Consider the following 143,035-nt stretch of genomic DNA (forward strand, 5'->3'; position numbering starts at 1 on the left):
TACACTGTCATTTATCTGTGTGTGTGTGTGTGTGTGTGTGTGTGTGTGTGTGTTTTCTCCCTGGTAGGTGGCTGATGACGGTTACGGTGTGTCCTACATTATTGTTGGTGAGAACATGATCAACTTCCATGTGTCGTGTAAAAACTCCTGCACACATACAGTGAGTGTTTAATTTCATCAATACACACACACACACACACACACACACACACACACACACCAAGCTGTTCTTCATCTGTCCCTCACCTGCCCTCCGTGCTGCATGCGTCTCCTCTGTTGGTGAATGGGGACCATAGTGACCCAGATGTTTTTGTGTGGTGGCTTCATTGTTTTAATGGTGTGTGTGTGTGTGTTTCAGAACTCGCACAGGTTTGGCTCTCAGATCAGCCAAGCTTTAAAGGACCTGATGTCTCTGTTCAGCTCCAACTCTGAGAAACCAGTGGAGAGAAAACAGCCATAAACTCCTGTGTGTGTGTGTGTGTGTGTGTGTGTGTGTGTGTGTGTGTGTGTGTGTGTACTTGCAACTTATTAAGGACCAAAACACATTTTCACTGATAGAGTTTGGGCATTTTTGTGAAGTGAGGACATTTTCTCTGGTCCTCCCATCTTCGAAGGGCTGTTTGAGGGATAAGGGGCGGGGTTAAGCAGTTAGTTGTGATGGTTGGGGTGAGGGGCTCAGGATTGAATTCTCTTAGAGTCCCCACAAAGATAGAAGTACGTGTGAGTGAGACTGAGGTGTCAGATGACGAGTGTGAACATGGAGTCAGAAAACCATTGGAGGAGAAAAGGCAGTAAAAGTAGACAGAATAAACACACACATGTGTTAACAGTGTTCAGTACTGGTGTAAGTGTTCGTGGAGGAGTTCTAAAGTTTCTGATGGACTTGATTCTCCACTTCACTCCTCTACACCTGATGGAGTTTCTGATGAAGCTGGTGTTGGGAATCTGTTTGTCTTTTATTCTGCACTTGTTCACATGATGCAGTGACAATGCAATAACTTCACTTGCTGTGTTAAAATGCAACCACAATGCAAAGGATTTGGGTTTTACATGCACAAACTTTGACTGCCAAAGCAATGCAAACTCTCTCAACACAGGAGAAACAGAATGCACACATCTTTCCTGTTAAGTTACGGTGAAGGAAAATGACCAAACACACTGTTTGTATCCTGTGTGAGAGAGAGTGAATTTAATTCCTGAACTTTTCCAGCTTTAATCATATTGTAAACAGAGAGAGTTTTGTTTCTGTATAAATAAAACTTTAGTGTTGGAGAGTGTGTTTTGCTTATTTTGTTTTAAACATTAATCTGTTTTGGAAAAAATCACAGTGGCGTTAAACTGCACTTCAGTTGAAATAAACAGCGGTTACTATAAACTGATATTACAAGTGTGAATTGTGTCTTCCAGCAGTGATGTAGTGATTATCCTCAGCAAGAGTTCCTCCTTTAGATTCACTTAGGGGTGGAGATGGGGATGATGATGATGATGATAAGGTGGAGATGATAAAGTGGAGATGGAGATGATGATAAGGTGGAGATGGGGATGATGGTGATCAGGTGGAGATGGAGTTGATCAGGTGGAGATGGAGATGATGATGAGATGGAGATGATAAGGTGGGGATGATGGTGATGAGGCAGAGATGGAGTGGTGATAAGGTGGAGATGATGATGATAAGGAGGAGATGGAGATTATGATCACTTATCATATAATGACGGAAGCAAGCTTCCGTCACTTCCATCTTCCTCTGGCGGGAAAATTCAGAAAGGCAGTGAGGCGAACAGCTGGCTGTGCTAACAGCTGACGGCGAAAGCTGGTTGTCCCAGCAACTTGCTACCGGGCTATATGGGCCCAAAGAAGATCCACACTGCTGAGGAAGTCGAGGACATAAAAAAAGTCACTCAACTTCATAACCGAAGAAGTTTCTGCTGTCAGGCTGCAGCAGAAGAGCATATTGACCTTGGTGGAGGAAGTGAAAACGTTGCGGATCCAGAATGCGGAGAAAGACAAGCGGATCGCCGACCTGGAAAGCCGAGTGGCCAGCCTGGAGCAATACTCCAGAGTGAGCAACGTTGTCGTCACCGGGCTCCAGGTAAAACCTCGGTCATATGCTCGGGCAGTGACCGCTATCAGCGGCGGGGGGAGCCCAGGGAGCTGGATGTGAGCTCCGCAGAGCAACAGGTAGCTGCTTTCCTGAAGTCCAAGGGAATTCACCTGGACTGTGATAACATCGAGGCTTGCCACCCGCTACCAAGGAGGAACACCAGCGACAAACAGACCATCATCATGAGGTTTGTCAACAGGAAACATAAGACCGCACTGTTAAAGCAGGGGTACAAGCTGAAGGGATCCAGCATCTACATAAACGAGCATCTGACCAAACACAGTGCGGGTATAGCCAGGAGTGCATGTGCCTTAAAGAAACAGGAAAACTCAGAACACTTGGACTACAAACTGTAACGTGTTTATTAAGCTAAACGGTCCACCTGAGGAGGCCAAAATATTGGTTGTGAAAAACATCGAGGACTTGGATAAGTATGACCATCATGAGCAGGACCATAAGCCACACATCTCAGAGGATTACAGAACAGGATTTACTGGAACTAAAATCATTTGAGTACACTGATTACAAATCACAGGATTTGGAATATGACATAGACCCGGACAATAATTTCTTCTCTGCCATTAACAACAACTGCTGTTATTACACTGCTGAACAGTTCAATCGGCACATTAAAGCAGATGGCAAACTCTCAATTATCCACTTCAATAGCAGAAGCATGTATGCAAATTTCAATCTCATCAATGAATATCTACATCAGTTTTTGCATCCGTTCAGCATCGTAGCAATATCTGAAACTTGGATACATAACGTCAAAGGCACGGACTTTGAGCTGGAGGGCTTTGAGTTCAACTACATGAATAGACAAAACAAGAGTGGAGGGGGAGTGGCCATATTTGTGGATAGGGACTTGAAATTCAATGTGATGGAAAGTATATCAACAGTAATTGACAACACACTGGAATGCATAACAGTTGAAACTTGCAGAGAGAAACATAAAAATTTAATTGTTAGTTGTATATAGAGCTCCAGACTAGTATTGAGGTCTTCAATAACTGGATAGAGGAAATGTTTTCAAAAGTGAGTCACAAAACAGTCTTCATATGCGGAGACTTCAATATCGACCTGCTCAATCCAAATAAACACAAAATGACAGACAATTTTATCAACACAATGTACAGTATGGCCTTATTCCCGAAAATTACTAGATCCGGCAGAATCACCTCACACGGAGCCACCCTCATAGACAATATATTCACTCACAGTTTTAATGACAATTTAGTAAGTGGACTATTGATAAATGACATCAGTGATCATTTACCAGTTTTCTCAGTTTATGAAACAAAATTTGGGAATAATAAACCAGAAAACACAAAACTTTTCAGACGACTTAGATCAGAGGAATCAATTAACACTTTTAGAAATGACTTGCTGGCACAAAACTGGGATGAAATATACCAACTAAAAGACATAAATAAAGCATATGAGGAATTCTTGAGGATATTTATATCATTATATAATCAAAATTGCCCAATTGTTCAATACAGTAAAAAAGTCAAACATACAGCATGTCCATGGATTTCAAGGGGTTTACAAAATGCCTGTAAAAAGAAAAATACATTGTATAAAGAGTTCATAAAGCAGAAAACCAAAGAGGCAGAGGATAGATATAAAAAATAAATTAACTAATATTATAACGGCTGCCAAGAAAGAGTATTATAAGAAATTATTAAACGATAACAGAAATAATATCAAAGTAATTTGGAGCACTTTGAACAGTATTATAAAAAATGGGTCAGGATATATAAATTATCCAAGGTACTTTCTTAATAATGACAAAGATGAATATCATATGGATGTGGTAGTTAATAGCTTCAACCATTACTTTGTAAACGTAAGACCAACCTTAGCAGAACAAATTCCGGATCCAGGAACATCTGCTGAAAATCTGGGCAATTTGATAGATAATAATTCTTTTTCAATGTTCCTTAGTATAGCAGTGGATGAAAAATAAATTGTTGATATTGTTGGGAAATGTATGAACAAAAAATCTACCGACTGTGATGACACTGACATGATGATATTGAAAAATGTTATTGATGGAATAGCCAAACCATTCACATATATATGCAATTTGTCATTTCTAACTGGTACATTTCCAAACAGAATGAAAACAGCAAAAGTCATTCCTCTGTACGAATCAGGGATCAAACACCACTTCACAAACTACAGACCTGTCTCACTACTTCTGCAATTCTCCAAAATTCTCGAAAAACTTTTCAGTAACCGATTGGATAAATTTATTGACAAACATAAACTACTTAGTGACAGTCAGTATGGATTTAGAGCACGTAGATCAACATCACTGGCTTTAATAGAATTAGTTGAAGAAATCACCAATTCCATAGAGCAGAAAAAACATGCAGTTGGAATATTCATTGATTTAAAGAAAGCATTTGATACAACAAATCATGACATATTAATAAAAAAAACTGGAACGATATGGCATTAGGGGTATAGTTTTAAACTGGGTTAAAAGCTATTTCAGTAACAGGAGACAGTTTGTGAAGCTGGGAGATTGCTCTTCCTCATGTTTGGACATAACTTGTGGTGTTCCCCACACTTGTGGTGGAGATGGAGATGATAAGGTGGAGATGATAAGGTGGAGATGGGGATAATTGCATGAGTTTTGCGGCATGTGCCGGAAGTTCCGGTTTTTTCGGTTCTGAAAAAGTCATTTTTCCAAATCGTGTAAATCTGTTGAGACTTTCCGGGGGGGTATAGGGGTGGCCCTCTCACTGTCTCACTCTCAGCGTATTACCGGGTTACCGCGGTACAGTCTCTCTGCACAAGACAAATCTTTTCATCTCGTCTTCGCCACAAACCTCATTCAATCTATCTGCCGCTCACCGACGAGCGGTCCTGACTAGCCCGTTGTTCAGACATCCCAAGTGTCCCGAAAGTTCCGGGAGTCTCCCGCATATTGATAGCCAGGGGCGTGTTTAGCCTATTTTTGGGGGTGCTCAAGCACCCCCAAAAACGAGCTCAGCACCTCCTAGCTCAGCATCCTCAAAAACACTGCTTTTGGATGTAATTTTCAGAAATAAGTGCCCTTGCGCACTGCGCAATGAATGTGTGCGCGGGCGTGTGTGTGTTGTTGAATTCACCTGTTAGGTGAGAGCTCTATGAGCAGTAAAATCCCTCTCCTCCTCCTTGCGTCCCCTCTGATTGGGTTGCCTGTCCGCGCGAGTGCTTGCTACGATATGGTGGGTTTTTTAACTGGATTCCACGCCGATGAGGAACTCGAAGTAGCACCTGAGTATTACTGGCATAGCGAGATGTGAAGGTACGGAATAGCTCCAACATTACAAATGCAGTAGTAGGTCTTGTTTAATTTAAAATATAACGTAAATATTTGTGTCAGTAGTTGTAAATGTGTAGATATCATAGTTTATTGGGTCAGCTTCTGTTAAAACATTGCATAAGTCTAGTCTTGTCTAGTCTTGTCTAGTCTTCTTGTCTAGTTAAGTCTGGTCTAAATGCGGAATAAACGTGGAAACACTGTCGTTCAAGCCAGGTGCCTCTGTCAGCTCTGGGGGCTAAGCACCCCCAAAGATCAGATGCTAGAATCGCCCCTGGGCCAGCCTATCAGCGGCTTTTGAAGAGAGAAAACCCCAGATTAGGACTGTCAAGATCTGGAATGAGGATGTGATTAAATCTCTTCAGGGGTGTTTTGACTGCACCTCATGGGAGGTTTTTAAATGCTCAGATCTGAATGAACATGTTGAAGTAATTTCAGACTATATAACCTTTTGTGAGGACTTAGTGGTGCCCACTAGAACTTTTAAGATGTATCCCAGTAACAAACCCTGGGTATCAAAGAAATTAAAATACCTGTTAAACAAAAAGAAATGGGCCTACATCCAAAAAAACAAGATAGTTAAGAGAGACATACAAAGAGAAACTAAAAGGCAGATAAAGATAGATAAGAATGCCTATAAACAAAAAGTAGAACAAAATCTGGCCCTAGGAAACCCTTGGCAGGCATGGCAGGGTATCAAAACCATGACTAGCATTCCCTACAAAGGCAGAGGGAAATGCCATATAGGTTCTAGGGTTGGTGAGGAGCAGGAGCAGGCAAATCAACTTAACTTGTTCTTTACCTGTCTTGAAGGAGGTGGCAAAAATATTATTGAACAAAACCAGTTAGAGCTGCCAGCACCTCACAATATTACTGTTAAGCAGACAGAGGTCCATTCACTGTTCAGAACAACTAACATACGCAAGAGCCCTGGCCCAGATAACATCAGTGGTAAGGTGCTGAAATACTGTGCAGAACAACTGTCCCCCGTTTTCACTTATATTTTTCAGGCCTCTCTGGATCAGCATAGTGTGCCGCTCCTGTGGAAAACATCAACTATCATTCCCATTCCTAAGATTCCCTCCGCGACTGAACATAACCATTACTGTCCCATAGCATTAACATCATTGGTAATGAAATGTTTTGAAAGGATGGTTAAAGGTCCCATGGCATGAAATTTTCACTTTCTGAGGTTTTTTAACGTTAAAATGAGTTCCTCTGACCTTCTTAAGTCACCCCAGTGGCTAGAAATTTCATAATGTGTAAACCAAACTATGCCCAATATTTGAGAATGGCGCGTCAAAACGGCGCATTGATAAGCTCTTCCCTTTACTACGTCAGCAAGGGAGATGATCCCCCCCCCCCCCCGGATTCCCACCCACTGTATGGATTGCCCCGCCCAGCTCAAAAGTTGCGCTGTGCATGGATGTGACAACACAGAAAAGAGTCTGTTTTTACTGCCGACAGGAGAGCCCCTGAAGACGCAGTGGCTTAATTTTATTTACTCCAATAATACGCCGTCGAGTCTACCTAAGACGGTGTATGTTTGTCGGAAGCATTTTCCTGATGAATGTTTCCACAACTTGGGACAGTACAGGGCAGGTTTTGCACATCAGCTGTCACTGAAGCCTGGGTCCGTACCAAGCATCCCTGCCGCATCAGCCACAAACAGCGAACAAGTAAGTGCATAACTGGTCGTTTTGCCATGTTTTAAAATCGGCGCCACATTAGCCTTGCAATGGCTACATTAGCTGTGCAGCTAACCGCTTCCTGCAGTTAGCCAGGTACTCTGCACTAAAACCAAAAAGCATGCTCTGTTAAACTGAGTTTAGTCTGGAAATTGACTGTAACTTATGAGCTTATGTTTGACTATTGCTCCGCAATGCATGTCTTCTGTTGGATAAGCGATATGTTGCTGTAGTTGTACCATTTTTTTAGACAGGGCGGACGGACCAGGGCATTCACCCGCCTGGCCGTGCCCGACGAGGAGTGCTCTCGGCCGGCTTGGGAGGCAGACAGCAGCCCCTCCTGGAAGTGCAGTTTTACCATGGGCCTTAGGCGGAAAAAAATGACAAAGTCCCACTGTTCAGTTTTACCATGGGCCTCAGGCGGGAAAAAATTACAAAGTCCCAGTTTTACCATGGGCTCGAGTTGTACCATTTTTTTTTAGACAGGGCGGACGGACCAGGGCATTCGCCCGCCTGGCCGTGCCCGACAAGGAGTGCTCTTGGCCGGCTTGGGAGGCAGACGGCAGTCCCGCCCCCTCCCCCCATGGCCCACCCCCTCCCTCTACCCTTCCCCGCCTCCATGCTTCTCATTAGCAAAACGACGCACTGGGAAAAGGGCTGAAATGGGGCTTTCTCCCAGGAGGCTATATCTACGTTCCGAGGGTTCATTTCGAGAAAGGCTGCGGATATAACATCCAGAAACCTCCACGAGCCCGTTTAAAGCATCAACAAACCACCATGCCATGGGTCCTTTAAAAAACACATCACAATAAAAACACATACATTACTAGACCCCCTGCAATTCGCATATCAGCCCAGCAGGGGGGGTCGATGATACCATTGTAACCCTGCTACATCTTGTTTATTCACATCTTGAGGCATCTAAAACTCATGTTAAAATTTTATTTTTTGATTTTTCGTCAGCATTTAACACAATTCAACCCACTATCCTGGCCCATAGATTGGTAGAGGACTTTTCACTGGATGGAGGTCTGATTCTATGGTTGCTTGACTTTCTAAGACAGAGTCCAACGTGTAAAGGTGGGCCCCTTTTTTCTGATAAAATCATCTCCAATGTTGGCTCCCCCCAAGGCTGGGTCTTATCCCCTTTGTTGTTTATTCTTTATACTAACAACTGTACCAGTTCCCACCCTGGTAGGCATTTAATTAAGTTTGCCAATGTTACAGCATTGGTCAGCCTCCTCCAGGATGATGAGCTGGGTCATGGCCCTGTTTTAGACACGTTTATAAATTGGTGTGATAAGTCTCATCTCTTGTTAAATACATCAAAGACAAAAGAGATGGCAATTGACTTTAGGAGAGTCAGTACACCCTATCAGGCAACCATCAGAGGACAACCTATACAGTCTGTTACTGAATATAAATACCTGGGGGTAGTTTTGGACAACAAACTGAAGTGGGATCAGTGGACAGAACACATTCAGAAAAAAGGGCAACAAAGGCCTTATTTTCTTAAGAAGTTGATTGTATTCGATGTTGAATGTACAATGCTCAAGATGTTCTATACGGCCTTTATTGAGAGTGTTTTAACATTCTGCTTAATTTGCTGGTTTGGAAATGCAACAGTAGCCCAAAAACATACTGTGAGGAGAATAGTGACCACTGCATGTAAACTGCTAGCCATGAACCTAAACAGTTTAGAACACGCATACAGATCTAGGTCCCTCAACAAGGCTGAAAAAATTTCAGCAGACCCCAGGCATCCACTATCTATTGCCTTCGAATCGTTGCCTTCACAGAGCCGGTACCGCTACCCTGCCCTTTCAAAAAATAGAACTAGGCAATCATATATACCTCAAGCAATTACTTTTTTAAATAAACACCTGAAAAGGTAAAAAATTTTTTTAAACTTTATGGGGATTCCTGGAAAATTTGATCAGCTGTTTTTGTCACAGATCAAGTGCACTAAATCCCTGTGATCATATTGGTTTTATGTGTTAAGTGTCGTGCGCAAAGTGTCTATGTTTTATGTGTTTTTATGGTAAAGACAAGACAAGACAAGAAAAAAACATGCTCACTCATTGAGAACAATTTTCCCCTAGGGGACAATAAAGCTTCTATTCTATAATAATAATGATGATGATGATGGACACTCCCCAGTCATATTGTGCGTCCAATAAAATTCTGTCAATTCTGCCCTTAATTCATAAGCAATTTGATCCTAAAACTGATAAACGGCTAAAACCCCCAGCTCTTCAGGATAAAGGGAAGTCAGGAGGGAAGTGTGTTCTGTGCAGGTGACGGTATTTTGTTTGGCCTTTAAAAGTCCTTGGAATTCATAATAAAAACAAACACTGAAGCCATAAAGTTTTCCGTTCCCGGTTAAGAGTACGCCTTGCGCACTCTGGCTGCCACTTCTCACTGGAGCTTTTTACTTTTATTTTATTTTCTCTTTTGTTTTTGTTTGAGTGTTTTGTCCGCCAGTTGTGTTGTAGCTCCGGACCCAGTTTTGGGTGTCGGTTCCCTCCAGGCCTTGGTCCTCCGTGGGTGATGCCTGTGCTCCTGGCTATGGACTGCAGTGAGATCATTGCTATTTTAACATCATGGTTGTCCAGCGCTCTGTGCGGCGGTGCTTTAGTGCTTGGCATGATGTTCTGAGCGATGTTGCTTGGTGGCGTTGCGGTGCCTGTGCAGGCAGTTTGGGACTTACCGGCGTTCTGTGTGACAGTGCTTCTTTGCTCACTTTATGGATCCATGGCGCAGTGTTCCGGGTGGCATCGCCCGGCAGCGGCTGTGCAGGTAGTGTGGGACTTATTTTCGTGCGCCTTTTTGTGGGACTGTGGCAGCTACACCATTGGAATGACATCCTGACCTTTTTTTTTTGGTAGACTTCTTTGTTATTTTAAATTTTTTCTTCTCCCTAATTGTAAAGTGACCTTGGGTATGAGAAAGGCACTATACAAGTTTAACTGATTATTGATTATTATAAAGCCGAGTTTCTCCACAAGAGGAAGAGACCTGAAACAGCAGCAGGTCATGGTCCTGAAGGCCAGAGATGATTATACACTCAAACTAAACCATCTACAGAGGGATCTGAGCTCACATTCTCAGTCTGAATCTCATCACCATGAAGTGTTTTTAATTTATCTACCTTTGCCATAGTGAGATATACAGACAGACATTGTGGCTGTGAAACCACTGCAGCTTGCGCTGATCACAGCAACTCCACGTTAACCAAATCGCATGTTTGGACTGTGGAGGGGAACCCACACAGACACAGGGAGAACATGCAAACTCCACACAGAAAAGCCCTCATCAGCCATGAGATTCAAACCCAGAACCTTCTCACTGTGAGACAACAGTGATAACCACTGTGCCACGCCCTGACTCACGTCCTCAGGTCTCTGAGTGATTTCACAGGCCAAGAGTTCAGCTCTGTTCCTGTTCCTCATTATGATGTTTGTTTTTTTCATATTAAGTGTGAAATGTGTTATTTAATATTTGTCTTGGTGTGTTTTAGTTCAGCAGTAAACTGCACTTCCTCAGGTTTATGACATGCATTTATATAGTGGCTCATTTTCATATGAATGTCATGTGAATAATTAATTTTGCACTTGATTAATCATGTAACTTACATTTAATAAACAGATATTTTCCACTGTAAATACTTATGCCTTATAATCTTATCAACTCAATATGTAAATTTATTTATTTCCTGTTATCTGAGATAATAAATGATTAATAATCAACTTTATTAGGCCTGTGCAATGGTGCAATGGATAATCCATCCATCCATTATCTGTAGCCACTTGTCCTACAGGGTTGCAGGCAAGCTGGAGCCTATCCCAGCTGACTATGGGCAAGAGGCGGGGTACACCCTGGACAAGTCACCAAGTCATTGCAGGGCTGACACTCATACCCTTTTTCCATCAAATCAGTTCCAGGGCTGGTTCGGGGCCAGTGCTGGTGCTGGTTCACAACTCGTTCAACTTGCGAGCCAGCTGAGAACCAGTTTGCTTTTCCATAGCTTGTGGTGCTAAGGGGAGCCACGTCATTACGTCGCTGTATACGTCAGTTACGTCGCTGTATACGTCAGTTACATCGCTATGTTTGCATAAACCTTGGCGCGAATATCGAAGCAACAACAACACGGAGAAGAAGAAGCAGCAGCAGCAACAACAACAATAATGAATGACTTTGCATTTGTACAGCTGCTGCTTCTCGGCGCTTACAAATGGCGACCTTTCGCGGTCTTGCGATTGTTGTTGGTCTTAACAACTCCGCCCCCCCCGCTGACATAAGTGGTTCTTTCCTCTGGCCCAGCAAAGAGCTGGTGCTAGCCTGGAACCAGTTTTTCTGGCCCCAGAGCCAGTTCTTTGTCAGTGGAAACAGAAAACCCAGTTCCAAACTAAGCACTGGCCCCGAACCAGCCCTGGAACTGCTTTGGTGGAAAAGGGGCAACAGAGATGAACAACCATTCACACTCACACCTACGGTCAATTTAGAGCCACCAGTTATCCTAACCTGCATGTCTTTGGACTGTGGGGGAAACTGGAGCACCTGGTGAAAACACACGCAGACACGGGGAGAACATGCAAACTCCACACAGAAAGGCCCTCACCGGCCGCTGGGCTCAAACCCATGATCTTCTTGCTGGGAGATGATGGTGCTAACCACTACACCACCGTGCCGCCCGCGCAATGGATAATTAATGTTAGTATTAACATTATCATGCAAAATTAATCTGAATTTCTTCATTTACATCCCTTTGATAAATAACTTTAGTGTGGTATTGGGTCATGACTTTATGTCCACCATAAAATATGGGTCCTGAAGCAAAACCAGTTGAGAGCCATCATGTCTATTACATCATGTCGGTGTTCGGTGTTTTACTCTGATTTAACAAAAAATCACTGTGGCTCCAACAAAATTCTTTAAATCAAAAGGTTCTTCAGTGAATCAGAATGCAGCATTACCATTAGCTTCTTTATTTATATATATATATATATATATAATCAGCTGGATAGTACAGTGGTAATGCTCACTGACTACGACGCAGGCAAAACATCATCCAGTAAGGGTCCTTAGGCAAAAACCCCTCATGATATATCAGCCTACCTCAGGAATGAGTGAAAACATAACTGAAAGAGTCATACCGGCTCAGACGTCGCCCGGGTCAACAAGGTCTGCGTCAGTTGCTAGGGAACCAGGGCAAACTGATGAGAAATGGGCTACTGGAACAAGACATCGATGGACGAGGACAGAAAATACGGATTTGCTGGAATGCTACTATACAAGCAAGCCCAGAGAGAGGGGATACATGCAGAGAATGTGGGACCATTGGATACTTCGAAACCCACAATCAAGGCTAACAAAGAAACAGCTATTAGCCCAGTGTTCCAACATCCATAATCGAAATCTGCTATCACAACTAGAGATTAATGAAATACAACAACGATGCTACGGCAAGGGGGAGCCAGGAAGACAGGTCAGTGGGGAGATGTCATCATCCCCACAACCAGAGATTGGGTACCAAGCCCCAACAGCTAACAGCCTCAACACAAGAGCTGCTGACCTGAGAAGGAAGATCGTGACCCAACTGGAAACCTGGAGCCCCCGACGAATACCGAAGCTGAGTTGCCAAGTACCTTCAGAAGATCTACTAGTAGATGTGAATGCTGCTCTGAAGACAATCTCCACAAGAACCATCACTGAGACCAACAAGCTGATACACAGTACAGCAACAGTAATCATGGAGATGCTTGGACACAAGGTGGGCTCGGGACATAAACAGTATCCACCATGGAAGAGACGATTAGAGGCCAAGATAAAGGCAGCAAGGAGAGAAGTTAGCCAGCTAGCTGAACTACAGAAAGGGAACATGGTGAATAAAGGTGAAGTACAACTCACTCTCCATACCAGAGGCACTCGAAACTGCCAAACAGCGACTAACAGCTCTGGCCACCCGGTTGAGGAGATACACCAAGGAAGGAGAGGCCAGGAGAATAAACAAGCTGTTCTCCACTGAACCAGCCAAGGTGTACTCTCAATGGCAGGGGAACAACAACCGGTCAGACCCACCAAGAGCTGAGGTGGAAAAATACTGGAAAGACATATGGGAAAGAAAGGCATCACACAACACCGATGCCCAATGGTTAGTGGACCTAAGAGCTGACCACAGCAACCTCCCAGAACAAGAACCAGTAACCATCTCAATGGCAGACGTCCAAGAAAGAGTGTCAAAGATGAAGAGCTGGACAGCACCAGGCCCCGATATGATCCATACGTACTGGCTGAAGAAGCTAACTGCACTCCATGAACGCCTAGCAGCACAGATGAACCAGCTGCTGAGGGATGGAACCCACCCAGAATGGCTAACCCAAGGCAGGACAGTCCTAATCATGAAGGACCCCCAGAAGGGACCCATCCCATCCAACTACCGGCCAATTACCTGTCTCTGCACAACATGGAAGGCCCTGTCAGGCATCATTGCGGCAAAAATGAGTAAGCATGTGGCTCAATACATGAGCGAGGCACAGAAAGGAATTGGCAGTAACACCAGAGGAGCCAAGCACCAGCTACTGGCCGATAGAACAGTCGCCCGAGACTGTAAGAAGAGACAGACCAACCTGTGCACTGCCTGGATTGACTACAAGAAAGCCTACGACTCAATGCCACACACATGGATACTGGAATGTCTGGAACTGTATAAGATCAACAGGAACCTAAGGACCTTCATACAGAACTCAATGGAAATGTGGAAGACAACCCTAGAGGCCAACTCAAAACCCATTGCCCAAGTCAACATCAAGTGCGGCATATACCAAGGAGATGCGCTATCACCACTGCTGTTCTGCATAGGCCTGAACCCCCTCAGTCAGATCATCACGAAGAGCGGCTACGGGTACCGATTCCGTAGTGGGGCAACAATCAGCCACCTGCTCTACATGGATGACATCAAGCTGTATGCCAGGAACGAGCGAGAAATAGACTCGCTGATCCACACCACCCGGATCTACAGCGATGACATAGGGATGTCATTCGGATTGGACAAGTGTGGCCGGATGGTCTCAAAGAGAGGCAAGATGATCCGGACTGAAGGGATTGACCTACCAGAGGGCAACATAGGTGATATCCAAGACAGCTACAAGTACCTTGGCATCCCACAGGCTAATGGAAACCATGAAGAGGCCACAAGGAAGTCAACCACAGCCAAATACCTCCAGAGAGTAAGGCAGGTCCTGAAAAGTCAGCTGAATGGTAAAAACAAGGTCCGAGCCATCAACGTGTACGCACTACCAGTCATCAGATACCCCGCTGGTATCATAAACTGGCCAAAGGAGGAGATAGAAGCCACAGATATCAAGACTAGAAAGCTCCTCACCATGCATGGAGGCTTCCACCCCAAGTCCAGCACCCTGAGACTATACACTAAGCGGAAAGAGGGAGGCCGAGGGCTAGTGAGCGTCAAGACCACGGTCCAGGATGAAACATCGAAAATCCGAGAATACATCAGAAAGATGGCCCCAAAGGATGAACTGCTAAGTGAATGTCTCAGGCAGCAGAACCCTGATGAGAGTGCAGAGGAGGAGGAGGAACAGACAACCTGGAGAGACAAACCCCTACATGGCATGTACCACCGTCAGATAGAGGAAGTGGCTGATATCAAGAAATCCTACCAGTGGCTGGATAATGCAGGACTGACAGACAGCACAGAGGCACTAATCATGGCAGCACAAGAACAGGCCATAAGCACAAGAGCCATAGAGGCCAGGATCTACCAGAGTAGATCAGACCCAAGATGCAGACTGTTGCAAAGAAGCCCCTGAAACAGTCCAGCACATAGTAGCAGGGTGTAAGATGCTAGCTGGATCAGCGTACATGGAGAGGCACAACCAAGTGGCTGGGATAGTATACAGGAACATCTGCAACCAGTATGGAATAGAAATACCCAAGTCCCAATGGGCCATACCACAGAAGGTGGCTGAGAACAACAGGGCCAAGATTCTGTGGGACTTCAGCTTCCAGACTGACAAACAGATCCTGGCTAACCAACCGGACATAGTGGTGGTGGACAAAGAGCAGAAGAGGGTGGTGGTGATAGATGTGGCGATCCCAGCTGACGCCAACATCAGGAAGAAGGAACATGAGAAACTTGAGAAGTATCAAGGGTTGAAAGAGCAGCTGGAACGGATGTGGAAGGTCAAGGGTTGCGTGGTCCCCGTGGTAGTGGGGGCACTTGGGGCAGTAACCCCCAAACTGGGAGAGTGGCTCCAGCAAATCCCAGGAACAACATCTGAAGCCTCAGTCCAGAAGAGCGCAGTCCTAGGAACATCGAAGATACTGCGCAGAACCCTCAAACTCCCAGGCCTCTGGTAGAGGACCCGAGCTTGAGGATGACATGGATACCACCCCCCCGCCGGGGGTGAGAAGGAGATTTTTTTTTTTTTAATATAATGTGTGTGTGTGTGTGTTCTCCTTAATCACCACCTTAACGCGGTGGAGAGGTTTGAGTGCCTCAGTGATTCTAGGAGCTATGTTGTCGGGGGCATTTGCCCTTGGTAGGGTCTCCCAAGACAAACAGGTCTTAGATGAGAGGTCAGACAAAGAGCGGTTCTGAAGACCCTCATGAGAGAAAAAAGCAAGGATCTGAGTGCCCTCGCCTGGACCAGGGATACCGGGGCCCCACCCTGGAGCTAGGCCTGGGGGAGGGGCTCGCTGGAGAGCACCTAGTGGCTGGGCCTGTGTCTGTGGGGCCCGGCCAGGCCTAGCCTGAAGGAGCAACATGGAATCACTATCTTGTGGACCCACCACCCACAGGAGGTGCAGTAAGGGTCTGGTGTATTGTGGATCAGGTGGCAGCCAAAGGCAGAAGCCCTGGCATACTGATCCCCAACTGACAAAACTGGCTTTTGGGACATGGAATGTCACCTCTCTGGTGGGGAAGGAGCCTGAGCATGTGCGTGAGGTTGAGAGGTACCAACTAGATATAGTTGGGCTCACCTCAACGCATAGCTTGGGCTCTGGAACTAATTTCCTGGAGAGGGATTGGACTCTTTTCCATGCTGGAGTTGCCAAGGGTGAGCGGTGCCGGGCAGGGGTGGGGCTATTGGTAGCCCCCCAGTTTGGTGTGCTAACATTGGAGTTCTCCCCAGTAAATGAGAGGGTCGTTTCCCTGTGTCTTCGGGTCAGGGAACAGTTTCTGACTGTCATTTGCGCTTATGCGCCAAATGGTAGTTCAGAGTACCCAGCCTTCTTGGTGTCCTTGAGTGGGGTACTAGACAGTGCACCATGAGGGGACTCCATTGTTTTACTGGGGGACTTCAACGCTCACCTGGGCAATGACCGTGAGACCTGGAGGGGTGTGATTGGGAGGAAAGACCTGCTTGATCTGAATCCGAGTGGTGTTCTGTTGTTGGACTTCTGTGCCATGCATGGTTTGGCCATAACAAACACCATGTTCAAGCATAAGGGTGTCCATAAGTGCACGTGGCATGAGGACACCCTAGGCCATAGATTGTTTCATCTAATCTGCGACCGTATGTCTTGGACACATAGGTCTTATTTAACTGATCACTATCGGTACGTTGATTATAAATGGTGATATTTCTAGATGTACTGAGGTAAAGCATGGTGTTCCACAAGGTTCTGTCTTAGGTCCACTGCTTTTTTCTTTATATATGTTACCTCTGGGTGATATTATTCGTAAACATTGTATTAGTTTCCACTGTTATGCTGATGACACACAGTTGTATGTTTCTGCAAAACCTGATGAGAGACACCAGCTTAATAGAATTGAGGAATGTGTAAAGGACATTAGACACTGGATGCTTATTAACTTCCTTCTGCTTCACTCTGACAAGACTGAAGTACTTGTACTCGGACCACATGCAGCTAGAAGTAAGTTTTCTGATTCCACAGTAACTCTGGATGGCCTTTCTGTTTCTTCATGTGCAGCAGTAAAAGACCTCGGAGTGATTATTGACTCCAGTCTCTCATTCGAAACTCACATTGATAACATTACCCGGATAGCTTTCTTTCATCTCAGAAATATTGCTAAGATAAGAAATTTAATGTTACTACATGATGTGGAAAAACTAGTTCGTGCTTTCGTTACCTCCAGGTTGGATTATTGTAATGCCTTACTGTCTGGATGTTCCAATAAGTGCATAAACAAGCTCCAGTTAGTTCAAAATGCAGCAGCAAGAGTCCTTACTAGAACTAGAAAATATGACCCCATCACCCCTGTCTTATCCACACTGCATTGGCTCCCAATCAAATTTCGTATTGATTATAAAATACTACTATTGACCTTTAAAGCACTGAATGGTCTCGCGCCACAGTACCTGAGTGAACTTCTGCTCCTCTATGACTCGCCATGCCTACTTAGATCAAAAGGTGCAGGCTACCTGCTGGTACCTTGTATAGTGAAGGCTACATCAGGGGGCAGAGCCTTTTCTTACAAAGCCCCACAGATATGGAACAGCCTTCCAAGTAGTGTTCGGGAATCAGACACAGTCTCAGCATTTAAGTCTCGGCTGAAAACATATCTGTTTAGTCAAGCCTTTTGTTAATGTTGTTTATGCGGTAAAGGTGTAGATCTGGAGGGTCCTCAGACATAGTGTTTTGGTAAACTGGGATGTATGGATGCTGTCAGTCCCCCACTCACTTGCTCACTTGAGTTTGTTGATGGTGTAGTGGCTGCTGCTTTATGTCCCGGGGCCCCTCATGCCTGTGTTACCTTCTGGCTCTCCCCTTTTAGTTATGCTGTCATAGTGTAGGTTGAATTGGGATTAATTAAATTATAAACTATGTAATAATTGATAATTAAATTAATCAATTTATAAATAAAGATCAGTCTCATAAAATCTTAAATTATTAATCTTAATACTCACCGTGAATGGTTACATTCAAGATTAATGGTAGCTCTGTATTAGAGGGGAAACCCAGTTGTATACAAAAGCTAAATTCTGAAGGAAAAAGGAGTTCTAAATAGTTGACCTTGTGAATAAACAACAGGAACAAGTAAAATGCAATTCAATTTTATTAGCTTTTATTTGTCTACTACTCACTAATAATAATAATCTCAAAATACATTCAATGTCGGCAAAGGTAATAACAAGACAAAACAATGGAACAATTACACCTGGACTATAAATTTGAGGGAAAGAGAGAGAGAAAGAGATAGAAGGAAAAAGAAAAGAATCCCTTGTGTGTGCGTGTGTGTGAGGCTAGGGCAAGCCGATGCGTGTGTGTGTGTGTGTGACCTAGCTTGTCGTTAGCTAAAACAAAGGAATGTTAGCTAAAACAAAGGAATGTTAGCTAAATAGAACAAAGGATTAGCTCTGTGGCTAATGTGTGCTTTGTGTAGGTATCTGTGGGCAGATGCTAATGACTAGCCACTCTGGCAATGCTTAAACAAAATGGCGGTCAGTGCCTAGGTGTCGTATCACAGGTAACTCAATGAGGAAGGTATCAAAATGGCGTCGGAAAAATGGCGCCTGCAGGCCTAGTCGAGAACACAAGCCTACGAGCTAGCGTATCACCCTGAGGTAGCTAGCAATAAGTTGCTAAGGAGAATCTGACCACGCTACAGCTGGATCCAAACACTGCACTTAACAACAATTTCCAACAGACTATCTAGGCAAAGAACTCAACGCGAGAGAGAGAGAGAGAGAGAGAGTGTGTATATGTGTGTGTAATAGGTGTTGGATGGAGAGAACTAGGCCTTGTAGCGGTCTAGCCTCGGAGCTTAAAATAACAAACTTGTCGCTGCGCTGCTAATCAGATAGGGAAGCTAGCAATGGAGTTAAGGAAAGATATCATGCAAGATACCCTGTCTAACAAGTTCAAAGAAAAAAACAGAACCAAAACAAACAATAAAAACAAACAAACACCTTCCGTGTCTGAGCGGGTATGCTAAATAGCTCAAAGCTTAAACATGACCCTAACAACCATCTGAATAAGCTACAAATTAAAAATTTGCCCAAGTGCCTACTCAATGCGATGGAAGTTCTTTCTCCGATGTCCGCGCTGAGGGTCGCAGTCCGAGGAGAGGAGGTTAGCGGCGCGTTGCGTCCAACCGCGGCTAACGAAGCAGGGAGATGGAGGCCTAGCTGGCCCACGGTGCTTCAGGAGAAACCTCCGGTGATGCGTCGACGAGAAAAAGCTGAGAGGAGCGAAGCTGTCCGCGAATGCCTCTTAGCGTGGAAAACTACTTAACTGTAGTTAAACTTTGCAAAGGTTTATAATCAAAACCACTATATCGCTGAAACTTAGCGGGTCGTTCAAAAGTTCGGCCGAAACTAATTTGAACAGGCTGTTCTCAGACAATAGCGGTTAGTCTCAACACTGTAGGCGAGCGTGCCTACAGTCCGTCCGACCACTCCAGTAGTCAGAACACGAGAGGACGAATCGAGGCGCTCTCGATACAGTTAAAGCAGTTCCACCTTACGTCACATCCGGGTGGAGCACGCAAGGAATTGTGGGATCGTTATAGGGGGCGCTGGCGAGTTACCAACATTCCCCCCTTGGCCATAGGCGCTGAAAGGAGTGATACCCTATGGGCACATGGTGTTTAGTCTGCGACCCACGGTCCCTAGTAATCCACAATGAGGTAGTTCCACAATGAGGTAGTTCCAAGGGTCCTTTCTGTGAAAAGTCTTTCAGACACAGTTCAACAGTTCAATTCATTTCATACAGTCCATAAGATGCATAGGCACTTGGGCATGAAAGCATAGGCACTTGGACATGAAAACAATTACACTATGGCTACTTAACTACCTTCTACATACAATATTTCACACAGCAAACAAAAAAATAATCAAAACTCCATAAAGGAAAATGGAAAAGAGGGGTTAGTTAGCGTGTTAGCAAGCCTACTCTTCAAGAAAGTTAGTGGAGGCCTTAGGCCTGATGGAGAATCGGACAATGCCACGATCTAATTTCTCAGGTGCGTAGATCGTTTTGTCCAGTTTGCGGTGTAGTGTCAGTATGTACCTATGTAGAGTGATGGCTATGAAGACTGTGATAACCCAACCGCTAGCTAGAAATCCCAGCGCAATTCGGCTTATTAAAGATCCTTGATCGGACGAAGGGTTTGCGCGGTTATTCAAGAAAGTGGTAGCGATGCCAGTGGGCTTAAGATTGAATTGCACGGTTTTGGTCCCTTCCAGCAGTAGTTGTGCTTGGAGGGTGGAGTTTATCTCAAGTTCGTGACCTGGGAAGGCATCGGGCATTTCTATCTCGGTCTCATACTGGTCAGCGCTAAGGTGATGGAGAGTGATGTCACCCACGTGAACAGTGGCTCCTAGTGGGACACTTAGGAGAGAGGTTTCGTTAGGGATCTTCATTCTAGTGGCAGTGTTATGTTGATCATATGATACCAGAATCTCAGTTTGGGGAGTGTTGATTAGCCACCGATTACCAGCTCTTTCTACTCTAGTTCCTATTCCTTCATCTTTAATAGACAATTTGCCTGCACACTTCTGCTCGGGGACTTTTGTCAATCCACAGAGACGGTCTGTGGTGTCTCGGATAAAGGGATTGCTGGGGCAGACCCAGTGGATATCTTTGGTAGAGGTGCACATGTCTAAGTTAGGGACGAGATAGATAGATAGAGGGGTTGTCATCGTGATAGGCTATGGTGGAAGGTGTCTGCAAACGTACGTGTACGTCGTTGTTCCAGAAACCTACATTAAGGACAGATTTGATTCTGTATATGTTTTGCCGTTCAATAACGGGGATATTGAGGATGAAGCCTATTTCTAGGTTTTGAGGGTTCACAAAAATGGGGATAGCACTGCCAAGACTATAAGCCAGATGAATCTGTGATGAGTAAACGTTAGTCGTGGTAGTAGATCGGAGTATGCTGTCAACCATGCTGAGGGGTATCAAATATGGTGGGATTTTACCTCCACTCAGGGTGCTGAGAGAGCTACTTACTTCTCTCATCAGGTCCTGCATTAGGTCTCGGATTACTCGGACATACTTGACTTCGCTTCTCATGATTGCTGCTAGCCTGTCTACGGCATGTACTGTGTTCTTGATTAATGTAGAATGCATATTAACGGTTAGTATGGTTCCCTGCAGGGTTTTGCCTAGGCCCTGCAGCTCCTCCTGTTGAGTAGTAACAAGGGTGGTTACTTATAGATACACGCTTATGGATTGAGAGGCATGCAACTAAGTTGGGCAGGCTATAACTTATTGTTTGTCCACCCCCCTATGGAGTGTGGACTGCTCAAAAAGCTTTATTTGGTTGCTATGGACCCATCTATACGAAGGCGCCTGGCTGGGCTTCGAAGTTTTGATGCGGTAGGCGACGGGGGACAGTTTACCGACGATTTCGAAAGGACCGGACCAACGGGGTAAGAATTTTCTGGCTACTCCTACCGGTTTGGTGAAATTGAAGTATAGGACTCTGTCGCCTACTTCGTACTCACGGTGTGTCGCCTTTCTGTCGTAGTAAGCTTTCTGTCCTTTCGCACTCTTTTCGAGGTGTTCCTGGGCCCACGCAAATGTGGCCTGCAAGTGGCGTTGCAAGTCGGTGACGTACTGGTGTGCGGTGTACGCAGTGGCAACGCTTAGGTCCTCTGGTCGGTAGAGGAGGTGTAAGGGAAGAACCATTTCACGCCCAGTCATCATTTCGAACGGAGTGACTCCGGTGGTGCGGTGAGGAGTGGACCGAATGGCCATCAACACCAGAGGGAGTTTGATGTCCCAATCTTTGCCATGGTGGCTAACATACTTGCGAAGCATGCTCACGATGGTTTGGTTGGCACGTTCGACCTGACCGGAAGACTGAGGATGATACGCGATGTGGAATTTTGCCTCGACTCCGAGCATCTCCCACAACACTCTCATGGCCTCTGCGGTGAAATGAGTACCTCGGTCAGAATCAATGGATAGGGGCAAGCCCCAACGGCTGAACACATGGTTCATAAGAAGGAGAGCGGTGGTCTCTGCGGTTTCGTTTGGGGCGGGCAAGCATTCCACCCACTTCGTGAACGCGCAAGTGACGGTCAGGAGGTACTTATTACCTCGAGCCGATTTCGGCACCGGTCCGACCCAGTCTATCTGGAGATTAGACCAGGGGAATGAAATGCCTTTGCTTTGCAGTGGGGCGCGGTTCAACGGTTGGGCTGGTCGGAATTGGCAGCAAATCAAGCACCCTTTGACATACTCGGTAACGTCCTGAATCATGAAGGGCCAATAGACGATCTGTTGGAGTGTCTGGTAGGTCGCCTGAGCGTTCCTATGGCCCCCGCACGGGCTGTCGTGAGCGTACTGCAACATGACCCCCCTATGATCTGTGGGCACGACCCACCGGGGAGGTCCCTGGTTGCGTGGTGTGTACACCAGGAGTCCTTTCTCGAGTTTTAAGCCGTTTTTGAGATTGTGAAGGTGATTTAAGTCTCGGGACTGTTGCAACTCTTGTGGGGAAATTGGGGACGCCACGGGGTCCGCAAGGAACTTACGGATTTGGTGGATCACGGGATCCCTTTCCTGCATGGACACCAGGTCGGCATCCTGGGGCAGTCGGCCGAGTTGCACTGTTCCTGCTTGGGGTACTGCGTCAGTTTGACCTGCTCTAGCCTGTCGGCGAGTAATCGCGGTTACGTTATGGTGTGGCGTCTCGGGAAGCCAGGACGGCTGGAATTCCCAAAGGGGGCCGTCTACGGCTCCCGCTTTGGCGAGGCCATCTGCCTCATCGTTACCGACTTTGTCAGGTCCTGGGACTTGAGAATGTCCCTTCACCTTCTTCCAGTAGACGCACATTCCCTGTTCGGTTACGAGTTGATCGCATGCTAGGAAGAGTTCGGAGTGTTTCACTTCCTTGCCCCTTGCGTTTTTCATGTCCTTCACCTTCCACAAGGGAAAGTGTGAGACGAAGCTATGCCTGGCATAATTTGAATCAGAGCAGAGGACTAACCGCTTGATGTTCTCACGGGCAGTTTGTTGCAGGACGATGAGCACGGCTGCTACCTCCGCATATTGGCTAGTCTTAGCCCCGAGTCGATGTTGGTATTTCCCTTGTATAGGGCCGTTCGCCCATACGATACCGACACCGGCTTGCACTTTGCGTTCATGATGGAATGAGCATCCATCTATGTAAGCGGTGGGGAGGTCTTTGCAGACGTTCTCGTCATAGTAGTGGTGGTCGGAGGGGAGAGCAGGTACGGTTGTTAGTTCGGTTTGATCTGGACTATTCTCGCAGTCGCAATGCTGGCATTCCGCCAGCCCTCGGCCAAGCACCATCTTGTGGTTCTGGGCGTACTTCACCTCGACGTCGTAGCCCTGTAGTGCCATCATCCAAGCTGCGATGCGACTATTCGAAACTCTTCCCTCTCTCAGCCTCTGGCTGTTCAAGAACGAGACCGGTTGATGATTGGTCTCTATCACCACCTTCTGGCCACCAATGTAACTGCGAAAGTGTTCAACGGCCCAGACCGTGGCCAGCAAGGCTTTTTCGCAGTCTGAAAATTTAAACTCCACAGCACTGAGGGGCCGACTGGCGTATGCTACGACACGGCGATCTTTGTCATGCTGCTGTGACAGTGCAGCGCTCAGGCAGTGGGTGGAGAAACTAGCCTCCAAGAAGAACGGTTTGTCTTTGTCGGGATACGCGAGGCAGGGAGCGGAGCAGAGCTTCTGCTTCATGCTCTTGAACGCGAGTTCTTGAGGCTCACTCCACTGGAAGGGTTTATCCTTTTGGAGGAGCTCGGTGAGCGGTCGTGCTATCTCCGCGTAGTCCTCGATGAACTGTCGGGAGTAGTTGCAGACCCCTAAGAAGCTCCTGAGTTCGGATACGTTGGATGGGGCTTTGATATCTTGGATAGCCCGCACCCTCCCTGACTGGGGTTCAATGCCATCTGGCCCGACGCACAGTCCAACGTATTCAACTTTGGTGCGACACCACTGCCCTTTGGTGACAGAGAGCTTCGCTCCTGCTCTGGACAGCTGAGACAGAACATGGCGTATCTCTTCGAGGTGTGCATCAAAAGTCTGTGACCTAATGAGGATGTCATCGACATAGATCAAGTTGCCACGAGCTGCGGCATCGCTCATTGCCTTATGCAAGAAGATGTTGAATTCAGCGGGGGAGTTCGCGTAGCCGAACGGACATCGGTTGAAAGTTAGCTGGCGGTTCCCAAAGGAAAAGGCCAGCTTGTGCTGGTCAGCTGGATCCACGCGCATGGTCCAGAATCCACTCGCCACGTCGGCGGTGGAGAAGAACTTTGCACCCTTCACCTTGGCAAGTTCTTGATCCAGATGGATCATGGGCCATCTTGACAAGGGCACTTGCTTGTTCAGCTGCCTATAGTCAATGGTGAGACGCCACTTGCCGTTCGGTTTCAGCACCGGCCACAAGGGGGAGTTGTAAGTCGAGTTACACTCACGAATGATCTGCTTTTCCAGCAGAGTGTCCAGTGTTTCTTGTATTGAGTCGTATGCGGCTAACGGGATTTTGTATTGCCGCACGAACGTCGGTGGAGCGTTCGGATCTGTTGGGATTCGGACGGTGTGGATGTCCGTGACTCCGCAGTCATTGGAATCCCGCGCCCAGATCGCCTCGAAGTCGTAGAACAGTTCACGGAGCTGTCGTCTCTGGGCGTCCGTGGTCAGGCTGTCAGCTTTCACCAGCTGTTGTTGAACTTCTCGTTCGAAGCCTGGGTACGGTTCACCTAGAGCTGAATCGACGACCTCAGTTGCAGGGGTGTCGTTGCTCGATTGCGTGGCAAGAGCGTACACCAGCATGTGTTTCGGGGTGTCAGTTTTGGTCATGACTATGCGCTCGTCGCAAAGCATGATGTGAGGTTCGATGCGGATCATGTGGAAAGGAAGAGTGATCCAGGGAGGTTCCACTGGATCGGAATGAGTGTCCGGCGTTGGCAGCTCACCAATGACTGGAATGGTGAGTTCAAAGTCATGGAATGCCTGGTCTATCAGAAGGCCTAAAGGCCGACGGGCGGGGATCGTGATGGCGTCCCGCGTGGAGTTTTGAACCAGGAGGTAAGCGGAACGATGACTCACTTCAAGCAGTGGAGTCCCACACACGGCTAAGTCAAGCTCCATGAAGAATCTGAGAGGCTGGAAGAACGCCTGGGAGCTACGAAACTGTTGGTCTTTCATGATGACCAGCTTAAGAGGGGAACCAGCAGTCCTAGCGGGAATGACAATGTCAAATTCGCTAGCGACATGGCAGGCTTGGGGAATCGTTTGTCCTGACCGCATTTGTTCCGGGTCAGCTTGGAATGGGTGCTTAGCAGCATCGGCTTGGGTCCAGATGACCCGGTTGACTAGGTCCAGTTGGGCTCCCAGTCTGACCAAGATGTCTGCCCCAATGACCAGTGGGTCAGGAAGTCCAGGGATGACACTCAAGAAATGAAGGAATTCTCTCTGACCGATGGCGAGCGACATGGCACAGACGCCCGTGGCTTTGATGGGGCTCTGGGGTTGTTCGGCTGACAGTAGCCGGTGGCTCTTCTGCACAAAGACAGGGGAAGGAGTGCTCTGACGCACTATGTCGAACCACGTTTGGCTGATGGCTGACTTCTCTGACCAAAGCGCTAACCTGACGCCCGGTGCCGTGACGCCGTTGACAGTAATGTTGCCAGATATCCAGGGGTAGTACCTGGTTGGGGCAGATTCGCCAAGAAAGCAAAGGAAAGACGGGTGGCCATCAAGCGCGTTGTGGTTGAGAAGAGTGTCGGTTGAGTTTGGTACGTCTTGACTCGGCTCAGGGTGGAGCGGAGTGGTCTCGAGGTTCTCGGGGACCCGCCCTGACTCAGCTATCGGTGGAGTAGCATCCACGCTAACTTCATCGCAACGGGCTTGATCATGACGACGAGGATCTGGGGTCTGTGGGGATGCGACCTGGGCCCACAGTTGCCCACGACAACAGTCAATGAGGGGCGCTAGCCTATCCAGTAGGTCTTGGCCAATGAGGAACGGTTCTACCCCAACAGAGCAGATGTAAGTGGGGTGAGTGATGGACATGCCCTGGAATGTGAGTTCTAACCATGCAATGGTTGTTACTGGGGCTTGATTCTGGGTGAAGCTAACCAAGTTGACGTCACAACGTTCGGTTCTGATGGGTCTACCTTGCGCGCGCCGCGCATCAGAAACCTCTGCAAAGACTTTGGAACACATCAGGGTGATTTCTGACCCGGTATCCAAGAGAGCTTGGAGGGAAACGTTGCCTTCTACCACCACTGGGGTATAGATACGCTTGGCGTTGCCTTTCCTAACCAAATCTCCAAGAAACTGCGTCAGGGGTGCATCCTGCGGGTCAGGCTTCACTAACGGAGGGGGTGGTTTCAACTCATCGCTGCCTATTGGGCAGGGGTCCTTTCCCCACCCCACGAGGTAGACACGCGGTGGTGGTGGGGATGGGTCCCGGCCTAGTCATGCTGACGGTTCGTCCCTGTCCTTGCTCGGCTTACCCTTCCTGTTCTTATTGCTCAGCAGTTGTTTAACTCGTGCTAATTCGGTCCTCAGTTCTGCCATCCCAAGCGGCTCTTGGTTGGCTTGTTTAATCCGTGCTAATTCAGCCCTCAGTTCTGCCATCCCAAGCGGCTCTTGGTTGGCTTGTTTAGCGGTAGCTAGCTTAGGGCTCCGCTCCCTTCGAGAGGAGTTGCGATGGGGCCTTGACTGTCCGCTATTCTGAGATTTAGGGCCGTGACTGCCAGGTTTGCGGTTACCTTGCCCTTTGGCGTTGGGGCCCTGTTCCCCCTTGGCTCCAGCTTGTCGAACTTTCCAGTTACCTTTGGGTTGACTCGACGTCTGGTGGCCGGGGTTTGGGTTCGCCCAAGGGGGCCCGCGGTTTGGGGCTTGACCCCCTTCTAGGCCTAAGGACTGACCTTCCTGCTCATATAGACTGAGGACTCTGGGATCGTCCTCGTGGCGGTCTGTGGGTCGGACGAACGTCTCCCACGTTAGTTGTGCGGTGCGACGCATTTCTCTCATAGTATGGGGGCGCTGGCGACACGCGAGTGTTACTTGGTTACGGATGCACGGGTGAAGGTTATGGAGGAAGAGGGACTTGAAGTTGCGATCTTCCTCTAGCCCGGGCTCGCTTCTGCCCTGAAAGTACGCTGCACGGAGCCGACGGTAGTACTCGCGAGGGTGTTCGCTTCGTTTCTGTCTGATCAGAATGGCACCCATCATCGCAGCAGTCTCATCCTCATACAACGAGTATTCCTCTTTCAAGTACTTACGTATTTTCTTGTAGTCGTCGAGGACTGACTGCGGTAAGGTCTCAACGAATGCTCGTACGCCACTACCTAAAGTTTTCCAGACTAGTCTGGCCTTTTCATGCGACGTAGCCTCTGGCAGGTCCAGGAGGCTACGCTCGATTTCCCGGAAATAATCATTAATGCTTCGGTGTCTATGATTTTCCGGCTCAAAACGCTCTATGTCTTTCGCAAGGACGTCGATTTGGCGGATCCTAGTTTTGCGTTCTGCGACGAGGCGTTTTGATTTTGACCCGTAGGGGTCCTCGCTGTCTTCGCTATTTGAGCTGCTCTCATATCGCCTATGTCTGCGTTTCGGCTTGTAGGCGGCCTCTCCGTCAGAGGAGTCTGAGGGTACGTAGCGCGGCGTTTTCTGCGGGCTAGAGGCTGCAGCGATATTGAAGCGCGAGGGGGTGTAGTGGGGAGTAAAGTAAAAACTCCCAGCGCCACGAGGTGGCGATCGCGCGACTTTCACGCGAGTTGAGCTTGAGTGCGGTATCTGATCTACCGTTCTAAGCTCAGGTTCTTCCTCCTCCAGAGCGGAACTCTGTTCTTGGGAGGGTTTGGCCGATCCCTCATCTGAGCGACGTGCTTGCGTCACTTCTTCTCTGAGGTATTCTATTTCGCGCTTTAGTTCATCTTGTGTGGCTCTCAGGCCCACGAGGCTACTCTCCGCGCTTTCTGCTCTCCTTTGAGCTTCGGCCAGTTGTCGTTTTAGTGTTCTTTTCTCTTGTTCGAGGGTCATACACACATGTTCCATTTCCTTATAGTAGATCATGAACAATTTGGGTAGCCCTTCTGGGAGAGTCATAGTACGCTCCTTAAGTTCCCTAACGGCTATGTGTATTTCATCAAAGCGAGCCTTTTGGTCCAGATCACAGAAGTAATTTCTCCTATCCTCCGGGACTTGGTATATATTGTAGTGTATATATTGTAAAAAAGGTATCACAGCAAAAGCATATTAAAAATGGTTGTTTCCACATTTAAATTAGTAGTTGCTAGATGTTTTGAAATATCAAGCCTTGCACTTGAAATATTGTTATTTCAGATGAATTGATGAAATGTATTCAACATTTGATGTGAATATGCAAATCATATAACTATTAATATTATAAATGTTTGCATGAGATTGCATGAGAGATAACCATTTTAACTTGTAATTTAAATTTTTTTTCGAGCCCTAAGGGGGGCTCACCCCCCTTTGTAACACCCCCCCCCCACCCCCCTCCCGCGTGGCTGCGCCATGCACGTCTGACACTGTCAGTCTTTTCAGGTTTTTGAAAATTTTATACTTGCACCTATGTGATTGTGATAAGGCAGAGATGGAGTTGATAAGATGGAGATGATAAGGTGGAGATGATAATCAGGTGGAAATGGAGATGATGACGATAAGGTGGAGATGGAGATTATGATGATAAGGTGGAGATGGAGGTGATAAGGTGATGGAGATGCTAAGGTGGAGATGATGATTATAAGGTGGAGATGGAGGTGATAATATGGTGGAGATGGAGATATGATGATGAGGTAGATATGGAGATGATCAGGTGGAGATGATAAGGAGATGGGGATGATGATAATGAGGTCAAGATGGAGATGATAATAAGGTGGAGATGTGGCTCTGCTTTATTCTCATTCACTAACTCCAAACAGGTCTGTGTGGGATCATTATTGGAGCACAAGTCAGTCGTTCAGTTTTTCAGTAACTCCTGTTGTATCTGGACATGATCATGTGATCTGTACAGACTTTTATACATCATTAACAACAAGATAAAGCGGCTGTGTGATATACAGCAGCTCCACTGACTAAAGAAATAACTGAGTAAACCTCCAGCTTGCTGTAGTTCAGATTTCTGCGTGTGTGCGCGCGCTAGAAACACACTAACTTCTGTTTCTGACAAAATTCCCCTCTCGAGTGCTGACGTCATTTTGGCGCCACTGAAGCAGAATTACTTTCCAGAGATGTTTAGACACTGCGTCACATCCACAAGAAAGAAGATGGTCGAAGTGTGTGTGTGTGTGTGTGTGTGTGTGAGAGAGAGAGAGAGAGAGAGAGAGAGATTCCTGCTCTTTAGAGCGAAAGTGAAAGTAAAAATTAAAGAAACGGTTACTTCCGCTGCAGCTCAGGTTGCCAGATTGGAGAAATTTATACATCTTGTGTGCGTGAAGGTCAGGAAAAATACATACTTTTGATTAGATATACTTGTGTGTGTGTGTGTCCCCTGCCTTATTATGTTTGATTTTGAACAGTACAGTATTGATGTGTTTGTTTTCAGAATCAGGATGGATGGATGAAAGTAAACTTTTTCTTGCCACTGCATCTTGATGAAGCAGATGTCCAGCAGCTTTTCCCCAGTGGTTTCTGTAAAACCCCAGAAACACTCACATGCTGCTTTAGGCAGGTGATTTGTGAAAGCATTGTTCTCCATGAGTTTCTCCCTAATTTAGTTTTGGTCCATTTCCTCCCTCCCACCAGTTGGGTCTTGTGTGACAGCTGCCAGTCTGGAGGGTGAAAGTTCTCTCATGTCTTGGAGAAAGTGTGTGATGATCATCACCCTCTCAGAGTGCCAGCTAAATGCAGCTTTCTGATCTGATGCAGTGTCACAGGGCAGCGTAATAACACACATAGAGGAAAGTGCTATCTACCCTCTTCCACACACCTTGGCTAGCATCCCTGTGATTGACAGGAGAGTGAGTATGTTCCTCTCATCCTGAGAGCATGGCCATTTTTGCTCTTTTTGGCTCAAGATGGTGCCGGTGAGGCAGGCAGCCGTCATACCTGCTCTGGTCATTTTTGCATATTTAGCATTAATTATTGTTATTTTCAGCTTTTTTGCACAGCCTGCACTCTGTCTAACTACGTACACCAGACAGACTCTGATAGACATTGAAGAGAGGTGCAATGTTTCTTTATTTTTAAGGGAATTCAGCTCCACACTGCCGGACGAGATACTGTGGGGGTCCAACAACAATGGAGGGCATGCCAAGTTCAGGCCGAGGAAAAGATCCAGAGGCAAATGAGCGGGAACCAGGAACCAGCTGAGGAGAAGGGCACATAGTCCATCTCTGCCTAGCATTCTGCTAGCCAACGTCCAGTCCCTGGAAAACAAGCTTGACGACCTCTGGGCTAGACTCAAATACCAGCAGGATATATGAGACTGTAACATTATTTGTCTCACTGAGTCATGGCTGTCCCCCTTGGTCCCGGACCATGCTGTGCAACCAACAGAGTTTCTATCAGTCTACCTCATGGACCGCACCGAGGAGTCGGGCAAGTTGAGAGGAGGGGGAGTGTGCTTAATGGTCAACAACAGATGGTGTGATCCCAGGAACATAACACTTTTAACCTGTTCCTGCTCACCCAACTTGGAGCTCCTAACTCTCAAATGCCGGCCATTCTATCTCCCTCGAGAGTTCTCATCAGTCATCTTTAGCGCCGTTTTTATTCCACCTAAAGCGGACACGGACACTGCTCTATCTGAACTCCACGAAGCCCTCTCCAGCTATGAGATTAATCACAGGGACACAGCTCTCATAATAGCTGGCGATTTCAATCTAGCCAACTTAAGGACGATAAGACCGGACTTCCGGCAACATATCACTTGTCCTACCAGAGGAAGCAAGACTCTAGATCACTGCTACTCGCCATTCAAAGAGGGCTATAAAGCTACATCTCTTCCCCCCTTCGGTAAGTCAGATCACTCCGCTATTTTCCTCATGCCTAAGTACATTAAAAAACTGAAAGTGGAAGCCCCGGCATGCAGGGAGGTCACACGATGGTCTGACCAATCAGTGGTGATCTTACAAGACGCAATCAACATCACCGACTGGGATTTGTTCCGGCACAGCTCAGGTGATGACATCAACGTGTTTATGGAAGCAGTGGTGGGATTCATTGGGAAGCTAGCAGAGGACTGCACTCCCAAAAGCATAGTCAGGACATTTCCCAACCAGAAGCCGTGGGTGGATAACACCGTTCGCGACAATCTGAGAGCACGCACCGCTGCCTATAACACTGGGCTGTTAACCGGGAACATGGAGGAATACAAGGCTGCTTCTTACAATGTTTGTAAAGCAGTGAAGGAGGCTAAACGGTGGTATGGGAGGAAGCTGGAGGATCATTTGTACCAGCAGGATCCCAGGGGGCTATGGCAAGGACTACAGTACAGATCATTCAGTTTCAGTTTATTTTATAAGGGACCATGTACAATTAAAACGTAAATGTTGCCATTTCATGCATCATACCAGAGTTAGCCTCAGGCTAATTTACATCTGCAGTCCCAGGCAGGACATAAAAACAACAATACATAAAAACATACAAAATAAATATCCAGACCCCCTACCTCACCCAAATAGCAAACTCCACTCATACAGTAAACAAATCACTCACATGAGTGTCCAAACCCCCTACACCCCAAACTCACACACAGGCACACACACACTCATGCAAACACACTCACGCAAACACCCGCATCCAACATAAACACATTCTGTCAGCACCATGAATCAGTGATTACAGTTTTGACTGTTTTTTAGGAAACATTTCAGCTGAGATTTAAAGCTCCTGATGGAGAGACAGCTCTTTAAATCCCCTGATAGTGCATTCCACTGTGTAGTGGCTTTAAAAGAAAAAGAAGATTGTCCAAAAGTTGTGCGATAGAAAGGTATGTTACAGTCATGGACAGAGGCTATTCTGGAGGATCGTATGGAACTAGCAGGATGATAACAGACAAACTCCAATAGACAAGCTGGGGCCAGACCATGTAGGATCTTATACACTAGACACAAGCTTGAAAAAAGTCTAAAATTTTCAAATCTTAATAAATGATGTTTCTCTAAAATATTGCAATGGTGGTGCTGAAGTGGTTTTTTTTATCAAGAATTTTTATAGCTTGTTTATATAGTGATTGTAGCGGTCTAATGGTAGATTCATTGGCCTGCCCCCAACAGGTGATACAATATGAAATGTGTGAAAAAATTAAAGCATGCATAAATGTTTTGGCTACATCCATAGGAAGCGACGATCTTATATGTCTAAAATTTGCCAAGTTATATTTAATTGTTTTTGTCATTTTTTTTAAATATGCTTTTTGAAGTTGAGATTAGAGTCCAGTGTAACACCAAGATATTTGAATTCAGTAACTATGTCAATGGATTCATGTCTAATTTTAATGTTGGCAGTTGGAGTCTGCCCCTTAGTTTTACAGAAGAACACGCCCTTTGTCTTACTGATGTTCAGATTAAGACAGGACTGCTCAAGCCACTCAGCCACACCTTGCATAGCATTGGTTAATTTCTCCGCTGCTACCAAAGCATTTTTACCATTTACATACAGGACTGTGTCATCTGCATACAGTTGTACATCAACTCCTTTACAGTGTTGTGGAAGGTTATTGATGTATAAACTAAAAAGAAGAGGACCCAACACAGATCCTTGGGGCACGCCCATTGTATTTCTTATGTAACTAGAGTATGCATCTTTGACTCTGACACACTGCACCCTATTTGAAACATATGAGGAAAGCCATGTCAATGTTTGTGTTGAAAAATTAAAATATGAAAGCTTGGAAATGAGAACATTATGATTAACAGTATCAAAGGCTTTACGTAAGTCTAAGAATACAGCACCAACAACTCCACCTTTTTCAAGCTGTGCACTGATTTTTTCAATAAAATGTAAAACAGCTGTTTCAGTAGAGTAGTTCTCTCTGAAGCCAAATTGCATATTGTTTAGACCAGGGTTGCAGGTATTTAGGTGTGTTGTTAGCTGCTCTATAACTACCTTCTCTGCAACCTTTGAGAGTACTGGTAGTAAACTTATCGGCCTATAATTATTTGGTTCATAGCAATCTCCAGACTTGAAAATGGGTGTAATTACTGCATGCTTCCAGCTATCAGGAAAGCGACTTTGTGTTATTGAGAGATTGATTAAATGTGTGATTGGGAGTGTTAGAGTGTTCAGATGTTTCTTAATGAGCATGCTATCCATATGAAAAGCATCTTTACTTTTAGAACTTTTTAAGGAACCAATAATCTTTTTAATACGTGCTTCATCAATGATGTTCAAATTGAAGCCCTGGTCATTTTCAGTGTGTAGGCCTAATATAGGCTTCATGTCATTTTTCTTAAAACGATTGCCTAACTCATAGACAGACTCAACAAAAAATGAATTTAAAATGTTTGCAATGGAAACATTATCTTTTATTATCTTGCCCTGAGATTTGAGCTGTATGTCTTCTGTGTGATGTCCTTTTCGCCCTATGAGGTTATTGATATTTTTCCAAATTTCTTTACTATTTCCTTTAGCCTCATTTATTGCCTGAATATAAAAACGTGACTTTGCTAATCCCATTTCATTAACCACTTTATTCCTCAAACCTTTATAAATTAAAATATCTGTATCTCTTTTAGATTTAATGGCTTTTTTTAAGGCTAGATCTCTGTTTCATCATTTGCCACAAGGTATCACTAAACCAGGGGAGGGTTACTCTCTCCGTTTTCTCTTGGACTCCACAGTAAACTTCTCTCTAACAGATTTCAATTTTGCTGTAAACAAGTCACAGCCAAGATCCAAGTCCTCTGTGGACAGAACATTCTCCCAGTCCAGGCTGTTTATCTCACTCTCATATGCAAGTTGTTTAATTTTAGGTATGTGCGCCATGATTTCTGAGTGATGTGGTGTGTTCTGAAATCTATTTTTAGTTAATTTTCTTGCTACTAATGTTAGATTGTGATCAGACAGCCCAGTGAGGAGATTGTAACTTTTTGTTATCCTCTCTGGTTTATTGGAGAAGACAAGATCCAACATTGTGCTTGAGCTTTTTGTTATCCTTGTTGGTCCTTTAATCAATTGCTGCAGGTTGTATTTATCAGTAATAGCTTTGTTTTTTCCTTTTCCCTTTGTCTTCCCAGTTTAGATTAAAATCACCCATGAGAATAATCTCTTTGTTTTGATTACATTATTTTAACATATTAGCAAGGTCATTATAGAAAGAATCACTTGCTGATGGTGGTCTATAAAATGCAATTAAAATGAATGACATTTGTTGACATAATACAACTTTTATGGCAACGTGCTCTAATGTATCTGCTGCATCGAACGTAATACATTCACATTTAATGCCGTCTTTGACATAGATCATAACCTCCCCTCCTCTCCCCCCAACTCGGTCTCGTCGGAAACACTGATATCCGGGTACAGAGAAAACATTGACAGGGGTTGATTGCTGTAACCATGTCTCAGACAAACATAAATAGTCCAAGTTTGAGTTTGATAATAAGTGAGTCAGTTGATCAGTCTTAGAAACAACACTTCTGGTGTTTAAGTGTCCACCAAAAAGCCCTTTAGGTTTCAACTTTGGGTCCCATATGACCTTTGCGTGATTGACAGTCTGGAATAAGTAAGTAGCTCGCTGCTTTATCACTGCAGGATTCCTACAGGTCCTGACGATTGTAGTTTTAAAGTCTTTGGCATCATTTTCACGGGACACTCCAAAAGAGTTTCTGAACAAGTCACAGTTGTCAATGGTAGTTGAAACCGCGCTGTGTGCATCGGGTATAATTGTTCCATAATCACTCACCTCCTAGGAAGATGTTACCTTTGGATCTGAAGATAGCTCAGTACGAGCGATGTTTAGAGAAACCTCCAGAATAACTGGTCCTGGATTAAGATGAATGTCGCCAGACAGCAGTAGTATCATTAGAATAAAGCCATGAGTTCCTCGAGACGGAGAGGTAAGTCTCTGCTGTTTGGTGGTATGTTTATCTCGACCTGCCACGGCCTGCCCATGACTCAGCACGGAAGAGTATACTGTGTAGAGGCCCATCGGGTTGTAATGTGGGCTTATGGCGTCAATATCCAGTGTGTAAGGGCCGCGGTTTAAAGCAGCCCAGTTCAGCCGACACTTCCCCACATTCCCGAGGTTTAGATATCCGATATGTGTCGGTCCATACAGGTAAGTTTGCAGGGGTAATGTGATAATGATCAGCAGCAGTAGAGTGAAAAGTGCGCTGTGCATTATTTGCGAGGGTGTGCGTCTACACCGTTTAAAATAACTGGTTAAAATTGTTGTAATAGCTGATGAGCGTGTTTTACCAAACAATAAGCAGTCTTCTTGATGTAATAAGAAGTGCGTGTCAGCAGCGCCTGCCTCGCAGCGTCTCCACGTCGCCGCCATGTTCCCCAAAATGTGTGAGTGATTTATAGTCATCACAGACTATAAATCAGCTCGCGCTCCTCTGACGAACTCTGACAAATCTCTCGCCGATGAACTGAACAACTTTTATGCCTGCTTCGAGACGACCTGCAAACAAGCTGACATAATCACCGGCAGAGAGGAGACGGCGCTCACCGTGATGGAGCACAACGTGAGGATGACACTCAGGAGAATGAATCCCAGGAGGGCAGCAGGTCCGGATGGGATCACAGGTCGTGTCCTTAAGGCCTGTGCTAGCCAGCTAGCAAATGTCTTCATGGTAATATTCAACCTCTCCCTTTCTCAGTGCATTGTCCCCACCTGCTTCAAACAGTCTGTTATAGTTCCTGTGCCTAAGAAACCCCAGCCCAGCTGCCTGAACGACTATCGCCCCATATCTAGATAGATATCTAATTTATCTAGAAGTTTATCTCTATTTCTTTTCTCTGTTTATCTGTAATGATGCTGCTGGAATCTTAATTTCCCTGAGGGAACCCTCCCAAAGAGATCAATAAAGTTTTATCTAATCACCACCTTAGCTCATCTGGACACCAAGAGGGGATCCTACGCTAGACTGCTGTTCATTGACTACAGCTCAGCGTTTAACACCATAATCCCCTCCAGGCTGGTCCAAAAACTGTGATCTCAGCCTGCACCCCTCATTGTGCCGGTGGATCCACAGCTGCCTTACAGGCAGACCACAGGTGGTATGTGTAGGCCACCACACTTCATCTCTCCTCACCCTCAATACTGGTTCCCCCCAAGGATGCGTTCTGAGCCCTTTGCTGTACTCCCTGTACACTCATGACTGTATGGTCACTTCAGACTCCAACACCATCATTAAGTTTGCTGATGATACAGCTGTGGTGGGCCTCATCTCCAATAATGATGAGTCTGCCTACTGGACTGAGATTAAATATCTTGTGGACTGGAGTGAGGAGAACAACCTCACACTCAACATCAGCAAAATGAAGGAGCTGATAGTGGACTTCAGCAGGAAGCAGCAGAGGGACCTCCAACCCATCTGCATCAACGGGGCCCAGGTAGAGAGAGTGGATAATTTCAAATATCTGGGTGTCCACATCTCACAGGACCTCTCTTGGTCCTGTCATACCAACACCCTGGTTAAGAAAGGCCACCAGCACCTCTACTTCTTAAGGAGACTGAAGGACTTCAAACTCCCACTCAAGGTACTAAGGAACTTTTACTCCTGCACTATTGAGAGTGTTCTGAGTGGGAGCATCACTAACTGGATGGGAAGCACCACCAGGAGAGACCAGCTGGCTCTCAGGAGGGTGGTTCGCTCTGCTGAGAGAACCATCAGAACCACCCTCCCTAACCTGCAGGACACTTATTCCAACCACTGCAGGGATAGAGCCAGGAAGATCGCCAGCGACCCCAGCCACCCAAATAATAGACTGTTCTCCCTGCTGCCTTCAGGGAGATGCTACCGACAGCTGAAGGCCAACACTGAGAGGATGAGGAGGAGCTTCTTCCCTCAGGCCATCAGACTGTTGAACTCTTCATAATGATAACAAGGTACACTACTATGCACTACTGCACTTTGGACTTTAAGGACTCGTAACCACACAATCATCATGTCTCTGCCATGTTTCCACTCATTAATATAGTTTGAGGGTTTTTTTTCTCCTCTTCCCCTTTATTTCTTTTGTTTTTAATTTATCTTATCTATACATTTTTATACTCGCAACGACCTAAGGTACATAAGAATTTCACTGTAAGTACTTGTACAAATAAAACTTGAAACATCAAGTCTAAGAAAGAAAAGAAAAATTTAAAGCTCCAGAGAAAAACTTGCCAAAACACACATCCTTTTCCTGGAATTGCCAAAAAGACCTGCCCTGGCTGTACCTTCCTGACTGGGAATTCCAATATCTCAGATCAGGAAAGTTCACGGAATGGAGGGTCAACATTTCAGTGTTTTATAGATAACCTTTAAACACAGAGATCTGTGCAAACAGAATGAGACAAACTTCACAAGAAGGAAAGCAGTAATACAACATGGGAATCAAACATGAAAACATGAGCTGTATTACACACTCATGCAGTTTAATAATGTGTGTGTGTGTGTGTGTGTGTGTGTGTGTGTGTGTGGTTATGTTGAGGCTGTTTGGGTTAGGACTCCATTTTAGTGTCTAACATTTTCAATTACCTGCAGATTTGTTTCAGGATACAGTAAAGTATCAGCTAAAGCCAAACAAATCCAAAAATAAACTCCTCTAATAAACTCCTTTACACTGATAGATAAATCTCCATACAGGACATGTTCGAGTGTTCACTTCTTCATTTTTGTACCAGGGCTTTACATTAACTTTTTTGCTCACCGGCCACTGTGGCTAGTGGTTTTCCCGAGTCACTAGCCACAATTTTGTTGCCAGGAAATCGCAATTTTTTTCTTCACCATGATATGTTAAAGTTCGGAAGATCTAGATTTAATTATGAATGGCAGCGTATAATGTATCTCTACAGTAGCACTCAAGTATTCAGTGCTGTTAAGGTCGCTCCCTATATGAAAACATGCAACCAGTTCAGACAAAAATATAAACAGAGTATTTTGTTTATTGAACTCAAATTCAAGCCCCTTACAATACGAAATATCATATAATATGAAAAATAACATTCAGTACAACTGAACTGACTCAAATATTAAAAGTCCAATTCAAAACATTTATCGTTGAAAAACATTTGATGTTTTGATATGTAAGTATTATGTGTATTATCAAGTATTATTATGTATATTATGTATTATCTATTAATAGTGTGTGTGTGTGTGTGTGTGTGTGTGTGTGTGTGTGTGTGTAAACATGTGTAGAGAAAGACATTAAATGTCCTCATTACATCCATCATCAGATGAGTCTGAATGGTCCATGAAAAATGGTCTTCGTGACCTGAGGCTTCCAGCAGGCCGTAAGTTGATAGCTGGGGCGGATCAACTTCTTTCCAATCGCGTGAACGTTTCTAACCAGCAGCTCCATCTGTGATTTTAAAATGCTGCTCCGGCCCTGATCATCTCTGCCCCTTTTTCCCTGAGCAGCAGGGTTTGAAACTCAGCTATATGCGCCACATAGTGCGCTTGTCAGTCGTCAGCAACTTTGTTGCTTCGTTCATTAACCGCAGGTTACCGCATCACTGATTTTATCTGAGTCGTTAACGAACGTTCTAAACAATTCTAACATGTTGTCAGAATGTTTATGCAGGTGCTCATGGGAGTTGTAGGTGTGTAATATTACTTTGCAATGCGTTTATTATATCAGATGCCTTCAGAGAAAACTACAATTAAAATATATTGTCATACCACAGAATAAACCACCCGCCAAAGTGGCTAGTGGGACTAAAGTCATTACCCGCCAAAGCCTAATTTTACCCACATTTGGGGAGTGGGCGGGTGCTAATGTAAAGCCCTGGTTTGTACCTGTTTACTGTGTACAGATTTTACGTTAAAAAATAAACAATTTCTCTGGGCGCTGACATCTCATTCTCTCTGAGGTTCAAATATTGCACTCTGAGTATAAATTACATGACAGAATCTGAGCTTGTGATGTCACTCACCACGTGACTTACCGAGGCTGAGATTGAGTGGATACATCACTTCGAAATTGATGGAAACGACCCTGAAGATGCAGAGTGTCAAACGTTTGGGTGTAAAAATAAGACCAATCAGGGAACACACACACATTGGGGAGCCTTTTGCTGCAGATAAATGCTCCACCGTCGCCTACTCAGTGGGTATTTTTGTCTTTGTATTTTTATGTGACACTTTTTTTTTAACCCCTCCTTGAACTGCCACCTTATTGTGGTGGAGGGGTTTGTGTGCTTGAATGATCCTAGGAGCTATGTTGTCGGGGGCATTATGCCCCTGTCAGGGTTTCCCAAGGCAGACAGGTCCTAGGTGACAGGCCAGACCAAGAGCAGTTCACCAAAAACCCCTATGGAGAAAAAAGCAAGGACTGTGATGTCGCCTGGTATGACGCAGCCGGGGCCCCACCCTGGAGCCAGGCCCGGGGTTGGGGCTCGTATGCGAGCGCTTGGTGGCCGGGCCTTTGCCCATGGGGCCTGGCTGGGCTCAGCCCGAAGAGGTGACGTGGGCCCGACCTCCTGTGGGTTCACCACCCACAGAGGTAGCAGTAGGGGATTGGTGCAGTGTGGATTGGGTGGCAGTCGAAGGCAGGGGCCTCGACGACCTGATCCCCGGACACAGCGGCTGGCTGTTGGGACATGGAATGCCACTTCGCTGGGGGGGAAAGAGCCTGAGCTTGTGCGGGAGGTTGAGAGGTACCGGCTAGAGATAGTCGGGCTCACCTCCACGCACAGCTTGGGCTCTGGAACCCAGCTCCTTGAGAGGGGCTGGACTTTCCACTTCTCTGGAGTCACCTGTGGTGAGCGGCGGCGGGCTGGTGTGGGCTTGCTTATAGCTCCCCAGCTCAGCCGCCAGGTGTTGGAGTTTACCCCAGTGAACGAGAGGGTCGCCTCTCTGCGCCTTTGGATTGGGGAGAGGGCTCTTGCTGTTGTTTGTGCCTACGGGCCAAATAGCAGTATAGAGTATCCGGCCTTCTTGGAGTCCCTGGGAGAGGTACTGAGGGGTGCTCAGACTGGGGACTCCATTGTGCTACTGGGGGACTTCAATGCTCACGTGGGCGACGACAGTGACACCTGGAGGGGCGTGGTTGGGAGGAACGGCCTCCCCGATCTGAACCGAGTGGTATTTTGTTATTGGACTTCTGTGCTAGTCACGGTTTGTCCATAACGAACACCATGTTCGAGCATAGGGGTGTCCATAAGTGCACGTGGCACCAGGACACCTTAGGTCGGAGGTTGATGATCGACTTTGTAGTCGTTTCATCTGATCTCCGGCCCTATGTCTTGGACACTCGGGTGAAGAGAGGGGCTGAGCTGTCAACTGATCACCACCTGGTGGTGAGTTGGATCCGCTGGCAGAGGAGGAAGCCGGACAGACCTGGCAGGCCCAAACGTATGGTGAGGGTCTGCTGGGAATGTCTGACCGAGCACTCTGTTGGGGAGGTCTTTAACTCCCACCTCCGGGAGAGCTTTTCCCAGCTTCCGAGGGAGGCGGGGGACATTGAGTCTGAGTGGACCATGTTCTCTACCTCCATTGTGGACGCAGCTGTTCAGAGCTGTGGCCGCAGGGTCTCCGGTGCCTGTCGTGGCGGCAATCCCCGAACCCGGTGGTGGACACCGGAAGTAAGGGATGCTGTCAAGCTGAAGAAGGAGTCCTATCGGGCCATGTTGACCTCCGGGACTCCTGAGGCAGCTGACCGGTATCGGCAGGCCAGGCGTGCTGCAGCTCGGGCAGTTGCGGAGGCAAAAACTCTGAACTGGGAGGAGTTCGGGGAGGCCATGGAGAAGGACTATCGGTCGGCCTCGAAGAAATTCTGGCAAACCGTCCGGCGCCTCAGGAGGGGGAAGCAGTACTCTGCCAACACTGTCTACAGTGCGGGTGGGGAGCTGTTGACCTCGACTGGGGACATTGTCGGGCGGTGGAAGGAATACTTTGAGGATCTCCTCAATCCCACCATCATGTCTTCCACTGAGGAGACTGAGGCTGATGACTTAGAGGTGGACTCGTCCATTACCCAAGCCGAAGTCACTGAGGTGGTTTGCAAGCTCCTCGGTGGCAAGGCACCGGGGGTGGATGAGATCCGCCCTGAGTATCTCAAGTCTCTGGATGTTGTGGGGCTGTCTTGGTTGACACGCCTCTGCAACATCACGTGGCGGTCAGGGACAGTGCCTCTGGAGTGGCAGACTGGGGTGGTGGTCCCTCTTTTTAAGAAAGGGGACCGGAGAGTGTGCTCCAATTATAGGGGAATCACACTTCTCAGCCTCCCAGGGAAAGTTTACTCCAGGGTACTGGAGAGGAGAATTCGACCAATAGTCGAACCTCGGATCCAGGAGGAACAATGCGGTTTTCATCCTGGTCGCAGAACACTGGACCAGCTCTATACCCTTCATAGGGTGCTCGAGGGTTCATGGGAGTTTGCCCAACCAGTCCACATGTTCTTTGTGGATCTGGAGAAGGCATTCGATCGTGTCCCCCATGGTATTCTGTGGGGGGTGCTTCGGGAGTATGGAGGTTCGGGGCTCTTTGCTAAGGGCTGTCCGGTCCCTGTACGAACGGAGCAGGAGTCTGGTTCGCATTGCCGGCAGTAAGTCAGACCTGTTCCCAGTGCATGTTGGACTCCGGCAGGGCTGCCCTTTGTCACCGGTTCTGTTCATAATTTTTATGGACAGAATTTCTAGGCGCAGCCAGGGGCCGGAAGGAATCCTGTTTGGGAACCACAGGATTTCATCTCTGCTTTTTGTGGATGATGTTGTCCTGTTGGCTTCTTCAAACAAGGACCTTCAGCATGCACTGGGGCGGTTTGCAGTCGAGTGTGAAGCGGCTGGGATGAGAATCAGCACCTCCAAGTCCGAGGCCATGGTTCTCGACCGGAAAAGGGTGGCTTGCCCTCTCTAGGTTGGTGGAGAAGTCCTGCCTCAAGTGGAGGAGTTTAAGTATCTCGGGATCTTGTTCACGAGTGAGGGAAGGATGGAGCGTGAGATCGACAGGCCGATCGGTGCAGCCTCCGCAGTGATGCGGTCGCTTTACCGGTCCGTCGTGGGGAAGAAGGAGCTGAGCCAAAAGGCGAAGCTCTCAATTTTTCCGGTCGATCTACGTTCCAACTCTCACCTATGGTCATGAGCTTTGGGTAGTGACCGAAAGAACAAGATCGCGGATACAAGCGGCCGAAATGAGTTTCCTTCGCAGGGTGGCTGGGCGCTCCCTTAGAGATAGGGTGAGAAGCACAGTCACTCGGGAGGAGCTCGGAGTAGAGCCGCTGCTCCTCCACATTGAGAGGAATCAGCTGAGGTGGCTCGAGCATCTTTTTCGGATGCCTCCTGGACGCCTCCCTGGGGAGGTGTTCCAGGCATGTCCCCCCGGGAGGAGGCCCCGGGGAAGACCCAGGACACGCTGGAGGGACTATGTCTCTCGGCTGGCCTGGGAACGCCTCGGTGTTCTTCCCGAGGAGCTGGCCGAGGTGTCTGGGGAGAGGGAAGTTTGGGCTTCCATGCTTAGACTGCTGCCTCCGCGACCCGGTCCCGGATAAGCGGAAGAAGACGAGACTTTGTTTTTATTCACATTTGTGTCGCTATGGCAACGGGATTGTAGACTAGTATCTGTGTCAGTACTGCGTGTGCATTATCGAGTCAAGTGAGATTTAAACTTCATAAATGTAAAATCTGTTGATTTTGTTGCCAGTAAAAATCACATGGTTGCAGAAAATTTCTGATTTGATTTTTAGAATTAGAAGCCTTTATTCGTCACATAAACATTACAGCGCAGTGAAGTTTTTCTCTGCATTTAACCCATCTGAAACAGTGAACTGAGAGAGAGAGAGAGAGAGCGCAGTGGCGCCCAGCAATTTTTTTTAAAGACTGAGAAGCGTTTATTTGACAGAGGAGCCTTTATGTTACGAAGTTAAATGGTGTTCTAGTGATCCAGTTACATCACAAGTGGTATCCGGTTTCAGTGCAAATGGCCACGCCCAGGTAAGCCTATTTTTAGCAATATCATAACTTTTAAAATGGATAAATTGAAGTTAAAAGTTTTTTTTTAATTTAATTTAAACAGGCAGGGGCACATCAGAGCACTTGCCATGATTGACAGTTTATTTTGGGTTTTCTTTGACTTTAATTTATTTTATGAACTTGAGCTATTTCTTCTGAGCTTTTCTACATTTACAATGATGGCATTTGGCAGAGGTTCTGATCCAGAGCTACTTCTCCAGTGCTTTAAAGTCTCGATCAATAAATCCATCCTGATTCACTGAGTCTCGAAGTCAGAACAACATCAGTCTAAAACTCTGTTGGGAGGGAATACACTTAGAACCACAGACACACACTGATCTTTTCATGAACTTGATGATTTAAACATGTGATGTGATAGTTCAGGAAGAGATCCTGTGGGTCTTTAGTCATTGTTTGGAGACGGTCAGTGACTCAGAGCTTCTGATATCTGGGGAAAGTTTATTCCATCACCTAGAGAGCAGAGCAGAGTGTTGATGCAGGTCTTCTGTGTCCCCTGAGAGACGGAAAGTTGGGTTCGGCGGTGCTGGAGGATTTGGGGGGGGGGGGGGAACTGCAGCAGCTACAGGAAGCCAGTGCAGGGAGAGGAACAGTGAGGTGTTTCTACAACACCGGAGGTTTTTTTTTTTAATTGATTAAATCCTTTCAGCTGCCAACATGAACATATTTAACTTTTTTATTATTATTATTTTTATTATCGGGTCGGAGTTCAGATCGTGGGGTTTTTGGGACTCGTCCCTGAAGCCCCTCACTGGCCGCTGTGTGGGGGATTTAAAGAGAAAACCTCTGGCAACCCACGCAGAGGCGAAGGACCTACCACACGAGAGAGAGAGAGTTTTCAATCCCTCCCCGGCACTCACGTTCAATAGTGAAAGTGAATTGCAGCAGAGGCGTGAGACAGAACGCGGGGGGAATTTTCGAACCTGCAGAGAGAGAGAGAGAGAGAGAGAGCGGTGGTCATCACGGAGCTCCGCATCACCGCCGCGCAGGACAGCGACTTTCACCCTGAGGTACCTTTACTTCCGAGCTCACCTGAGTGTCTGTCTGTCTGTCTGTCTGTCTGTGTCTCATATTTCGTGCGTGCTCTCTGTGTGTGTGTGCGCGTGTGTGTGTGTGTTCTAGCTAATGTAATTTAATTGATAAATCTGTCGGTTCGAGAATCTTTCAGCTCAGTGAGTCGCGCGGAAAAATTTGACAAAGTAAATGACTGTTTCCAAAAAAGTAAATCAGTAAAGACTACCACTGATAATAATAATAATAATAATAATATCACATCTCCGGCCAGCCCAGGGGCGTGTTTAGCCTATTTTTGGGGGTGCTCAAGCACCCCCAAAAACGAGCTCAGCACCTCCTAGCTCAGCACCCTCAAAAACACTGCTTTTGGACGTAATTTTCAGAAATAAGCGCCCTTGAGCACTGCGCAATGAATGTGTGTGCGGGCGTGTGTGTGTTGTTGAATTCACCTGTTACGTGATAGTTCTATGAGCAGTAAAATCCCTCTCCTCCTCCTTGCGTCCCCTCTGATTGGGTTGCCTGTCCGCGCGAGTGCTTGCTACGACATGGTGGGTTTTTTAACTGGATTCCACGCCGATGAGGAACTCGAAGTAGCACCTGAGTATTACTGGCATAGCGAGATGTGAAGGTACGGAATAGCTCCAACATTACAAATGCAGTAGTAGGTCTTGTTTAATTTAAAATATAACGTAAATATTTGTGTCAGTAGTTGTAAATGTGTAGATATCATAGTTTATTGGGTCAGCTTCTGTTAAAACATTGCATAAGTCTAGTCTTGTCTAGTCTTGTCTAGTCTTCTTGTCTAGTTAAGTCTGGTCTAAATGCGGAATAAACGTGGAAACACTGTCGTTCAAGCCAGGTGCCTCTGTCAGCTCTGGGGGCTAAGCACCCCCAAAGATCAGATGCTAGAATCGCCCCTGGGCCAGCCTATCAGCGGCTTTTGAAGAGAGAAAACCCCAGATTAGGACTGTCAAGATCTGGAATGAGGATGTGATTAAATCTCTTCAGGGGTGTTTTGACTGCACCTCATGGGAGGTTTTTAAATGCTCAGATCTGAATGAACATGTTGAAGTAATTTCAGACTATATAACCTTTTGTGAGGACTTAGTGGTGCCCACTAGAACTTTTAAGATGTATCCCAGTAACAAACCCTGGGTATCAAAGAAATTAAAATACCTGTTAAACAAAAAGAAATGGGCCTACATCCAAAAAAACAAGATAGTTAAGAGAGACATACAAAGAGAAACTAAAAGGCAGATAAAGATAGATAAGAATGCCTATAAACAAAAAGTAGAACAAAATCTGGCCCTAGGAAACCCTTGGCAGGCATGGCAGGGTATCAAAACCATGACTAGCATTCCCTACAAAGGCAGAGGGAAATGCCATATAGGTTTTAGGGTTGGTGAGGAGCAGGAGCAGGCAAATCAACTTAACTTGTTCTTTACCTGTCTTGAAGGAGGTGGCAAAAATATTATTGAACAAAACCAGTTAGAGCTGCCAGCACCTCACAATATTACTGTTAAGCAGACAGAGGTCCATTCACTGTTCAGAACAACTAACATACGCAAGAGCCCTGGCCCAGATAACATCAGTGGTAAGGTGCTGAAATACTGTGCAGAACAACTGTCCCCCGTTTTCACTTATATTTTTCAGGCCTCTCTGGATCAGCATAGTGTGCCGCTCCTGTGGAAAACATCAACTATCATTCCCATTCCTAAGATTCCCTCCGCGACTGAACATAACCATTACTGTCCCATAGCATTAACATCATTGGTAATGAAATGTTTTGAAAGGATGGTTAAAGGTCCCATGGCATGAAATTTTCACTTTCTGAGGTTTTTTAACGTTAAAATGAGTTCCTCTGACCTTCTTAAGTCACCCCAGTGGCTAGAAATTTCATAATGTGTAAACCAAACTATGCCCAATATTTGAGAATGGCGCGTCAAAACGGCGCATTGATAAGCTCTTCCCTTTACTACGTCAGCAAGGGAGATGATCCCCCCCCCCCCGGATTCCCACCCACTGTATGGATTGCCCCGCCCAGCTCAAAAGTTGCGCTGTGCATGGATGTGACAACACAGAAAAGAGTCTGTTTTTACTGCCGACAGGAGAGCCCCTGAAGACGCAGTGGCTTAATTTTATTTACTCCAATAATACGCCGTCGAGTCTACCTAAGACGGTGTATGTTTGTCGGAAGCATTTTCCTGATGAATGTTTCCACAACTTGGGACAGTACAGGGCAGGTTTTGCACATCAGCTGTCACTGAAGCCTGGGTCCGTACCAAGCATCCCTGCCGCATCAGCCACAAACAGCGAACAAGTAAGTGTATAACTGGTCGTTTTGCCTGTTTTAAAATCGGCGCCACATTAGCCTTGCAATGGCTACATTAGCTGTGCAGCTAACCGCTTCCTGCAGTTAGCCAGGTACTCTGCACTAAAACCAAAAAGCATGCTCTGTTAAACTGAGTTTAGTCTGGAAATTGACTGTAACTTATGAGCTTATGTTTGACTATTGCTCCGCAATGCATGTCTTCTGTTGGATAAGCGATATGTTGCTGTAGTTGTACCATTTTTTTAGACAGGGCGGACGGACCAGGGCATTCACCCGCCTGGCCGTGCCCGACGAGGAGTGCTCTCGGCCGGCTTGGGAGGCAGACAGCAGCCCCTCCTGGAAGTGCAGTTTTACCATGGGCCTTAGGCGGAAAAAAATGACAAAGTCCCACTGTTCAGTTTTACCATGGGCCTCAGGCGGGAAAAAATTACAAAGTCCCAGTTTTACCATGGGCTCGAGTTGTACCATTTTTTTTTTTAGACAGGGCGGACGGACCAGGGCATTCGCCCGCCTGGCCGTGCCCGACGAGGAGTGCTCTTGGCCGGCTTGGGAGGCAGACGGCAGTCCCGCCCCCTCCCCCCATGGCCCACCCCCTCCCTCTACCCTTCCCCGCCTCCATGCTTCTCATTAGCAAAACGACGCACTGGGAAAAGGGCTGAAATGGGGCTTTCTCCCAGGAGGCTATATCTACGTTCCGAGGGTTCATTTCGAGAAAGGCTGCGGATATAACATCCAGAAACCTCCACGAGCCCGTTTAAAGCATCAACAAACCACCATGCCATGGGTCCTTTAAAAAACACATCACAATAAAAACACATACATTACTAGACCCCCTGCAATTCGCATATCAGCCCAGCAGGGGGGGTCGATGATACCATTGTAACCCTGCTACATCTTGTTTATTCACATCTTGAGGCATCTAAAACTCATGTTAAAATTTTATTTTTTGATTTTTCGTCAGCATTTAACACAATTCAACCCACTATCCTGGCCCATAGATTGGTAGAGGACTTTTCACTGGATGGAGGTCTGATTCTATGGTTGCTTGACTTTCTAAGACAGAGAGTCCAACGTGTAAAGGTGGGCCCCTTTTTTCTGATAAAATCATCTCCAATGTTGGCTCCCCCCAAGGCTGGGTCTTATCCCCTTTGTTGTTTATTCTTTATACTAACAACTGTACCAGTTCCCACCCTGGTAGGCATTTAATTAAGTTTGCCAATGTTACAGCATTGGTCAGCCTCCTCCAGGATGATGAGCTGGGTCATGGCCCTGTTTTAGACACGTTTATAAATTGGTGTGATAAGTCTCATCTCTTGTTAAATACATCAAAGACAAAAGAGATGGCAATTGACTTTAGGAGAGTCAGTACACCCTATCAGGCAACCATCAGAGGACAACCTATACAGTCTGTTACTGAATATAAATACCTGGGGGTAGTTTTGGACAACAAACTGAAGTGGGATCAGTGGACAGAACACATTCAGAAAAAAGGGCAACAAAGGCTTTATTTTCTTAAGAAGTTGATTGTATTCGATGTTGAATGTACAATGCTCAAGATGTTCTATACGGCCTTTATTGAGAGTGTTTTAACATTCTGCTTAATTTGCTGGTTTGGAAATGCAACAGTAGCCCAAAAACATACTGTGAGGAGAATAGTGACCACTGCATGTAAACTGCTAGCCATGAACCTAAACAGTTTAGAACACGCATACAGATCTAGGTCCCTCAACAAGGCTGAAAAAATTTCAGCAGACCCCAGGCATCCACTATCTATTGCCTTCGAATCGTTGCCTTCACAGAGCCGGTACCGCTACCCTGCCCTTTCAAAAAATAGAACTAGGCAATCATATATACCTCAAGCAATTACTTTTTTAAATAAACACCTGAAAAGGTAAAAATTTTTTTTAAACTTTATGGGGATTCCTGGAAAATTTGATCAGCTGTTTTTGTCACAGATCAAGTGCACTAAATCCCTGTGATCATATTGGTTTTATGTGTTAAGTGTCGTGCGCAAAGTGTCTATGTTTTATGTGTTTTTATGGTAAAGACAAGACAAGACAAGAAAAAACATGCTCACTCATTGAGAACAATTTTCCCCTAGGGGACAATAAAGCTTCTATTCTATAATAATAATGATGATGATGATGGACACTCCCCAGTCATATTGTGCGTCCAATAAAATTCTGTCAATTCTGCCCTTAATTCATAAGCAATTTGATCCTAAAACTGATAAACGGCTAAAACCCCCAGCTCTTCAGGATAAAGGGAAGTCAGGAGGGAAGTGTGTTCTGTGCAGGTGACGGTATTTTGTTTGGCCTTTAAAAGTCCTTGGAATTCATAATAAAAACAAACACTGAAGCCATAAAGTTTTCCGTTCCCGGTTAAGAGTACGCCTTGCGCACTCTGGCTGCCACTTCTCACTGGAGCTTTTTACTTTTATTTTATTTTCTCTTTTGTTTTTGTTTGAGTGTTTTGTCCGCCAGTTGTGTTGTAGCTCCGGACCCAGTTTTGGGTGTCGGTTCCCTCCAGGCCTTGGTCCTCCGTGGGTGATGCCTGTGCTCCTGGCTATGGACTGCAGTGAGATCATTGCTATTTTAACATCATGGTTGTCCAGCGCTCTGTGCGGCGGTGCTTTAGTGCTTGGCATGATGTTCTGAGCGATGTTGCTTGGTGGCGTTGCGGTGCCTGTGCAGGCAGTTTGGGACTTACCGGCGTTCTGTGTGACAGTGCTTCTTTGCTCACTTTATGGATCCATGGCGCAGTGTTCCGGGTGGCATCGCCCGGCAGCGGCTGTGCAGGCGGTGTGGGACTTATTTTCGTGCGCCTTTTTGTGGGACTGTGGCAGCTACACCATTGGAATGACATCCTGACCTTTTTTTTTGGTAGACTTCTTTGTTATTTTAAATTTTTTCTTCTCCCTAATTGTAAAGTGACCTTGGGTATGAGAAAGGCACTATACAAGTTTAACTGATTATTGATTATTATAAAGCCGAGTTTCTCCACAAGAGGAAGAGACCTGAAACAGCAGCAGGTCATGGTCCTGAAGGCCAGAGATGATTATACACTCAAACTAAACCATCTACAGAGGGATCTGAGCTCACATTCTCAGTCTGAATCTCATCACCATGAAGTGTTTTTAATTTATCTACCTTTGCCATAGTGAGATATACAGACAGACATTGTGGCTGTGAAACCACTGCAGCTTGCGCTGATCACAGCAACTCCACGTTAACCAAATCGCATGTTTGGACTGTGGGGGGGAACCCACACAGACACAGGGAGAACATGCAAACTCCACACAGAAAAGCCCTCATCAGCCATGAGATTCAAACCCAGAACCTTCTCACTGTGAGACAACAGTGATAACCACTGTGCCACGCCCTGACTCACGTCCTCAGGTCTCTGAGTGATTTCACAGGCCAAGAGTTCAGCTCTGTTCCTGTTCCTCATTATGATGTTTGTTTTTTTCATATTAAGTGTGAAATGTGTTATTTAATATTTGTCTTGGTGTGTTTTAGTTCAGCAGTAAACTGCACTTCCTCAGGTTTATGACATGCATTTATATAGTGGCTCATTTTCATATGAATGTCATGTGAATAATTAATTTTGCACTTGATTAATCATGTAACTTACATTTAATAAACAGATATTTTCCACTGTAAATACTTATGCCTTATAATCTTATCAACTCAATATGTAAATTTATTTATTTCCTGTTATCTGAGATAATAAATGATTAATAATCAACTTTATTAGGCCTGTGCAATGGTGCAATGGATAATCCATCCATCCATTATCTGTAGCCACTTGTCCTACAGGGTTGCAGGCAAGCTGGAGTCTATCCCAGCTGACTATGGGCAAGAGGCGGGGTACACCCTGGACAAGTCACCAAGTCATTGCAGGGCTGACACTCATACCCTTTTTCCATCAAATCAGTTCCAGGGCTGGTTCGGGGCCAGTGCTGGTGCTGGTTCACAACTCGTTCAACTTGCGAGCCAGCTGAGAACCAGTTTGCTTTTCCATAGCTTGTGGTGCTAAGGGGAGCCACGTCATTACGTCGCTGTATACGTCAGTTACGTTGCTGTATACGTCAGTTACATCGCTATGTTTGCATAAACCTTGGCGCGAATATCGAAGCAACAACAACACGGAGAAGAAGAAGCAGCAGCAGCAACAACAACAATAATGGATGACTTTGCATTTGTACAGCTGCTGCTTCTCGGCGCTTACAAATGGCGACCTTTCGCGGTCTTGCGATTGTTGTTGGTCTTAACAACTCCGCCCCCCCCGCTGACATAAGTGGTTCTTTCCTCTGGCCCAGCAAAGAGCTGGTGCTAGCCTGGAACCAGTTTTTCTGGCCCCAGAGCCAGTTCTTTGTCAGTGGAAACAGAAAACCCAGTTCCAAACTAAGCACTGGCCCCGAACCAGCCCTGGAACTGCTTTGGTGGAAAAGGGGCAACAGAGATGAACAACCATTCACACTCACACCTACGGTCAATTTAGAGCCACCAGTTATCCTAACCTGCATGTCTTTGGACTGTGGGGGAAACTGGAGCACCTGGTGAAAACACACGCAGACACGGGGAGAACGTGCAAACTCCACACAGAAAGGCCCTCACCGGCCGCTGGGCTCAAACCCAGGATCTTCTTGCTGGGAGATGATGGTGCTAACCACTACACCACCGTGCCGCCCGCGCAATGGATAATTAATGTTAGTATTAACATTATCATGCAAAATTAATCTGAATTTCTTCATTTACATCCCTTTGATAAATAACTTTAGTGTGGTATTGGGTCATGACTTTATGTCCACCATAAAATATGGGTCCTGAAGCAAAACCAGTTGAGAGCCATCATGTCTATTACATCATGTTGGTGTTCGGTGTTTTACTCTGATTTAACAAAAAATCACTGTGGCTCCAACAAAATTCTTTAAATCAAAAGGTTCTTCAGTGAATCAGAATGCAGCATTACCATTAGCTTCTTTATTTATTTATATATATATATATATATAATCAGCTGGATAGTACAGTGGTAACGCTCACTGACTACGACGCAGGAGATCGGGGTTCATCATCCAGTAAGGGTCCTTAGGCAAAAACCCCTCATGATATATCAGCCTACCTCAGGAATGAGTGAAAACATAACTGAAAGAGTCATACCGGCTCAGACGTCGCCCGGGTCAACAAGGTCTGCGTCAGTTGCTAGGGAACCAGGGCAAACTGATGAGAAATGGGCTACTGGAACAAGACATCGATGGACGAGGACAGAAAATACGGATTTGCTGGAATGCTACTATACAAGCAAGCCCAGAGAGAGGGGATACATGCAGAGAATGTGGGACCATTGGATACTTCGAAACCCACAATCAAGGCTAACAAAGAAACAGCTATTAGCCCAGTGTTCCAACATCCATAATCGAAATCTGCTATCACAACTAGAGATTAATGAAATACAACAACGATGCTACAGCAAGGGGGAGCCAGGAAGACAGGTCAGCGGGGAGATGTCATCATCCCCACAACCAGAGATTGGGTACCAAGCCCCAACAGCTAACAGCCTCAACACAAGAGCTGCTGACCTGAGAAGGAAGATCGTGACCCAACTGGAAACCTGGAGCCCCCGACGAATACCGAAGCTGAGTTGCCAAGTACCTTCAGAAGATCTACTAGTAGATGTGAATGCTGCTCTGAAGACAATCTCCACAAGAACCATCACTGAGACCAACAAGCTGATACACAGTACAGCAACAGTAATCATGGAGATGCTTGGACACAAGGTGGGCTCGGGACATAAACAGTATCCACCATGGAAGAGACGATTAGAGGCCAAGATAAAGGCAGCAAGGAGAGAAGTTAGCCAGCTAGCTGAACTACAGAAAGGGAACATGGTGAATAAAGGGGCGCCCAGGAAGTACAACTCATTCTCCATACCAGAGGCACTCGAAACTGCCAAACAGCGACTAACAGCTCTGGCCACCCGGTTGAGGAGATACACCAAGGAAGGAGAGGCCAGGAGAATAAACAAGCTGTTCTCCACTGAACCAGCCAAGGTCTCAATGGCAGGGGAACAACAACCGGTCAGACCCACCAAGAGCTGAGGTGGAAAAATACTGGAAAGACATATGGGAAAGAAAGGCATCACACAACACCGATGCCCAATGGTTAGTGGACCTAAGAGCTGACCACAGCAACCTCCCAGAACAAGAACCAGTAACCATCTCAATGGCAGACGTCCAAGAAAGAGTGTCAAAGATGAAGAGCTGGACAGCACCAGGCCCCGATATGATCCATACGTACTGGCTGAAGAAGCTAACTGCACTCCATGAACGCCTAGCAGCACAGATGAACCAGCTGCTGAGGGATGGAACCCACCCAGAATGGCTAACCCAAGGCAGGACAGTCCTAATCATGAAGGACCCCCAGAAGGGACCCATCCCATCCAACTACCGGCCAATTACCTGTCTCTGCACAACATGGAAGGCCCTGTCAGGCATCATTGCGGCAAAAATGAGTAAGCATGTGGCTCAATACATGAGCGAGGCACAGAAAGGAATTGGCAGTAACACCAGAGGAGCCAAGCACCAGCTACTGGCCGATAGAACAGTCGCCCGAGACTGTAAGAAGAGACAGACCAACCTGTGCACTGCCTGGATTGACTACAAGAAAGCCTACGACTCAATGCCACACACATGGATACTGGAATGTCTGGAACTGTATAAGATCAACAGGAACCTAAGGACCTTCATACAGAACTCAATGGAAATGTGGAAGACAACCCTAGAGGCCAACTCAAAACCCATTGCCCAAGTCAACATCAAGTGCGGCATATACCAAGGAGATGCGCTATCACCACTGCTGTTCTGCATAGGCCTGAACCCCCTCAGTCAGATCATCACGAAGAGCGGCTACGGGTACCGATTCCGTAGTGGGGCAACAATCAGCCACCTGCTCTACATGGATGACATCAAGCTGTATGCCAGGAACGAGCGAGAAATAGACTCGCTGATCCACACCACCCGGATCTACAGCGATGACATAGGGATGTCATTCGGATTGGACAAGTGTGGCCGGATGGTCTCAAAGAGAGGCAAGATGATCCGGACTGAAGGGATTGACCTACCAGAGGGCAACATAGGTGATATCCAAGACAGCTACAAGTACCTTGGCATCCCACAGGCTAATGGAAACCATGAAGAGGCCACAAGGAAGTCAACCACAGCCAAATACCTCCAGAGAGTAAGGCAGGTCCTGAAAAGTCAGCTGAATGGTAAAAACAAGGTCCGAGCCATCAACGTGTACGCACTACCAGTCATCAGATACCCCGCTGGTATCATAAACTGGCCAAAGGAGGAGATAGAAGCCACAGATATCAAGACTAGAAAGCTCCTCACCATGCATGGAGGCTTCCACCCCAAGTCCAGCACCCTGAGACTATACACTAAGCGGAAAGAGGGAGGCCGAGGGCTAGTGAGCGTCAAGACCACGGTCCAGGATGAAACATCGAAAATCCGAGAATACATCAGAAAGATGGCCCCAAAGGATGAACTGCTAAGTGAATGTCTCAGGCAGCAGAACCCTGATGAGAGTGCAGAGGAGGAGGAGGAACAGACAACCTGGAGAGACAAACCCCTACATGGCATGTACCACCGTCAGATAGAGGAAGTGGCTGATATCAAGAAATCCTACCAGTGGCTGGATAATGCAGGACTGACAGACAGCACAGAGGCACTAATCATGGCAGCACAAGAACAGGCCATAAGCACAAGAGCCATAGAGGCCAGGATCTACCAGAGTAGATCAGACCCAAGATGCAGACTGTTGCAAAGAAGCCCCTGAAACAGTCCAGCACATAGTAGCAGGGTGTAAGATGCTAGCTGGATCAGCGTACATGGAGAGGCACAACCAAGTGGCTGGGATAGTATACAGGAACATCTGCAACCAGTATGGAATAGAAATACCCAAGTCCCAATGGGCCATACCACAGAAGGTGGCTGAGAACAACAGGGCCAAGATTCTGTGGGACTTCAGCTTCCAGACTGACAAACAGATCCTGGCTAACCAACCGGACATAGTGGTGGTGGACAAAGAGCAGAAGAGGGTGGTGGTGATAGATGTGGCGATCCCAGCTGACGCCAACATCAGGAAGAAGGAACATGAGAAACTTGAGAAGTATCAAGGGTTGAAAGAGCAGCTGGAACGGATGTGGAAGGTCAAGGGTTGCGTGGTCCCCGTGGTAGTGGGGGCACTTGGGGCAGTAACCCCCAAACTGGGAGAGTGGCTCCAGCAAATCCCAGGAACAACATCTGAAGCCTCAGTCCAGAAGAGCGCAGTCCTAGGAACATCGAAGATACTGCGCAGAACCCTCAAACTCCCAGGCCTCTGGTAGAGGACCCGAGCTTGAGGATGACATGGATACCACCCCCCCGCCGGGGGTGAGAAGGAGATTTTTTTTTTTTTAATATAATGTGTGTGTGTGTGTGTTCTCCTTAATCACCACCTTAACGCGGTGGAGAGGTTTGAGTGCCTCAGTGATTCTAGGAGCTATGTTGTCGGGGGCATTTGCCCTTGGTAGGGTCTCCCAAGACAAACAGGTCTTAGATGAGAGGTCAGACAAAGAGCGGTTCTGAAGACCCTCATGAGAGAAAAAAGCAAGGATCTGAGTGCCCTCGCCTGGACCAGGGATACCGGGGCCCCACCCTGGAGCTAGGCCTGGGGGAGGGGCTCGCTGGAGAGCACCTAGTGGCTGGGCCTGTGTCTGTGGGGCCTGGCCAGGCCTAGCCTGAAGGAGCAACATGGAATCACTATCTTGTGGACCCACCACCCACAGGAGGTGCAGTAAGGGTCTGGTGTATTGTGGATCAGGTGGCAGCCAAAGGCAGAAGCCCTGGCATACTGATCCCCAACTGACAAAACTGGCTTTTGGGACATGGAATGTCACCTCTCTGGTGGGGAAGGAGCCTGAGCATGTGCGTGAGGTTGAGAGGTACCAACTAGATATAGTTGGGCTCACCTCAACGCATAGCTTGGGCTCTGGAACTAATTTCCTGGAGAGGGATTGGACTCTTTTCCATGCTGGAGTTGCCAAGGGTGAGCGGTGCCGGGCAGGGGTGGGGCTATTGGTAGCCCCCCAGTTTGGTGTGCTAACATTGGAGTTCTCCCCAGTAAATGAGAGGGTCGTTTCCCTGTGTCTTCGGGTCAGGGAACAGTTTCTGACTGTCATTTGCGCTTATGCGCCAAATGGTAGTTCAGAGTACCCAGCCTTCTTGGTGTCCTTGAGTGGGGTACTAGACAGTGCACCATGAGGGGACTCCATTGTTTTACTGGGGGACTTCAACGCTCACCTGGGCAATGACCGTGAGACCTGGAGGGGTGTGATTGGGAGGAAAGACCTGCTTGATCTGAATCCGAGTGGTGTTCTGTTGTTGGACTTCTGTGCCATGCATGGTTTGGCCATAACAAACACCATGTTCAAGCATAAGGGTGTCCATAAGTGCACGTGGCATGAGGACACCCTAGGCCATAGATTGTTTCATCTAATCTGCGACCGTATGTCTTGGACACATAGGTCTTATTTAACTGATCACTATCGGTACGTTGATTATAAATGGTGATATTTCTAGATGTACTGAGGTAAAGCATGGTGTTCCACAAGGTTCTGTCTTAGGTCCACTGCTTTTTTCTTTATATATGTTACCTCTGGGTGATATTATTCGTAAACATTGTATTAGTTTCCACTGTTATGCTGATGACACACAGTTGTATGTTTCTGCAAAACCTGATGAGAGACACCAGCTTAATAGAATTGAGGAATGTGTAAAGGACATTAGACACTGGATGCTTATTAACTTCCTTCTGCTTCACTCTGACAAGACTGAAGTACTTGTACTCGGACCACATGCAGCTAGAAGTAAGTTTTCTGATTCCACAGTAACTCTGGATGGCCTTTCTGTTTCTTCATGTGCAGCAGTAAAAGACCTCGGAGTGATTATTGACTCCAGTCTCTCATTCGAAACTCACATTGATAACATTACCCGGATAGCTTTCTTTCATCTCAGAAATATTGCTAAGATAAGAAATTTAATGTTACTACATGATGTGGAAAAACTAGTTCGTGCTTTCGTTACCTCCAGGTTGGATTATTGTAATGCCTTACTGTCTGGATGTTCCAATAAGTGCATAAACAAGCTCCAGTTAGTTCAAAATGCAGCAGCAAGAGTCCTTACTAGAACTAGAAAATATGACCCCATCACCCCTGTCTTATCCACACTGCATTGGCTCCCAATCAAATTTCTTATTGATTATAAAATACTACTATTGACTTTTAAAGCACTGAATGGTCTCGTGCCACAGTACCTGAGTGAACTTCTGCTCCTCTATGACTCGCCATGCCTACTTAGATCAAAAGGTGCAGGCTACCTGCTGGTACCTCGTATAGTGAAGGCTACATCAGGGGGCAGAGCCTTTTCTTACAAAGCCCCACAGATATGGAACAGCCTTCCAAGTAGTGTTCGGGAATCAGACACAGTCTCAGCGTTTAAGTCTCGGCTGAAAACATATCTGTTTAGTCAAGCCTTTTGTTAATGTTGTTTATGCGGTAAAGGTGTAGATCTGGAGGGTCCTCAGACATAGTGTTTTGGTAAACTGGGATGTATGGATGCTGTCAGTCCCCCACTCACTTGCTCACTTGAGTTTGTTGACGGTGTAGTGGCTGCTGCTTTATGTCCCGGGGCCCCTCATGCCTGTGTTACCTTCTGGCTCTCCCCTTTTAGTTATGCTGTCATAGTTAGTTGCCAGAGTCCCTGCTTGTACTCAGTGCCATATGTATACTGTTCCTACTTATTCAGGTGACATTGGGCATACCTAACAACCTGTGAGCAGAGCTGTCAACTGATCTCTACCTGGTGGCGAGCTGGATCAGATGGCAGGGGAGGAGGCCGGACAGACCTGGTAGGCCCAAACGTGTAGTGAGGGTATGTTGGGAATGTCTGGCAAAAACTCCTGTCCATCGGATCTTCAACTACCACCTCCGGCAGAGCTTCAACTGCATATGGAGGATGGGGACATCGAGTCCGAGTGGACCATGTTCCGTACCTCCATTGCTGAGGCGGCCGTGTGGAGCTCCGGCTGCAAGGTTGTTGGGGCCTGTCGTGGCGGTAATCCCTGAAACCGGTGGTGGACACCTGTGGTGAGGGGAGCTGTCAAGCTGAAGACAGTTGTATCGGGTTTGGTTAGCCTGTGGGTCTCCAGAGGCAGCTGACAGATACTCATGGGCCAAGCAGAATGCGGCTCTGGCGGTCACTGAAGCAAAAACTCGGGTGTGGGAGGAGTTTGGTGAGGCTATGGAAAGTGACTTTTGGTCAGCCTTGAAGAGATTCTGGCAAACCATCTGGCTGCTCAGGAAGGGTAAGCAGTGTTCTGTCCTGACTGTTTACAGTGCGGATGGATTGCTGTTGACCTCACCTGGGGACATCGTCTGGCGGTGGAAGGAATACTTTGAAGATCTCCTCAATCCCATCTTCATGTCGTCCGAGGAGGACACAGAGTCTGAGGGTGCTTGGGAGGACTCACCCATCACAGGGGCTAATGTTGCCGAGGTGGTTAAAAAGCTCCTCGGTGGCCAGGCTCCAGGGGTGGATGAGATTCATCCTGAGTTCCTGAAGGTGCTGGATGTTGTTGGGCTGTCTTGGCTGACATGCCTCTTCAACATTGCATGGAGGTTGGGGACAGTGCCTCTGGATTGGCAGACTGGGGTGGTGGTCCCCCTTTTTAAAAAGGGGGACCGGAGAGTGTGTTCCAGCTATTGAGGGATCACATTTCTCGGTCTCCCTGGGAAAGCCTATGCTGGGGTGCTGGAGAGAAGAGTCCAGTCAATAGTTGAACCTCAGATTCAGGAGGAACAATGCAGTTTTTGTCCTGGTTGTGGAACACTGGACCAACTCTTTACCCTTGCAAGAGTACTGGAGGGTGCATGGGAGTTTGCCCAACTGGTCTACATGTGTTTTGTGGACCTGGAGAAGGCTTACGACCATTTCCCTTGGGGTGCCCTGTGGGGGATGCTTCAAGAGTATGGGGTTTGGGGCCCACTGCCGCGGGCCATTCAGACCCTGTATGACCGGAGCAGGAGTTTGTTTCTCATTGTCAGCAGTAAGTCAGACTTGTTCCTGGTGCATGTGGGACTCTGCCAGGGCTGCCCTTTGTCACAGATTCTGTTCATAACTTTTATGGACAGAATTTCTAGGTGCAGCCAAGGGGCGGAGGGTGTCCAGTTTGGTGGCATCAGGATCACGTCTCTGCTTTTTACAGATGATGTGGTCCTGTTGGCTTCATCAATCTATGACCTACAGCATGTGCTGGGATGGTTTACAGCCGAGTGTGAAGCAGCTGGAATGAGGATCAGCACCTCCAAGTCCGTGGCCATGGCACTCAGCCGGAAACTGGTGGAGTGCCTACTTCGGGTCAGGGGGGAGTTGCTACCTCAAGTGGAGGAGTTTAAGTATCTTGGGGCCTTGTTCACAAGTGAGGGTTGGGGGGAGCGGGAGTTGGACAGACGGATCGGGGCAGCATCATGCGGACACTAAACCAGTCTGTTGTGGTAAAGAGAGAGCTGAGCCAAAAGGCAAAGCTCTCAATTTACTGGTCCATCTATGTTCCTACCCTCACTTATGGTCACGAGCTGTGGGTAGTGACCGAAAGAATGAGATCACAGATACAAGCGGTCGAAATGAGTTTTCTCCACAGGGTGGCTGGGCTCTCCCTTAGAGACAGGGTGAGAAGCTTGGTCATTCGGGAGAGACTCAGAGTAGAACCGCTGCTCCGCCACATCAAAAGGAGTCAGTTGAGGTGGTTCAGGCACCTTGTTAGGATGCCCCCTGGACGCCTCCCAGGGGAGGTTCTCTGGGTCTGCCCCACCGAGAGGAGACCCCGGGGCAGACCCAGGACATGCTGGAGAAATTATATCTCTCAGCTGACCTGGGAACACCTCGGTATTCCCCCAGAAGAGCTGGTGGAGGTGGCCAGGGAGAGGGAAGTCTAGGCTGCTCTGCTTAGGCTGCTACCCCCATGACCCGGATAAGCGGCAGAAAATTAATGGATGGATAGATGGATGTTCTCCTTAATTTTTAGATGTAGTGAATTGGTACCCAGCACACAGCTCTCCCCATGACCCCACAGACACCAGGCAGGGAGGGTGAAGATGATCATGTTCTTCCGCATGATGCCAGTCAAATATAACTTTACGAACTGAATATAACTTTACACATCTTTGATGAAGTGACTGTGCGAATAAACTGGCATGTGAACAACTCAGGTGTTCCCTTGTCTGTTTCTCTCGTTCTATCATTCGTCCCGGATCCGAGGGTGGCTCACGAAGGAATCGGGGTCTCTTTCTGGGTGAACCCCAACAATTTGGTGTCAGAAGTGGGATTCGAACCCACGCCTCCACAGTCACTTCGTCAAAGATGAAAGATTACAAACACCTTTTATAACAAATCATAATCTCTCCAAACGGCTATTGTGTCTGTCAAATGTGTGTGTGTTTGTATGTGACCTCAGAGAGGGGTGTGTGTGTCTCTATGGGAGGGTGTGAGTGAGTGACATCATTTTGATATCTGTGTCTATGTGCTAGGTCGGCAAATCACATCTTAATTCCATATGTATGTGTGTGTGAATGAAACCTTCAATCATAAGCAAAATAATATTTCAGCCATTCAGCAATTTCATTTACGCACGTCAAAGCGCGCGAGATGTTTTTACGACAATGTTTTAAACAAAGACTATGTTTGGTCTAACAAAGAAGTGTTCTTCTCCACTGGACGAAGGTCAGGCTACACAGGAACAGTTTAAAATCACTGCCATAGTATATGCAATAGTCCAAAATAATAAAGGATCTTAAAAAGCTCTAAAATATACTATAAGTAATATATACTATAATATATACTATAAAAATATAATATAAGAGTCTTAACTCTTTGTTCAGCAATAAGGCTACCATTACATCCAACATTAAAGTGTGTGTGTGGGTCGATCTGACACTAAAACAGACCTTGGTGGGTCCTTCAGACACTTCTCTGTTCAAAATACACATTTCATAAACAAAATGTTCCCAAACAATGTCCAGCCGAGACAGAAGGTCATTTTTAACTGAACCTTAAGTTAACTCTTAATTTTGTCACCATTTTAATAATAATACTTATAAGAATAATACTTATATAAACCTAACAGGGCCTCTGCATGATCTTGCGACAAGGCTTTCGCAGATAGCTTTTCGCAGACAGTTGTAATTTATCGTTGAGCGGGGAGTAATAGGCGTGCGCGATGTTATTCACCGCCACAACGCAAGGGGGTGCGAAGTCACGAAATCGCTAGGAGTAGTTGGTGGGTGTGGTTAGTGGAGTGTTTATCCTCCGGTTACTTATAATGACTAGAACTGGAGTCGTATAGATGTACGTACTTCCTCACTTCCTCGATCAACCGCTCTTCGTGCTGCTCCATCTTCGCTCGTGTTTTTAAAAATGGTGGTCGTGAAAACAAACCAAACCGGGAAAGTAGGGAAGCGGAAGTGCGTGTACAGCGGATGTAGAGTGGACCAATCAGAGCCCTCTTGTCTGCGACGCTGTCTGCGAGGCTGTCTGCGGTGGTCACAATTTTTGGGAGGTGCGCGCAGAGCGTCTGCGAAGGGGGGGGCTTCGCAGACGCCATCTGCGACGCCATCTGCGAGGACTGGGTTGTCAGCATAAATTGGCCTTGATTCTGACCGTGAACTTTTCTTGCATTATTCTTGTGTGATTTTGGTTCAAGCACAGACTGAGATTAAGTCCCTTGCCACCGTCTTGCAGTTTGGTGAAACCAGGTGCTGGTCGAGACTCTGCTGAAAAACGCTTCCACTCAAGAAAACTCTGGCAACCTCAGAGCTGTGAGCTTCATGCACGTGGTTTTAATAATCTGAATGTGGAGCTCATGAAATCCACTTCATCAGCTGCATAACCAACTCTGAAAAGTGGGAAGTTTCTCGCGTGAACACCGACGTAATATTTGACTGTCAGTCACTGACTGAACGCGGCTGTGTGTAATCTTGCAGTGTTGAGCTTAATTCTATCACTTTCTCCAATTTTCCAGATGAGTAGAAGAGTCATATTAATGAGAGAAGTGTGTAGTTCTTCATGTCAGAGTGACTTTGGGATCTCAGCCTCTTAATCAGACTCGAATTCCAGTTTGAATGAGAGTGAGATCAGACGAGAGCAGTGTCGAGGCGTAAAGGAGTCTAATGTTCTCTCTCCATGTTTCAGACACTCAACACGGACGATGAGGAAATGAGCTCTGATGGTCACTACGTCAGCGTAATGAAGGGATTGTTGAAGATTGTTGTGGCTGTGAGTTTAAAATATCCTTCGAATCTCCGTCTTACGCTGATAAACGTGTGTAAGATCTGGCATCCTCGCGATAAACTGAGGTTCAGAAAACTCATCATGTACTAGTTAACATTTTTATGAATGCTGATGAATTTTTATCATGATATGACAATAATTGCATAAACTTAATGAATTTGTGAAGCGTTATCGCTCCTTCATGATTATTTATTTACTGTTTATTAAAATCCTCATTTGAAACTGCACGTTTATAATGCCATTATAATTCATAAATAACACACAAACCTACATGATGGGTCAGTATGAAATTTGATACAACATACAGCATGTCTTAATTATCAACAGAAACATGATTAAGATCTTTTCTGTGAAGGACACACACTTTACTTTGGTAGTTTGTCAGAATGAATGAGACAGAATTCGAGCACTGAGCAGGAGTGGAATTCATCGTGATCCATTCCGCTCTTTAATTCTTTCAGATGTGTGTGTAATGTTGAATTTGTGTGAATTTCCCACAAGCTGCTCTGTCTCTCACAGGGAGTTTTCCTGACTGTCAGTGTGTGTGATGCTGAATGCATGAAGCATAGTTTTAAAAAACACATCGTAAGTCAAACATTAATAATAATAATTTATTATAAGACCATTTTCTGTAAAAGTCCACAGAGCATCGTTTGGTCAGTTACAGTTTCTGTGTTTATTTCTGCCTGGACTGATTCATTTCTTTTCACTGTGTGTTTTATAGATAGACGTTTTATTAATCGATCACTGGTTCCAGATGAACATATTCACCCCTCCTGGTGAGGAGGTTACGGTAAGACTACAAATGTATTAGTTTGTAACACAACCAGACTGTTTTACTCAGCTGGAGGAATCACAGAGAACGAGCAAGTCATGAGTGATTGTTTACACCTGTCTGTGTGTATGAAAATATGAAGTGTGTTTAATTGTATTTCTGTTTCTGAGAGAGAAAGAAAGCTTGTTGAATTGGCAGAGAGCAACAGATATATAGAGAGTGAGATATATATATATATATATATATTAGAGAGAGAGAGAGAGAGAAATGAGCAGCTCTACTCCAGGTTTCTCAACAGGGTGATACCGTGTTGCTGACTGAGATACTGCAGAGAGGAATTCCTCATGCTAATAGAACAGACAACCTGCTGGATGCAGAGCTCTAGCTGCAGGAAGTGTCCAGTCTGAGAGACAGCAGCTCACAGTTGGACATGCAGTGGGCATTGAACACTTTGGGGGAATTCTTTTGCTTGAGGTTTTTAGATGTTCTTTTCCTGAAAGTAAAGCAACACTGCGAGTGAACACACACACACACACACACACACACACACACACTGAACTCCACACGGACAGAGCAGCAGAACAAAACGTCTTTAATCACGTGATCAGGAAAAAGAATTTGAGAGAGTGGATCATTGTGTTTTATTCTGGTTGAAGGTGCTCTACTCAGAGGCGTTTTCATGCTGAAAGTTGGAGGTGGACAGCTGGACGCAGTAACTGCTGAAGCCGTGTTGTGAAACTCAGAGCAGGGATGCAGGAGAGTGGTGTGTTTTATAGAAATGACAGTAAAAGAAAGAAACATAAAAGAGAGGAAAAAGGAACTGTTTATCATAACCACAACAGATTAAAATACTCATTCGTTACTTTAATATGTTTTTAGTGTTCATTTAAAAAAACTGGAACAGGAGAAGCGCGGTCTGCAGCTGACTGAAGGAGTTCTTATTTTATCAAACTTTTTGTCGATTTCTTTGAAAAAAAAATTTCCCATGTCTTATCTGAGTTCTGTTTTTTTCTTTAGTTCTTTTGGTTCTGTGTGTTTTTGATTAAATAACAGTCTGTTAAAAATGTTTTTATATAATTTTGTTGCGTTCAGTCACACTGCTGCGAGTCCATTTGTAAACTGGATTGATTTGGATTCTGATTTTCTCTGGCTGGTGAATCTGCTTCAGAAACACATTAACACACTGGTGTTCTGATCAATGCACTTGTGCAGGAGGAGTTCATGTCAGTTATGTCACAGTGGGCTGCAGTAGAGCTGAGCAATAAGGGAACTGACCTCATGAGTCTCCACCCCTCCTATCATGAATCCTGTCCAGGCCCAGGTTTGGACCGAGCTGTGTGTTATCCCGGGTAAAACGTGAAATGATCAGCGGTTAACTCTGTGACTGCGCAAGTAATCAGAGGGAATATAATGAAGTATAATACATATATAATCCAAATATATAATGATAGACTGCAGTGAAACAGAGAATTGAATCAGGTGAAATAAATGTTGAGAGAGAGAGCTGAGTAAAGAGAGGAATGTTTAGGGAGTGGAGTCCACTGTCCCTGTGGACACTGGAGTGACGGGGAGGTTTTCTATAAACACACCTTAAATATGTGTTTGTTCCCACAACTCGGTGGTGTGTAATGTCATGTTCTGAACACTCCTCCCCCATACACACACACACACACACACACACACACACACACACACACACACACACACACACATACAGAGAGCACACTGAGCTGAGCCTGGATGGGTCTGCTGTCCGTGTGGAGACTCTGAACTCGTGGTTTTAGGAAGCTGCAGGGGCAGAGGTCATGGTCAGGGTTCATAGAGCCTTACTGAAGTCTCATCAAACATGAGTGAGTTATTTCTCAACTACTGATAAATGTAATGTCACAGAATTTATATCAATCAGTGACCTGCCTGAGTCTCAGCTGCATTTTATATTTAACAGTGTGAAGGAAGGCAGCAGGATTTTCCCTGAGGGACATTGAGGACCTGCACCTCATCAACACAATGTTTATAATCGTGTGTGGAGCAGGTTAAGGAATTCTGGTCTGGGAGGGGCTGTGGGCTCTGAGTGGGAGGGGCTGTGGGCTCTGAGTGGGAGGGGCTGTGGAGTCTGAGTGGGAGGGGCTGTGGAGTCTGAGTGGGAGGGGCTGTGGGATCTCAAATTTTAATAAGAGCTCATATTTACTCCAGAGTTTTCTTTCTTTCTTTTACAGACAAAAACTTCTCTTTGTTAATTTTTTCTTTTTTATCAGACATCTAATTTTTTAGGTTTGTTTACCTGACATGTTTCGACGTACGACTGTCGTCTTCCTCAGAGTGTCACCGGATGTTATTGGTGACGCATCTTTTATCAGCTGATGTTTCCGAAGGCGTGGCCTTCCTTTCTGGATTGACAGGTCGGTCACGCCTTCTCCTGTCAGTTCGTCCCCTGCAAGATGGCACTCCAGGTATGGGAGAGCATGTATGCTCCCTCATCTCGGTTGATGGTCCTCAGACTTCGCTTACGGATCTCCATGGCCTCCCTGATCCAGCGCTGATGTTTGTTATCTTCTGTGCAGATGACTCTGGCATTCCCCCAGTCCATAATATGATTTTCTCTTTTGCAGTGATCTGTTATGGCTGACTTATAATTTTCCTGTTGTGCCTTTTCTTTTATTGTTTGGGTTTGTCTTGTAGCTGTCTCCTTTTCGCACTCTTTCTTATATTCATTTTTTCTTGTGTTGAAACTCCTTCCTGTCTCCCCGATGTAAGTTTTATTGCATAATTGGCATGGAATCTCATATATGGTGTTGCATCTGTTGTCCGGATGTATTCTGTCTTTGGGATGAACCAGGATCTGACGGAGTGTTGTGTGTGGTTTGACAGGTGTGTTAACATTGTGTTTCCTCATTACTCTTTGAATGCGTTCCGTTATTCCTCTGATGTATGGTAATGTCACTACTCCCCTGTGTTCTTGTTTGTTGGTTTGTTTTTTCTCTTTCTTCTGTGTTTTATTGTTTTTGACCTGTTCCGCCCCTTTGGATATTGCCCATTGTGGATATTGACATGCCTTCAGTGCGTGTTGTATATGTTGTTCTTCCTGTTCTTTGTCCTGTGCATCTGTGATTATTGCTGCGTGTTCATGTAATGTTCTAACTACTGATATTTTGTGCATTATGGGGTGTTCGGAAGTCCAGTTTAAATATTGGTCGGTGTGTGGGGGTTTCCTGTGTACTTTTATTTTGATGTCCCCATCTTCTGTGTGATGTATTTTTAAGTCCAAAAATGCTATTGACTGCTCCGTTTCCTCTTCATGTGTGAATTTTATATTGCCGGTATTGTCTATAGTATTGAGATGGTCAGTAAATTGTTGAGTGTGTCCCCTCTTTACTTTTTCCAATATGTCGTCCACATAACGTTTCCAGAGTGTTGGTCTGTATTCCGCTGGTATTGTAGTGAGTGCTTTCTGCTCCAGGTCTTCCATGAAAAAGCCGCACATGATGGCTGATAGCGGGTCTCCCACGGCAAAACCTTCCTTTTGTCTGTAAATTGTGTTCCTGAACTGAAAGTATGTGGATGTGGCGATGAATTGAAGGAGTTGCGTAATGTCTTGTACAGTGAGGTTTGTGCGTTTCTTGAGCGTCCTGTCTGTTTTTAATTTGTCTTGTACTACCTGTATGGTGGCTTCCGTGGGTGTTCTGGTGAACAGAGATATGACATCGTGTGAAATGAAAACTTCGTCTTGTTGCATTTTTATGTTTTTTAGTTCTTCTGCCAGTTGTTTTGAGTTTTTGCAGTGTTGGTCTGTGAGTCTTAGTAATGGTTTAATTATTTTGGTGAGTGCTTTTGATAAGTTGTATGTGACTGAACCAATGCTATCTACTATGGGGCGTAATGGTGTTCCTGGTTTGTGTATCTTTGGTGTACCGTAAATCCTGGGGATGACATTGGCTGTGGGTACTAAATGATTATATGCCTGTTTATCTATTTTATTTTCATCGAGTAGTGGTTTGAGTAATGCTTTAAGTTTCTTTTTCTTGTCTTCTGTTGGGTCTTTTCTTAATATCTCGAAGGCATTGTCACTGAGTAATTCCCTCATTTTGTGTTCATATTCATCGGTGTCCATGATAACTACTGTTCTGCCTTTATCTGCTGGGAGGATTGTGATGTCTTTATTTTTTGCTAATGTTCTCATGGCTTTGGCTTCCTGTTTGGTGATGTTGCTAGGTGGTGGTTTGGCCGTTGTCAATATACCAGCTATTGCGTTTCTTAGTGCTGCTTTTTGTCCGTGATCCTGTATTTTCTCACATGCTAATTCAGTTGCCAGAATGAATTCATCGTGTGGTATGTTGTTCGGTGTGACAGCGTAGTTGAGTCCTTTTCCTAGTATACTGCGTTCTGCTTGTGAGAGTTTGTACCTTGATATGTTGTGGATCCATTTGTCGTTGATGTGTGCGTGCTCCGGTTCTGCCTTCTTTTTCTGTGCGATGAGTTTGTCCAGTTTTCGGATTTGTCGGATTTTTGTCTCGGTGAATTCCTGCTCGTGTATGTCTGCCAAGTGTCCGTGTATTGCTATTTCCATTTCCTTGTTCTGGGGAAACCAGCGTTTGAAAGTTTCCATCTCCCTGTGTAGTTCGCTGTTGATATTATTGAGTTTGTCAGTTGTGCACCGTATCCGTTATTTTACCAGAGTCATCCGCACTTTCCTGATCATCATCTCCGCGTTTCTGGTTGGAATCGGGTTCTTGATATTCAGGCTGGCTGGGACGACTTCTTCATCCCGGCAGCGCAGATTGAATCTCAGGTGGTTTCTGTATCATGCCCATTTTCGCGTCAGTCTTTCAAGGCGGCGAAACTCCTTGATGCTTTTATCTCCATAATTTATTCTTAATCTTTCGATTACGTTCATTATGTCTTATATTGAATATTGTTAGTTTTTTCTTTTTTATCAGACATCTAATTTTTTAGGTTTGTTTACCTGACATGTTTCGACGTACGACTGTCGTCTTCCTCAGAATGTCACCGGATGTTATTGGTGACGCATCTTTTATCAGCTGATGTTTCCGAAGGCGTGGAAAACATCAGCTGATTCGGAAACATCAGCTGATAAAAGATGCGTCACCAATAACATCCGGTGACACTCTGAGGAAGACGACAGTCGTATGTCGAAACATGTCAGGTAAACAAACCTAAAAAATTAGATGTCTGATAAAAAAGAAAAAACTAACAATATTCAATATAAGACGTAATGAATGTAATCGAAAAACTTCTCTTTGTTCTGAAGCACAAATTAATTCTGAAACACTCATTAATTACTTGCTCATTCTCTGTGACTCCGCCTTGACCATGACCCTGCTGCCACACCTGTATCGTGACTTCAATAACTATTGGCACCTTGAATAAGACTATGAAAAAAAGAATACAAGATAAAAAAAATTATTGAAATACAGTTATGTTCAAGAAAAATGTTTTGATGTTAAAAATGTTTAAAAATATGCTAATTATACATGATGCTAATAATGTGCTAATGTTAAAAAATAACTAATTAGCTGCTGACTAATATAGAATAGAATCACTTTTACTGCCAGGTATGTGAACACACACGAGGAATTTGACTCCGGTTTCACTTAGCTCTCTTAGTACAAACAGGTAAAGCGTAGACAAAAACAAAACAAAAAGCTATGTACATGTAGAAGGGTAAATATATGTATAGACAATGTAGGTGCATTTGGGTAATTGAGTGATCAATCTCATTAAATCTGAAGGTTAATAATTAAATTTGAATCAGTCTCATTTGAATCATACCATTGAATCATTCTCATTGAATCAGTCTCATATCATTAATTCACTCATGGAATCAGTCTCATTAATCAGTCTCATTAATTAATACCATTAATTTTGGTGTTTAATAATAAATTACCAAACAGCTAAATTATGGTGTATTCCAAATTATTATGATCACTTACCATATTACATAAATCATATGCACCTTTGAATTCTTGGAGATTGGGGACTTCAACGATATTGGAACAAAATTAAACACACAGTTTCAATAATAAATTAATTTATTATAACAAAGATAAAAAAAAATGGATAATGGCAGTTGAAATATATACAAACAGTGAGGTGTGTGTGTGTGTGTGTGTGTGTGTGTGTGTGTGTGTGTGTGAGAGAGAGAGAGAGAGAGTGTGTGTGAGTGAAGACAAAAGATTAGCTTTGTGTGCTAATTAAGACAAAGGAATGCTAGCTAAGACAAAGGAATGTTATCTAAGTAGAACAAAGGATTAGCTCTGTTGCTGTGTTGAGTGCAACAATACGATAGCGTCTCTGAAAGAAGTTCCCTTTAGTCGTCGTACCAATGAGGAGAAAACGGCAATCAAACAGCTAGGACCTCCTAGACCGAATTTAAACATCAAGCAAGTGTCTACGAAGGGGGAGAAGACCTACTCGAGGTTTTAACAAGAACTGGTACCACCGGAAAACTTGGCGAGCTGGCTGTGATGTAGTCAATGCTCTTTTTTGCTACCCTTGCGTTCTCTTCCACCCTGGAAGTAGCACAGCAGATGGTACAATGATATCTGATATTTGAATTTACTAGGCAAAAGTTTTGTGTGTGTGTGTGTGTGTGTGTTACCAATGGCAGTTGTTTTACCAATGGCAGTTTAACATTGCCATGCTTGGAATATTTCAGTAGCCTCAAGTTCTCTCTGACTTGGTGTAAATTAAGCATATTTTCAGTTTTTATATATTGTACAGGGGCGGCACGGTGGTGTAGTGGTTAGCGCTGTCGCCTCACAGCAAGAAGGTCCTGGGTTCGAGCCCCGTGACCGGCGAGGGCCTTTCTGTGTGGAGTTTGCATGTTCTCCCCGTGTCCGCGTGGGTTTCCTCCGGGTGCTCCGGTTTCCCCCACAGTCCAAAGACATGCAGGTTAGGTTAACTGGTGACTCTAAATTGAGCGTAGGTGTGAATGTGAGTGTGAATGGTTGTCTGTGTCTATGTGTCAGCCCTGTGATGACCTGGCGACTTGTCCAGGGTGTGCCCCGCCTTTCACCCATAGTCAGCTGGGATAGGCTCCAGCTCGCCTGCGACCCTGTAGAAGGATAAAGCGGCTAGAGATAATGAGATGAGATGAGATATATTGTACAGTATGTGTTCATTGGAGCCAGCAGCACCTTACCTTTCTTCCAACTTGTTAAGCCAAGTTGCACTGACGACAAAATCTTGTGTAACCTTGTGTGTATATAGCTAAATAACTAAAGCCTTTTGTGTTCATTGACATGCTTGTAATACTTTAAATTTCCTTTTAAGGCATTGCTTTCTGGACGAATTCTTGGGAAAAAAACTGCAGAATTTATTTAGAATTATTATTTGTTGTTAAAATGGTGCAATTCCATATTAAAAAAACACATAATTAAGCTGCACATGTTTGTTTGATGGTTATGCTTTTCTTGATCTTTTCCAAAACTTAAATAAACACTTGTTTTGGATTTATATCCTGCCACTTTAATTGCATTCTTTAGAATGAAGAAATTAGAATATGTTTATAATTAAGAATTTGTGTCTACTTATTATAGAATACTGGAAAAATATGAGAAAATAAATGAGTAATGTAATATTAATTGATTGTGATGCCAAATGTTTTGCTTTGAAGGCTTCACAATGAATCTTCCTTAGTTTTAGCCTGGCAAGCCAGACTAAATGTGAATATTTGCCACTTGTAGGCAAAAATATTTTTGGCCACTAGGCGGGTGGGTCTAGTTTACTAGGCGACCTTAGTTTGCCACCTTTAACTTGTTCAGTGTTGCCACCTAGTGGAGAGAAGAGAGATTGTCTATATTGATATCTGAATTTACCAGGCAAAAACAAGTTCGACCAATTGATTTGCTACCTAGGTCAATTTACTTCAGTCCTGTGGACATTTATGGTCCGTATAGACATAATGGGGGAAAATTAACCCCCCCTGAAAAAAAATTCAGGAGCCGCCACTGGTGTGAGGCCTTGTGTCCACGTGATGGAGTTGACCACGTGTTGCTAAGTAAAACAAAGAATTAGCACGTGTTGCTAATGTGTGCTTGTGTGTGTGTGGCCTGTGTGTCTGAAAGGCCCTATGGCCTGAGCAGAAGGCTAGCATGGATTGCTAGCTAAGGTGTGTTTGTGTGTGTCACGTGTTTGGGTAGGCCTAGATTAGCCTCGTGTGGCTAAGCTAAGACAAAGGAATGCTAGCTAAGGTGTGTTTGTGAGGCCAGGTGAGGCCTGTGACCACCTGTTTGTGTGTGTGAGGCCTGGTGACCATGTGTTCGTGTAGGCCTAGATTAACCTCGTGTGGCTAAGCTAAGACAAAGGGATGCTAGCTAAGGTGTGTTTGTGAGTGGCCACGTGTTTGTGTAGGCCTAGATTAGCCTCGTGTGGCCAAGCTAAGACAAAGTAATGCTAGCTCATAACACTACTAAATCCACTGAAATCTTGATGAGGTCAAGATGTGTGATAAGGAAATTAAAGTGATAGTGAGGAATAGAGAAGCATGTACAGCCTATCTATTAAAACAACTGAGAGATTAAAACAAAACAATAATCAATTCAACACGCTGCGTGTTTACAATGTAACAAACCGTTCCTGAGGTTAAATTCACACTACTTCAATAAAAGCTAATTCCTAAGACTAGGTTTTTTTGATTATGCCCAAAAATGCCAGTCTTACACGAGATTATGAGATGTCCCGAGACTTTTGGAGTTTTCACCATTGTGGAGATCTCCGTGAAGCACAGGGGATTTCTTGGAGAGGCTTAGTTTCACAGGAGCCCGTAGAGACTTCTGTAGAAAAACAAAGAATTCTTGGTCCGACGCTTCGTAGCTCGTGGGAAGGAAATCTTTGTAGAACAAGGTGCACAGCGCTTCAGTTAAGAAAAAGAAAGGGTCCAGCCGCTCTCTTAACTTTGAATTAAAACCGCTTGGGCAGCAGTCATGACGTCACTTCTAATACAAATAAAACCGGTTGTAACTCGATTGAGTTAAAGATCGCGCGACTCTGGAGTCTACCTTGGCCAAGGGTAAGAAAGAAATCGCGCTAAATCGTGGATCTTGCAAGAAAGAGGTCTTTTTCTGGTTTGCTCAGGTGAGCAGCCTCTTTGTGTCCGTGTTGAATTTACGGCGCTGAAAGAGGAGGAGCTAGGAGTTCCCGGGTTTCTTATGCTTTCATGGAGGATGTGACGTTGGTGATCCCGCCCACGCGTGACGTAGGTCAACGCAGAAGTTGGCTGATGGGAAATGTAGTTTCTTAAAAGGGACTGTACCTACAACAAGGATTTTTTTTATCTTTTGGTGCAAAATGGTGCATAGTCCAAGGATGACAGTAAATATAAATATGCATATACAGTGCGCACAGAATGACGGTATGAGTGTGCAGATATTTCACAGTTGATGTTACTGATATTTGAGTCCAGTTTTAGCTGTTCATCACAGACAGACTGAGGGGAAAAACTGTTCTTGTGTCTGGTTGTTTTTGCGTACAGTGATCTGTAGTGTCTCCCAGAGGGGAGAAGTTTAAACAGTTTGTGACCAGGGTGTGATGGGTCTGCAGAGATGTTACCTGCCCGTTTCCTGACTCTGGACAGGTACAGGTCTTGGATGGAGGGCAGGCTGACACTAATAATTTTCTCTGCAGACCTTATTGTCCGTTGCAGTCTGTTCTTGTCCTGCTTGGTGACTGATCCAAACCAAACAATGATGGAAGAGCAGAGAACAGACTGAATGATGGCAGAGTAGAACTGTGTCAGCAGCTCCTTAGTCAGGTTGACCTTCTTGAGCTGGCGCAGAAAGTACAACCTCTGCTGGACCTTTTTGATGATAGTGACTGTGTTGGTCTCCCACTTCAGGTCCCGGGAGATTGTGGAGCCCAGAAACCTGAAGGTTTCAACAGCAGTCACAGTGTTGTTGGTGATAGTGATGGGCGGCAGGGTGGGGGGGGCTCCTCCTAAAGTCCACTGTCATCTCCACAGTTTTGAGCGTGCTCAGCTACAGATTGTTCTGACCACACCAACAGACCAGCCGTTCAACCTCCCGTCTGTATGCAGACTCGTCACCATCTCGGATGAGGCCGATGACCGTTGTGTTGTCTACAAATTTCAGGAGTTTAACAGACGGGTCTCTTGAGGTGCAGTCGTTGATGTAAAGGGAGAATAGCAGTGGGGAGAGCACACACCCCTGGGGGGTGCCAGTGCTGATAGTCCAGATGCTGGATGTGATGCTCCCCAGCCTCACCTGCTGCTTGCTGTCAGTCAGGAAGTTTATAATCCACTGACAGGTGGAGGAGGGCACAGTGAGCTGGGTGAGCTTGGTGTGGAGGATGTCTGGAATGATGGTGTTGAACGCCGAACTGAAGTCCACGAACAGGATCCTGGCGTACGTCCCTGCAGAGTCAAGGTGTTGCAGGATGTAGTGCAGTCCCATATTGATTGCATCATCCGCTGACCTGTTTGCCCAGTAGGCAAACTGCAGGGGGTCCAGCAGGGGGTCTGTGATGTCCTTCAGGTGGGACAACAGCAGTCTCTCGAAGGACTTCATGACTACAGACGTGAGGGCTACAGGCCTGTAGTCATTCAGTCCTGTAATGGTGGTTTTCTTGGGAACCGGGATTATTGTGGAGCATTTGAAGCATGAGGGGACTTCACACAGCTCCAGGGATCTATTGAAGATCTGGGTGAAGATGGGGGCCAGCTGATCAGCACAGACCTTCAGACAGGAGGGTGCCACACCATCTGGGCCAGGTGCCTTCCTGATCTTCTGTCTGCGAAAAAGCTGACAAATATCCTCTTCACAGATCTTGAGTGCTGGTGTGGGGTCAGAGGCGAGAGGAGGCAGAATAGCAGGGGGTGTAAATGGGTCTTTAATGTCTGAGGGGGGGAGAGGTGTGAATGTGTCAAATCTGCAGTAGAACACATTCAACTCGTCAGCCAGTTGATGGTTCATTGCAGTGTTGGGGGATGGTCTCTTGTAGTTGGTGATGTTCTTCAGGCCTCTCCACACTGACGCCGGATTGTTGGCTGAAAGGCTGTTTTTGATCCTTTCAGTGTAGCTCCTCTTAGCTGCTTTCACCTCTTTCGTCAGTGACTACGTTTACATGCACATCCAAATCGAGCTGCTGTCGGTAATCAAGCTGAAGGTCCCAGCAGGGTGCCAGAGAAATCCAATCCTACATGCACACAATGAAATCGGGCTATTGTGTGAGGTGCATTGTGCACCCGAGCCACAGGTGGCGCTACATGCCCCATCGTGTTGGTACACTTCCGGTTGTCGTCATGAAGAAGAGCTATTCAAGAGTGTAAACAAAGTTATCAGTTCCGTGTTCTCCATTGCGCATTTTTCTCCATGAATTTTAATATATTCAACTCCTTAAGCTGAATGAGCATGAACGCTGTCTCCTCATTGCTCCAGAAGTGCACGTTTCTGCTCGCCTGTGGCAGTGGGAGCGTGGTCAGGCACCGGTCTGTGACAGGAGGGCGGAGCCAGGGAAGGTGAGTGGCAGAATCACGACACCTGACGGTAATTAACCTGTGTTTGTGTGTCTTCCCAGTTACCGCACCCTATTTAAGGAGGCAGAGGGAGAGTAGAGGGGACAGCTCATCCCAGGACTAGAACACAGTGCGCGCGCGTGTGTGTGTGTGTGTGTGTGTGTGTTTTTCTCTCAAGAATAAAAGTAGGCTGTTAAACTGAAAAGTCTGACAATAAAAAGCCTATTAGTACCAGAAGCTTTGTCCTGCCGTCCTCTGTGCTCCACCCACACTTCAGAGAGCTCTACATCGCCATTTTCTCTTCTTCATTTGTTCCTCCTGACCTCTTCTGCTGCTCGCTACTACTGTTGTCATGCCGACCGAGGCTGTTGTGTTTCCCGCTTGTGGTCTCGTCACTCGTCACTTCCGGAAGTAGCTCGACAACTAGCTCGATAGGGTATACATGCACAAAGTAGCTCGGCAGAAATCGCATAAACTAGGTCGTGTAGCTCGATTCCGAGAAATCAAGTTCGGTTCAATTTCAGCCGAATTAAGGTGTATACATGGCATTTTGAACTTCGATTTCAGTCGAGCAACGGCAGAAATTCGGTTCTCTCTATGTGCATGTAAACGTAGTGAGTGTGTTTCTGGCCTGTTTGTACAGGACTCTGTCCCCACTTCTGTAGGCCTCCTCCTTGGCCTGGCGAAGCTGCCTGAGTTTTGCAGTGAACCAGGGTTTGTTGTTGTATGTACGGAAGGTCTTGGTGGGCACACACATATCCTCACAAAAACTGATGTAAGATGTCACGGTATCAGTCAGTTCATGCAGGTCTGAAGCTGTAGCCTCAAAAACACTCCAATCAGTGCAGTCAAAGTAGGCTTGTAGTTCCACTTTGGCCTCATCGGACCAGCTCCTCACCGTCTTGACTACAGGCTTAGCAGCTTTCAGCTTCTGTCTGTAGGTCGGGATAAGATGAACCATACAGTGATCAGATAGTCCCAAGGCTGCACGGGGCACAGAGTGGTACGAGTCCTTTAAAACAGTGTAACAGTGGTCCAGAGTGTTAGTGTCCCTGGTGGGACACTTAATGTGCTGTTTATATTTTGGCAGTTCGTGGCTGAGGTTTGCTCTGTTAAAGTCCCCCAGAACAATGAGCAAAGAGTCCAGGTGTTTTTTCTCCACGTTGTTTATCTGGTCAGCCAGGTGTTGTAATGCCTCAGTAAGGCCCAATCCCAATTCTAATTTCTACCCCTCCCCCTCCCCCTTGGCCCTTCCCCTTGAAACTGAGCTACAAGGGATAGGGCTTGAAATTCAACCCCTACGTATTGGGATAGCCCTTCAACGATCGCATACGTCATCGCGTACCTCCGTCAGCGTTTACGTTAGCAAAACGCGACCAAATGCGTCATTGGCTGCGACCAGCCGCTACAGTCAGAGCCAGAGGCAGAAATCTCTGCTGGCAGGGTGTGATTTGTTAACTAACACCACTGAATGGGATATCTTTGGCGCTTCGTGCACCACATCCGACAGAATGAGGTGTCAGAACACTCATGTAAACAATAAAAGCGAGAATAACAGAACAAAACGTACGCAGTCAAGCAACCGAAAACAATACTCACTCCCAAAGCTTTTTAGCAGCAGCTTGGATTTCAGAAATCGCTGCTCATTCTCAGCTCGAAAGCGAATCAAGCGGCGTGTTTCCTCTGGATAACAACTTAAAACACGTAAATAATGGAGAAAATACATTTATGACAATCTTTCGCCGCGGGAACCGCCATCTTTCTGAAATCCGCATGAAATCTCGCTGAAATCCGCATGGCATTGTGGGAAATCACTCAAACCCCTTCGTTCGGAGTCAGCTCCAGGAAAATCTCCGTTTGGAGGGGTACAGAAGCCCTACCCCTTCCCCTACCCCTCCGCGTTAACTGGGATTGGGATACCCCTACCCCTTCACGTGAACGCGCAAAATGGAGGGGAAGGGCCAAGGGGTTGGTCCAAGGGGTGAAATGGGATTTGGCCTAACACAAGCCTGAGGAGGGATGTAGACTCCAACCAGAATAAACGAGGAAAACTCTCGTGGAGCATAAAACGGTTTGCAGTTTATGAATAATGACTCCAGATGAGGACTGCATGATTTGTTTAGAACTGTGACATCAGTACACCAACCTTCGTTAATGTAAAAGCAGACTCCGCCTCCCCTCATTTTCCCCGTGAGCTCTGTTTCGCGGTCTGCTCGGTGCAGGTGAAATCCAGGCAGGTGGAGAGAAGTGTCTGGGATGTACTCACCGAGCCAGGTTTCGGTGAAGCACAAGGCAGCAGATCTGTTAAAATCCGTGTTGATTGTGTTGAGGAGCAGCAGTATGTCCATCTTGTTGGCCAGAGAGCGGGCGTTAGCCAGGTGAATAGACGGTGAATATCTGCTCACATTTCCTGTTATCTCATGTGTACTCTGTGTTTTCTTCTTGCTTGTGTATGTAACTTCCATCTAATTTGCTGTGCTGCCTGATGCTGTAGTCTGCGTGTTTGACTGCGCAGCTCTCACATACTGCGAGTTTTTCTGTTGTGGATGTGTTGAAATGTTTTAACATCTCCTGTGGTTCCTATTGTTTTTTTCCCTTTTGCCTGGACGCTACTTTCAATAAGAACTAGTTCTTAGTGACTTGCCTGGTTAAATAAAGGTTAAACAAGTTAAATAAATACAAAGTTATAAGTATTGGCACCCCTGCAGGCAGTAGTTCGTGTTGGCTTCATAGGTTATTTGTGTAACTCTTTACAGTCTTGGGTGGACGTTTATAATGGAAACAAAGAACCCTTTGGAGGTTCTTTCAAAATTCTGGGACTCTGAATGAGTCCTAATAAGATTCCTGATATCAGAGATCCAGTACCAGACCCCAGCAACAGGCTGCTTGTTCTCAGAGCGATGATGTATTTTTGTTTTTAAACCATGTGCTTTTTGATGGTAGCGTTGTTTATATTTGTCTCTTTGTCGTTACTCATCATCATCAATTGGCTGCAGAGCAGGCGACCACAAAGTGTCTCCATCGTACTCTGTCCTCAGCAAGTTTTATGACAGCATCCCGATCTAGTACGTTGTCATAGTCTTCCAGCAGCCTCTGGATGTCAAGGAAATATAACGATCTTTGTCGGCCGGGTTTCCTTGTGCCATGTGGTGGGCGGTGAAGGGCGTACCTCCTGCATGGTTCTTCCTCTGGCATTCTTAAGATGTGGCCCAGAAACTGGAGTTGTCGTGACCTTACAAGATGTATGAGAGGTTCTGTGTTGGTTGTCTCATCTAACCTGGTGTTTCTGACTAATGCAATTTAAATGAGTGTCTGCCACAGCAGACTAAAACCAGAATATTTTCAAAGATAAATGACGAAAGATCATGAGCACGTTGCTCTCTTCAAAATTTCCACAGCTTCCCAGATCAGAGTGTGACCTCAGGAGATGATGGTTTGCAAACCTTCTGTATGTCATCAACATTTCATTATTTCCACCCAAAGGCCTGGAGCATCGTTTTTACACCAGAGCAGTGAATTGAAACTAAAACCACAGAGTCAGAGAACATTGGCAAAAAGACACTGGCCGTGCCAAACACTACAGCCCAGCATATTATTATTATTATTATTATTATTACTGAACTGAAGATCCCCATTCGCATCAGCACAAGCTACTTTGCAGCAAACTCTGAAGGCAAACGTTAGCTTGTGTGTTCATTTTTTTAAGAAGTATTTTCTTACCTTCGTAGTTGTTTATGATGACATGTACAGTTTGAAGTCTTTCTCCAGTTTGCTACAAAACTTCACAACACTATTAAAGTGTTCTTACACATCCCCACATCCCCTGAACATCACTGACGCTTAACGTCAGTCTCCAGGAGCTCTTGCACACCCTGACTGTAAAATGCTACAATTGCGCCTGTAGTGAATGAAGCAGAAATGCAGGAAGTGTGTTAAATATAATCCAGAAGTGTTTGTGCAGCAGATTATTAATATAAGTCTTTATTGTCATTGTCACTTTTCCAAAGGTACAACGAAATTGAAGGTGCTGTTGACTCATTGAGTTATAGAAAGAAAAAAAGAAAAAAGAAGAGGGGGAAAAAGGGGAGAACAAATAAAGTATAAAAATAAATAGTAAAGTATACAGAGTTGCACTGGTAAAATGGTATAAGCAGAATATAAACAGAAATCTATTGTATGGTTCTACATGTACATGGATTGCACTTAAAATAGTACGAACAGAATTGTTTTGGCTCTGTATGTACACAGATTGCACAAATTGCACATTGGCCAAGAATTGTTCTATTGCACATTTGAGTTTAAAGCCATGATTGCTTTGGGATAAAAACTGTTTTTAGGCGGTTTGTCCTGCTTTTCATTGCTCTGTATCTCTTGCCTGATGGCAAAAGCTGGAAGAGACAATGACCAGGGTGTGAAGATTCTTTTGAAATGTCCATTGCTTTCCTGCGGCATCTGGAGGTGTAAATCTGTTCCAGGGTGGGGAGGGGGCAGCCTACTGTTTTCTCTGCTGCCCTAACGACCCTGTGGAGCGCCTTCTTCTCTGAGGATGTGCAGCTGCCGTACCATAAGCACAGTCCGTACGTGAGCACACTCTCTATGGAGCAGTGATAGAAGGCCCGGAGCAGATTTTGGGGGAGACCGTTCTTTCTGAGGATTCTCAGAAATACAGTCTCTGCTGCACCTTCTTCAGCAGCTCCTTGGTGTTGGCACTCCAGGTTAGGTCGTTCTCCAGTTCAATGCCGAGAAACCTGAACACCGGGACCCTCTCCACACAGGCCCTGTTGATGATGAGTGGCTGGATGTCAGCTTTGTTTTTCCTAAAGTCAATAACCAGCTCCTTTGTTTTGGTGGTATTGAGGAGCAGATTGTTGACTTTGCACCACTCTGACAGGCGTTTTCTGACACCACACCTTCTGCGGCTGTGAAAAGTTCTGTCAGTCAAACAGTCTTCACTGAACCTGAAGATAAAATAAACTCAGTTTCCTTGCAGGATTCATTTCTTTAAATCTTTGTAATTATTATCCTCCTTGTAGAGTTACGACTGATGCATTTAATTTCAGTTCACTGATATTTCCTCTTTGCTCCTTTGCAGTGTGTTTATTGTAAATTATTACAGTGGAAAGTGCTTCATGCTGAGAATAAAAGCTGAAATGTGCTGAACTTTTAATGTACTGATGTATTAAAGCAGGAATATAATGGTCCAGTAAACATGGCAGCAGAATTAAAGATTAAAACTCAACTTGAACTAACAGCAGTCACCTTTCACTCGTCTCCTGTTTCCTCCTCAGTTATGTTTCTCTTTGTGTCAGCTCTCAGCACCATGCTGCCACGCCCACGTTTTGGTGTTTGTTTATATGGCCATGTGTTTTTGTTTGGGTTGATGTCTTGTCTCCGCCCCCTGTATTGTCATTGTTTGTCATGATTACTCTCACCTGCTTTCACTTCTTCCCTTGAAGAGTTTGTGAATTTAAGTCCTTGTGTTTCTTTGTCTGACTTCCGAAGCATTTGTTCATTTTTTTTTCTGTTCTGGTTTTCATGTTTGTTCCTGGGTCTAATGAGTGTGGATTTTTCCTCTTCATGCTGTTTCTCACCCTGCACCTGTTCCTGCTCCTGTTCCTGCACCTGCTCCTGCTCTTTTTCCTGCTCCTTTTCCTGCTCCTGCTCCTTTTCCTGCTCCTGCTCTGTTTCCTTTTCCTGCTCTTTTTCCTGCTCCTGTTCCTGCTCCTTGTCCTGCTCCTGCTCCTATTCGTGTTCTTGTTCCTCCTCCTTTTCCTGCTCCTGCACCTGTTCCTGCTCCTTTTACTTTTCCTGTTCCTGCTCCTTTTCCTGCTCCTGCTCCTTTTACTTTTCCTGTTCCTGCTCCTGTGCCTGCTCCTATGCCTGCACCTGCTCCTGTTCCTTCTCCTTGTCCTACTCCTGTTCCTTCTCCTTGTCCTGCGCCTGCTCCTGTTCCTTCTCCTTGTCCTGCTCCTCCTCCTGTTCCTGCTCCTTTTCCTGCTCCTTGTCCAGTTCCCGCTCCTGCTCCTTTTCCCGCTCCTGCTCCTTTTCCCGTTCCTGCTCCTTTTCCTGTTCCTGCTCCTTTTCATGCTCCTCCTCCTGTTCCTCTTCCTGCTCCTATTCCTTGTCCTATTCTTGTTCCTGCTCCTTTTCCTGCTCCTTTTCCTGTTCCTGCTTGTAGTCCTTGTCCTGCTCCTTTTCCTGCAACTCCTCCTCCTGTTCCTTTTCCTGTTCCTGCTCCTTTTCCTGCTGCTGCTCTTTTTCCTGCTCCTTGTCCTGCCCCTTTTCCTGTTCCTCCTTTTCCTGCCCCCTTTCCTGTGCCTGCTCCTGCTCCTTTTCCTGCTGCTGCTGCTACTCCTCCTGTTCCTGCTCTTTGTCCTGCTCCTCTTCCTGTTCCTGCTCCTTTTCCTGTTCCTGCTCCTGCACCTTTTTCTGCTCCTTTTCCTGTTCCTGCTCTTGGTCCTGCTCCATTTCCTTGTCCTGCTCCTTTTCCTGCTCCTTTTCCTGCTCCTGCTCCTTGTCCTGCTCCTGTTCCTGCTCCTTTTTCTGCTCCTGTGCCTGTTCCTGCTCCTTGTCCTGTGCCTGTTCCTGCTCCTTTTCCCATTCCTGTTCCTTGTCCTCTTCCTTGTCCTGCTCCTGTTCCAGCTCCTGCTCCTTTTCCTGCTCCTTTTACTTTTCCTGTTCCTGCTCCTATGCCTGTTCCTGCTTCTTGTCCTGCTCCTGCACCTGCTCCTTGTCCTGCTCCTGCTCAACATCTGAATTGGACATTCTGCTTACCAACTTTAAGTCTGTTCTTTATCTTATAATTACAGATGTGCTTCAAATTATAAATACATCCCTAGAGGCTGGCGTTGTTCCTGTGTCCCTGAAAAAAGCCGTTGTAAAGCCCCTACTTAAAAAAAATAATCTGGATCCTTCAGTATTAAATAACTACAGGCCAATATCAAATTTACCATTCATCGGGAAAATCCTTGAAAAAATTGTCTTCAATCAATTAACTGCCTTCTTGATATCAAACAGCTGTTTTGATAATTTTCAGTCAGGTTTTCGTGCCAATCATAGCACTGAAACAGTGCTGATTAAAGTTATAAATGACATACGTCTTAATACTGATGCAGGCAAAACATCGGTCCTGGTATTACTGGACCTCAGTGCAGCTTTTGATACTGTTGATCACAACATACTGCTATATCGACTTGAACACTGGGTTGGGTTGACTGGTAAAGTTATCAATTGGTTAAATTCATACTTAAAAGATAGAAGCTTCTTTGTTACCATGGGAAATTGTTCCTCAACGTCAATGTCCTTGACCTGTGGTGTCCCCCAGGGGTCGATTCTTGGACCATTACTTTTCAACCTTTATATGCTCCCACTTGGGCAAATCATCAAGAACAACTCAATTTTGTATCACTGCTATGCAGATGACACCCAAATTTATTTTGCTCTATCACCTAATGATTATGCCCCCCTTGAATGTCTCTACCAGTGTATCGATCAAATCAACAACTGGATGTCACAAAATTTTCTTCAGCTGAACTCGGATAAAACAGAAGTAATTCTATTTGGGGAAAAAAAGATGAAAGACTCAGGATTACCACTATTCTTGACACAAAAGGGATTAAAACTAAAGAAATGGTTAAAAATCTTGGTGTTTTCATTGACAGCGAGCTAAACTTTGACAGTCACATGAAAGCAATCACTAAATCGGCATTTTATCACCTAAAAAACATTTCCAAACTAAGAGGACTTATGTCAAAAAATGATCTGGAAAAACTTATACATGCCTTCATCTCTAGTAGGGTTGATTACTGCAATGGCCTTTTCACAGACCTGCCAAAAAAGACCATCAAACGACTTCAGCTGGTGCAAAATGCAGCGGCGAGGGTTCTCACACGAACAAAAAGAACAGAGCACATTACTCCAATTCTAAGGTCCCTTCACTGGCTTCCAGTAAGCTACAGAATTGACTTTAAAGCATTGCTGCTGGTGTACAAATCTCTAAATGGTACAGGGCCCAATTCCCTCTCTGATATGTTGCAGCGGCCTAACCCAATCAGATCTACCAGATCGCAACAGAAAAATTTACTGGTAAAACCTGTTGTTAAAACAAAGTGTGGTGAAGCAGCTTTTAGCTACTATGCAGTGCAGCTATGGAACCAACTGCCAGAGGACATTAAAAATGCTCCTGCTGTTGGCAGCTTCAAATCTAGACTTGGGCCAAGTTTACATTAGACCGTATCTGTCTCGTTTTCTTCGCGGATGCACTGTCCGTTTACATTAATCCGCCTGGAAACGCCGGGAAACGGGAATCCGCCAGGGTCCACGTATTCAATCCAGATCGTGTCAGCTCCGGTGCTGTGTAAACATTGAGATACGCGGATACGCTGTGCTGAGCTCTAGCTGGCGTCGTCATTGGACAACGTCACTGTGACATCCACCTTCCTGATTCGCTGGCGTTGGTCATGTAACGCGACTGCTGAAAAACGGCGCGGACTTCCGCCTTGTATCACCTTTCATTAAAGAGTATAAAAGTATGAAAATACTGCAAATACTGATGCAAATACTGCCCATTGTGTAGTTATGATTGTCTTTAGGCTTGCCATCCTTCCACTTGCAAGTGGTAAGTGATCTGCGCTGGGATCACACACACAGCGGCTCAGTCCCGAATCACAGCTTGTGTACTTCACTCGCGTGCTCTGTGAGCTGCGCAGGGCCGGAGTGCGCACCCTCCAGAGGGCACTCGCTGTTCAGGGCGGAGTGATTTGGAGCGCAGGATGCCTGCGGAGCCGAGCGTATCCGTGTATTGGTGTTGCTGTGTGCACACTAATCGTTTTAAAAACGTTAATCTGATGATCCGCTGATACGGTCTAATGTAAACATGGGCTAAAGACCAAGCTGTTCTCAGATGCTTTCTGCTAACTGATAAATATCATCATCTTTACATGTTTTAAACTTTCTTAACTTTTACAGTCTCTGCATGTTTTAAACTTTACTTAAGTTTTATTCTATTTTATTCTGCTGTATTTTTTTACTGAACTTTTACTTCATTTTATTATTTTATTTCTACTATTGTTTAATTCTTATTATTTTTCTTCCCCATTTATTTTATGTAATTTTATTTTCTATTGTTTACTGTTTTGCTTTTACTTCTGTAAAGCACATTGAACTGCCACTGTGTATGAAATGTGCTATATAAATAAACTTGCCTTGCCATGCCTGCTCCTGCTCCTTTTCCTGCTCCTGCTCCTTTTCCTGCTCCTGCTCCTTTTCCTGTTCCTGCTCCTCCTGTTCCTTTTCCTGCTCCTATTCCTTGTCCTTTTCCTGTTCCTGCTCCTTTTCCTGCTCCTGTTCCTGCTCCTTTTCCTGCTCCTGCTCCTAGTCCTTGTCCTGTTCCTGCTCCTTGTCCTGCTCCTTGTCCTGCTCTTGCTCCTTTTCCTGCTCCTCCTGTTCCTGCTCCTTTTCCTGCTCCTCCTGTTCCTGCTCCTTTTCCTGCTGCTGCTCCTCCTGTTCCTGCTCCTTTTCCTGCACCTGTGCCTGCTCCTGCACTTTGTCGTGCTCCTTTTCCTGCTCCTCCTCCTGTTCCTGCTCCTTTTCCTGCTCCTGTTCCTGTGACTTTTTCTGCTCCTTTTCCTGTTCCTGCTCTTTGTCCTGCTCCTATTCCTGTTCCTGCTCCTCCTCCTGTTCCTGCTCCTTTTGCTGCTCCTGCACCTGATCCTTCTCCTTGTCCTGCTCCTTTTCCTGCTGCTGCTCATGTTCCTTGTCCTGTTCCTGCTCCCTTTCCTGCTCCTTTTACTTTTCCTGTTCCTTTTCCTGCTCCTTTTCCTGCTCTTTTTACTTTTCCTGTTCCTGCTCCTGTGCCTGTTCCTGCTCCTCCTGTTCCTGCTCCTTTTATTGCTGCTGCTCCTCCTGTTCCTGCTCCTTTTCCTGCACCTGTGCCTGCTCCTACACTTTGTCCTGCTCCTTTTCCTGCTCCTCCTCCTGTTCCTGCTCCTTTTCCTGCTCCTGTGCCTTTTTCTGCTCCTTTTCCTGTTCCTGCTCTTTGTCCTATTCCTGCTCCTTTTCCTGCTCGTGCTCCTTTTCCTGTTCCTACTGCTCCTCCTCCTGTTCCTTCTCTTTTTCCTTTTCCTGCTTCTGCTCCTGCTCTTGCTGCTGTTCCTTGTCCTGCTCCTTTTCCTGCACCTCCTCCTGTTCCTGCTCCTTTTGCTGCTCCTGTGCCTGTTCCTGCTCCTTGTCCTGCTCCTTTTACTTTTCCTGTTCCTTTTCCTGTTCCTGCTCCTTTTACTTTTCCTGCTCCTCTTCCTGTTCCTGCTTCTTTTACTTTTCCTGTTCCTGCTCCTTTTACTTTTCTTGTTCCTTTTCCTGTCCCTGCTCCTTTTACTTTTCCTGTTCCTTTTCCTGTTCCTGCTCCTTTTCCTGCTCCTGCTCCTTTACTGTTCCTGCTCCTGTGCCTGTTCCTGCTCCTTTTCCTGTTCCTTCTCCTTGTCCTCCTCCTGCACCTGCTCCTGTTCCTGCTCCTCCTCCTGATCCTTTTCCTGTTCCTGATCCTTTTCCTGTTCCTGATCCTTTTCCTGCTCCTGCTCCTTTTCCTGTTCCTGCTTCTTTTCCTGCTCCTCTTCCTGTTCCTCTTCCTGCTTCTATTCCTTGTCCTATTCTTGTTCCTACTCCTTTTCCTGCTCCTGCTCCTTTTCCTGTGCCTGTTCCTGCTCCTAGTCCTTGTCCTGCTCTTGCTCCTTTTCCTGCTCCTCCTCCTCCTCCTCCTCCTCCTTTTCCTGTTTCTGATCTTTTCCTGCTGCTGCTCTTTTTCCTGCTCCTTGTCCTGCCCCTTTTCCTGTTCCTCCTGTTCCTGCCCCTTTTCCTGCTGCTGTTCCTGCTCCTGCTCTTTTTCCTGCTGCTGCTCCTCCTCCTGTTCCTTTTCCTGTTCCTGCTCCTGCGCCTTTTTCTGCTCCTTTTCCTGTTCCTGCTCTTTGTCCTGCTCCATTTCCTTTTCCTGCTCCTTTTCCTGCTTCTGCTCTTTGTCCTGCTCCTGCTCCTATTCCCGTTCCTCCTCCTGTTCCTGCTCTTTTTCCTGCTCCTGCGCCTGTTCCTGCTCCTTGTCCTGCGCCTGTTCCTTGTCCTGTTCCTGTTCCTTGTCCTGTTCCTGCTCCTTTTCCTGCTCCTGCTCCTTTTACTTCTCTTGTTCCTACTCCTGTGCCTGGTCCTGCTCCTTCTCCTGTTTCTGCTCCTTTTCCTGCTCCTTTTCCAGTTCCTGCTCCTTTTCCCATTCCTGATCCTTTTCCTGCTCCTTGTCGAGTTCCTGCTCCTGCTCCTTTTCCTGCTCCTGATCCTTTTCCCGTTCCTGCTTCTTTTCCTGCTCCTTCTCCTGTTCCTCTTCCTGCTCCTATTCCTTGTCCTATTCTTGTTCCTGCTCCTTTTCCTGCTCCTTTTCCTGTGCCTGCTCCTAGTCCTTGTCCTGCTCCTTGTCCTGCTCTTGCTCCTTTTTCTGCTCCTCCTCCTGTTCCTTTTCCTGTTCCTGCTCTTTTCCTGCTGCTGCTCTTTTTCCTGCTCCTTGTCCTGCCCCTTTTCCTGTTCCTCCTTTTCCTGCCCCTTTTCCTGCTGCTGTTCCTGCTCCTGCTCTTTTTCCTGCTGCTGCTCCTCCTCCTGTTCCTGCTCCTGTTCCTTTTCCTGTTCCTGCTCCTGCGCCTTTTTCTGCTCCTTTTCCTGTTCCTGCTCTTTGTCCTGTTCCATTTCCTTTTCCTGTTCCTGCTCCTTTTCCTGCTTCTGCTCCTTGTCCTGCTCCTGTCCCTGTTCCTTGTCCTGCGCCTGTTCCTGCTCCTTTTCCCATTCCTGTTCCTTGTCCTGTTCCTGCTCCTGCTCCTTTTACTTCTCCTGTTCCTACTTCTGTGCCTGGTCCTGCTCCTCCTCCTGTTTCTGCTCCTTTTCCTGCTCCTGCTCCTTTTCCCGTTCCTGCTCCTTTTCCCATTCCTGCTCCTTTTCCTGCTCCTCCTCCTGTTCCTCTTCCTGCTCCCATTCCTTGTCCTATTCTTGTTCCTGCTCCTTTTCCTGTACCTGTTCCTGCTCCTAGTCCTTGTCCTGCTCTTGCTCCTTTTCCTGCTCCTCCTCCTGTTCCTTTTCCTGTTTCTGCTCCTGCTCCTTTTCCTGCCCCCTTTCCTGCTCCTGTGCCTGCTCCTGCTCCTTTTCCTGCTGCTGTGGCTACTCCTCCTGTTCCTGCTCTTTGTCCTGCTCCTTTTCCTGTTCCTGTGCTTGTTCCTGCTCCTATGGCTGCTCCTGCTCCTTTTCCTGTTCCTGCACCTGCTCCTTGTCCTGCTTCTGTTCCTTCTGCTTGTCCTGCACCTGCCCCTGCTCCTTTTCCCGTTCCTGCTCCTTTTCCTGTTCCTGCTCCTTTTCCTGCTCTTCTTCCTGCTCCTATTCCTTGTCCTATTCTTGTTCCTGCTCCTTTTCCTGTTCCTGCTCCTAGTCCTTGCCCTGCTCTTGCTCCTTTTCCTGTTCCTGCTCCTTTTCCTGCTGCTGCTCTTTTTCCTGCTCCTTGTCCTGCCCCTTTTCCTGTTCCTCCTTTTCGTGCCCCCTTGCCTGCTCCTATGCCTGCTCCTTTTCCTGCTGCTGTGGCTACTCCTCCTGTTCCTGCTCCTTTTCCTGCTCCTGTTCCTTTTCCTGTTCCTGCTCCTGCGCCTTTTTCTGCTCCTTTTCCTGCTCCTGCACTTTATCCTGCTCCATTTCCTTTTCCTTGTCCTGCTCCTTGTCCTGCTCCTTTTCCTGCTCCTGCTCCTTGTCCTGCTCCTATTCCTGTTCCTCCTCCTGTTCCTCCTCCTGTTCCTGCTCCTTTTCCTGATCCTGCGCCTGTTCCTGCTCCTTGTCCTGTGCCTGTTCCAGCTCCTGCTTCTTTTCCTGCTCCTCCTCCTGTTCCTCTTCCTGCTCCTATTCCTTGTCCTATTCTTGTTCCTGCTCCTTTTCCTGCTCCTTTTCCTGTGCCTGCTCCTAGTCCTTGTCCTGCTCCTTGTCCTGCTCTTGCTCCTTTTCCTGCTCCTCCTCCTCCTGTTCCTTTTCCTGTTCCTGCTCTTTTCCTGCTGCTGCTCTTTTTCCTGCTCCTTGTCCTGTCCCTTTTCCTGCTGCTGTTCCTGCTCCTGCTCTTTTTCCTGCTGCTGCTGCTGCTCCTCCTCCTGCTCCTGTTCCTTTTCCTGTTCCTGCTCCTGCGCCTTTTTCTGCTCCTTTTCCTGTTCCTGCTCTTTGTCCTGTTCCATTTCCTTTTCCTGTTCCTGCTCCTTTTCCTGCTTCTGCTCCTTGTCCTGCTCCTGCGCCTGTTCCTGCTCCTTGTCCTGCGCCTGTTCCTGCTCCTTTTCCCATTCCTGTTCCTTGTCCTGTTCCTGCTCCTTTTCCTGCTCCTGCTCCTTTTACTTCTCCTGTTCCTACTTCTGTGCCTGGTCCTGCTCCTCCTCCTGTTTCTGCTCCTTTTCCTGCTCCTGCTCCTTTTCCCGTTCCTGCTCCTTTTCCTGTTCCTGCTCCTTTTCCCGTTCCTGCTCCTTTTCCTGCTCCTCCTCCTGTTCCTCTTCCTGCTCCCATTCCTTGTCCTATTCTTGTTCCTGCTCCTTTTCCTGTACCTGTTCCTGCTCCTAGTCCTTGTCCTGCTCTTGCTCCTTTTCCTGCTCCTCCTCCTCCTGTTCCTTTTCCTGATCCTGCTCCCGCTCCTTTTCCTGCTGCTGCTCTTTTTCCTGCTCCTTTTCCTGCCCCCTTTCCTGCTCCTGTGCCTGCTCCTGCTCCTTTTCCTGCTGCTGTGGCTACTCCTCCTGTTCCTGCTCTTTGTCCTGCTCCTTTTCCTGTTCCTGTGCTTGTTCCTGCTCCTATGGCTGCTCCTGCTCCTTTTCCTGTTCCTGCACCTGCTCCTTGTCCTGCTTCTGTTCCTTCTGCTTGTCCTGCACCTGCCCCTGCTCCTTTTCCCGTTCCTGCTCCTTTTCCTGTTCCTGCTCCTATTCCTTGTCCTATTCTTGTTCCTGCTCCTTTTCCTGTGCCTGTTCCTGCTCCTAGTCCTTGCCCTGCTCTTGCTCCTTTTCCTGTTCCTGCTCCTTTTCCTGCTGCTGCTCTTTTTCCTGCTCCTTGTCCTGCCCCTTTTCCTGTTCCTCCTTTTCCTGCCCCCTTGCCTGCTCCTGTTCCTGCTCCTTTTCCTGCTCCTGTTCCTTTTCCTGTTCCTGCTCCTGCGCCTTTTTCTGCTCCTTTTCCTGCTCCTGCACTTTATCCTGCTCCATTTCCTTTTCCTTGTCCTGCTCCTTGTCCTGCTCCTGCACTTTATCCTGCTCCATTTCCTTTTCCTTGTCCTGCTCCTTGTCCTGCTCCTTTTCCTGCTCCTGCTCCTTGTCCTGCTCCTATTCCTGTTCCTCCTCCTGTTCCTGCTCCTTTTCCTGATCCTGCGCCTGTTCCTGCTCCTTGTCCTGTGCCTGTTCCTGCTCCTGCTCCTTTTACTTTTCCTGTTCCTACTCCTGTGCCTGTTCCTGCTCCTATGCTTGTTCCTGCTCCTTGTCCTGCTCCTGCACCTGCTCCTTGTCCTGTTCCTGCTCCTTTTCCTGCTCCTTTCCATGTTACTACTCCTTTTCCTGCTCCTGCTCCTTTTCCTGTTCCTGATCCTTTTCCTGCTCCTTTTCCTGCTCCTCCTCCTGTTCCTATTCATGCTCCTTTTCCTGCTCCTGCTCCTTGTCCTGCTCTTGCTCCTTTTCCTGCTCCTCCTGTTCCTGCTCCTTTTCCTGCTGCTGCTCCTCCTCCTTTTCCTGCTCCTGTGCCTGCTCCTGCTCCTTTTCCTGTTCCTTCTCTTTTTCCTTTTCCTGCTTCTGGTCCTGTTCTTGCTGCTGTTCCTTTTCCTGCACCTCCTCCTGTTCCTGCTCCTTTTGCTGCTCCTGCACCTGTTCCTGCTCCTTGTCCTGCTCCTTTTCCTGCCCCTGTTCCTTGTCCTGTTCCTGCTCCTTTTACTTTTCCTGTTCCTTTTCCTGTTCCTTCTCCTTTTCCTGGTCCTGCTCCTTTTACTTTTCCTGTTCCTGCTCCTGTGCCTGTTCCTGCTTCTTTTCCTGTTTCTGCACCTGCTCCTTGTCCTGCTCCTGTTCCTTCTCCTTGTCCTCCTCCTGCACCTGTTCCTTTTCCTTGTCCTGCTCCTCCTCCTGTTCCTGCTCCTGCGCCTGTTCCTGCTCCTTGTCCTGCTCCTTTTCCTGTTCCTGCTCCTTGTCCTGCTCCTTTTCCTGTTCCTGCTCCTTTTACTTTTCCTGTTCCTTTTCCTGCTCTTTTTCCTGTTCCTGCTCCTTTTCCTGCTCCTTTTACTTTTCCTGTTCCTGCTCCTTTTCCTGTTCCTGCACCTGCTCCTGTTCCTTCTCCTTGTCCTGCTCTTGCTCCTTTTCCTGCTCCTCCTGTTCCTGCTCCTTTTCCTGCTGCTCCTCCTCCTGTTCCTGCTCCTGTGCCTTTTTCTGCTTCTTTTCCTGCTCTTGCTCCTTTTCCTGCTCCTCCTGTTCCTTTTCCTGCTCCTGATCCTTTTTCTGCTCCTGCTCCTTTTCCTGCTCCTCCTCCTGTTCCTCTTCCTGCTCCTATTCCTTGTCCTATTCTTGTTCCTGCTCCTTTTCCTGCTCCTGCTCCTTTTCCTGTGCCTGTTCCTGCTCCTTGTCCTGCTCTTGCTCCTTTTCCTGCTCCTCCTGTTCCTTTTCCTGTTCCTGCTCCTTTTCCTGCTGCTGCTCTTTTTCCTGCTCCTTGTCCTGCCCCTTTTCCTGTTCCTCCTGTTCCTGCCCCTTTTCCTGTGCCTGCTCCTGCTCCTTTTCCTGCTGCTCCTCCTCCTCTTCCTGCTCCTGTTCCTGTTCCTGCTCCTGTGCCTTTTTCTGCCCCTTTTCCTGTTCCTGCTCTTTGTCCTACTCCATTTCCTTTTCCTGCTTCTGCTCCTTGTCCTGCTCCTGCTCCTATTCCTGCTCCTTTTCCCATTCCTGTTCCTTGTCTTGTTCCTGCTCCTTTTCCTGCTCCTGCTCCTTTTAGTTCTCCTGTTCCTACTCCTGTGCCTGTTCCTGCTCCTATCCCTGCTCCTTGTCCTGCTCCTCCTCCTACTCCTTTTCCTGCTCCTTGTCCAGTTCTTGCTCCTTTTCCCATTCCTGATCCTTTTCCTACTCCTTTTCCCCATTCCTGATCCTGTTCCTGCTCCTCCTCCTCTTCCTCTTCCTGCTCCTATTCCTTGTCCTATTCTTGTTCCTGCTCCTTTTCCTGCTCCTAGTCCTTGTCCTGCTCTTGCTCCTTTTCCTGCTCCTTTTCCTGCTCCAGTGCCTGCTCCTGCACTTTGTCCTGCTCCTGTTCCTTTTCCTGTTCCTTCTCCTGCACCTTTTTCTGCCCCTTTTCCTGTTCCTTTTCCTGTTCCTGCTCCTGCACCTTTTTCTGCTCCTTTTCCTGTTCCTTGTCCTGCTCCTATTCCTGTTCCTCCTCCTGTTTCTGCTCCTTTTTCTGTTCCTACTGCTCCTCTTCCTGTTCCTTCTCTTTTTCCTTTTCCTGCTTCTGCTCCTGTTCTTGCTCCTGTTCCTTTTCCTGCACCTTCTCCTGTTCCTGCTTCTTTTCCTGGTCCTGCTCTTTTTACTTTTCCTGTCCCTGCTCCTGTGCCTGTTCCTGCTTCTTTTCCTGTTTCTGCACCTGCTCCTTGTCCTGCTCCTGTTCCTTCTCCTTGTCCTCCTCCTGCACCTGCTCCTGTTCCCTTTCCTTGTCCTGCTCCTCCTCCTGTTCCTGCTCCTGCGCCTGTTCCTGCTCCTTGTCCTACTCCTTTTCCTGTTCCTGCTTCTTGTCCTGTTCCTGCTCCTTTTCCTGCTCCTTTTACTTTTCCTGTTCCTGCTCCTGTGCCTGTTCCTGCTCCTTTTCCTGTTCCTGCACCTGCTCCTTGTCCTGCTCCTGTTCCTTCTCCTTGTCCTACTCCTGTTCCTGCTCCTTTTCCTGCTCCTTGTCCAGTTCCCACTCCTGATCCTTTTCCTGCTCCTGCTCCTTTTCCCTTTCCTGCTCCTTTTCCTGTTCCCGCTCCTTTTCCTGCTCCTCCTCCTGTTCCTCTTCCTGCTCCTATTCCTTGTCCTATTCTTGTTCCTGATCCTTTTCCTTGTCCTGCTCCTCCTCCTGTTCCTGCTCCTTTTGCTGCTCCTGCGCCTGTTCCTGCTCCTTTTCCTGTTCCTGCTCCTTGTCCTACTCCTTTTCCTGCTCCTGCTTCTTGTCCTGTTCCTGCTCCTTTTCCTGCTCCTTTTACTTTTCCTGTTCCTGCTCCTTTTCCTGTTCCTGCACCTGCTCCTTGTCCTGCTCCTGTTCCTTCTCCTGTTCCTGCTCCTTTTCCTGCTCCTTGTCCAGTTCCCGCTCCTGATCCTTTTCCTGCTCCTGCTCCTTTTCCCTTTCCTGCTTCTTTTCCTGTTCCCGCTCCTTTTCCTGCTCCTCCTCCTGTTCCTCTTCCTGCTCCTATTCCTTGTCCTATTCTTGTTCCTGCTCCTTTTCCTGCTCCTGCTCCTTTTCCTGTGCCTGTTCCTGCTCCTAGTCCTTGTCCTGCTCTTGCTCCTTTTGCTGCTCCTCCTGTTCCTTTTCCTGTTCCTGCTCCTTTTCCTGCTGCTGCTCTTTTTCCTGTTCCTTGTCCTGCCCCTTTTCCTGTTCCTCCTGTTCCTGCCCCTTTTCCTGTGCCTGCTCCTTTTCCTGCTCCTTTTCCTGTTCCTGCTCTTTGTCCTGCTCCATTTCCTTTTCCTGTTCCTTTTCCTGCTTCTGCTCCTGCTCCTATTCCTCCTCCTTTTCCTGCTCCTGCTCCTTTTCCCATTCCTGTTCCTTGTCCTGCTCCTGCTCCTTTTAGTTCTCCTGTTCCTACTCCTGTGCCTGTTCCTGCTCCTATACCTGCTCCTTGTCCTGCTCCTCCTCCTGCTCCTTTTCCTGCTCCTTGTCCAGTTCCTGCTCCTTTTCCCATTCCTGCTCCTTTTCCTGCTCCTTTTCCCATTCCTGATCCTCTTCCTGCTCCTATTCCTTGTCCTATTCTTGTTCCTGCTCCTTTTCCTGCTCCTAGTCCTTGTCCTGCTCCTTGTCCTGCTCTTGCTCCTTTTCCTGCTCCTCCTGTGCCTGCTCCTGCACTTTGTCCTGCTCCTGTTCCTTTTCCTGTTCCTGCTCCTGCACCTTTTTCTGCCCCTTTTCCTGTTTCTTTTCCTGTTCCTGCTCCTGCACCTTTTTCTGCTCTTTTTCCTGTTCCTTTTCCTGTTCCTTTTCCCTTTCCTGCTCCTGCACCTTTTTCTGCTCATTTTCCTGTTCCTTGTCCTGCTCCTATTCCTGTTCCTCCTCCTGTTTCTGCTCCTTTTCCTGCTCCTGCTCCTTTTTCTGTTCCTATTGCTCCTCTTCCTGTTCCTTCTCTTTTTCCTTTTCCTGCTTCTGCTCCTGTTCTTGCTCCTGTTCCTTTTCCTGCACCTTCTCCTTTTCCTGCTCCTTTTCTTGGTCCTATTACTTGTCCTTTTCCTGCTCCTTTTCCTGTTCCTTTTCCTGTGCTTGTTCCTGCACCTGTTCCTGTTCCTGCTCCTTCTCCTGTTCCTTTTCCTGCTCCTGTACCTGTTCCTGCTCCTTTTCCTGCTCCTGTTCCTGTTCCTGCTCCTTTTCCTGCTCCTGTACCTGTTCCTGCTTCTTTTCCTGCTCCTTTTCCTGTTCCTGCTCCTTTTCCTGTTCCTGCTCCTTGTCCTTTTCCTGTTCCTGCTTTGGCTTGTTTATTGAACTTCAATAAAATTCACCTACACCTGAAAACTTCTTAATGATTTAATAAAATTGAGAATCTTTACACCATTCTTTGTAATATAAATGAAAATTTAAATATTTGCTTATCTATATAATCCATTTAGTGTGCTTTATTGTAAGCTTTAACACATTCAGTAATTTAGCAGTTATTAGTTTAAGTCTATTGTAAAAGTAAGCAAAATAAAGTACAAGAAAAATGGATGATTTTTGTTTTTTTAGTCATGTGATTTATCCCCTAAAAGACTGAGTATAACGACCTGTACATGGTTCACATCCTGTCGCTCTGCCTTTAGAGCACCGTGTGTCTCTGTTTATTGGTGCATTCAGACTGAAAGTGCTGAGAGCATTAAATTCACTTTGGCTGCTCTGCTAATGTCGCTGCTGAAGTTCGCGGGTGCTCTGTGGCGTAGATAAAATAGGTGGTTATCAGTCCGTTTGGAATGCTTCATCCTGCAAACTTTATTTAAAGGAGCCACAAAGCAAACACACATCAACTGGTATCTTTGTGCTGACTGACCATAAGTAGGTTTTAATTTCACCTTTTGAAATCTTTTAAATGTGAAGGTAAGAAGTCGATCATTGAAGGAAAAATAATGAACAGTAGTGATGTCTGTGAAGATTCTCAGTCATCCAGGTCATAGTAAACTGTGGGTGGTAAAAGAGAGCAACTGGACTTGCTTGAAGATTTTTGAAGACGTTTCACCTCTCATCCGAAAGGCTTCTTCAGTGCTGTCTTGACTAATAGGGAGTATCAGGTATTTATCCTCTCATGGATGAAAAACAATCCTAAGGTGTTGTTGAGTCCTCCTGTTGGTGTGGGTCACTGGGGGCTGGGTGTGAATGGCCTAGAGAGTCGTTGGGGTGATCAATGGATTGTTGGTTCTCTCTGTCCTCCTGTGAGTGACAAACAGCTGGGTTTTGGTATGCATTCAGTTGTCTGGGAAGTGTGCTAAGGACTGCATTGTAGGTGGTTGATAAATGATGTCTTAGACCCCCACCTCTGTTCAGTGATGGTCGTTCCAGGTTGACAAAAATGGCTTCTTTAACTCCTCGCTCATACCAACAATCCTCTCTGGCTAAAATGCGTACATTGCAATCCTGAAATGAGTGTCCTTTGTTGTTAAGATGAAGATAGACAGCAGAGTCCTGGCCTGAGGAACTGGCTCTCCTGTGTTGAGCCATGTGCCTGTGAAGCGGTTGTTTTGTTTCCACAATATACGAGTCCGTGCATTCCTCACTGCACTGAATTGCATATACTACATTGTCCTGTTTGTGTCTGTTATGTTCCTTTTTCTGCTCTTGAAGAAAGACCAGTTGGAATACCCGCAGTTCTGAAGAGCTTTCTTGATGTGATTCTGCTCCTTCTCTTTTCCTTCTACCGTTGTAGGAATGTTCTGAGCCCTGTGTTGCAAGGTCCTAATGTCCCCAATTTGTCTTCCAGTGGGTGGTGAGAGTCGAAGAGTAGGTACTGGTCTGTGTGTGTGGGTTTCCCGTAGACCTTGATGCTAAGGCTTCTGTCTTAGCTGGGAGCAACTCCTGAAAAAGTAGTGGAACATAAAGCTTTGACCACTTTTTCAGGAGTTGCTCCCAGCCACTGGTTCAGATATGTGGATGACACCTGGGTTAAAATCAAAACCCATGAGGTGGAAGCCTTCTCTAAGAACATCAATGCAGTGGATATCAACATCAATTTCACTCAGGAGGACGTCAGTGGGAATAATCTAGCCTTTTTGGATTGTGATTGTAGAATCAGAGCAGGTGGGTGGAGCACAGAAGCACGGCAGGCCAGAACTGAGTTCTCACAAACTTTTTATTTTTAAAGATATATATATATGTAGCTTTTCAGCTCACTCACTCTCTCACACACACATTTCGGGTCAGGAGAGAGCTCCCTTTCTCTGCTCTCTCCTTTTATAGAGCGCAGTCACTGGAGGGGACACACAAACACAGGTTAATTCACATCAGGTGCAGTGATACTACCACTTACCTTCCCTGGCTCTGCCCTCCATTCTCATACTGATGCTTGACCACACCCCCGCTGCCACAGTGATGTACACATTAGACAAGACAGAAGCCTTAGCATTGAGGTTTACCAGAAACCCACACACACAGACCAGTACCTACTCTTCGACTCACACCACCCACTGGAACACAAATTGGGGACATTAGGACCTTGCAACACAGGGCTCAGAACATTCCTACAATGGGAGAAGGAAAAGAGAAGGAGCAAAATCACATCAAGAAAGCACTTCAGAACTGCAGGTTCACTGAACAGAGGTGGGGGTCTAAGACACCATTTATCAGCCACCTACAATGCAGTCCTTGCCACACTTCCCAGACAACTGAATGCACACCAAAACCCAGCTGTTTTCAGTGGCTCACAGGAGGACAGAGAGAACCAACAACCCATTGATCACCCCAACGAGACTCTAGGCCGTTCACACCCAGCCCCCAGTGACCCACACCAACAGGATGACTCAACGACACCTTAGGATTGGTTTTCATCCACGAGAGGATAAATACCTGATACTCCCTATGAGTCAGACAGCACTGAAAAGCCGTTCGGATGAGAGGTGAAACGTCTTCAAGAATCTTCAAGCAAGTCCATTTGCTTTCTTTTACCACCCACAACAGTAGTGATGACATGTTTACATGATTTTTATTGCTGTTTCTGTACACAAATTTGGGGACATGTCATAAATAACGGGGAGATCTGCCACTGCAATGATTAATTTCTCCTCCATCATATGTGGGAACTGTTTGAACAGAACCAAAATTTACCCAACAGTGTTTTCTCGAGTCCATTCTGGTCCACGCCTCTAAAGTCTGATTGGTTACCACCAAACTGTGTCATTCCTCATACCCATAAGGTTGCACAGACTTTATTCTGATCCCCACACCGCCCAAAACTCTCCGCTCAAGATGCTCCGCCTACAGTCATGCTGCTGCTCACCGCCGAGAGCCACTGACTCACATAGAAAATGAACAACTTCCAATTGCTTTGACTCTCTTCCCACATTTGGTCTGAATGCACCATATATGGTACCAGTCAAAAGTTTGTACACCCCATTCTAATTCAAAGTCATTTCTTGTCTTAAAGTAATGATGGATGTCGTTTCTCTTTACTTAGTTGTTCAGTTCTTGACATAATATGGATTACTACAGTTGTGTTATAGGGCTATTTACTGTGTTTTTATTATTTATTATTTACTGTTTGATCTCAAACGCATTAAGAAGACAAGAAACTTGTCCACTAATTACCTTTTGATGAGACACACCTGTTAATTGAAAAGTGTTCCAGGTGACTCCCTCATGAAGCTGGTTAAGAGAATGATAATAGTGTGTAAAGCGTCATCAAGGGAAACGCTGGATACGATGAAGAATCTAAACTATCAAACAGATTTTGTTTTTTAACACTTTTGTTTACCACATGGTTCCATACATGTTCCATATGTTATTTAATAGTTTTGATGTCTTCAGTATTGTAGAGAATAGTCACAATACAGAAACACCCCTGAATGAGTGTGTGTGTGTGGGGGGGGGGTTAAAACTTTTGACTGGTGCTGTATCTGTTGTTATTTATTAAAGGTATTTCATGCTGCTTCACTTGTTTACTCTCAGGACTGATGGAGGTCTGAGATTCTAAAACTATAATTGAAATATAATCATTATGTTTGTTAATTCTTTCAGGTGCTGCATGAATTCCTCGCTGTCATTAACATCATCTGCTCGAGTTTACGAGCAAACACAGATCCCACAAAAAACAACGTGGACCCGATTAATGGGAGCTTACGGACAAAGATAGTGTGGATATATGAACAAATGTTGAAAAATCTGGTAAGGGCACTGACTGTACACACACACACACACACACACACACAGGTTGAGTTAAATTAGTGTGTTATTGATCAGTCAATTTGTCGTCAGTGTGAATTTATGTGTGTTTTAAAAAACTGCAAAATAAATGAAAAATGATGTGTGAATGAAAATAAAAGCTATATTTGATTTTATCTTGAAAAAATATCTTAAAATATATGAAAGTCTCAGGCCCGGGGTTCTGGGGCCCTCGTGTCTCGCTGTGTGAACCCCACATGGCTCTCCTCTGCTGTGGACTTTGTGTTATAATGTGTGAAGTCTCTCATCGTCTCATGTATATTTTCAGGTCAAAGGTCGGGTTTGTGATAAAAATCCAAGTGTACAGTGCTGTGATAATTATAAGTGCTATAAATCTTATGGCACGAGTTTCATCAACACAACACAGTTTGAGAACATGTATAAAAAAGTCTGCCAGTGGAATGGATCAATCCCAGGTACAAGTAAGTGACACATGATCACATGTTTACTATATCAGTAATTAACACCAAACCTAAATCTCTGTCTTTCTCTTATTTTCTGTCCTTTTCTCCATCAGTGTGCCCGTTCCCTCAGGGTGAGTATCATCTGTTTACAGTATCTGTTTATCTGCTCTGTGTTTGACCAACAGCAGGCTCACACTCTGTTCTTCCTCATTCTGTTAGTGGTGCGAACCAGTTTAGGGATGTTCACAATGACATCAGCTGCAAACACACACATTTAATACTTTTATTTGGATCGTCGCACAGGGAAGGATTACAAATCCAAACATTATTGGAAATATTCTGCAGATTGGCAAGTGTGATCTTATAAAAATAATAAGTCCAGTAGTCTCTATGGATAAATATGACACCTCCGTCTCCAAATGGACAAGCTTCCTATTATGGCAGAAATTGAACAGTATCTGGCCAGTCTCTTCGCGCTTGTTTTGCATAATCCACACAGTTGCAAGCCTCGCATGACCAGTTTATGTACATGTCCAAGGCTCCCAAATACAAGAACAATTAATTTGCAATTATACCCAAAACCCATGATTGATTCAAGAAGTGGCTGGTACTTCAACATTTTGGCATTAAAACAAGTGTCCATATATAAATCAAAAGAGCAGCCTGTTTCAACAATGGTTCCTGTTCTGTTTGTTTCATCAATGATGGTAATATCTGGAGTGTTTGGGAGATTATCCAATTGAACATTGTCATGATTTTCTGTATTAAACCAGTTGATCTGCACTGCACTGTGTTTATGCATATTTGTAGTTGCATCTAGAATGTCTTTAATGCTCTCTGAGATCAGGTCAACCAGTCGGTCGTGTCTTGCAATGTAGAGTCCTTTTATAAAAACTACAGCCATTAAAGATACGGGCAGTTGTTTCATTTTCCCTAGTAGAACAGTGAAGGATGCAGTGTGGGTCATGATTATGGGGATACCAGATGGCCAAGTTATACTTCGTTGGGAGGACTTGGAGGCGGGCTTTGATGGTAAACATTAATATGTCCTCGCCAATGGAGCAGTTAGAGAGCACAGAGTGTGACAATGCATGATCTGCAAAGGCTAAACCCGCCAGTTTCCCTTGCAGCTTTAGACTGGCCCAGTGCTGTGTGCTCTCTGACAGCTTCATTTGGAGGATGAAGGCCCGCGCATGTTTCGCGGGCAGCTCTTGCTCACCGTCGCCTTGTGCATAAGTTGCGCATGGGTAGATGAGTGGGTCTGTGATTATATTATCATTGGATGTAATTTTTGTGCCGTCTAGTTTGCCCCATCGCAGATGTATTCCTGTGCGGATGCAAAGATCGTTTAGATCCATCCAGTCTGACCTCACACCAAATCCGATTGCTCTAATATCCAGTTTACCGTTGCTCTTCACCTGGAATCCTAGAAATTGAGCGTCGGCATCATGCGCAACAGGAATCTTCCGTCGCTTTAGGTGTTGAAATAATGAAGCCCGGGCCATTTCTCGGATCTGTAGATCGTCACTGTGTAGCATGTTGAGCAGGTGGCTGGTTCTAGAAGCGGTGTAGATCCATTCGATGTTGGGTACTCCCAGCCCCCCCTTCCTTTTAGACTGAAAAAGTATGTCCCTGGTTGAGTGTGTGTTTAGCCCGAACCATTGTCTTACAGTTTGGACAGTTATGTTATTGAGTTCAGTGAGGGTTTTTTGTGGGAGATGAAGATTTGCAAAAAGGTGTTGAATTTTGGACAGGGCTATTTCTCGAATGGCTTGTACTTTGAACATAACGGGTAGGGGGGCTGAGTCTATGAGCTGCAATCTACGAGTGTACTCGCTGATGAATTCTGACTGTTGATGTTCCCAGTCGCCTGCGACATTGAATTGATAGCCGAGGTAGTTGTAAGTTTCATTGCGCGAGTACACTCGTAGTGGTTGCTGTAGTAATGAAAAGGCCGGTGGTTTGTCGCGTTGCGACTGATACCAGCGGTTTCCTCCGCTGCGCCTCTCATAAAAAACAGCGCATTTAGTGGGCTTAACCTGAAGCTTTGACCACAACAAAAAATGTTCCGTGCGAGTAAGCATGTGTTGTATGACTGACTCATGTCTTGAGGCAATCTGTGCATCGTCTGCGTATCCCTGTACTGGACTTGGTGAGCGCACCCCTTCAGGTGCACACTGGCCCATCCATTTCAGCCAGTTGTCGATGGCCAAAACAAAGTTGATGGCGCTCCAGGGACAGCCTGTTTTAATCCCTACTTCCAATGAGATTGGATCAGTAAGGGCCTTTCCACAGATCACCTGGGTGAAGGATGATCTGTAGACATCTGTAATAATGTTTATGTAAGCCTGGGGGAGATGTGTTTCTTTTAGCACATGTAGCATTACGCTATGGGGCAAGGTGCCGAACGCATCACGGAAGTCCAGAAATACAGCATAGAATTTACTGGAGTCGTGTTTAAAATCATCAATTCCCGTCTTTAGGCAAAACACATGTTCATGCATGCCCTGACGGTTGATGTACGCCTTTTGATAGGGTGAAAGAATGTTATTGTCTGTGAGCCAGGGCAGGATGCGTGATAGTAGGCATTTCATAAAAACTTTGTATATTGTGGACAGCAATGAGATATCTCTCCATGTGGAGGGGTCTTCGGGAATATTGTCTTTCTTGGGGATCCTGTGAATAAGGGCACCCTTCCATGACTCAGGCACTTTGCCGTTTAACAGGCAGGTATTGAATATGTTTGTAAGGAGTGAGCATGATATTTCTTTTGTGGTTTTAAAAGTCTCGTATGTTACTCCATCAGATCTGCTGGCTTTATTGTTCGGGAGAGCAGATATGACCTTCTCTACCTCACTTTTTGTAAAGGGCTGCGATTGTAGTTCGCTGGAAGGGGGCTGTGCCACGAAAGGTTGTTGCCACGGTACATCCTCTAGCGGTGCGCTGTCACTTTGAGTATATTTATCAGCGTAATATTTCTGGACTATATCTACATTGTCAATGGCTGGTGACGGGTTTGGATATTGCCCATTATTTAGGACTATTTCAATTGCTCTTGATCTTCTGTTCTGCCATAGGAAAGAGAGTTTGTTGCGACCCACCTGTTGTTCACGCTCTGTTCTCCTGTTGGCAAGGCGAGGTTGAATGACACCTCGTATGAAGCACAGTTGCGCTTCTATCCACTCCAGGAGGCGGGTCGCAGATGTTGTGTCAGGAAGTGTTTGGTTGAAGCGTGGAAACTTTTTTAAAATCCTCAGAGTGTATTTTAAAAGAGGTAATCCAAAAGGTTTGCCATTGCTGTTACACACTGTGAATGTTCCATTTTTAAAGTATAATCTGTTTAGAATGCAGATGATTTTGGTCCATTTGTCCAGTGTATCGCCAGTGAAAACAAAATTGTATTCCGATTCCGGGCGGCACGGTGGTGTAGTGGTTAGCGCTGTCACCTCACAGCAAGAAGGTCCTGGGTTCGAGCCCCGTGGCCGGCGAGGGCCTTTCTGTGTGGAGTTTGCATGTTCTCCCCGTGTCCGCGTGGGTTTCCTCCGGGTGCTCCGGTTTCCCCCACAGTCCAAAGACATGCAGGTTAGGTTAACTGGTGACTCTAAATTGAGCGTAGGTGTGAATGTGAGTGTGAATGGTTGTCTGTGTCTATGTGTCAGCCCTGTGATGACCTGGTGACTTGTCCAGGGTGAACCCCGCCTTTCGCCCGTAGTCAGCTGGGATAGGATCCAGCTTGCCTGCGACCCTGTAGAACAGGATAAAGCGGCTACAGATAATGAGATGAGATGAGTATTCCGATTCAAGCCGTTTGGTATCCAAACCTCTCCTGAAGAGTCTCTCATCTTGCTGGAATTTTGTCCATTCCTCTGGGGACAGAGGCCGGGTGTATCTGGAGAAATCAAACCACACACACACACACACACACACACACACGTGACATGCATAACACAAAACTACATTCCACTCTCTGACATAATTGTCTGAAAGCCAGCAATCTGAGCATGAGCATTTGGAGTTTGCTTCTGTTTCTGTTTAAACTGCTGTTTCTTTATTTTGGTTTCACTCTTCATGCATCTTCTTTTCTGAATATCTAGGGAATAATACACTTAGCATTGGAGGATGTCAAACACTCCAGAAAAAGGAAGAATAACAAACACAATGGGGGGGGGGGACAAATAACACTGAACAGCAGTAACTCTGAGCTCCAATTACAATACAACTAACATTGAAAGCTGCCAGAAATGCAGAATGAAAAAATAAAAGCAATACAGAAACCTGGCACTCATACACTGCCATTACTCGCCCCTTGAGCTCCTGTCTGTCATCTGAGTTGGCTGAACCATAACACAGTGCGTCATTAGCATTTAAATGGAAGCTAATACCATGTTTAAGGATTACTGTGCCCAGAGAATTTTGAGGAACACAGAGGATTATTTTATACCTCAAGATTACTGTTTTGTTTGCTCAAGAGCTTCAAAATGTATTTAGATTTCTGTTCATCATCACCATCATCATCTTCCCCTCGTGAAGTTCTACACTTCTTAGGGTGCTTCTGTCAGGATTCTCTCCAGCAGTCACTTAAAGTCTGATTTTCACATCATTATACGCCGTATCTGCTGGGCATCTAATCCCAGCAAATTCTCGAACTTAGTCCATTTTGGTGACCTTGTATCAAACAGAAGTTGTTTCTGCAGTTCCTCATTATCCATGTAACAAATGTGTGTGATGTATCTTAGCTGTTGTTCATAACAAAATAGCTTTATCGGTGGAGTCTTAGTTATCTGACACAGGCCAGCATTTGATATCTTAAAACTCCAGTCCAGTTCCTCCCTGACATCAGCGCTTTCATCATCACATTTGTACGTGTCGGGGCATTCTTACGCTTGTATCCGCCCTTTACTATTTTTCATAAGAACCCATGCCATATTGCTTTGATCTTATCAATATCACTTGCAGATAACCGTCACGCTTGCACACTGTATAATAGGCAGGATTGAACGCATGCCTTAAGAAACTTCACTCGAGTTGATAAATGGATGTGGTGATGGGTGAGCACATGTTTTAGTTCATTCCATTTCTGGAACGTGACCCCAATCCTGGTGCCGAGAAAGTAGGGCTCATCGTTGGAGTTTACAATAGTGTAACTACGATATTTAAAACTGTGCACATTCTTCATCTTGTTCCCACCAAGACATATCAGGCTGTCCTGATTTTTAACATCTTCATCGACATTGAAGACCATCGTCTCCGTTTTGATATACGACATTTGTAATCCAAAACGGCTATAAGCATCATCATTGATGTGAAGGATTTTTTATAGTTCTTCAATGGATTCAACAAAAATAGCTTGACCATCCGCGTACAGAGGTTCTGTTATTCTATCCTCCCCTATCGCTCATGCTTTCTTACGAAGTTCTCTCGGAGATACCTCATTTGGGATGCAGTATTTTTTATTCTGAAGCCTTTCTCAGGATCTCTCTTCAACACTTCATGACATGCAATCCTAACAACGAAATCCATGTAGATATTAAAAATGGATGGAGACTCCAGAGCACTTTGCTGACACCTGACTACAGTATCAAAAAATCAAGGTGTCCCTTTAATACGGGCTTTTGTGCTGGTGTATAAAACATGAAGGATTGATACCAGTTGGGGGCATTTGAGTCAAATTTCAAGACACTTTATCAGAGCATTGCGTGGTATCCAGTCGGATGCAGCTTTAAGGTCAACGAAGGCTATAAACAGTGGAGTTCTTGTTTTACTTGACTTTTCGAGCACTTGGTGGAGAATGTAGATGGCATCATTGGTTGATCTATTTGATCAAAATCCAAATTGGGATGGTAATAATATATGCTCATATGCCTCCCGAGCTCTCTCAGCGATGATCCCTAATATGACTTTGGACAAGATTGCAATAATACTCAAACCTCTGTAGTTCTCAATCCATGATCTCAGGCTTCGTTTGTAAAGACATTTAATGCTCGCAGTAAGCCAGCTGGTTGGTACTTGGAGGCACGTCCACACTCACCCAATCAGAAATACAGTATACTTCAATAAACTCTCAGATGTCGCATATTTCAGGTATTCAGCATACACTTTATCTGTTCCTCTGCATTTGCCATTCTTGAGTCTTTTTATCCCTTCCTGAATCTCAGAGCGATCTGATACTGATGTATCGATGGTAGCTAGATCCTCTGGTGGTTGTATGTATGGATGGATGGATGGATGGATGGATGGATGGATCGCTCGCTCGCTCGCTCGCTCGCTCTTTGGGCAATCTAGATCAGGTTGTGGTTCAGACTCATGGGGACCAAAGTGCTTGGTAAAGTGTTCCTCTAATTTGGATAGTAATATTAGTGGCTTACTTGATCTTTCCAGTGATGCATGCAGTTTCATCAATCTAAATTCCTCTTCAGCTTTCTGTTGTTTGCTTGCAAGATGAAGTTGATCTGCCTTCATTTTAAAGTAGACGTTCTTTAGCTGAGTCTGGAGTTTCTTAACATTGGCTAGGGATCTTCTTTTCGTTGGGTCTTTCACATTGCGGTGTTTTAGCAAGAGTTCTTAGTATTCTTGATTCACCCATGGGTTTCCAATACTGCTTTTTGCTCTAGAAGGAATGGTTTCTTTAGAGGCTTGTCTAATTGCATTTATGATTAAATTCTTCCACTTCATCAGTTTGTTGCAAACATGGTTCAGGCTCCATGAGTTGGTCGAGTTTGGCGCTGTAGCTGTCTCAAGTGGATGGGCCATCTCAGAACTTGGACATCCTGGTTAATTTCAGACAAGACTTTCTTGAAAAATATATTTTTGGCCTTCTTTCTTGTTGGAAAATAGGCTTGCATCACAACAACGCGGTGGTCGGATTTGGAAGGTTTGCTCTGCTTGGGATACACACTACAATTCTTGGTTTGCCTGTTTTACATACCATTCAGCCATTATGTAGTCGAGTCTCCACTTGTAACCAAGCTTAGATATGAATGAACATCTATGTCCATCTGATTTTAGTATCTGACTGTGGGTACAGTTATCTTTGAGCTAGGCTCTTTGTGGTGCAAGGGCCACCAGGTCAAACTGTGGAATGTATTTTTGTTATCCAGTTTAGAAAGTTAGTATTGTCTCTTTCCAATATTTTAGGGGCCTGACACACAAAACTGTATTAGCCTGCTACAGATCGTTTTCAAAGATCTCTGAGAAATTATGTTGTATTACTTAGTTGGAATTTATGCTACTCTACTTTGTTTTTCTGTTACTAAAGGCTCACTCACAACCTGCCGTACATGCTACTACAGGCGGTTTACAGTAAAAAAAAATTTGACAAAACTGTACTTAAGACTCGTGCGACACTTGCGTGTGTTCAGCACCGTAGAAGGTTGCAGACTGGCCGTGGACACTTTTGGTCCTGCACATGCAAATTCTACAGGTCTTGCGAAAAATCAAGAACGCATACACTACATACGAGACCTGTACTCCTTTTGTACGCTTGAACCAAGTCAGCAGCACGGCTAGTAGGGGCTTTTTGCGATGACAGTAAGACGCACAAGTGACGCACGATCATTGTACGAGTGACATGCCTCAGAAGTACTACACAAGTATCCACACTTGCTATTTGTGCGGCCCCCAAGACAGAAGTACATCTCACTTTCTACCCCTGTGTGGTGTGCACGCAGCACACGCGACCCACACGCAACACGAGGGGCAAGACTCTGGGTGTATATATATATTGGTGGAGGAACCAAGGAACCGATCTTGTAGCGTGTAGCATTGTAGAAGGGAAGAAGACCACCTCTGTTTTTATTTGAGTATATGTTAATTTACCATGCAAACATCAAATAATAAAACATGAGTATAAGGGAATAACACATTTTATTACATTGTAAAAAATCCCAACTAAATAGCCCAACAGTTTGAGCACTGAAACACACTTTGACTCTGAGTTGCTGTCCTGCTCCTGCTGAGTGATGGGACGGGGTGCCGGGATGTCCTTGTCCTCATCACTGAGCATGGCACAATGGCCTGACAGCGATGATGGGATTGCAGTGTCCTCACTTCTGGGTATCGTTAGCTGAAACTTACATGAAAATCAGCATCTATAATATTAATTACATAAGCATATAGATACTGAAATGAATGTTTAAAGCATGTGTATTATAGTGCAAGAGGTTTAATTAGTATTTACCTGTGAAAATCCCTCTGGCGGGGTGCTGTGCCTTCTGCTGGCTTGAAGGCAAACTTCTCCCTGTCCGTGCAGGGCTTGCTGGTGCTGCTACCATCATCATCAGATTCTTCCTCTGCCTTCCCCTCTGCTGTTTCAGGCTGGGTTATTTCAGTTTTGCTCGCTTCTTCTTGGGTCCCATTTTCTAAACTTTAAACTGAAAATTTTCTAAATTTTCCCACAAAATATCCAATGTTCAGTTGAAAGACAGATGCAGAATGCTGCAGACACACTGGTTTTATACCCACTCCTGGCTTGCATCACACGCAAGTTATGAGTGATTGTCATGTGTGTCACACATGCTTCATAAGTGCGGCCCGAACTCGTAGCGCAGGAAACTGGTAAAATGCAAGTCACATGCACTCCACACTCACTGAACACGCACTGATCACATGCATCAGACATGCGCTTTCCACGGGCTAATGGTGCAGTTTTCCCCACACCTCGGGAAAGTCAGGCGTGCAACCTGTATTTCACAAGTACTTTGCCCGTACTTCTCCCCCAAACTTTCCCCTGGGTTCACTGCGACCCTGCGATATGGCTGCGAGCTACCAAACCCTGCGACCCGTGCGTGTTCAAAACACTTACGGCGGGTTGTGAGTGTGGCTTAAGCTCCATTAAGCTGAGCCTAGAGACAATTTATGAGTTCAAATATTTAGAGGTTCTTGTGTGTAACCACGATTATGTTTTGTTTACCACTGATTATAATAATTGCAGAAGTACTTGGTGTTAAACACAAAATCCTACTGTGTAGTTAAAAGCTGGGGGTGTCATATGGTGGGAGTTATGAGGGGGGGGGTCTGTGTATTTTCAAACTTAGCTGATGCGTGCTTTAGCCAATGGGAAGCTTGTGTTGGGCAGCCAATCAGATGTCTATGTTCAAACAAAGAAAAGTCCTTTTACAGTGATTTTAATAGGAGCTGCCACTTCATTTTGGGGTGGTTCTAGGGGTGGGAGGATTTCAGTGCGTCCCGGAAATCACTCATTGCTTGGATTGTTTTAATGCAATAATGACGCTTTAACATAACTTCTTCTGTGTAAGTATATTTTTGGCTACTTTTGAGATATAGACTTCCACAACAAACACCATACTTGGTTTTGCAGGCCAGAATTTGTCTATTGTTCTTAATCATATCTCACTCAGCTCAGAAAAAACACAGAAGTACTTTAGTATGTATAGTGAAGTCACCATTTACATCTATAAACTGCTAACGGTCAGTTAAATAAGACCTGAGCCAGGAGAGGGCCATTTGTTTAACTCCAATGACATTTTCTAGTCTGTCAAGGAGAATTGTAAGATCAGTGGTATTAAAAGGCACGCTGAGATCGAGTAACACAAGCAGAGAGGCACAGCCCTGATCAGAGGACAATAGTAGGCCATTTACTACTTTAACCAGTGCTGTCTCTGTGTTACGATATCAGGAATGTGATTACTGCACAGGTCTGAGATTAACTGCCAAGATGCAACCTTTTTTTGAAATAAACTTTGAGAGTAATGTTATCATGATGTAGTGAGCCAGGATCCATGTGATATCAGATGTGTTTATTAATGCAGAAAATAATACAATGTAAACAAAATCTAAATCATATTCGAAAGTCAGAGTTTAATAGACTGTTTATATAAACAAACAGACCTTCAGGAAGAAACCTCAGGAACTCTCAGTGGTAATGTAGTTGCATAAATAGTGAGAACAGAAATCTCACAAACTCACTGTGAAACCATCAGGACGATAAAACTGATTAGAAACATTACATTACTGGCATTTAGCAGACACTCTTATCCAGAGAAACATGCAACATACCCAGAGCAGCTGGGGGGTGGGTGCCTTGCTCAAGGGCACTTAGCCATTTCTGCTGGTCCAGGGAATCAAACCAGCAAACTTTTGGTCCCAAAGCTGCTTCTCTTATCATTAGGCTATGGCTTCCCCAACATATACATTACTCTGAATTTCTTTGCTTCACATATCCCAGCTTGATAACGAAGTTGAGGTCAGGGTCAGCCATGATAAAGCACCCCCTGGAGTAAGGAGGGTTAAAGGCCTTGTTCAAGGGCTTTACAGAGGCAGCATGGCAGTGCTGGGGCTTGAACCCTTGACTTTCTTATCAGTAATACAGGGCCTTAACTGCTGAGCCTCTGCTGCACTAAAGCACCAACTCTGTGTAAACAATGATAAGAGATTGTTGTGACTGCATCATCGGGTGAGGAAGGGTGAGGGGTTAACAGTGTGCTGGTGTGACTCCAGAGAATGAAGGTTCCCTTATAAGTCACATATCTTTGACTTGTTGCTTTCACACCCTACAAAAATTAAGTGAACAAGAATTTATTGTAAGAACTGAATTATTTCACTCCTGCATGTTATTCATAACCTGCACTGTGTGAAGTTTTAATGAATTTATGCACACACTGTCAGGGCCATAGCCAGCATTTTAAAATCACCGAGGTCCGTGATGTGCGCAAAACGCGCGCCGAAATATTTTCGACATATTTAAATGAGAGGGGTGAATTACATGTCACACAAGAGATCTATTCCTAAAATTACTTTTGAATTGAACTGAATACTTTTGAAATTACTTTTGTTTGAACTGAATATCATCAGTTTTGAAAAAAAAAAATCATGTATGTGGCAAGAGTAAGAATAATTTAAGCTTGTTTAATGGTTTGATCTGGCCCAAGCAATGAGGACAAAACTGCGCTGCTTTGAAAAATGTAAATTTAACAGCTTCATGAAAGTGCGCTGATGGTTACCATGAAAAAACCATGTCTGCTGCACTGCATTCCTCCCCCGAGTCGCACGCTCATTCGTTTTTGTGTTCTTGGTCTCAGAGCTGCGCACACGAAACAGACACAGAAGACAGGATCAATGTTTAACATAATTAACAATGCACTTTTTACGGAGACGTTTTAATGTTATTCTTTATTTTTTTAATCCAGTTGAATATTTAGCGTAGAAATGTATTTTCAGCTCTTAAAAATGACTGAGGTCCGGACCTCGGTGGCCTCATAGCTGGCTATGGCCATGCATACTGTATGAGACTTTTGATAAATATTGTACTGTTAAATTTGTTTTTCTCAGATTATTTGGACACAACAGCATTTACTCCTGTTCCTGAGCGTAAGTTTTTTTTTTTAATTTCTCACCTCAGAATAATTACTGTACGAGTCAAAGATGCTTGCAACATTTTAATTATATTAAAATGACACATACATAATTTTAATACTCATTTACATATTAAATCTACAAAACACACCTGTGTCATTTTTATTTTAAGTCGAGAACCACAGGAAATGCACAGTTCAGTGCTTTGTGTGATTTCTGTGAAATGTGTTGTGCTTATTCCACACAGAGGAACATGGTAAATGTATGTAGGTCTGTGTCTAAATCAATACTTGTCATGTTATTCAGTGTCAAGCAGACGAATAGTGATCCAGAACGTCATGTAGCTCTGATCACGTTTTGCATTTTTCACAGCAGGACAGCAGCATCCTCTGAGACAACCAGCACTACAGACATTTCTCTATTTAGCTTTTTATAATATCTGTGTGTGTATGTGTGTGTGTGTATCATTTTTTTTAAACTCGAACATAGAGCAGTTGTTAAAAAAATAAATAAATAATACATACACAATCGATAAATTGTGCACATTAAAGAAAGAAGTCGATAAGATGACTTTTAATTGATTCTCATTGTATTTCGTTTCAGAAAATGCTTCCCGCCAGCCCGTAATACAGGATGCCCAGAATCCTATGTTTAAAGGCCTGGTGGTGTCAGCGGTGATAAACATCATCCTCATGCTTCTCTTATTTCTCCTTGTCATGAAGATTTGTTGTTACAGCAGCGAACCTCAGGGAGACAGTCAGGTGATTTAAACTGAGATTTAATGAGATTTTCCTTCAGAGATGATGTGATACGCCTTGATATGATATGAATGATGGTAAAGGGAAGACATGGTGGTGCAGAGGGTAGCGGTGTTTCCTTACAGCATCAGGTTTGACCTATGTCGAGTTTCACATGTTTCCCCATGTCCTTATGAGTTTCCTGGAAATCAATGCTGCATCGAGCAAATAATTTTTTTCGGGGATTTTCCTCTTAATTTAGTCATGGTCAGTTCCCACCCACCAGGCAGCACCAGCAGACCCTTTCACTTGAAAGCTTCCAACCCAAAGGCTATCACATGCTTTCTCTGAAGCACATGAGGCCAAAGGTGCCTTTTCACCCTGCTGCTCATGCAGTGTCGGGGGCGGCATAACACACTCCGAGGAAAGTGCTATCTACCCTCTTTCACATGCATAAGCTCATTGACATCCATGATTGGCTAGTGTCGCTGTGATTGACAGGGGAGAGAGTGTCTCCCCTCCTTCCCTGAGAGCGTGCCCAATTTTTCTCTCTTTGACTCCCAGCTACAGATGGCTTATCAGGATTCAAACTCACGAACGCTTTTCAGTTGCGACACTTGAAAATCCAATAATTACATATAATAAATACATCCAATTTGGTGATGTCATTGCTTGGGCCATTATTAAAAAATGTTTCGTTTCCGGTCCACCGGCCGGGTGAGTGCCATTTGTGCAGTTGAAATTTTTTTTTTAACGCCGGTTTTTTGACATTTTTTTGGGGTTCGTAAATCTAAAATCGAACTTGACATTTCCGCATTCCCAGGGCTTTCCACTAAGGCTCATACTAGCCAGCCATGACAAATAAGTAGCCAGCCGGGGGAGTAAACACAAAATAAACTCCTGTGCATGCAGTTCCCAGGATTAAATGTATTTTCCACAGACCATTTATTTATTCACTTTACTCAAATACAAAGTAAAATGGCAGTAAATCTTCTTTCTTTTCTTGCGTATTGCATCATGAGGCGTTCCTGGCTTGTTAATCTCTTATTTTTGGTGAATGACACATTCACGCAGCTGAGCATGCTATGAATTAACAACGACAACGGTCTGCAGTGGGGCGACACAATTACACACTCAGCCAACATTTCTCCATTTGTGTATGCAAATACACTCCAACCACTCCGTTTGGTTTCATTTACAACCAACGGTGTCTTTTGATGCCAGCACGGAATTGAACGAGAGAAGACTGGTTTACCGGAGACAAATAAGCGTCATCTCTGCTTCTGTTCCCTCCGATGGCCCCGACACACTACTGCCTCCGCCGAGTGCACGTGCACACCGCATGTGGGGGCCGCGGATGAGTTACTCTCCCCTGATCAACGAAGTCGGCGGGGAATTTGTGGTTATTATCGGTACAAACAGCGCGAATCACAACTTAAAGGAGTGCGGTTCAGTTTGACATTATTGTCAGTCCGTTAGATAAACATTTAATTTTATTAAAATCGAAAATTAATATTTAGAGCCTGTGGGCTACAAAAATAATAGTCATTAAAGTAGCCGGCTGGACTTAATTGTGTAGTCGGCTGTATGGCCGGCAGCCGGCGCTTGTGGAAAGCCCTGCATTCCGCGCAGAATATAGAATTGAATCAGCTCTGCGCATGCGCCTTGCGGCACAAAAAAATGGCAGCCACCATGAAGAAAGCAGATCCGGAGTTTTCAAACACTTGCTTAAGTGTGTAATCGCAAAATGGTATTCTAGCGAACAACAAAATAGTAAAGATTCAGAAAAACAAGTCATTCAGTGATCATTTTAATAGTGTAATTTCATCTGAACTAGGCCTAACGGTCGATTTAGAACTACAAAAAGTCCGTGTGTCAGACATTTTAAGTACCTTTGTAAAAGTTTTGCAAATGTTGCAGTCAGCATTTAAAATGCTAACTTAAAGTTTTTGTACAAGTTTCCGTTGATTAAACTGTCATATTTTATTAAATGTGTCTGCTTTTGTAACAAAGAAGTACTAAAAGAAAAAGCAAACACAGCATTGCGATTTCTTATCCATCCATATATAAAAAAAAAATCCCTCCCTCCCGACTGAAAATTTTTTTGCTCACCCGGTGGACAGGAAACGGATTTTTTTTTTTAAGGATGGCCTTGGTTGGAGGTGTTGTTGATTTGTACCCTTGCCTGAAATTTCGCTGAATCTGTTTTTCCCAGTGACGGTAATTTAATTATGTCTGAATTTTTTATTCAGATTCATTTTTCACAGGAAGTTACTGATTTATTACTAATGATGTGATAAATATTCAACAAAAACACACAGTGAGCAGAAACAGAGCAAGTAGGAAGTAATATGCATAGACTGAAGATTAAACAGAGAACAAGTAACAAGAAGTACACTCCAGACAATAATATAGTTTGGAAACACCCTGAACATAACGAGCTGAATGACTCCTTCAACCAGTTCAACCAGCCCACATTCCCCCCCACCCTCCCCCTCCCCCTCACTGCAGCCATCTCTCCCTCTTCCCTCAACACACCTCCCCCCAGTTATCGCAGCAGCCCCCTTCTCCTCCTCCCCCACCTCAACACAGACTCCTCCATGCATCACTGCAGACCAGGTCAGAGGTCAAATGAAGCTTCACCCAAGGAAAGCAGCAGGCCCAGACAAGGTGTGTCCTCGACTACTGAAGACCTGCGCTGCTGAACTGGGTGAACCACTCCAACGCATCTTCAACCTCAGCCTGCAGCTGGGGAGAGTGCCCACCCTCTGGAAGACATCATGCATTGTTCCAGTTCCCAAGAAGAACCGGCCCAGCGAGCTGAACGACTTCCGACCGGTGGCACTCACTTCACATCGATGAAGACGTTGGAGCGGCTCTTCCTCAGCCTCCTCAGACCCCAGGTGCAACACGCCCAGGACTGTCTGCAGTTTGCGTATTGGGCAGGTGTTGGTGTGGAAGACGCTATCCTCTACTTGCTACACCGAGCCCACTCGCATCTGGATAAGGGAAATGGCACAGTGAGGATTCTCTTCTTGGACTTCTCGAGTGCCTTCAATACCATCCAGCTCCTTATGCTTCAGGACAAACTGAACAGGATGCGAGTGGACCCCTGCCTGGTCACCTGGATCTCCAGTTACCTCACTGACAGGCAGCAGTACATCAGGCTGAAGGACATCACATCTGACACTGTGATTAGCAGCACCGGAGCACCCCAGGGCACGGTGCTGGCGCCCCTCTTCTCTTCACCCTGTACACTGCGGACTTCTGCTACAACTCGGAGCTGTGTCACATTCAGAAGTTCGCAGATGACACAGCCATCGTGGGGTGTATCAGTGACGACAGAGAGGAGGAGTATAGGAGCCTGGTGAAGGACTTTACCGTTTGGTGCAACAGGAACCATCTGCAGCTCAACACCTCAAAGACCAAAGAGCTGGTCATTGACTTTGGGAGGTCCAGACCAAGGTCACGACCAGTTCTGATCGAGGGAGTCGAGGTGGAGGCTGTGGATTCCTACAAGTACCTCGGGCTGTGGCTGGATAGCAAGCTGGACTGGACTTGCTACACCAACCACCTGTACAGGAAGGGACAGAGCAGGCTATACTTCCTGAGGAGGCTGCGGTCCTTTAACATCTGCAGGAAACTCCTGTGGATGTTCTATCAGTCCATGGTTGCCAGTGTCCTGTTTTACACCGTGGTGTGCTTGGGGGGGGGCACATCCAAGAAAGACACATCCAGGCTGGACAAACTGATCAGGCGGGCTGGCTCTGTGGTCGGCATGAAGCTGGACTCTCTGGTGACGGTGGCAGAGAAGAGGTCTATGGACAAACTACTGAACATCATGGACGATGCCAGTCACCCTCTGCACACCGTCATCAGCAACCAGAAGAGCCTGTTCAGTGACAGAATGCTCCTTCCCAAGTGCAGGACGAACAGACTCAAAAACTCCTTTGTCCCTCATGCCATCAGACTGTACAACTCCTCTCTGGGGGGGAGGAGGGGGAACAGGAGGACAGAGGACGGGAAGGAGCAGTAGCCTAGCCTGACAATAAGCAATACCGGACAATGTGCAATATAAATGTGCAATACCTCTCCTGTTGGACTTTTTTCATATCATTTTTTAAAATATATATTTGTATATGTAAATACTTAATTTATCTCGAAGTTTTCTCTGTTTTCTTTTCTCTGTTTATCTGTAATGATGCTGCTGGAATTTTTAATTTCTCTGAGGGAACCCTCCCAAAGGGATCAATAAAGTTCAATCTAATCTAATCTAATCCTGCCAGGGATTTACTCCGAGGTCAAAGAATTAATACTATGAATCATAAGAATGTCTGTGAGAGGAAAGCTGTCAGAGTGAGAACATGGTGATGGTGCAGAATGTTTTAAATAGTCCATAATGAGCAGGAAACAAGTTTGAGGTAGTTTAACAGAAAAATCAGCATGCTGTAAATCCTTGGCAGGTGGTGAAGGCAGTATTAAAGCAGCCATGAGTCTGTGGATCTTCGTTATAAGTTCAGCTCCACCGTTCTGGCTGGTGTTTGATTTGTGGTTTTTATCTGTGATTTATTGTGTACAGAAGTCTCTGTAGGACCGAATAAGAGTTTTAGAAGTTCATGCTTATCTTCACACCTCACACTGTTCTTCTGGGTTTAGCTGCAGTTTGCCTTCTCAGCCCATCTGCACTTTATTGAAACTGTACGTTTAAGTTTTACCATCATTTTCAGGCACGTGTTGATGAAGAGAACTTGGCTCTACACAGGGGAAATACAGGAAATATAAACCAGGTATCATTTCTTACTTTCTCTTGTTTCTTCTTCTTCTTTTGGATGTTCCTGTTTGGGGTCTTCACAGTGGATAATCCTTCTCCTTCTGTCCTCCATATCTTCTTCTGTCACACCAACCAACCTCATGTCCTCCTTCATCCACATCCATTAATCTCATCTTCACTCTTCCTCTTTTCCTTCTACCTGGCGACTCCATCTTCAGCGTTCTTTTCCCAATGTACCCTGGATCTCTCCTCTGTACGTGTCCAAACCATCTCACTCTCGCCTCTGTCACTTTGTCTCCAAGCCATCCTACATGTGCTGTCTCTCGAATAGTCTCATTTTTAATCCTGTTCAACTTTGTCACTCCCAGTGAGAATTTCAGCATCTTCAGCTCTGCTCCCTCCAGTTCAGCCTCCTGGCTTTTTGTCTCTAAACTGTACAACATCACTGCCCTTACTACTGTCTTCTACACTTTCCCTTTCACTCTTGCTGGCAACCTTCTGGTGTCATGTATCATCCTGTCCATGATCATTGCAAACAGGAAAGGGCTTAGAGCTGAGCCCTGGTGCAATCCAACATCCACCTTAAATGCCTCCGTCATTCCAACTGCACATCTCACTGCTGTCCCACTGTCCTCATACACATCCTGCACCAATCTCACACACTTCTCCACCACTCCTGATTTCCTCATGCAGTACCACAGCTCCTCTCTTGGCACCCTGTCATCTGCCTTCTCCAAATCCAAAAGCACACAATGCAGTTCCTTCCGGCCTTCTTTAGACTTCTCCATTAACATTCTCAAAGCAAATACTGCACCTGTAGGACTCTTTCCTGGCATGAAATCATATTGCTGCTCACATCTCTCCACCTCTCCTCTTAGCCGAGCTTCCACGACTCTTTCCCATAACTTCATGCTGTGGCTGATCAACTTTATGCCTCTGTCTTTACTGCAGCACTGGACATCAGCCTTGTTCTTGAATATTGGTACCAGTTCACTTTTTACTCAGGCATCCTTTCACTTTCTAAGATCTTGTTAAACAATCTAGTCAAAAAATAAATTGCCATCTCTCTTCAGCATCTCCACGCCTCCACTGGTAGATCATCTGGCCTGACTGCCTGACCACTCTTCGTTCTCTTCATAGCTGTCCTTACTTCCTCCTTGCTAATCTGCTGTACTTCCTGATTCACTCTCTCCACCTCAGCCAACCTTCTCTCTCTTCATTTTCTTCATTCATCAGCTTCTCAAAGTCCTCCATCCACCTTCTCAACACACACTCTTCACATGTCAGCACATTTCCACCTGCGTCCTTTATCAGCTGAACCTGCTGCACATCCTTCCTAGCTTGACCTCATTGATATGAACATGTGGGTAAAGACTGAGTTTTATCCTGTGGGAAAAACTGGATAAATTATTCTTCAGTGTAAAGACGCTCCAGGAAGTGCTCGCTCTTTTCTCTTTTCTATCTTCTCCTGCTGAAAGAGAAATGAAATCAAGAACAATAAAACACAGAGGAGGTGTAAGACGGTGTGTCTGAAAAGCAATGCTTCAGTTGTTTTTAGGGAAGTTATTGAGTTCCAAACACAGGTACATATGACACGCATCATAGTCATGTGACTTACTAATGATCAAGCATGGCCATGCCCCCTATGACAAGTGCTTAAAATAAAGATCAAAACAGTCAGTGTATGTGTAGGGCACATGGAATTTTTGGTGGGAGGAGCATGTGAACATGATGAAGACACGCCCCTCTCTGTGACTTTGCCCATGTTTACATTAGACCGTATCAGCGGATCATCAGATTAACGTTTTTAAAACGATTAGTGTGCACACAGCAACACCAATACACGGATACGCTCGGCTCCGCAGGCATCCTGCGCTCCAAATCACTCCGCCCTGAACAGCGAGTGCCCTCTGGAGGGTGCGCACTCCGGCCTTGCGCAGCTCACAGAGCGCGCGAGTGAAGTACACAAGCTGTGATTCGGGACTGAGCCGCTGTGTGTGTGATCCCAGCGCAGATCACTTACCACTTGCAAGTGGAAGGATGGCAAGCCTAAAGACAATCATAACTACACAATGGGCAGTATTTGCATCAGTATTTTCATACTTTTATACTCTTTAATGAAAGGTGATACAAGGCGGAAGTCCGCGCCGTTTTTCAGCAGTCGCGTCACATGACCAACGCCAGCGAATCAGGAAGGTGGATGTCACAGTGACGTTGTCCAATGACAACGCCAGCTAGAGCTCAGCACAGCGTATCCGCGTATCTCAATGTTTACACGGCACCGGAGCTGACACGATCTGGATTGAATACGTGGACCCTGGCGGATTCCCGTTTCCCGGCGTTTCCAGGCGGTTTAATGTAAACGGACAGTGCATCCGCGAAGAAAACGAGACAGATACGGTCTAATGTAAACTTGGCCTTTTACACAGATCTCACTAATCCTGTGTGAATCCATCAGAATCTCTCTCTCTCTCTCTCTCTCTCTCTCACACACACACACACACACACACACACACACACACACGTATCCGGAAAACTAACTCCAGTCTGAATGATTTACAGACCTCAGGATTAATCTGTTTATTTTTTGTCCATAACTGAGTCAGAGCTTTAATGACAGAGATTTGTGTCATGCTTTCTGAGCTGTTTTGTATTTTTCTCTGTTAGGATCAGAATGATTCAGGAAGGGATAAAGAGAATGAAGGTGAGTTTATTTTCTCGTTATAAAGACAGTTAACAGCACAGACACAGTGATTGTAAATTAACTGTTGAAAAATGGATCCGTTTTCTAAGTTTCTGTTTCAGAGCATCATAAATAAACCCACAGTGTGCTGAGTCTTGGATAAAACCTCAGTGTTCAGTGAAGGGGATGGAGTTAAAAATCTCTGCATGAAAGGAAGCTGGATTTTGGACTGAAGCTGATGAAGATTATGAATGACACATTCATCGTCTGGGGGTAATTCTGTCCATATTAAAGGCTGCTGGCATAAAATCACAAAGGAAAAGTGACAGACTCAACACACCGGCACTGTGACCCTGTGGGTGTCTCAGTAAACCTGAACAAACTGACAGTGAAGTGCTGATGTCTGGACTGAGCAGTAAATTAAAAGCTTGATTAGGAAATGAGTGACTCCACCTGAGGGAGGACATTAACAGCGATCACTGGGCCCAAACACTGCAGAAGAAGTATGACAGAGGTTGTTGGATTAAGCAGTTGGTGGTGTTGTGAGACTCTGACAGCAAGTCACTGTTTATCCTATGCATGTGATCAAATTTCCATTATTGAACATTCTCGAACTTTGAATTGAATTGCATGTTAATTCATCACATCGCCATTCCAACACCACAGCTACATACAGCTAACACACACTGTACTGTTTGCATGATAAGCTAATATATAGTTGATACATACACACACACACAGTCCTCTGCAAAAGTCTTATGCATGTGTAAAGAAATGCTTTCGACCAAAAATGGCTTAAAAAATAATGAAATGAAATGTTTCACCATTTAAAAAAATACTATAAGCAGTAATCAGTGAGCCATAATAAATGAAACAAAGTCAGTATTTGGTGTGAGACGACCCTTTGGTTTAAAAAAAAAATCTCCGTCTCAGGTCCAGTGAGGTCAGTTTTATGTGGAAATGATCTGTAGGTTTTCCTGAGCATCTTACAGAACCAGCCGCAGTTCTTCTGGACACTTTGACTGTCACACTCACTTCTTCATTTTACACCAAAACCCAGCAGCCTTCATTATGCTTTCTTTTTTCATCTGAAAAGTGCTCTCTTATGGAATACGCTGTTCACATACAAACTTTTTTTTTCTGTAACATTTAATTTTGTGTTGGAAAACGAACGTTTGGGCTCTAAAATGTTTTTGTACTGACTCGATAATGTAGAAGTCATCAAATAGAAATCTATAACAAAGTTTGTATGGAAAAAAATAGGGAGCCAAGACTTTTGAACAGGACTATTTATATATATAAAATGTGTGTATGTATGTGTGTTTTATATGTGTGTGATAAATAATGACAGTTATTATAAATTCACTGATGAAGCAGACAAACACTGACAGTTTTCACCTTTTCAACAAATCCCAAGCCCTAAATATGCCCCGCCCCCTTCATTTCCTCGCCCCCTTTAAATGGCACAATATTAGCTTACTCGAATCTGATTGGCTCATATATTTTATGATGTAGTAACAGTTTGTTGTTGTGACATTCTTGTCGTGATTTTCAGCTGTTTCTCACTTTTAACACTTTGACTGTCAGTGTTCTTGAACTTCATTGAAATAATTTAATAATGAAAAAATATATTTTATTAAGTTTGTGTTTGTGGGTGGCACGGTGGTGTAGTGGTTAGCGCTGTCGCCTCACAGCAAGAAGGTCTGGGTTCGAGCCCCGTGGCCGGCGAGGGCCTTTCTGTGTGGAGTTTGCATGTTCTCCGCGTGGGTTTCCTCCGGGTGCTCCGGTTTCCCCCACAGTCCAAAGACATGCAGTTAGGTTTACGTAGGACGGCCTTGGGCTGAAGTGCCCAAGAGTGGCGGTGCGTATGTATGCAGCGGCTTTGCTCTCCTGTGATGAAGTTAATTTCGTTGTACATTTGTGCAGTGACAATAAAAGACATTCTATATTCTATATAAAAAGGTCAAATTGTGTTGTAAACCTCAACATTTTTTACAATCTCAAACACATTGTCCATTGCTCAGTAACAAAGTTGGATAACTGTTCTTTTTATAATATTATTATATAATATCCATAGCCACTTATCCTGTGCAGGGTTGCGGGCAGGCTGGAGCCTATCCCAGCTGACTATGGGTGAGACGCAGGGCACACCGTGGACAAGTCGCCAGGTCATCACAGGGCTGACACACATAGACACAGACAACCATTCACACTCACATTCACACCTACGCTCAATTTAGAGTCACCAGTTAACCTAACCTGCATGTCTTTGGACTGTGGGGGAAACCGGAGCACCCGGAGGAAACCCACGCGGACACGGGGAGAACATGCAAACTCCACACAGAAAGGCCCTCGCCGGCCACGGGGCTCGAACCCGGACCTTCTTGCTGTGAGGCAACAGTGCTAACCACTACACCATCGTGCAGCTCCCTATTATATAATATAATAGATATTATATCATACAACATAGATGTATATTATATTAATGTTATATTTGAGAGCAATATTTTATCATTTGTTGGATTTGTTCAGGAAGTCAGATTTTTATTTTCCTGCCTTGGTTAATCTTAGAGTCTAGATTTACTGAGACATTTACTCACATTTTCATAAAATGCACTGAGGACAGTGGTGGTTCTTTAAATTAATTAAATTTTTTTAACAACAATTTGACTGTACAGATGTATAATTTAGGTCAGGAGTTTATACACAGAAACATGAATGTGATGGTAATTTTGGTCTTTCAGTGATTCTCTGAACTGTTCTTTTTCTGTGGCAGAATGATTACATCATACATTTTTAATAGAAAAAAAACAAGAATTTGATGCACAGGTCTTAATTTATTTTGGATTTCTAAATTCAACACAGGGTCAAAATGATACAGACAGCCACTTAATATTTGGTTAAATCTCCCTGAGTGAGTTTGACCTTCAGCAGATGATTTTGTTCACCATCAACGAGCTTCTGTCTGAGTTCTGGTTGGATATTTGTCCTCTCTTCTTGGCAGAATTGGTGGAGTTTAATTAAATGTGTGCGTTTTCTGGAACAGACCCGACTTTTAAACACAGTGCACATATTTTCGACAGGATTGAGGTCAGGTCTTGTTTAAGTTGAATGTTCTCTTGCTTTATCTTCCATAACCAGCTCTGATGTGTGTTTGGGGTCATTGCCCTGTTGGAACACACAACTGGGTCCAAGTTTCTGATGGTTTGAGGTTCTGCTGAAGAATTCTGAAGTTTTTCATGATTCCATCCACTTTGTTCAATGCATCTTTTCCACTGGCAGTAAAACAGCCCCAGAACGTGATGCTACCACCACCATGCTTTACAGTTGGTACAGTGTTCCTCTGTATCTCTGGTCATTGTGGCTAAACAACTCAATCTTTGCCTCATCTGACCACAAAACTTTCCTCCAGAAGGCTTTTTCTTTGTCCATGTGTTCAGCTGCAAACTTTATTCAAACTTGAAGGTGTGGATTCTGGAGCAGGAGCTTCTTTCTTGGGCAGCAACCTCTCAGTCCATGGTGCTGTAAAACTCACCTGACTGTAGTCAGTGTTCCAGCAGCTTCCAGTTTATGGCAGGTCTGTGCCTTGGTGGTTCCTGGGCTGTTCCTGACCATCTGAACCAATTTCCTTTCAGCTGAAGGGGTCAGTTTGAATCTTCTTCCAGCAAACCTGCTCCACCTCTCAATAACTTGTACTTACTCTACATGCAGTTCTTTGAACTGATGACGTTGGAATCTGCAGTTGTTGAGAAACGACTCCAGGAGACATTCCTGAGTGTAAATCTATGATCCTCTTTCTCAGGTCTGCACTGAGCTCCTGGGACTTTCCCATTGTACTGTGTGTTAATCAATCCCATGAGTGTCAATCAAACCCTTTTTATGTTGTGAACAGAGAAACTTCCAGCTGGAGTCAATCATCATCACTAACAGGAAGTTAAGAGGCCTTGGAGAGTTAAGAGACTTTTTGGACTTTCAGCTCCACTGAATAAATAATCTAAGAGGGTGTGTGTAAATGTTTGACTCTGTGTTGATTTCAGAAAACTCAAAATAAATCAAAACTTGTGCATGAAATTCTTGTTTGTTTTTCTAATTAAAGATATATGATGTACAATAACAGAAAAAGAACAGATCAGAGAAAAGTCACTGAAAGGCCAAAAGTACCAGCACAGTCATGTCCATGATGAGCGTCTGTATACTTCTGACCAAACCTATAATTACTGAACATCTTTATTTAACACAGTTCCATTGTGTTATTGTGGTGTTACTGGTGATTTACATGTCAGTCATTAACACGTTATACTGTGTGTGTGTGTGTGTGTGTGTGTGTGTGTGTGTGTGTGTGTGTGTGTGCGTGCATGTTCAGTCTGTTTTATACTGTTGTGTGTTTCTGCTGTTGTGTAAAAGTGTATTTATATAAAGTTTATTGTTATTGATATGCTCATAAATGATAATAAATGAATAAGAAAAGTCATTCGATTTTTACAGTTTTATCAGCAGCTTTTCTGGATTGTTGTGTTCAGAACTGAGTTCAGTTTGTTCAGTTTGTGTGAGTCTTCATTCTATCAGCCGTGTGATTTCACTGTGTGTGTGTCACTGCTGTATCTGTTTTAGTGATTACACACAGGCACAAGTTCCAGATTCTTATTTCTGTTGTTGTAGCTCAGATATTTTAAAGACTACTGGAACAACAGAAAGAATTAATTCCAGGACATCACGGTGTCAGGAACGGGGCAGGATGCTGGGGCAGTCGAGCAGACATGAACAAATTCAGAGTTAGAATCAGAACCAGGCCAATCTTCAATCAGTTTAGAGTACTCAGAACCTGACCATGCATTGTATCAGAGGGACTGTGACTCACAGAAACAAATGAAATGTTTAGAATCAAACAGGTTGGTTTGGAGACAAAAAGACTGGAGGGAGCGGAGCTGAAGATGCTGAGATTCCCGTTGGGGGTGACAAAGTTGGACAGGATTAGAAATGAGACTATTCGAGGGACAGCACATGTAGGACAGCTTGGAGACAAAGTGAGAGAGGAGAGCTTGAAATGGTTTGGACACATACAGAGGAGAGATCCAGGGTATATCAGTGTGGCAGCGGGGGTGTGGCCAAGCGTTGGCTTGTGAATGGAGGGCAGGGTCAGGGAAGATGAGTGGCAAAGTCAAAACACCTGTTGTCCATTAATGTTGTTTGTGTGTGCTTGTTGCAATGATGGTGACGGATAGAAAAGGAGGGAGAGAGCAAAGAGAAGGGAGCTCTCCCGACCAGAACACGCGTGTGTGTGTGCGCGCGCGCACACGTCTGTGTGTGAGCAGCAAAGGAGTAAACGAAGCTGAAAAGCATAAGAAATAAAGTGTGTGAACATCATCTCCCGCCTGCCATGCTTTAGTACTCCACCCACATCAGGGAATCTACTGCAATCAGGAAAAGAATGCTGGAGATGGAGTTGCAGCTAAAAGGAAAAGAGGAAGAGCAAAGATGAGATTTATGGATGTGGTGAAGGAGGACATGAGGATGGTTGGTGTGAGAAAAGATGATACAGAGGACAGGAGGAGATGGAGGGACATTGTCCACTGTGGCAACCCCTAACTGGATTAGCCAGAAGAAGAAGAATCAAACAGGTGGGGCTGACTTTGAGCAAGTTGAGAGTATGAAACTGGACGATTGAGACAGCCGGTGTGAAGCCCTCAGCAGTACACTGCTGATCATTCTGTGTTCATGTGGAAGCTGATTGGTGAACTACACTGAATGAAAAGACTGACTTCACTGAGACAATTCATCACTTCAGATCCACACCAGAAGGTTACTTTAACTGCAACTCCAAACTTCAAACAGCGTTTTGCTATCAAAATATAAAATAACAATAACGCCAACAACAACAACAATAATAATAATAATAATAATAATGTTTCATATGTTACGCCTGGCTCTGCTGTGCTGTGGCCGTCTCATTCCTCCTCTGCATAGTATACATGGTTGCCTGGTCTTCCAGCTCCCAGGCTGCAGGGGGAGCTGGTCAGTGTGGCTGTGTGGGCCATGGTGGCCAATTTGCCAGCTAATTGGAGCTCAGTGGGAGGAGTTTTTAAACACCTCCTCCCAGGACGCTCGTCAGTCATTTCCTGCTCCGGCCCCTTGCTTCTAGGGCTGACTGCATGTGGCCTCCTTTTTTATTCTCTCTCTCTCTCTTTACCTTTTTACGCATTACATTTCACAATGCTGACTTTCACCACATTTTTGGTTATTTTACATTCACTGATTTCTCTTGAAATTTAATGTATTAAACAACTATTGTTTAACGTTGCATATCGGTGTGGTCTCCCTTATGTTGTCGCCGCTTTGAGCCAAGTGGTCATAACATATGGGGGCTCGTCTAGCCATTTGAATCCCGAAGTTTTGTTGTAGGATAATTTAGTTTCTCTAGAGCCTTTGAACTGGCATATTTTTGACTAGGCTACTCCCATGGCTATGGTAGAGCGTGAGGTGTGTAGGGTTACGTTATTGGTTGCAACTTTATGAATGAATGGAACGTAAGTTGGGCCTGCCGGCTTCTCGCTGTGTTTATGTTGTGGGAGATCTACATCATTTGTGAGTGCAACGTTAATATATGAGTTGGGAAGAGTTGAGCGGAATTGAGGATATAGTCCAACCATTTTTGTTTTCCTTGTTTTTGCGAAGTGTGTTTTGCGATCCTGTAGCTGGATATCAGCGTGTAGAGCTTACGTTATCCCCATTCTAGAGCGCTGTAGTGCTTGGGTTAGGCTGCAGTGTCACTGGAGCCTGGACCTTGGGCGCCACCGTGGATTACTGAGCTGGATCGTTTTACGGGGCAGTTCGGCTCCAGCGGTATTGGTGAGTGAATCTTTTGGTTTGCTGATCCTCGGTTCTTGGGCTTAGTGTGAAGATAAGTTAGTCTAGTGGGGGGTAAATGTTTAGGGGGAGCTCTGCTGTTACTGTGTTACGTGTATTGCAAGCCACTTTGTGTTGTTATGGTTGGTAGAGTTAACCTGAAAGACAGTGGTTATTGATTTATTTGAATTGTTTGGTGTTTTTTTTTCTTGTTGATCATTGTTAAGTGATAAATATTGGGAAATGACCACGCTTGAGGCTTTTCTAGCAGTGCCGTCCGAGAGTTTGTTGGTAGCCTTAACTAAAGACCAGTTGTGTGGTGTAGCTGACCATTATGTGATTGAATTAACGTTGCCGAAGTCCGCAAAGAAAGACAAACTTCTTGTATTTATTTCTGACTGTTTAAAAGATAAGCAAGTGCTGCCTGGTGGTATTCCGCGGGAGCATGCAGGTGAGGGAACGTCTTCATTGAAAACCCCTGTTAGTCCAGAGATGCAACCGGTTAAGCCAAAAGAGTTAACATTTGAACAACAAAAAGAATTGTTGAAAATGCAACATGACTTGTTAATGGAACAAAAACGGTTGGAGGCTAGTGAACGGGAAAAAGATCGTCAGTTGGAACTGGAACGAATTAAAAACCTAGAGCAGGGTCGTGTAGTAGAGCAAGAACGTCTTAAATTGGCAGCCAAGGGGAAACTCGGAAGTGCCTTCTTGCAATCGGGCTTGGCTAATATGGTTAAATTCCTTCCCAAGTTCGACGAACGAGATCCTGATGTGTTCTTTTTGTTATTCGAAAATATAGCTCTTGATCAGGAGTGGAGCGATGAAGATAAAACACTACTGCTACAAACAGCTTTGATTGGGCGCTTGCAGCAAGCTTTTATTGCGTTGTCACCTTCCAAAAGGAAAAACTATTGTTCTGTCAAGGAAGCAGTGTTGAAATGTTATGAATTAATTCCTGAAGCTTATAGGCAACGATTTCGTTTATGGAGGAAATTCGATAAGCACACACATGCGGAATTGGCTAGAGATTTATCTAGTTTTTTCAATCGTTGGCTTACAGCTGAGGGTGTTGAATCCTTTGATGCTTTGCGTGACTTGATTTTAGAGCAATTTAAAAATCTTTTGCACATATGTTAATGAACACCAGGTAAAAACAGCAGCAGAGGCTGCTGTTCTTTCAGATGGGTTTGCTCTGACCCATAAAAATCAGGTGCGAGATTTTGTGCCGCGTCAAGAGTATAACCGTAGAGGGCAGCGCTTTAATTGCGTTAATGCTGATCCACCCGCTATGTTTGATTCAGTCACTCCAATACACTCTGACCAAGCTCAGAATCATAATGCAGAAAATAGGTTTGTATGTCATTTTTGTTTGGAGCCAGGTCACTTCAAAAGAGATTGTATGAAAATGTTGAATGAACGTAAAAAGAGGAGTGCTGAGCGAGGTAAATTGGGCCTCTGCGCTTCCTCCATCCATGTTCCGCATCAGAATAGGTCGAATTTAAAATCTGATGTGTGCGTTCATTCCATCAAATTCAGTTCATCAGTCACAATGTGCTGTGTTTAACGAGAATGAAAATGTTAATGTGCAAAGTGATGAGCGTGACAAAACAACTGTGGCTGACATGGTGGACTATGCTCCGTTTGTCACAGAGGGTTTTGTCTCGCTGGTTGGTGACTCGCGTAGAGTTCCAGTGAAGATATTGCGCGATACTGGTGCGTCTGAAAGTTTCATAAATGTCAGTTAGTGCTGCGTACCGGTACGCCGAACCGGTACTGGACTTGTAAAAAGTTTCAGTTCAAGTCCGGTTAAAACCAGAACATTGGGAACCGGTACTTGGACTTGCAAAAAAACTAGCACTTACGTATATTCTCCTTTTTGTTCTAAACCATCTAAAACCTTCCATAGATCGAGAAATTTGCGCTGAGAAAAGACGAAAAACATCATGTCGGCTTCTGATATGGCAGCCATTACTGAACTCACGAAGCCTCGCAAAATGTCGCAACTGCTCGCAAGATCTGTGTGATGTCAAGGGAAGCTAGCGATGTGATTGGCTTAGACATAGCGTGGGCTGCTGTGGTCGCCATATTGGATATTTGGTAGTATAGCTAACTCCTTTGTTTGGTCTATGGCGTCACGGGTCATGTAAACACAATGCCGCGGAGCTTTAAATCCAGTAAGGTGTGGGAGCATGTGACGAAACTGCCGCTAGATACTGCGAAGTGTAACCTGTGTATAGTAGTGTAATGCATATAGTCTACTCTACACTCTACCTTTCAGCAAAGTTTTAGGGATTTAGGCTCAGTCAGCTCAGGGACTGTTTGGTTACTTTAGTTTGGTAAATTAAATAAATGTTTGTACTTTGTAGTAGTCCACTGTAGTTGCTGTCATAAGTCATTTGTAGACTAAGTGGCAAAAAGTGTATGTAACATTTTTTTTTTTTACATTTGTACTTTGTAGAGAAATGTAGACACAAGTTGGAAGTCTTGGAACACAATAAACCGGACGAGTTTGAATTTGAGTTGATTATGAGTTTATTTCAAATTTTCAATTGATAATTACTTAGCTTACAATAAGTTCACTTTAGTTACTCACACAAGCCATGGGTTCAGGTCCGGACTTATAAGTCTGGAACTGAACCTGAACCTCTGGACTTGAGTCCGGACCTGAACCTGAATGTGAGTTTAGGTACGCAGCACTAATGTTACTCAGTCCTGCCTTTCTCTTCTACATCTGACACTGGGAATGTTGTGTTAATTCGGGGAATTGGGCTTTAGGCTTTTCCAGTGCCGTTGCACAGAATGCAGTTGTTTTCTGGTTTTGTGAACGGTGAAGTAATAATTGCGGTGCGTCCATCTTTGCCAATAGATGGAATTGATTTGATTGTGGGAAATAATCTGGCTTATGATTGTGTTTTCCCAGATCAAGTTTTACTCATGCCTGTGGTCAGGACTGAGGCTTTACTATCGGCTGAGCCAGATAAGTGCGTTTTGGATTTTCCAGAGGTTTTTACAGCATGCGCGGGCTGCAGAACCATCTGAGGTATCCAAGAACACTTTAGCTCAGATTTTTATTCCTGAATTACCGGCACCTCTGTCCCGTGAGAACATTGTGAATGCCCAGAAAAACGATCAGAGTTTGCAGAAATATTTTGATTTGACTGCTGATGCCAATAATCTCAATCATGGTTACTTTGTGCAGAATGACTTGTTGCTTCAAAGGTGGTCGCCAACTGCAGACTCTGAGGTGGCAGATCAGGTTGTGCAGGTGGTGATGCCTGAGAAATACTGGAAGGTAGCATTAACAACAGCACATAGGGAAATGTCAGGTCATTTTGGGGTGAGAAAGACCTACAGTCATTTGTTGCAGCACTTCTATTGGCCACGAATTAAAAGGGATGTTGCACGTTTTGTGAAGTCCTGTCACGTCTGTCAGATAGCTGGGAAACCTAATGCTGCCATTAAACCTGCACCGCTACAGCCCATTGCATCTGTAGGCACGCCCTTTGAACATCTAATTATCGACTGTGTAGGGCCTTTGCCACCGTCAAAATCTGGCTGTAATTTTGTTCAGTTATGTGTCAATCTACCTGTTATCCCGCGGTATATGCACTCCGAACCATCACCACAAAATCTGTTGTGAAGTGTTTATCGCAATTCATGTTGATATTTGGAATACCTAAAATCATTCAAAGTGATCGGGGGTCTAATTTCACGTTAAGAACATTTGCTGCTGCACTCAAGCAGTTGCAAATACAGCATAATTTAAGCTCTGCGTACCATGCTCAGAGCCAAGGCGCGCTCGAACGTTTTCACGCTACTCTCAAGTCTTTGCTCCGTGCGTATTGCGTGGAGATGAAACCCAAGTGGGAAGACGGTTTACCATGGTTATTATTGGCGGCTCGAGAGGTTGTGCAGAAAAGCACAGGCTTTAGCCCCAATGAGTTGGTGTTCTGCCACAAAGTGCCCACTTCGTTGTCTGTCTTGGCAAGTGACTTAGACATGTCTGACCCTCCTGAGAATTTGGCCAAATATGTCCATGGTTTCAGACGTAGGCTATTTTTAGCATGGAAAAAAAGCCAGTGAAAATTTGATCAAAGCTCAGAAGAAAATGAAATGTAATTATGATCTCAAGGCTGAGGTGCGGGTCTTTAGCCCTGGGGATCAAGTTATCGCTCTTTTGCCCCTTCCTGGTTCTCCTTTTGGAGCAAAATATTCTGGTCCATACACTGTCGTTTGGCAGGTTTCGGATGTTAATTATGTGGTTGCTACTCCAGAACGTAGAAAAGCTATACAACTTTGCCATGTCAATTTACTAAAGCCATATTTCTCTTCAGTTAAGGAGGAGAAGAAGGCTGAGGTGAGAGCTGTTGGTCTGGTTGCAGTTGAGGGCACACCTCAGGCCTCTCTGGTGGCAGCGGAGGATGGTGTGCGCGCGCCCGACGACTCAATCTTGCACACACGTCTCAACAATTCCAAAACATTAGCTGATTTGGATGGTCTTTTTGGTCATTTGAAGTTGCAACAGCATGAGTTAGTTTTTAACTTCGGATTTTTCATGTTTATTTTCTGATACACCTACCTGCACTAGCTTGATCGAACATGACATTGATGTCGGTGATGCAAATCCTATACGTCAGAGGTTCTACCATGTTGCTCCTGATAAGCGTAAGAGTTTAGATGATAGTGTCCAGTACCTTCTTGATAATGGGCTTGCTAAACCATCTTACTCGAGTTGGTCATCACCATGTTTGCTTGTGAAAAAATCTGACAACACCTTTAGATTCTGCACTGATTACAGGAAAGTAAATGCAGTGATTAAGCCAGACTCTTATCCTTTACCTCATATAGAGGATTGTGTCAATCAAGTGGGTGCAGCACGTTTTATAAGCAAATATGATTTACTGAAGGGTTATTATCAGGTTCCTTTAACTCCTAGGGTGCAAGAAGCTTCATCCTTCATTACACCTACTGGACTTTACTCTTACACACGCATGTCTTTTGGATTGCGCAATGCCCCCTCCAGTTTCCAGCGGCTCATGAACCGAGTTATTGCCGGACTGGAGGGGTACACTGTGTATATATAGATGATGTGGTGTGTTATACTGATACATGCGAAATCCACCTCTCACGTATTCGTTCACTGTTTGAGCAGTTGGCGGCAGCAACCCTCACAGTGAATTTAGCCAAATGTGAATTTGCCAAAGCCACTGTTGAGTATTTGGGTAAGGTCGTGGGCCAAGGCCAGGTGTGTCCGGTCAGGGCCAAGGTTTTGGCAATAGACAAGTTTCCACCTCCAGTAACCAGGAAGGAACTTATGTGCTTCTTAGGAATGATTGGGTATTATAGAAGTTTTTGTTGCAATTTCTCCTCTGTTGTAGCGCCATTAACTAATTTGCTTAAAAGTTCAGTGAAGTTTCAGTGGACTGCTGAATGTCAGCAGGCTTTTGAGAACGCAAAAGCGCTGTTGAGTTCTGCACCAGTCTTGGTGGCCCCAAAGCTGGATGAACCCTTCCAGCTACAGGTGGATGCCAGTCAGGTTGGGGCGGGTGCAGTCCTCTTACAGAAAGACTCAAATGGCATTGATAGACCAGTCTGTTACTTCTCAAGGAAATTCAATCATTATCAGTTTAACTATTCAATGATCGAAAAGGAGGCTCTTGCCCTTATCTGGGCCCTTCAGTATTTTGAAGTTTATGTTGGTGGTGGTGTGCACCCACTTATTGTTTATTCTGATCACAACCCTTTGACTTTTCTTTCTTCACTCCAAACTTCCAACCAATGCCTTATGTGTTGGGCACTCTTCCTTCAACCTTATAAGTTATCCATTCGGCACATCAGAGGCTCTGATAACATCATGGCAGACACCCTGTCTCGTGTGCCTGAGGGTTAGTGTTAGGGTTGGTCTTTGCTTTCTTACCTTTTTCCCATTTCTTTAATGTCTTTCAGAGTAATGGTCTAGTGTAATTTTAGTATAATAAATCTTTGTGTTTTAAAGTAATTAGTTTACTTTAGTTTTGTTGGGTATGGGATTGGTGTTGTCTCTGACAGAACCAAGTTATGGGTGCCTGTCTTGTGGGGGCATGATGTTACGCACGACTCTGCTGTGCTGTGGCTGTCTCATTCCTCCTCTACATAGTATACATGGTTGCCCGGTCTTCCAGATCCCAGGCTGCAGGGGGAGCTGGTCAATGTGGCTGTGCGGGCCATGGTGGCCAATTTGCCAGCTAATTGGAGCTCATTGGGAGGGGTTTTTAAACACCTCCTCCTGGGACACTCGTCGGTCATTTCCTGCTTTGGCTGCTTCGGCCCCTTGCTTCTAGGGCTGACTGCATGTGGCCTCCTTTTTTATTCTCTCTCTCCCTTTACCTTTTTACGCATTACATTTCACAATGCTGACTTTCACCACATTTTTGGTTATTTTACATTCACGGATTTCTCTTGAAATTTAATGTATTAAACAACTATTGTTTAACGTTGCATATCGGTGTGGTCTCCCTTATGTTGTCGCCGCTTTGAGCCAAGTGGTCATAACACATTTATATAGTGGGTGGCACAGTGGTGTAGTGGTTAGCACTGTCGCCTCACAGCAAGAAGGTTTTGGGTTCGAATCCAGCGGCAGACGAGGGCCTTTCTGTGTGGAGTTTGCATGTTCTCCCCATGTGTGTTTGGGTTTCCTCCTACAGTCCAAAGATATGCAGGTTAGGTTAATTGGTGGCTCTAAATTAACCGTGAGTGTGAATGATTGTTTGTGTCTTTATGTGTGTGTCAGCCCTGTGATGAGCTGGCGACTTGTCTAGGGTGTACCCTGCCTCTCACCCATGGTCAGCTGGGATAGGCTCCAGCTTGCCCCCTGCGACCCTGCACAGGATAAGCAGTTACAGATAAAACAAACAAAGAAACATTTACAGTGGGGCAAAAAAGTATTTAGTCAGTCACCAATTGTGCAAGTTCTCCCACTTAAAAAGATGAGAGAGGCCTGTACTTTTCATCATAGGTACACTTCAACTATGAGAGACAAAATGAGAAAAAAAATCCAGAAAATCACATTGTCTGATTTTTAAAGAATTTATTTGCAAATTATGGTGGAAAATAAGTATTTGGTCAATAACAAAAGTTCATCTCAATACTTTGTTATATACCCTTTGTTGGCAATGACAGAGGTCAGACCTTTTCTGTAAGTCTTCACAAGGTTTTCACACACTGTTGCTGGTATTTTGGCCCATTCCTCCATGCAGATCTCCTCTAGAGCAGTGATGTTTTGGGGCTGTCGCTGGGCAACACGGACTTTCAACTCCCTCCAAAGATTTTCTATGGGGTTGAGATCTGGAGACTGGCTAGGCCACTCCAGGACCTTGAAATGCTTCTTACGAAGCCACTCCTTCGTTGCCCGTGCGGCGTGTTTGGGATCATTGTCATGCTGAAAGACCCAGCCACGTTTCATCTTCAATGCCCTTGCTGATGGAAGGTGGTTTTCACTCAAAATCTCATGATACATGGCCCCATTCATCCTTTCCTTTACACAGATCAGTCGTCCTGGTCCCTTTGCAGAAAAACAGCCCCAAAGCATGATGTTTCCACCCACATGCTTCACAGTAGGTATGGTGTTCTTTGGATGCAACTCAGCATTCTTTCTCCTCCAAACATGACAAGTTGAGTTTTTACCAAAAAGTTCTATTTTGGTTTCATCTGACCATATGACATTCTCCCAATCCTCTTCTGGATCATCCAAATGCTCTCTAGCAAACTTCAGACGGGCCTGGACATGTACTGGCTTAAGCAGGGGGGACACGTCTGGCACTGCAGGATTTGAGTCCCTGGCGGCGTAGTGTGTTACTGATGGTAGCCTTTGTTACTTTGGTCCCAGCTCTCTGCAGGTCATTCACTAGGTCCCCCCGTGTGGTTCTGGGATTTTTGCTCACCACTCTTGTGATCATTTTGACCCCATGGGGTGAGATCTTGCGTGGAGCCCCAGATCGAGGGAGATTATCAGTGGTCTTGTATGTCTTCCATTTTCTAATAATTGCTCCCACAGTTGATTTCTTCACACCAAGCTGCTTACCTACTGCAGATTCAGTCTTCCCAGCCTGGTGCAGGTCTACAATTTTGTTTCTGGTGTCCTTTGACAGCTCTTTGGTCTTGGCCATAGTGGAGTTTGGACTGTTTGAGGTTGTGGACAGGTGTCTTTTATACTGATAACGAGTTCAAACAGGTGCCATTAATACAGGTAACGAGTGGAGGACAGAGGAGCCTCTTAAAGAAGAAGTTACAGGTCTGTGAGAGCCAGAAATCTTGCTTGTTTGTAGGTGCCTAAATATTTATTTTACCGAGGAATTTACCAATTAATTAATTAAAAATCCTACAATGTGATTTCCTGGATTCTTTCCCCCCCATTCTGTCTCTCATAGTTGAAGTGTACCTATGATGAAAATTACAGGCCTCTCTCATCTTTTTAAGTGGGAGAACTTGCACAATTGGTGGCTGACTAAATACTTTTTTGCCCCACTGTATATACCGTCTTTCACAGTCCCAAGGTCGCTTTACATCAGAGAAGGGGGAAACAGATTAAGCAGTAAAAGAGGAAGAGAAGTGTTCACTGAAAAGAAAAGTCAGATCTGAAAGTTGAGAAAAAAGAACAGTCACAGAGAGATTGAGGAAGAGAGTTCCAGAGTTTAGGGGCCATGGCACTGAAGGGCCTGCCTCCCAGGGTGGAAATTCTGGTGTGTGGGACAGCAAGGAAATTATTGGTAGGAGACCTGAGAGTGTGAGAGGGGGGCAGTAAGGGGTCAGGAGCTCGCTATGGTAGAGAGGAGTAAGGTCATGAAGGGTTTCGAATGTGAGAAGAAAATTTTTGAACTTAATACAGGACTCAAATGGTAGCCAGTGTAACTAAGAGAGGATGGGGTGATGTGAGCATGTACTTAGCACGGGTGAGAACTCGAGCTTCCTTCATGAGGAGTTGATCATGGAAAAGATCTCAGTTCTCTTGGTGTGGTCATGTTTAAGAAATTCTTAGGGTGGTCTATAGGTGAACATCTGCTGTGAGAAACACAAGGACACACCAACTGACCATTACATAAGCTGACACTTCGAGAAGGATGATCTTTACACAGTGGTCCTGCAGCAGATAATCAGAACTTTGTCACATCATGGACAGTAACTCATTCTGTGAACTGTCAAAAGAACCTTCAGATACAGAGATGAGCAAGAGTTAACTGGTGTAATGAGATGTAAAAAGAGGAAGAGGAGGAAAGCTAGAAGTGTGTGTGTGTGTGTGTGTGTGTGTGTGTGTGTGTGTACAAATTGAAGGGATACATACAGTCTCCAGACTAAGTCACCTCTTGCACATGTTAAATAAACAGTGACAATCCAGTTGTTTGCAAAATGGCCAGGGGATCACTATTCCTGCATTGAACAAAGTGTAAAGTACCCACAGTACCTGAGAGAAATTCTTGTCTTTTATGATCTGCCATGCCTACACAGATCAAAAGGTGCAGGCTATTCGTTGGTACCTCAGATACTGAAGGCTATAGCAGGGGGCGGAGCCTTCTCAAGATTCAAGACTGAAGAGAGCTTTATTGTCAATATGCCTATATACAAATGTACAGTGTAGTGAAACAGCGTGTCCCTCAGACTCCCCATGGTGCATTTATAGAGAAATGTAAGGATTACAAAACAAGGCATATAAATAACTCTACCTTTCGCTATCTAAGTAAACATTTAACTTTCCAAGCATCTAGCTTTCTTAGTGCAATAACCAACATAAATGAGAAAACAAAGATGGGTGCAAAGTGGCATTGTGCATTTGTATGGAAATGATCATTTTATAGCAAAAATACAAAAGAATGCAATTCAGTTTGAAGAGTTCAAGTTTTACCAGGATATTACAATGAGACAAGGCAAGTGCAGAGTGAGTATTGTACATGTGTATGCAAATGGGTGAGAAGTCAGAGAGTCAGCAACATATGACAGTGTGACTGACCTACAGGAATATACAGAATCTGTCACTGGTTACATAAACAAATGCATTGATGATGTGACTTTGGCCAAAACCATCAAGAGGCGTGCCAATCAGAAACTGTGGCTAACTGGGGAAGTCTGTTCACTGCTGAGAACCAGAAATGCTGCATTTAAATCTGGGGACAATGCAGCATACAAAGTGGCAAGGAGAAATCTGTCCTGGGGGACCAGGGAAGCAAAAGAGGCTGTACATACAAAAACTAAGCAGCCACTTCACGAATGACAGAGACTCACGTCACTTGTGGCACGGATTTTACACCATCACTGACTACAAGCCTCCCCCCACTGGATATGCCAAAACGACCTCTCTCTACCAGATGAACTATGACTTTTATGCATGTATTGAGGTTAAAAATAACATTCAGATACAGACACTCCTGCCATTGTCCAGTGACCAGATACTCCAGCTGACTGCAGCTGGTGTGAAAAAGGCCTTTGCCAGCATCAACCCACACAAAGCTGCAGGGCCAGACCACATCCCTGGGCGTGTTTTAAAGGACCGTGCAGAGCAACTGAAAGATGTTTTTGCAGACATTTTTAACATCTTGCTCAGCCAGGCAGTAGTGCCCAACTGCCTCAAAAGTGCGACTGTTGTTCCTGTCCTAAAGAAGGCAAACCCAGCCTGCCTGAATGACTTCTGCCCTGTGGCTCTCACACCTATATTAATGAAATGTTTTGAGTGACTGGTCATGCAGCACATCATAAAGTGTCTCCCTGCAAACCTGGACCCATTACAGTTCACGTACAGAACCACACTCCACCACACTCCACCTCACGCTGTCGCACCTAGAGCAGAAGAACACCTATGCCAGGATCCTCTTCATAGAGTTCAGCTCAGCCTTTAATACACTCATTCCACAGCAGCTGGTGGAAAAGCTGAGGCTGTTGAATGTGGACACTGACACCTGCAATTGGATCCTCAACTTTTTGACACAGTGGCAGCAGTCAGTCAGGGTGGGCAGCTGCAGATCAAGAACCATCACAGTGAGCACAGGATCACCCCAAGGCTGCGTCCTGAGCCCCTTGCTGTTCAGCCTGCTCACCCATGACTGCACAGCCAGACTCAGCAGCAATTACATCATCAAGTTTGCTGATGATGCAACAGTGGTGGGTCTCATCAGTGACGATAACGAGTCAGCATATAGGATGGAAGTGGAGATGCTTACAACATAGTGGAGAACTCACAACCTCACCCTCAATGTGGATAAGACAAAGGAGATAGTGATTGACTTCAGGAAGGCTGGCAAACACCATCATACACTGCTGCAAATCAATGGTGCTGCTGTGGAGAGGGTCAGCAGTGTGACGTTCCTGGGAGTTCACTTAGCTGATGACCTGACCTGGACTACCAACACCACAGCAGTCATCAAAAGAGCACAACAGCGGCTCCACCCCCTCGAGACTCAGAAAAGCAGGTCTCCCCACTGTTCACCTCACCACCTTCTACAGGGGCACCACTGAAAGCATCTTAACATACAGCCTCACTTCCTGGTTCAGGAGCTGCAAGGCCTACAACAAGAAGAAGCTAAACAGGATAGTGAAATCAGCCAGCAGGATCATTAGTGCCCCTTTCCCTTCCCTGATGGAGATCTACCAGAAGCACTGCACTTGCAGGGCTATCTCCATCATTAAGGGCCCTTCCCACCACATCATCTCTCTCCTAACATCAGGGAAGAGGTACAGAAGCATCAGCTGCAGAACCAGCAGGATGCTAAACAGCTTCTTCCTACAAGCTGTAAGAATAATAAATGCACTGTGTCCCCACACCCACATCCCCCCGCCCCCAACAGCTTGACAGCTAGTCACCTGTCAAGGTGATACAACCTCATTAGGACTGAAACTGCACTGAAACACAACACAAATTGTCATGAGCTTGGCTGCTAAGGGGTGTCTGAACATTTGATTGTTTCTAGTTCTATTTTAGAGATTGAGTGTTTGTAGTTAAATGGTTGTTTTAGATCTATTTTAAGAGATTGATAATTTATAACTGATAATTTAACTTTTTAAATTGATAATTTAACTTTTCAATTACACTGCATCATGCTGATGAGAAACACTCTTTTGTTTCTTTCTGTGTATGTAAATACTCAGGGAAATGACAAATAAAGTGAATCTGAGGTGGATGAGAAGTTGCAGTTTCAGTTTGAACTGTCAGTTCTTCGGGGTAACAGTGAGTTGAGGACTCTGACTGCCTGGGGGAAGAAGCTGTTGCAATGTCTGGTAGTGATGGTTTAGATGCTACGGTACCTTCTGTCAGACGGCAGGAGGGAGAACACTGCATGTGATGGGTGGGACTTGTCCTGCACTATGCTCTTGGCACGGCGGACGATGTGCTTCTTAAAGAATTGGGAGAGAGACCCTGATGACCCTCTGTGCTGTCCTCACTCTCCGCTGCAGGGACTTCTGTTGAGCGATGTTGCAGTTTCCGAAGCAGACAGTGATGTAACAGCAGAGAACACTCTCAACAATCTCTTGGTAGAAGGATGGGAGGAGGGAGGCTGGCCTTCTTCAGCTTTCACAGAAAATGTAGATGCTGTTCAGCTGTCTTGGTGATGGAGGTGGTGTTCAGGGTCCAGGAGAGGTTGTCTTCCATGTGCACTCCCAGGAACTTCACACCGCTGACTGTTTCAACAGTAGAGCTGTTGATGTGCAGTGGGGAACAAACAGCAGGATTCTTCCTGAAGTCAACAACCATCTCTTTAGTCTTTTGGACATTAAGAGCCAGGTTGTTGTCTTGACACCATTCCACCAAGAGTTTGACCTCTGCTCTGTATGCAGACTCATTGTTGTTACTGATGAGACCCACGACTGTTGTGTCATCTGCACACTTGACAATGTTATTTGAGCTGTGATAGGCAGCACAGTTATGCGCAAGCAGAGTAAATAGCAGTGAGCTGAGCACACAGCATTGAAGGACACCTGTGCTCAGTCTGAGGATCCCGGAGATGTTTTGTCCTGTAGAGACTGACTGGGGAACTCTCTGTCAGGAAGTCCAGGATCCAATTACAAAGAGAGTTGTTCATGCCCAGCAGGCCCAACTTCTGTACCAGCTTCTGTGGGATGATTGTGTTGAATGCTAAACTGAAGTCAATAAACAGCATTCTGACATTACTGGTCTTTTTGTCCAGGTGTGAGAAGGTCAGGTGGAGGGCAGTTGAAATGATGTTGTCTGTGGTGTGGTTTCAGCGGTAAGCAAAGTGGAGGGGGTCTAATTCCTGTGGCAGCTGTGTTTTCATGTGCCTCAATACCAGCCTCACAAAGCACTTCATGATAGGCGTGAGTGCCACAGGCCAGTAGTCGCTGAGACAGGACACGGGAGACTTCTTTGGGACCAGGATGATTTTTGTGGTTTTGAGGCATGCAGGTACCACAGCTGTGCTCAGGGATGTCTTGAAGATATCTGCAAGCTGATCAGTACATTCCCTGAGCATCTGGCCAGGTATGTTTGTTAGGGCCCACTGCTTTTCGTGGACTCACTCTGCAAAGAGTCTTCCTGACATCATCAGCAGAAAGACAGAGTCCCTGGTTGTTGGGGGAGAGGGTCATCTTTCTTGCTGGTTCCCTGTTCTGTGTCTCAAAATGTGCTAAGAAGTCATTCAGTACATCTGGCAGGCAGGGCTCACTGCTGCAGAGTACTGAATGACTTCTTTTACAAAGAGAAGTCAGTAACTTCTCTTACAAAGCCCCACAGTTATGGAACAGCTTCTCAAGTAGTGTTCAGGACTCAGACACAGACTCAGTGACTACGTTTACATGCACGTCCAAATCGAGCTGCTGTTGGTAATCGAGCAAAGGGTCCCAGCAGGTGTGCCAGAGAAATCCAATCCTACATGCACAAGTGAAATCGGGCTATTGTGCAAGGTGCATTGTGCACCCGAGCCACACGTGGCGCTACACGCCCCATCATGTTGGTACACTTCCGGTTGTCGTCATGAAGAAGAGCTATAGTGTTGCCAGATACTGCTGATGTTTTCCAGCCCAAAACATGTTCAAATCCGCTAAAATGCACTTAAAACCCCCAATCTGGCAACACTAGCAGTTCCGTGTTCAAGCTGTTAGGCTTGCTCTAACAGACTATGGCTACAAACTGTCCGGCGCAGACCACTGTTTTGTAAGACAACTTATTTTGCACAATAATATTTTTCTAAAGTCCATTTTTTGCTTACAAAAAAATATTTTTTTTTTTGCTTACAATTTAACTCATGTCTTAATAAACACACAAAAAGTTCAGTTGTTTTGTTTTTATTGACATTCTTCAGATGTTGGACATATATATACACACACACACAAATACAATGACTTGTTTATGTACACAATTCACAGCTATGCAACAGCTGTACAGATGTATTTGGTGATACAGTAAGTGAGCTAAATTTTAACAGTGCAAACAATGCCACAAAAAGAAAAGATTCATGCCGACCGAGGCTGTTTTTTTTTTTTTTAGGTAGGACAGTGTAGAGAGACAGGAAATGAGCGGGAGAGAGAGACAGGGAGGGATCGGGAAATGACCTCGGGTCGGAATCGAACCCGGGTCCCCGGATTTATGGTATGGTGCCTTAGCCATCTGAGCCTGACGGATGTCTGGGAGAGATGGGTGCAACTCCTTCCACTGATGTTCAACCCAGGGCCAGAGGTGACAATAGTTGAACATTTTCTCCCTTTCCGTGGAAAATGCCAGTTCTGGCAATACATGCCCAGTAAGCCAGGCAAATATGGCATAAAAATCTGGGCATGCCTGGATGCCTACATTGGTGTTCTCCTTGCTGGAGTGTACAGATCCAGCAATGAGGCCACTGATAGTCAACAGAAAAAAAAAAGACTTGTTTTTTGCCCTTTTCTTGAAGTAAATATATATGGGTCGAAATTGACCCGAAACACCATAGATGTTACTATAGTTGATAATATTAAAATTAAAATCTTTTTTTTTTTTTGAACATTTAAGAGACGTGATCTAATACCCCTCAGTAATAGTCAGGTAACAGAACAACCTTTTATTTGTTTACATTATTCTCTTGAGGTTCATTTGACCACTTTTTTATATTGAAAACGAGGGGTATGCTGTTAAAAGAAAGGCCCAGGGGGCCACAACAAAAATATTAAAACCAATCTTTTCATGGATAAGGGAGCCTAACAAGGTAACCAAGAGGTAAGAAACAAATTGGATGATAAATAATTGTTTTTAGGGTATTTTATGGCTAATTTAAGACACGGGTCAAAACCGACCCGTTAACATAAGAGATGGTAACAGAAAGCTAACACCAGAGGAAGGTTAAGTCTCAGCTGAAAACATATCTGTTTCATCAATCCTTTTGTTAATAGTTTTTTATTAGGTAAAGGAACAGATTGGGAAGGTTCTCAGGCCTAGAATGTTTTGGTAGACTGGGATGTATGGATGCTTTATGTCCCAGGGCTCCATCATGTTTATATTACCTTCTGGCTCTGCCTTTTAGTTATGCTGTCATAGCTAGTCTTGCCGGAGTCCCTGCTTGCACTCAGCACAAAATATATACTGCCCTTAACCATTAGGTAACAATGACCATACCCAACAATCAGTGTTTCTCTCTCTCTCTCTCTCTCTCTCTCTCTCCTGTTCCCTGTCGAATTACACATCACTCCTGAGATACCAGTGATGCTGACTTCTCCTGCTCTCCAGACCTGCCTGATCCATCCTGATGCTCTACTTCTAGCTGAGGTTCTCATTGTTTTGCTCTTGTGGAGGACGGGCCCATATGGACAGTCTAAAGACACACTTAGAAGACGCTCTGGACACTTCATACAAACAGTTTTGCTAATGTACGATGGCTGAAGACGACAATCACCATGATAACTTTAGGACTGCAGTTGTCATGAACAGTTTTACACTCAAGTCTCCATCAATGAACAGTTTATAACTTCAACAAAACAGACTTCCTGTTAAACTATAATGAATTTCCTGGCTACACAGTTGTACTTTGTGACTCTATTGGACTAGTCGCTGACTGCAGGGACAGTTAACCTGCCTGGAATGTGCGGACCAGACAGTCTCACACTCGGTACGCCACAATTCTGTCATGCTCTGCCCCGGACATCCACTTCGGAGATTACGGATCTCTCACGCCAGCGCCGATCCGGATCCAGGACAGGAATTCCTTCACCCCTGAACTCACTTCCTGGTTTTCACTGCTGCTTATTTAAAGGGCGTTGTCAGACTCAGACTTTTCCAGAACGTCTCGTTTGCTTCTCTAGCCGTTTCTGTGCCTCTCTTGCTCCTCATGGTTTTTCTCTCTAGTGATTTTCTCTTGTCCATGGTTTTTGCACTAGCGTTTTTCTGGTTCTTGTTTTTTTTGCACTAAGGGTTATTTCTGGTTCATGGTTTCTTGCACTCAGGGTCTTTTCTTGTTTATGGTTTTTTTGCACTAGCATTTTTGTCTTTGCCTGTCTTGTGTTTTTGTCAAGTTGTTTGTTCTCATTTTGCCCAGACTATTTTTGCTATTTGTTTTTTGTCCTGTTTGTTTATCTTTTGTGACACCCTTTCTTCTCTGTATTAAATCATCTTATTTATTGGATTACTGTCTGTGTTCTGTTTTTGGATCCTAACTTCACCATACCTCCACCAGCCCTAACAGTACGTTCTGGCCAACATGGATCCAGTGGAACTCACGCATCTGAGAACAGCCATCCAGCAGCAAGGGACTCTCCTCGGGACCCACCAACAAGACCTACAACAAATGACCCAGAACCTCGCCACCCTGTCTAACGCACTCAACCTTCTCACCACGCAGATGCAGCGCTGTCAAGCCATGCCTACGCCTTCTCAGCCATCTCCTACTTCAGCTCCTGCCACCGCCTTTCTCCACGAACCGAGACTTCCAGCACCTCAGCCCTACAATGGAGAACCAGGTACTTGCAGATCGTTTTTGTCTCAATGTTCATTGATCCTAAAACTGCAACCTCTGGCCTTCCCCACAGAACGCTCCTGGGTAACATATACAATAATGCTCCTCACCGGCAAGGCCAGAGAGTGGGGAACTGTGGTCTGGGATGCTTATGCACCCGTTTGTTCCAGTTTCAAGGATTTTTCAGAGGAGATGAGGCGCACTTTTCGACTGTTCTCTGTCCGGCCGGGAGGCAGCCAGAGAGCTCATGGAGCTGCGGCAGGGGTCCCAGTCTACCTCGGATTACGCCATCGAGTTCCGGACATTGGCGGCTTCGTGCAGTTGGAAAGAGAACACCCAGATTGGTGCATTCCTGCACAGCTTGTCTGACACCATCAAGGATGAGTTGGTATCGCGAGAACTGCCGTCAGACCTCTCCAGCCTCATGGACCTTGCCAACCGCATTGACACTCGGATCCAGGAACGAAGGAGAGAGAAGAACCACCCCAGATTCACCTCCTCTCCACCTCCCGCCGGGTCCGTCGAACCCATGCAGGTAGACCGGGTTCGGGTGTCAGCAGAGGAACGACATCACTGGCGGAGCACGGGAGCCTGCTTCTACTGCGGTCAGCTGGGACACATCTGCCGAGCCTGCCCGCTAAAAGGACGAGCCCACCAGTGAATTAAGGGGCCCTGGTGGGCAATGCTCGGAACCAGTCCCCCGCTAATCGTCCGTTACTTCCTGTCATCATTATCCATGACAACCAGCATCACCACCTCCAGGCCCTCTTCGACTCAGGGGCAGACAGAAACCTGATCTGCTCCACCACTGCCAAGCATCTGGGAATCCCGCTACTTGCTCTTGATGTCTCTCTCACTGTCCTGACACTCAATGGCACCGACTTGACCAGCATCACCCACCTTACTGCCCCACTCACCCTAAGGATTTCCGGTAACCACTCAGAAACCATCCAGCTTCACGTCATGAAAACCCCCCACATACCCATCATCCTAGGATTACCATGGTTAATGCAGCACAACCCCCACCTTAACTGGGCTGACAACACCACCCTAGGCTGGAGCCAGTCCTGCCTAGCTTCCTGCTTGAACTCTGCTCTGCCTCCCGCCAAACCACCGCAGCCTTCAGCCAGCGAGTTCCCCGACCTCTCTCACGTGCCTTTGGAATATCTGGATCTCAAACTTGTTTTCAGCAAGACCGAAGCAGTGTCCCTCCCTCCTCACAGACCCTATGACTGTGGAATCGACCTTCTACCCGGGACAGCGCCACCCAAAGGGCGACTCTACTCTCTCTCTTCCATCGAAAGGCAAGCCATGGAAAAGTACATCTCCGAATCTTTGGCAGCTGGGATCATCCATCCTTCCTCTTCCCCAACAGGGGCAGGATTCTTCTTCGTGGAAAAGAAGGACAAGTCGCTCCGCCCCTGCATTGACTATCGGGGTCTCAATGCCATCACGGTCAAGAACCGCTACCCACTACCGCTCATGACCACGGCCTTTGAACTATTCCAGGGAGCCAAGGTATTCACCAAGCTAGATCTACACAATGCATACCATCTCATCAGGATCAGGGAGGGGGACGAGGGGAAGATGGCCTTTAACATCACCACTGGTACCTCGTGGTCCTTTTCGGCCTGACCAACGCGCCTGCAGTCTTCCAGGCACTCCTTAACGACGTCTTAAGGGACTTCCTAAACATCTTTGTTTTCGTGTACCTGGATGACATCCTGATCTTCTCCCGCTCCCTGGAGGAACATCGGGGTCACATCCAACAGGTCTTCCAGCACCTGCTAGAGAACAAGTTGTTCATCAAGGTGGAAAAGAGTGAATTTCAGCAGAGCTCTGTCTCATTTCTGGGATTCATCATCTCCCCGGCAAGGATCCAGATGGACCCCCTCAAGCTCGAGGCAGTTGCCGATTGGCCCACCCCATCAAGAGCTCCAGTGCTTCCTAGGATTCACCAACTTCTACAGGCGCTTCATTCGCAACTTCAGCATGGTGGCCGGACCCCTCTCAGCCCTGACCTCGACCAAGACCCAATTCAAGTGGGGGGAGGAAGCAGAGAAAGCCTTTTCCACACTCAAGCACAGGTTTACCACAGCACCCATTCTCACCATACCCGATCCTACCAAGCAGTTTATTGTCGAGGTCGACACTTCTGAGTCAGGGGTCAGAGCTATACTATCCCAGAGGGCCAGTGATGACAAGGTCCTTCTTCTCCCACCGGCTATCCCCAGCCGAACAGAATTATGACATCGGAGACCAAGAACTACTGGCTGTTAAACTAGCCTTGGAGGAGTGGAGGAACTGGCTCGAGGGGTCGGAGCTCCCCTTCCTAGTCTGGACCAACCATAAGAATCTAGAGTATCTCAAGTCTGCCAAACACCTTAATTCCCGTCACACCCATTGGTCTCTTTTCTTCTCCCGCTTCAACTTCACGCTCTCCTACCGCCCAGGCTCCAAGAACGGCAAACCCGATGCCCTGTCCAGGATGTTTTCTTCCCACCAAGAGGAGTCTAAGCCGCCCAAGACCATCCTTCCTCCACACTGCCTGGTAGGAGCCGCCATTCTAGAGGTTGAAACGCTCATGCAGAAGGCCCTGGAGCAGGACCCCAGTGAAGGTAACCCCAACAACATTCCTCCTAACCATCTGT

The 143,035-nt window shown here is 45.5% G+C and overlaps 5 protein-coding genes across 18 annotated transcripts in view; 2 read left to right on the forward strand and 3 right to left on the reverse strand.

Annotated features, from left to right (window-relative positions):
* cpt1a2b (carnitine palmitoyltransferase 1A2b) overlaps positions 1–1,272 on the forward strand; it is a 118,976-nt gene extending 117,704 nt beyond the window's left edge. For all 4 annotated transcript variants that reach the window (XM_060902354.1, XM_060902353.1, XM_060902351.1 and 1 more), the window contains 2 exons: positions 68–160; positions 359–1,272. In XM_060902354.1, the coding sequence (XP_060758337.1) occupies positions 68–160; positions 359–460 (195 nt within the window). In that variant the 3' untranslated portion in view covers positions 461–1,272. The remainder of the gene's footprint in view (positions 1–67; positions 161–358) is intronic.
* A 42,480-nt stretch (positions 1,273–43,752) lies between these two features.
* On the forward strand, positions 43,753–118,335 carry LOC132868988 (uncharacterized). Of its 11 annotated transcripts, none has more exons than XM_060902356.1 (13): positions 43,753–44,146; positions 47,444–47,562; positions 61,769–61,852; positions 62,387–62,452; positions 62,592–62,660; positions 96,538–96,684; positions 97,010–97,163; positions 97,259–97,276; positions 108,432–108,470; positions 109,059–109,216; positions 113,920–113,979; positions 116,631–116,667; positions 116,757–118,335. In XM_060902356.1, exons 3-13 carry the CDS (start codon positions 61,793–61,795, stop codon positions 116,780–116,782), a joined length of 834 nt encoding a protein of 277 aa, XP_060758339.1. In that variant the 5' UTR covers positions 43,753–44,146; positions 47,444–47,562; positions 61,769–61,792; the 3' UTR covers positions 116,783–118,335. The 11 variants fall into 11 exon arrangements, with proteins under 11 accessions (XP_060758339.1, XP_060758338.1, XP_060758344.1 ...); XM_060902357.1 differs by lacking the exon at positions 43,753–44,146 and adding an exon at positions 44,674–44,778; XM_060902359.1 differs by lacking the exon at positions 43,753–44,146 and adding an exon at positions 44,674–44,778 and having other exon boundaries at positions 47,481–47,562.
* LOC132869377 (ataxin-8-like) lies at positions 80,479–80,895 on the reverse strand. Its single transcript, XM_060902715.1, has 2 exons — positions 80,854–80,895; positions 80,479–80,787 (listed from the first exon to the last, which is right to left on the reverse strand). The coding sequence occupies exons 1-2, from the start codon at positions 80,893–80,895 to the stop codon at positions 80,479–80,481; spliced, it is 351 nt and encodes a 116-aa protein (XP_060758698.1).
* Positions 88,611–90,225, reverse strand: LOC132869378 (fibroin heavy chain-like). Its single transcript, XM_060902717.1, has 4 exons — positions 89,184–90,225; positions 88,974–89,105; positions 88,846–88,913; positions 88,611–88,676 (listed from the first exon to the last, which is right to left on the reverse strand). Exons 1-4 carry the CDS (start codon positions 90,223–90,225, stop codon positions 88,611–88,613), a joined length of 1,308 nt encoding a protein of 435 aa, XP_060758700.1.
* On the reverse strand, positions 90,343–91,897 carry LOC132869379 (fibroin heavy chain-like). The gene is made up of 2 exons (XM_060902718.1): positions 90,581–91,897; positions 90,343–90,534 (listed from the first exon to the last, which is right to left on the reverse strand). The coding sequence occupies exons 1-2, from the start codon at positions 91,895–91,897 to the stop codon at positions 90,343–90,345; spliced, it is 1,509 nt and encodes a 502-aa protein (XP_060758701.1).
* Positions 118,336–143,035: the final 24,700 nt, after the last annotated feature.

This window comes from Neoarius graeffei, chromosome 20, assembly GCF_027579695.1.
Source record: "Neoarius graeffei isolate fNeoGra1 chromosome 20, fNeoGra1.pri, whole genome shotgun sequence".
Classification (NCBI taxonomy): Eukaryota; Metazoa; Chordata; class Actinopteri; order Siluriformes; family Ariidae; genus Neoarius; species Neoarius graeffei.

What these genes read in the sequence shown, in the direction of transcription:
- LOC132868988 (XM_060902356.1), top strand. Translation starts at nt 61,793, where the DNA reads ATGAGCTCTGATGGTCACTACGTCAGCGTAATGAAGGGATTGTTGAAG. An exon ending in ATAGTTTTAAAAAACACATC is followed by an intron (nt 62,453 to 62,591) that starts GTAAGTCAAACA and finishes TGTGTTTTATAG; the next exon opens with ATAGACGTTTTATTAATCGA. An exon ending in ATTTACTCCTGTTCCTGAGC is followed by an intron (nt 108,471 to 109,058) that starts GTAAGTTTTTTT and finishes ATTTCGTTTCAG; the next exon opens with AAAATGCTTCCCGCCAGCCC.
- LOC132869377 (XM_060902715.1), bottom strand. Translation starts at nt 80,895, where the DNA reads ATGTCCAATTCAGATGTTGAGCAGGAGCAGGACAAGGAGCAG. An exon ending in AGGAGCAGGACAAGGAGCAG is followed by an intron (nt 80,788 to 80,853) that starts GTGCAGGAGCAG and finishes TAAAAGGAGCAG; the next exon opens with GAAAAGGAGCAGGAGCTGGA.
- LOC132869378 (XM_060902717.1), bottom strand. Translation starts at nt 90,225, where the DNA reads ATGGGAAAAGGAGCAAGAACTGGACAAGGAGCAGGAAAAGGAGTAGGA. An exon ending in AGGAGCAGGAACAGGAGGAG is followed by an intron (nt 88,914 to 88,973) that starts GTGCAGGAAAAG and finishes GAAAAAGAGAAG; the next exon opens with GAACAGGAAAAGGAGCAGGA. An exon ending in GAGCAGCAGCAGGAAAAGGA is followed by an intron (nt 88,677 to 88,845) that starts GCAGGAACAGGA and finishes GGAAAGGAGCAG; the next exon opens with GAAAAGGAGCAGGAACAGGA.
- LOC132869379 (XM_060902718.1), bottom strand. Translation starts at nt 91,897, where the DNA reads ATGGGAAAAGGAGCAGGAGCAGGAAAAGGAGGAGGAATAGGAGCAGGA. An exon ending in AAGGAACAGGAAGAGGAGCA is followed by an intron (nt 90,535 to 90,580) that starts GTAGGAACAGAA and finishes GAACAGGAATAG; the next exon opens with GAGCAGGACAAGGAACAGGA.